Genomic DNA, 144179 nt, shown 5'->3' on the forward strand with positions numbered 1-144179 from the left:
GCAACACTGTACCACAATGGAATTGCACTAATGCATTTTCTCATTGGGAATGTTTATAGAAAGTAGCATCTGTAAAATTATTACTTGTATTCATTTATTTGGAAATTATTACCATAATATAATGACATTTATGCATAAATAACACAACTATTGTATTTCTTCTTTTCAGACAAAAATAACATGCCAATGTTTTATGGAAAGGCAAGAAGAGTGCACAGTTCTATCTTCTGACAACAGTGAGGAGGAGCTAGGCTTTAGTGACAGTGAAAATTACATCAATAATAGGCAAGTAATGAAGAACTGATGATAATGATTCACTATTTTAGTTTATAGGAGTTCAAATTGTATAAAAACATACAATAATTAAATTAATATGAGTTTAATTCAAGGAGAAATTGATCATTTTAATAAATAAAAAAAAAAAACAATTTCCATTGTGATACACAATCGCCATGTGGCAACATTTCCCTTTTTTCCCCTTACAATTATATTTATTCATTTTGTATTTATGTTTTTAGAGGTTTTTTTTTTTTTTTGGTCAGACTATCAAATGGGAAAAATATTCCATTGTTAGAACATCCGAAACATACAGGGTTATATGTAATGCACAAAACACACCTGTCTAGCAATGAGTGTCAATATTTTATTTATTCTTTCTTATAAATGCTAAATACAGTTTCATTTGTGATATTAATTTTAAAAAAAGGACTGCAAAGGCATTATCTAAGTGATATGTCTTACATCTGAAATTATTTGTTTTCGTAATAATACGAGTCAGTCTTTTTGGTTAATGTTGGTAAAAGTATAACAAACAGTTTCATGTGGAATAAGAAGAACTACAGTGCTTTGATATTCTCAATCACAGGAATATCATCAGACCTCACACATACTGTATAACAGGCTTGCATTGGCAGTTATAAAATAACGAGAACAGATGAAAACTGGTTTATGAAAACAGAAAACAACACATTAATTGTGCACTTGTAGGTCACACTTGTAAGAAAGTGTCTTTGTACTTGTAAATGTAAAACTATAAAAAATTATGAGAAAGGCAGTTACAGAAATAAAACATGAATCTGTTGAACTAACAGTCATTGTTGGTATTTACAAAGGTAATCAGGCAAGAACATGATGACAACATTTGGAGCTTTAAAGGCATTGGACTCTATCTGTCTGCATGTTATCCTGATGGCTCGCACCTGTTAGATCACTGTCTCTGTGTGGTAGGTGGAGTAGGTAAGTGTTTGTCGCTGCGTGAAGACTGTGGGTGGTGTTGTTGGTGGAGGTGAGGGAGAAGATGCAGATGAGGTGGATGAACGGCTAGCCCAACGGGAGGGCAAACGTCTCTTTGCAGGGCATGCAGGTCGTGAAAAGCTTTTCTTGAGAGTTACAGTTGACTCTTTGCTTTGCTGTTGAGACAAATATTTTTTTTATGAGATCTCATTGGATCTTCCTGACAACAGCACAATAACCTACATTTACCTCTGTATGCTTTCATGTACACGTCTAGAACCTGCTTTCACAAAACATTTGATGGTGAATCACGTTCAAGGGTCATTTGTTATCCCAAAAGAAAAAAAACATTTGTATATATTTTTCATAAAGAAAATAAAGCCTACTTTAGGATAATTAGACCATAAGAATATTTTTGATTTTTTTTTTTTTAAGTGAGTTGCTCAGAAACTACAGATTTTGATGTATTTATTTTTTTCAAAAACGCTCTTTAAAATAGGCTTCATTTTCTTTATGCAAAATATTATTATTATTATTTTTTTAATATTGGTGAAAAATTCCCCCTTGTGATACTTGTGTTGGATTTAAAAGGAAATGTCTGTGCAGCTCTAACACAGCTGTTTCCTGCACAAGTTCACCATTTTAAACTAACGAAAAATAAAGGAACTGATTAAATCACTCTGATGCTTTTCTGATTCATCTGACAATTATTTCCAGCCATTTTGTTCTGTAATTTACAAAAGCAGTCCATGTAGACTAGGACTCCTTGACATGGTACATATTTCTGTAATTACACCACATACTTTGGCCTCCTATAAAAACAGTTAAGTGAGGTTTTATAAAGGGCTAGAAATGAAAGATGTCAATGAAACTTGGTGCCACTATTGTTTGTATTTCAGACCTTAAAGGAAATTCCTCAGCAACTACAATAAGAAGCTTCTGGGCTCCTTGCTTTGAGAAATATGCCAATATTTTCTGACAGAATTAAAAATGTGCTCTTTGGATGGTTTTGTGGGTATGAGGTATTATGGCAATTAATTCTAAATATTTCCAGACATGAGAATAGACTCTCATTAGACAAGGGATTTTCATTATATATATATATATATATATATATATATATATATATATATATATATATATATATATACACACACACATACACAATTTTATGTCTTTTAGCAATGTCTAATTTATTGTGTTATTTAGTGCTGAGAATATCTTTTGATCACAACAGAGTAAACTTACAGTGGCAACATTTTTTGTGTGAAAATCTTTCTTATAATGAATAGTTACAGTCCTGAATCCCGATCAGTCCATACAGCGTTCCAAATGTACTAAACTACATGATATAGTAAAAGCTATGGCGTGAAACTGGCCTCTTCACCAGCAATATCACTATACAGCATCCACAGAGGCCAAGTATTAACCTCAGTTTACATTTCATTGATTATATATTTTAGTGGAAGGGTAACCCTAAAACATAATTTGCTGAGTAATATAATGTCTTAATAAAATGTGTGTCCTTAATATTTGTATTATGTTGCAACCATTTGTATACATCAGGGCTTAAAGCCCAAAGTATACTTCAGATATGCACTGTACGCGTGTGGCCAAATTTTTCTAACCACACAAACTCTGAGCACATAGTCTGTGCATGCTCCTAGAATTATTTGAACAAGGTAGCAACACTCACTATTGGGCCTTTGCTTTCACGAAGAAGTGCAAGAACACGCTGTGAAAGGGGTGCTGTCATGAGGAATCAAATTTTCCTTGATATTTTGATATATAAGAGGTCATACAACTATGAAAACATACTGTAAATTTCAGAACTCAAAACTCATTTCAGTGTGGATTGTATGTTTTTCGGCTCATATCAGCGTGGACTGCTTGTGAACCAGTCATTATACGATTCAAGCTATGCAAAGAATGGTTATTGAAGGATGGGGCAATTAAAACCGTTTCAATTCACATGTCATGACTGTTTGATAGTTTATGGTGCTAAGTGTTAACAGTTCAGGGATGAACAGTTTAATATATTAGGATGTGTAAACCCTGAAATTGCTGCATTTCCGGCAAATGTGAGAAAGTTCTGCTGGCATTGACCGCAGTGTAAATAACTAGAAGGTTATAATACCAGAGTTAGTGATCTGGACTTATAAACTATCACACAACCACAGGATGTACAGCAGAATTATGTGCCAATGTCGGATCATTTCCAAACGTCAGCATTTAAAGTAAAAGAGTAAGTAAATCATTCACTTGTTGCAGTGTGTTGTTGTATTAAAGAGACGGTAAAAAAATCTGCTTCTTTCTTTACTGAGATTGCGACGATGCTGTGTTTCTTGTTTCCATGTAAACCTCCGTTCATATGTACCTGCATAACCTTCGATGATGCCTTAATTTATTTATTTCCAAAGGTGATGTTTCATAAGCAATGCTGAATGTGAGATCTGCGTGTGTTTACTATGCACCGCTAAGAAAGGGAGAATGCTTTCTGACAAGAATGGAGAGTAAAATGTGTATATTATTTTGCCAAGATGAAACAAGATGCAGTTTTGGTGCAAAGAAAGTTGAAGGAGCATTTTCCCAGCATCTTTCTTTTCTCTGCCGGTTGTGTAAAGTTTGTGGAGGCATGTCAAGATGTCGTCCAGGACTGTCTGTGTCAGCGCCTGGTTTCATTCGTTCTGCCAGAGCAACGGTGTGTGATTAAACGATGGCAAAATGCAATAAACGGTAAAACTATATGCGCTCAAACCAATGAGTTTATGAAAATCGTAATTAATGATAATAATATGTCGACATTTATTGCCAGCCTGTAATATAAAGCAGTATAATGTAGTATTTTTGCACAGCTAAAATAGCTGGAAGTGGTTTATACCGGAAGTGGTCCACATTCAATGTTGCTCATGGCGGCGCCCTAGTTTTGCTGAAAAATAAGGTGGATAATGTTGTGGAGCTTGTTTATCCTCTTCCGACTGAGTTGCAAATATGGCTGTATTTGAAGGGCTGCACAATGTTAGCCAGTCATAACAGTGTGTGTTTACTTTGGAGTTTTAATAAGGCACTAAGGCTAAATCCGAGCGGCAACACAGAGGGCCAGGGACAGGGTGGAAAATGATCATATATTACTAAATCATGCAAAAAAAACTTTTACTAACATTATCAGTGGACCTCAGGGAAAATAATATATATATTTTTTTTTTCAAATAGCATTTCATGACCCCTAAATTCACAGCATAACACAACCTCTTGTACACTAATGTTTAAATGAATTTAAATACAGAACAAAGTCGCTTTTCTTAAAGGTGTACTCAGTAATTTTTTTTCTCATTTAAAAAGATTTACTCCTAAAGAAATTATTAGTAATTTTGCAATATATGTATAAAATCATGAGCACTCAGTCATATCAGAAACCTTATAAAAACGTGTTTTATTCTACTTGGAGAGGGTTCCCTCACCAACCTGTCATCGGACACTTTCACTCAGGGATTTAATTAATCATGGCTGACTGTGAATAGTACATTTCTACAATGACACTGGTAACTGAAAACTACTGTTTGAATGAAGCTGCATCCACGCCCCTAGGTGTCAGTGTAAGTCCAAGATGACAAATTAAAAAAAAATTACTGAGTGCACCTTTAAGGAACTACTACTTTTTGCATGTACATTCAAACTGTACTGACTAATACTTATTTAACGTGCGCTTTATTCACGTTACAAATCGCAGCAGATGCACTGGATGACAGATTTTATATTAAACATATGTGACTTTAATCTGCTTATACTGGTTGATTATTACTGATAAGATGCGATTGCAAATGCAATCACTGCTATGTGCACAGCCATGTTGTTTAAGTTGCAATGCAGCATGAGATTCTGAGTTCGTCATAGCAAAGATGGTAATAAGAAACTAGACCTTCCACTTGTTGCCCGAGCTATGGTGAAAATTAATGACAGACAAACTGGGAGAAGGCTCAAGTGGACTTACTAGTTACCTAATACATTCTTTGTTTGACATCAGAAAACATTGCTGCATCAAAAAACCCAGCTCAAACGGTTACAGCTACAAACCTTATTCCCAGCACTTCTGATTATTTGGATGTTGGAAACATAAAATATATATATATATATATATATATACACACTACCGGTCAAATGTTTTGAAACACTTGACTGAAATGTTTCTCATGATCTTAAAAATCTTTTGATCTGAAGGTGTATGGTTAAATGTTTGAAATGTGTTTTGTAGACAAAAATATAATTGTGCCACCATATGAATTTATTTCATTATAAAATTAAAATTTAATTAAAAAATTTTTTTTTTTTTTTTTAAATGGATGACTTGGACCAAATAATAAAGAAAAGCAGCCAATAAGTGCCCAACATAGATGAGAACTCCTTCAATACTGTTTAAAAAGCATCCCAGGGTGATACCTCAAGAAGTTGGTTGAGAAAATGTCAAGAGTACATGTCTGCAAATTCTAGGTAAAGGGTGACTACTTTGAAGATGCTAAAATATAACACAGTTTAGATTTATTTTGGATTTTGTTTAGTCACAACATAATTCCCATAGTTCCATTTATGTTATTCCATAGTTTTAATGACTTTACTATTATTCTAAAATGTGAAAAAACATTATAATAAAGAATGAGTAAGTGTTTCAAAACTTTTGACCAGTAGTGTATATATTGTGTGGTAAAAAAAAAACACAAAAAAACCACACTGTTTCACATCTGTTTCATTATGACAACCACTTAAGTCCCTCTCTCTGGGTTAACGGCAGCGCTAACAACAGCGCAAATGTAGATCACAGTGGTTTGATCCCACACCTCAGGGACCAGCCTAGAGTGATTACATCAGTCTGATCATACAACGTGGTTTTAACAACACACTGTAGTCATCTACACTTGCACCTCATACACTTCTCCAGCTAAATCATTTAGCATGTATTTAAATGTGTTTAGCTCAGGTGAAAGTGTGTACTTTTGTGGTTTGAATAATTGTTGTCTATGTGTTAGACTGTGTGCAGTACTGACCTGCACCTTTACATGTGTCTCTTTGTGGGCTATGACCTGGTGGTGTGGTGTATGTGTTAGTTTCTGACTGGATCTGGACTTATGTCGGATATCCAACATTTCCAAGAGGTCCATGAGGTCTTCCTCTTTCCCTGGACTGGCCAGTGACTGCTGCTGCTCCTGAGATCTATCCATATTCTCATAACTTTTTAGAATCTTCTCAACAGCTCCATAGTTGGACCTAGACTCCAATGGCCGAGGATAGGCTGCAAGTGTAGATGGCTTCCATGGATTTTCATCTAGAATCCGAGACCTGGTTTTACATGTGTCCTGCTTTGCCTGTTTAGATTTTGTGTCTGCTTGATGTTGGTCTGTACCAAAATCCAAAAATTTGCTGGGACTTTCTTTATGGATCTTCATCTGTGGTGGTGTAAAACTCAATTCTAAGTGTTTCGTACTAGGGCCAAACTGAGCAACTGGGGATGGCGGGCTGTGAATAGTCCGTAAAGGTTTAACTTCCTTGTCTTGCATGGAGGATAAATCCTTATGCCCACTACCTGCATGATCTGATAGGCCTACAGGTAATTCTTGTAGACTACTATCCTGCTGTACAGATGAAGACTTAGAGACAATGTCTTTTGTTTCTCTCTTTAACTGCTTTGATTTGTGAGGGTTTATCTCTTTTGGGCATGGTGCCAAAAGATCAGAGAGCACATCTTTCATATCGTCCTGAACATACCATGATGGACTGTCTGTACAACTATCCTTTGAAATGGACACTGGTAGACTTGGACTCCAAGCATGTCCACAATCAACGGATACATTCATACAATTGTCTTCATCACACTGAAAACCCATTCCTGCCTGGAAGAGCGTACGGTTGAACTCTGCTGTTTTCTGCTCAAGTCTCTCATTTACGTGAGTAGCTGAAGCACTGGCATATGGTGAAACAATGTCCAGCGAGGTAGCACAGTCTGAAGGCAAGTTAGTCAAGTTCATTTGATGCGCTGCACCCTTGAGATCACCGGAATTGTTCTCTGAAACTATTTGGTTTAGACTGCGCTCTGCAGCTGCAATGTCAACATTGGAGTGACATCTCTTAAAAGGTACATACTTGGATGACTTGTTGCTGACAAGTCTACTGCCATCACAGGACCAGCGGCCCTGGCAACAGCTGCTATTGCACTTGGAATCGACCGGCATGGTGCAGACTACATTCCCAGAGTCCAGAATCTTCCCCTCATTCTCTTGAAGCATTGCCTCAAATTTTCGGACAATTGCAGGGCTTTTGTACCTTTTGTCCGGATGGGTTCCTGGCCTTTGACACCCTCCGGATGTGAGGGCTTCTGTGCCACTGGACTCTAATTCTAATTCTGCAGCAGAGGGACTGCTTAGGTACCAAGATGTACTGCGGGCTGGGATAGGTGGGGCTTGTCTCCTATTCACTAATGGCTCAGCATCACTTTGAGTTTGCTTTGCTTTCTTGTTATAACCTTCCCAGTCCATCCAGTATTGCTCATCAAAGGATTTAAGGTCTTCACTCAAATTTTTCAGCTGGACGAATGCGTCATCCATTTCCAATTTGCCCTTTACCTTCTCAACCATCTCAGCCTCTTCTGGAAAAAGCATTGACTCAGTGTGACTTCTAAGATGGGAAACCAAACAAAGTGAGATCATTTTTAAGCACTGATTGGATACATTCATGACATGTGAAGCATCTGTGTGCAGCTAGGTTTACCTCTTAATATCAGGCCACTTTCTCATCTCATCCTGGTAGCTACACAGCTCCTCACTCACACTGGCAATTTCCTTGAGTGCCTACAACAGTAAACATAAAAGAAGCATATTGTTCAATAATAGGACCACACTATATAACATAACACATCTTTAGCTATGTTCCAAAACCTAGTGAGCTGCTTTACCCTGCATACACAGTTGCTTTCTAAAGTCTCTGTCACATTTACCTTTGCAAGGCGAAATTCCGCAGACGAAGAAGGCGTGGGCAGATGTTGAGCGAGTGTGAAACCAGCAAAAAATACTTGTCAAGCAGCCTCTTTTTACTTTATACTCTGGGAGAGTGAAGTTATAAAGAAACAAACCACTAAAATTATTTGCTTATTCACTGTGAATATTCAGTGTACATACGTAGCACTGCCCAAACAGAGGTCACTGCAAAACCAAGCAACTTCCTATTGGTCAATGTTGCAAATTTATGTCCAAGTTCACTAAACCATGTCAAAAAGCACTTTTTCACCACTGGGACAAATGGTGAGGACAAATACTTTTATAAAAACCATTGGGACGATGCTGAATTTTGCCGTTTCAAATAGGTCAATGCTCGTTGCCACGGTAACCATTTATTCTTCCACTGTAGTGCTGCAAAATCAGGACTCGAATGGACTGAATAAGCAAGTGACCAATCATGAGTCACCACATCAGTAAAGTTGTTCCATTAGCACAGTTCTCTGTCCTAAACAAGGTTAGCTAACCATGCTGAGAATTCCGTGTCAGGAATTCGGCCTGATGGTGGAAAAGCACAAGTCTCCAAACTTGAACCAGGGTTTTTTTTTCTGCATTGAAAATCTTTCTGCCAAAGCAAACTGTATATTGTTCATCTCACTTTTGGCACATTATAAACACTAAATATGCCTCTCACGTGGAACCGCGGGGTGACTGAAGAAGAATCACTCATGCAAGCGATGGGCTCTGATCTATCCCATTTTATCTCTGGAGCACGTAGGTGCATGCACGTCAACCGGGTTTCCCTCAATATGCAGGCTCTGGTGAAAGGATAGCACAAAGCGGATCACATGCACAATTAAATCGGGCTTCCCTCAATATCATGGCACAGACCACAAAACTTGTGTGACCCCTTTTAATTCTACATGAGAATTTTCTATTTCTATTTTAATACCTGCCCTTCACCAGCATCAATACATCAAAGACTTTTCACATATACACATCAACACCCTTACTAACATTTATCACAGTAAATATTCATAGTATCATAGTAAACTCTTAACAGAATTTTTCATTAGATTATCAAAAAATAACTCATATTCAATACAAACATGAAATGCCACTACACATCTTCATTATCAGTTAATTGTGGGGGGGGGGCCTTACCGCATTAAGGGCAGTATTTTTCTTCTTTTGGTCACTTCCACAGTTTATTTCCATGCTCTGAAATCCTTTGAAAGGGTTAAGAAGATCATCTGGTCCAATAAAGCAGGACTTGTTTTCAATTTTCTTTGTCAAACAGCTTTCAAGGAATTCTTCCAGCTCTGCAGTGTCTATAGCCTGTTGTTCATCAAGCTTCCCATCATATTTCCCAGTACCTTGCTGATTTAATAGTTCGTTTTGATCGTTGCTGCCCTGGTCAATGAATTCACTGGAGTTGTGACTTGGTTGACTTGGGAAGTCAAGGCTGGCATTGCTTTGCTGGGTTAGGACTTCGGAATATTCATTGCTCTGTGCATCTGAGGGGTAAGTTAGTGCACTCGACAAACTGCTACCAGAACATGAGCTGAGCCTTAGGGCTCTGTTAAGTGGATCAGTGTTTGGTCTGAGAGCACCTCCCTCACGGTGGGCCTTCACTTCATCGTATAACTGGAGAAGAAAAAGCAAGTGTGAATGCAATCCTTGGAGCATTCCAAAATTAATTTTTTAATTTGTAGTTTGCCAATTAAAATCCGTTCTCTGAGACCAGAGAACCAGAAGCCCAGCTATGCCCTTTTCCACAACATTTAACCACACACTAACGGATTAAGTAATGTTTCAGTCTAGAGCTACGTAAGTACATTTGATGTCAGGAACAATGGGATTAAAATTGACAGGCCTATGGAAAGATTTATCAATGGAACTAAGACAGGCAGAGGTTGACTGGTTGAACATTGGACTAGCTGTGACAAAGTTGTGGTCTCAGTTCCCAGGGCATGCACATTCTGATAACATTTATAGTTTCAATGCACTTCAAGTCACTTTGGATAAAATGTTGGTCAAATGCATAAATATTTGCACTCTAGAAATTAGTTCAGCTTATTACCTCTTGCTTTGACCTTTTAGCTTGATTCTGCTGAATGCTATAAGTCACCAATGAGATAAACTTCCTTTGGCAGTTACTTGAAATTCCAAGAGGTACGTATTTGTTTATATAACGTTACTTAACCGCTTCCAAATTTAGGTGTTACCATGGAAGTAAAGAGGAGCGCTTTGGAAATCATTTGAAACAAGATATTGATCTTTCAGCTGAGCTTTGTGGTGACTCACCTCCTCAATCTTCCGCTGCATATCCATGAGCTGGTTCTCCCACACCTTCCTCTCAGAGTCAAAGCGTTCCAGCAGCTCAGATTTCTCCTTCACCCAGCCCCTCTCGCTGTTGTCCAGCCTGCAGCGCAGGTCCATGGCTGCACTGTGTGTGTCTGCCAGCAGCCTCTTCTGTTCCTCCCTTTCCCGCTTCAGAGTTCCCCCTAGCTCTGGACTCCTCACAGTCTCCACAACCACGTTACATCTCCTGGTTTCTAGCTGTAGTGAGAAGAGAGGCAGGAATTTTTTGACCACAAAAAGAGGAAACTGGCATTTGGGACAGTTGCGCATAAAAAGAACAACTGAAATAGGAAGACGGGATAGAGTTAGGGTTAGTTGGGTTTAGGGTTAGGGGTTAAGGTTAGGGTTAGGCGAAATGACATTTTTTAATTAGTGGTCATTGACATTGATAATTGGTAAAAGCTAATTGTAAGTGTGGTTCGGACCTGACATTCTTCATTTATTTATTTTCCTCAAACAATGCTGTACATAGTATAAATCAAAGTCTTTCTAGCAAGTCAGTCCAGTGGCGGCCATGTTTGGAATGCTCTTGGGAAGCATGAAAGTGCAGCTCCTATCTACTTGAATGGGGGAACACTGAAATCTCAAAAATGGTTTGTCAAGATTACGATCAAAGAACATATTTCAAATCAGCGGTAAAATCTGACAACACTGGAATCATACATTTTGCTTCTTTACCTCAGATTACCCTAAAAAAAAGCAATTTTCCCGGCTTGTATAAATAAGGCTTAAAGGCTGGTTTGCACTACACAACTTTAACCCCAATTTAATTCCCGAATTTCAGTCGGGCTGAGTGTTAGTTGCCTCAAGTTGACGCTAGTCAGCTTTAGTCTGTAGATTTTGGGCCAGTCAGAGCATGAGAAAATTGTGTAGAATATAATGGGTACTGACTTCAATTTCTTACCCTCTGAATATGATTCCATCTAGTCAGAAGATATCAAACATGTTTGATATTTTTCAGCCGACTATATAAGACTACTAAATCTCATAGTGTATGATGCTCCATGTCTCAAATATTAAGTTATATGGTAAGCAGCCAATGAAAATCGAGCGCACAGGGCGACGAAGCTCAAGAAATGGAGATGGCGAACAAGCACTCAAGGGGTGTTTAACTTTTAATGGCACTCACCTCAGTTAATTTTGCAGACTTTAAAGGCCGTACTGGCCACGCCTTCCCAGCCAAGACCGCACCCAAATGGACTTTGCCAGTGTTTTTTATGAATGGGAACACAGAGTAGTAGCAAAAACTACAGCAGGGCTCCCATAAATCCATGTTTGTTTACATCTTTTATACAGCTCCAGGAGCACATTTCCAAAAGTTTGATGCAATCTAAATGACTTGAGAGACGGGTAGGGTGTGATCCTCAGACGTTTGGTGCGTGATGCAATTATTCCAAGTCGGTAAGTGTGTGATGCCTAGTATTTTAAAATCTGTCATGATTTTAAGTCATGTAGTGTAGTGTAATCCAGCCTTCAGCGTGAAAAAAATGTTAACTTTAATTATTGTTCCAGGTGAGCTAAATCTATTTCTTTAAGGTAGACCCAGATACATCTCCTGTACCAGAACTATGCAGAGTTCGCTGAGCAATTCTTTACAAAGACATTCTATTTAAAAAAAAAAACATTTAGGTATATCTAGGTATGACACTTTATTAGGAAGACCTGTACACCTACTTATTCATGTGATTATCTAATCAGCCAAACGTGTAGCAGCAGTGCAATGCATATAATCATGCAGATATGGGTCAGGAGCTTTATTTAATGTTCACATCAACCATCATAATGGGGAAAAATTTGATCTCTGTGATTTCAAGCGTGGCATGATTTTTGGTGCCAGACAGCTGGTTTGAGTATTTCTGTAACTGTTGATCTCCTGGGATTTTCACACACAACAGACTCCAGAATTTACTCAGAATGGTGCCAAAAACAAAAAAGCATCCAGTGAGTGGCAGTTCCGCAGACAGAAATGCCTTGTTGATGAGAGAGTTCAACAGAGAATGGCCAGACTTTTTATTAAGCAAAATACAAAATACTAACAAATACTCTCTCGATGGAGAAAAAGGTTAACTGAAAACAGAACTAGTAAAATACTAGAACCGACCGAAGACTCTATAGCAAACCGACACACTCACAAACACACAAAACAATACAGCACAGCACTCAACACGAAGGAAGCTGATATAGGGAGAGGTAATCGGGAGAGCAGGTGCCGCAGACAATCAGCTGATTGGAGTAATGATTGTTGCCAAGGCAACTGGAGCTGGCAAATTCAATGTGGCACCTGCAAGACACAAGAGGGCGTAAGAGACAAGGCAAACACAGGAAAAACATTCAGACAAGACAAACAGATAGCCAGGGGAGGCACAGTCAGGCCAGACTGTGACAACAACAGCAAAAGACCACATTGTGCACCATAGTGTTCCTAATAAAGAGCTTAGTGAGTGTATGTAAATAGCAAATTTACATGAATAGGCAATACAGGTTGAAAAGAACCTTGTGTCATCCTCACCAAGATCTTATTGGATGCCCAGCATAAGCCTACTAACACAAACAGCACATACTGAGAGTCTCTGTATGTAATGTAATGTATTGTAATCGAGAGGCACACATTGGTATGCTGACCGCCTGAAGATCCTGGAGAGAGCTCACTAGACAGCAAACACTAAAACCTTATTTGTCACTGTGCTTGATTGAACTCTGCAGCTGACAGATTCTATTGATGTCATTGAAACCTATAGTCTGAATGAGTTATAAATACAGAACCTATCAACCTGTCAAATCTCCATTGTTCAAGGTTGAAAAGCACTTTTACATGTACAAGACCCTTGCCATTGTCATTAGTGTTAGACTCTTTTTCTTGACAAAATGTCATGAAATATCATAAAACCTTACAAGGAATATTCTTGGTTCAATACAAGTTAAGCTCAACTGGCAAAATTTCTGGACTAATGTTCATTTCCACAAAAAATAATTTCGACTCGTTACTCCTCTAATAAAAAAAATAATCAGTTACAGTGAAGCACTTACAATGGAAGTGAATGGGGGCGAATTTTGGAGTGTTTAAAGGCAGAAATGTAAAGCAAATAATAAAAAGAATTAAAATTACACTAATTCATTAATTCTTTAAAACCTGTGTATTATTTAAGCTGTAAAGTGGTTTAAATGATTGCTTTTACAGTCATTTTAGGGTTTATGGCGTTAAGTTATCATGGCAGTGAAGATGTACAATTGGATATAACTTGAACAGAAAAGGTAGTCAATTATTTTATCACACTTAAATCAAGTTAACACACATATTGTTTATGTCTTGTGGCTAAACTTTTGAAACAGTGAGTATTTTAACGTTTACTGATTGGTCCCATTCACTTCCATTGTAAGTGCCTCACCGTAACCCAGATTTCTGCTCAATTCTTTTTTTTAAAAGAGAGACAAGTCGAATTCATTTTTGTGCTAATCAACATTATGCCACAAATGCTGTCGATTGAGCTTAACTTGTATTAAACCCGGAACATTCCTTTAAATCATAACATGGCTAAACCTGTTTTTATGGTTTTCATGTTTCTTTCATTGACTAAAGTGATCCACCATCTGTGCAACACCACGTACTGTATAAAGACAAAAATAGGTGAATCTTATTTTTGGTTCTCATAGCAACAAACCAGAGTAAACCATGTCTTTTATAAACAGTGTACCCCTAAACCACTAAAATGTGCTGGCACACTGTCATCACACATTTGCATTCTTCCAGGTGCACTAGCAGTGTGTTAACAAGCAGAGGGCATGTGAAACGGCACAATATTTATCAATATTTATCTGTGCCATGTAACCAGAGTTGAGAGTGGTAGGGTGCTGCTAGTTTTAATACTAAAATATAATCAGGGCTGTTGCTGTGCGACTACGGAGGCTCTGTGTCTGGGTAACAATGTCACAGAAACAGCCCTCTATTAATAGACAGCAAGACCAATCCTTTAGCATCTCACATTCCTAAGGGTGGTGCCCTGGAGTAACTCATCTCTGTTTTAAAGATCAAAAATATGCTTGCAAATATTCTCCTGTAAATGCCTGGTGGTAAACCCAAGAGATCCACTGGGACACGAGTATGCACTGTGGTAGGATGTGGACTGCAACAAAAACAACTTTTTACTGTTCAGTTCGACCCCACCCTGGATTCTGTTCTTCGTACCAACCAATACTTTGGCTGGATTGGTGCAGCTCAGTCCAAATATGTTGCTCAATTCTAACAAGTGCAGTTGTGGTTAATGAACAAATGAAGCAAATGTAGTTTATCAATGTAAAACATAAAATCGTCAATATAAGATTATTAAAACTCCAGTGCACCATTAGCAGTCCAAGTCAGCCCAGTGATAGCCTTGTGTAGCCTTATCAAAAGTTATAGTGTAGACTGATCACACTGTGAATTTGGCATCAGGAGGTTTAAAGTTCTGTAATTAAATAAAATTTGAACTACTGCCTCAAGTGGCCAAAGCTTGAAGTGTTGTTGACCAATTTCCGAATAAAATGTATACAGAGTTTTAGTTTTAGATGTACAGTGGCAAAAAAAATTATGTGAACCCTTTGGAATTACCTGTATTTATGTATAAATTTGTCTGAAAATCTGGTTTGATCTTTATCAAAGTTACAATATTGAAAAAACACAATCTGTTTTAACTAATAACACACAAATTATTGTATTGTTCTTGTTAATATTGAATACATCATTCAAAAATATACAGCGAATGTTGGAAAAAGAATGTGAACCCCTAGGCTAATGACTTAAGCAAAAGATAATGAGAGTCAGGAGTTGGCAAACCTGGCATCCAATTAATGAAATGACATTAAGGTGTTGGCTAGACCTACTTTAACTTATAAAAAGCACTCAAACATTTTGAACTGACATGGACCATGCCTCGCAAAAAGAGATCTCAGAAGACATCCGGTCAAGAATTGTTGCTTTGCATTAGACTGGAAAGGGTTACAAAGTTATCTCGAAGAGCATAGATATTCATCTGTCCACAGTTAGACAAATTGTCTATAAATGGAGACAATTTAGTACTGTGGCTACCCTCCCTAGAAGTGGCCGTCCAGCCAAGATGACTCAAAGGGCGCACCACAGAATCCTCAATGAGGTAAAAAAAAAAAACAATTTAATCCTAGAGTGACAGCTAAAGACTTGAAGGAATCACTGGAACTGGTTAACATCTCTGTTCATGAGTCTACTACATGGAAAAAATTAAACAGGCATGGTGTCCATGGCAGGACACCGTGAAGGAAGCCACTGCTTTCCATCAAAAACATTACTGTGCATCTGAAGTTTGCCAAAGACCACCTTGATACTTCACAACACTACTGGGAAAATGTTTTGTGGACTGATGAAACTAACATTGAGTTGTTTGGGAAGAACACACAGCACCACGTATGGATTAAAAAGGGCACAGCATAGCAACATGAAAACATCATCCCAACTGTGAAGTACGGTGGAGAGAGCATCATGATTTGGGGCTGCTTTGCTGCTTCAGGGCCTGGACCGCTTGCCATCATCGAGGGAAAAATTTATTCCAAAGTTTATCAAGACATCCAACAGGAAAACTTCAGGGTGGCTGTGTGCCAGCTGAAGCTCATTAGAAGTTGGGTGATGCAGCAGGATAATGACCTTAAGCACTGAAGTAAATCCATTGCAGAATGGTTTCAAAAAAAGATAATCCACCTTTTGGAGTGGCCCAGTCAGAGCCCAGACCTTAACCCAATAGAGATGCTGTGGAATGACCTCGAGAGCTGTTCACACCAGACATCCCAAGAATATGGCTGAGCTGAAGCAGTTCTGTAAGGAAGAATGGTCCAAAATTCATTCTGAACGTTGTGCAAGTCTAGTCCGCAGCTACCAGAAATGCTTGGTTGAGGTTATTGATGCCAAAGGAGGACTGACCAGTTATTTTTTTTGTTTTTCTCCCCAATTTGGAACGCTCAATTCCCAATGCGCTCTAAATCCTCGTGGTGGCGTAGTGACTCCCCTCAATCCGGGTGGCGGAGGACCAATCTCAGTTGCCTCCGTGTACGAGACCATCAACCCGCGCATCTTATCACGTGACTTGTAGAGCACATTACCACAGAGAAGCTTCACGTTATTCTCTGCGGCATCCACACACAACTCCCCACACGCCCCACCGAGAGCGAACCACATCATAGCGACCACGAGGAGTTTACCCCACGTGACTCTACGCTCCCTAGCAACCGGGCCAATTTGGTTGCTTAGGAGACCTGGCTGGAGTCACTCCAGGAGTGGTAGTCAGCTACCCAGGCCTCCATGGACTGACCAGTTATTAATTAGTAAGCGTTAAATTTTTCCACATCACTGTGAATGTTTAATGGGAAGTGTTCAATAAAAACATGAATGATTATAATTATGTGTGTGTTGTTAGCTTAAGCACATTGTGATTGTCTGTACTTGTGACTTTGATGAAGATGAGATCACATTTTATGACCAAATAATGTAGAAAACCAGCTAATTCCAAAGGGTTCACATGTTTCTTGCCACTGTATGATGTAATACAATCATCAGGAATACATATTTTACTTGCGCTACCCCCTAACTCAAACCCCATCCCTAAACCTAACTGTCAGTGGAGTAAAAATTAAATTTTAGAGCGAAAATGAAACCACCGAATCACGTTTACCATTGTGAACACGATTACTTCCTGGTTTCTACTGGACCACCAGGAAAGGTGAACAAGTTTGATGCATCGATGCGAAAATGTTGGATGGCGCTTGTCGGTAATTCTGCTGAATGAGGTCGATTTCGGGGTACATACTCGGAAGCAGCATGCCAATTTCCTGTGTGATCGTGTTGGTTATTTAAATACTTAACGTACAGAATGCATAGAAAACTTTCACACATGATATTTGTAAAAAAAAAAAAAAAACATTTTATTTTAGATGGACAGGAAAATAAAGTGGCTTGATTAGCTCTGCAGTGTGGGTGTGGAAGGGGGTGTCTGTCAACTGCAGGGCCAGTGTAGAGTTCTGTTGATTATAATGGGAGTGATCCAATTCTGTCCCCACAAACACACACGCACCTCTCTTGCTATCTCTTCGACTCTCATTTCTTTTGTGGGGCTCACACAAATCGAAAATCAACTTAAAGCCAAGAATTATATAATAAGAATAACACCAATAAGTGAATGCTCATGATACGTCCACCACATAAAGCCGTACAGCTGCAGGCAGCACTGACCTTGTGTGTAGTATCCACACACCGCCTGTCACAAGATACACCATCACACAACATTCCAGAGCTCCTCTCCTTTCCATCTCATGTACTAAGCTTTCTGTGCTACTGTATTAGGAGTGTGTCTGAGTCACTCTGACTTTAATGTATAAACCACTACAGAGAACTGAAAACTTCTGTCACCAAGGATAGTAAACCTAGGATGATCTGGACTGTGTCTTTGTAAGGATGTCATTTACAGAAGTGAGAGTTCCATATAAGAGGAAAAAATAACAAGATGAATCTAAAAATGGATGGATAATATTTAAGTTTGTTTTTTTAATAATATTTTACCTTTGAAAAATCATATTGGTTTGCATATTACTGGTACATATGCACCTGTGAAATGTAAAATGTTATTACATTCCTACTTAATGTAAATATAATCTACCGTAATTCCTCAAATATTCATGCTGCAAAAAAGATGATCCCACAAAGCCGCTGTTAATGCTATAACTTTTGATTGCTTTGTCGTATCAACACAACATCTTTCTCAGATACAGTTGACATGATTGGGAACAAAACAAAATGACGTCTTTCTGATCTACCTTATTTACACCCAGAGATATATAATGTCAAACAAGAAACATATGAAAAAATAAATTTTTGGCAAAATTTTTGGTGTGCTTTCTCAGCTGTTTCTTAGGCTGAGCATCTCAGAATGTATCATAATCTATATCATTTAACATTTTGGGGGGCGGGGGGATTGTCGATTTATAAGCCTTTATTTTGGGTATGCCACTGAAACTGGAAATCTTTAAAAGGGTTTAAAGGGTTAACTAAAAGAATTCTACCCACCAAAGTCAAATTCCAATGTCACTGTATTTTTAATAGCTTTTGGGTCATACAAAAGTGAGCACAATAAAACCACACTAAACAGTGGGTAAGGATCAACTATATAATGAAGATATACAGGTACTTATTTTAAGTGAAAGGTTAAACTGTGTTCTTAGGACAAGGGTATTTCTCTTAGATGTCAGGAATGCCAGCTTGGGGCAAGTTGTCACACATTTTATAAAGGAAAATTTCGGGTTCAGTACAAGTTAACCCCAATCAGCAGCATTTGTGGCAAAATGTTGATTTTCACTCGTCTGTCCTTTTTTATAAAAAAGCACAAATCAAGGTTACAGTGAGGCACTTACAATGGAAGTCAATGGGGCAAATTTTTAGAGGGTTTAAAGGCAGAAATGTGAAGCTTGTAATTTTATAAAAGCACTTACATTAATTCTTCTGATAAAACGCATGTATTATTTGAGCTGTAAAGTTGTTTAAATCTGGTAGTTTTAGGGTTTACTACATGACTATTCAACTTCATCGACAAGTGGGCCAGATGGAAAAAATCTTTGGGGTATGCAGTCCAAGACAGGATATTTTGTTAACAAAAAGCTTCTGTCTACAGATATTGTGTTATAGTAAGCCTAATATTTGTTCACTATATAAATAAAACATCTGTGTTTTATAGCTTTGTTTATTTTTTCCACCTAGCAGAAAACTCTCGGGGGGAAAAAACTACAGGTAACTCGAGACAAAAATTGTAAATAAAAATAATAGAAAACGTCCATTACAGAGAGAGTAAATCAAACTGGTACTACAAATTTTTGGAACAATAACAGTGAAGTTTATTATAGATGCAATGATTTCAATTTTGACTTTTCAAATTTCTTGGCCAAATTAATGAATAGAACTTTTCTGTTGCTCTGAACCCACGCTTGTCAGTCTTCCACGATTTTAGCTCTTTAATCTTCCCCTTCCGTCAAAATGACGGATAATGATTATTTAAAGCGCAACCTCTCAACGCATCTAAAAACACGGCACCCCTGCACGAGACACTGTAAAAACATCAGGACGTGGCGTGATGTTCTTCTAGTGCAAGTCGACATAGCAGAGCAATTGAAAAACTGTGTGAACAGACACAAAACGCATTCAGTTTGAACAGTCCCTAAGACAGCTGACAACCTCAAGCAGGCCACTGAAAATTTCAAACGGGCCGGATTTGGCCCGCGGGCTGCCAGCTGAATAGGCCTGGTTTACGGCATTACGTCATCATGGCAACAATTGTAAAATTGGCTGTAACTTTACACAAAAAATGTTATTAAGTGACTTCATCACACTAAAATTATGTTAACGCTCATATTGTTTATGTCTTGTGGCTATACTTTTGAAAGAGTGAGTATTTTAATGTTTATGAATTGGCCCCATTCACTTCCATTGTAAGTGCCTCACTGGAACCAACACTTTTGCTTGTTTAAAGAAAAAGGAGAGATGCGTCTCATGTCCTGTGAGAGACTGTTTGATGTTGATCAGTTGATCAGATCTTGTTCTTCCATAAGGTTCCCACTGTGACAACATCCCCGCTATAGAGGCAACATGTGTTAAATGAACTGTATGCTCCCTTTTTTCCTGGACGATAACAGTGGAAACGTTCAATATAGTTTTTCTTTTAGTTTTTTTTTTCCAAACTTCACAAACCTATCACAGAAATACTTTTTAGAATAGAGGATATCATTCTCCAGAGATGATTATAATGTGGCGTACCTGAGTTATGCGACTCTTCAGCTCTGCCCGTTCCAGTTCCCAAGCGCATTGATCCTTCATGTACTGCAACTCCAGCTCACTCCGTTTACTTTCTTCACGCTTCACCCCTGACTGGACCTCCTCTAAAACTGACCTCAGATCCAACAATATCCTTCTGTTCTCCCCACCCTGTAAAAATAAAGAGAAGACAAGTTGGCATTTTGCTGCAAATTGTTCTCATTCTACTTGTCTGGTCAATTCCACTGGTAGCTTCTGTTTGTACTTGTATCTCAGCAACTTGTCTCAAAAGCTTTTCCTTCTCCATCCTCCACTCCTCTTTCTCCTGATCGTAGCGCTTTTTCAATTCCTCAAATTTCTTTTTTAGCCGTGGGTGTTGACTTTGTAGCTCAAGATAGGGAGTTTGTCCGCAAGTTGCATCGGATGCAGCCGTCGCATGTCCAGGGGGAAGCTGCTCGAGAAGGTTGCTGGGGAACGACCGAACCCGGGCGGGACTCTGGACCCTCTTACCGCCCCTCTCTAAACGAGAGCACGGGACGAACTCCCAGCCTTGCGCCTTGCTTACATACCCGCTTGATCCATTTCCAAACGCATTCCACATCTTTCAGTCACAACTAAACACGAATAATAGCCTCTTTTTTAAAACGATTTGCATGTGCAGTCCCCACATAACACACACTGATTATTATCCGAAGCCAGCCATGTCTCCCATCTCCTCCGCAGCCCCGGCTGCCCTCTTTGATCCGGACGCATTTGTTCTTTCCATGTCAATAAAAGACGAAAAGGTCAGCCTGTCATTCTCTGGAGGCGCCGACTTTAGCTTGAACAAACATTACTATCCTCTTAACTAAACGGTATCCTTTTGATAACAAATTCTCAGTTTACATTATCTTTCCTTAATAAAACGCGCTAATGCAGATTTGGGTTAACCAAGCTCTCTCAACTTCAAACTGAAAATGACACCATTAGACTCGGAGTCAAGAGCCCAAAATACTCTGAGCTCACAGATGTAAGAGTTCAGATGTATTTTTACCTCTGTAACTATGTCTGACGCAAGTCATCCCCGAACGTCCTTATGCACATACTTTCATTTAATTTACCTACACATTTAAGCTAAAAGCCACAAAAGGCCGCATGTTAGTGATTTTACCGCGGTGTAAGTAGCCTACCAGGTGTTACCATGGTAAAAATCACTAAAGCACACCGCTCCTCATTTACTGCAGTTAAACCAGTGGCGTAGCCAAGGCTGGGCCGGGGTGGGCCTGGGCCCACCCAAATTAGACCTAGGACCACCAAGAATATTAAAGATTATTCTTTGACGTCAAATATATATTTATAAAATAGTAAAAAAAATGCAGAAATTCAGATTTTTTAAAAGAGTGCAAGAACTGTTTGAATGCACTGCTTCCCTGTTGTTAAGGAAAATTTAGTAATATATACAAATACAAATTTGGGAAGAAACTTGGCCCATACATTTTTATTGAAGCCCACCCAAAAGTAATTTTCTGGATAAGCCCTTGTTTTACACACGGCGGCATTTCATCAATATGATTACAGAAACATATGTTCAGTAAATAGGCATTGTTACATTTTTAATATCAATAATCAAATTTAAAATACAAATCCATTTTTCTTCAAGTCAGATAATTCACTTTCTAAACAACGCAGCGATTTAGTCCATTGAACACCGTCTACACCGGACGCGATGGCGTGTCGTGTTAAAATCAAACAGATCCCATATCAGTGAAGCTGTCTACACTGGAAGCGTCAACTGCGGCGTCACGCTGAGCTGCAGAGCTACTCCTGCCACTTTATTATTCCATCCGTCCATCTGAGATAAAATTATTTTACTTACAAAATATCAGCCGGTGTTCTCAAACCAGGCCCGGTTCCAGATCAAAATCACTGAGGGTGCTTCTGAAAATAGTGGGGGCGCTCTGTATAAAGTGGAGATGTATCATAATTACAATTTTTTTTAATAGATTAAGTCATGTTTAAATGCTACTTAACGTAAAAAAAAGTTTGTTTTTTTAATGTACAAAACATTTATTGCTTCAGAGTTTTTCCCCTCATGATCTGTCGCTGAAAATGACAGCAAAATTCTGCGCCTGCAGATTAGGACATACTGATTTGCAAAATCATACACGTTTATAAGTTTTGATGCAGCATTTTGTGCATTCACAAAATGCGAGGATTTTTGTGTGTTTGCTGGGATTCAATAAAATCTGCTTGCCAATTTACAGTATTAGTTTTACATATTCAATTGAGCAGGGGTGTGCAATTATTTTTGTACTGGGGCCACATCAGCTGTTAAGTAGAACACAGAACAGAGAAGATAAAAAGTTCTGCATAGTTGTATCTTTTAAGCCCAGACATGCACTCAATGAATGATGCACAATTTTCTGAAGTGTATAGGCCTACTGATGAGACCATTCTGCAACTGCTTTAAGTTTTGCTGCTATAATTTCTATCATGTGTTAGTAAAACTGAATAAAGGCTGAATAAATTTATTAATTGATTATTTTACCATACTTCAATGCAATGGTGATTTAGTATTCAATTTAACACTCTATATCAGGAGACTGGTTTAAAAGTAAAATAAAATATTCAGGAAAGAGATGGGTTATGATGTGGGTCTTGTCAATGTTTGGCACCCCATTCAGCACTCAACTGAATAAAACAGGCTGTAAATGATAACTGCCAGTGTAACTTTCACATACAGGTTTGAGGGACTTCAGCATTTCACAAATAACACAAAGAACAAACATATTCCTCTCTTGCTCGCATGTCCCCTCCATGCACTATTGAGCGCTAAGTATTAAGCACGTGCACTCGCATGCATGGTTGCCAGATTGCATAAATTAAGTATGACATAAGGTGAAATATTTCCAATTTGTTCAAGTATAAATCTCAGACTGGGGTGTTGCATCTATTATCTGGCAACCCTGAGCATATTAAAAGCTTGTGGATGCGCGATAGGTCCAAAAGCCAGATAAATGAAAGATCTAATAAAAAACGTTCATGATAAATCGACCCGCGGGCAGCAGTTTGCCCTGGTCTGCAATTGAGGGTGCTCTAAGTTTTGTTTGAGGGTGCTTAGCATCCTCAAGTACCCCTGCAGAACCGGGACTGTCTCAAACATATTTGCAGCTTTGCCATTCACTCACTTAATCCCCCAAAATAATAACCACAAGAAATAGGAGAGATTTTTAAACCTACCCAATTTAAAGAGCCAGTTAAGCCAATAATAGCCGATGTAAAAAGTACGAGAAAACCTCACAGCAAACGATGTAAGAATGGTTAATTTTCAGTTATGCGAGCTGGCGCAGTTCTCCCACAGCTGGTAACCACAACATGCATGACGCCAACATCCAGAGTCCCTCCCCAAATCCTCATCCTACTTTATAAAAAGTTTGCCTTGAATAAATCATCATACATGGTAAAATACTGTACATACATAAAGAAATTGTTTCACCATTGATAAAATACAATTATACAAAGAGATAACACACACCTACTGTATGGCATGATTTTAACATGCACTATTAACCTATTTATTTTCAACTATTATATTATTACCTCTTGACTCCATCTGTCCTATTCATTCTTCTGATAAAACCTGCACATATTATATTGTATTGTATTGCTATTATGTACTACATACTGTATTAATGTATACTGTATACTGTGTATTGTATATTGTATATCGGAAACTGTATGTATATATTGAGATTTGACCAATCAGGCAAATTCTTCGTAAGTGTAACTTGGTCAATAAAACAGATTCTGATAAATAAATAGTTTTGCCATTGAAAAATACATTAACTAAATGAATGAACAGATAAATGCATTGTTTTCAATTGTTGTAATAAATAAATAAACAAATGTGCTTCTTGTAGTAATATCTAAATTACCTGATTTTATTCAAGTCAAAAATATAGGTTAATATGACTGAATCACCCCGACTACATTGCACAGCTGAAAGTTTTTAAGTCACATCAAGTAGAAAAAATAGAAACAACAACTGCCTGTATTCAAACTTTACAGTTTACACTTCATCTACACTGTCATCTCCTTCATCTTCATAATCATAGTCATCTTTAGGTATTACAACAAATCTTTACCTATATCATGCACTTTGTAAAAACAAGTTCCACGGTTCTTTAGAAAACAATCTATGTATGTACACTGTAGCTGCTTAAAAAAACAGGAGGTTTCCGTTTTCCATTGTTAACAGGTGATACCCGAAACCAACATGATGATCAGAAGAACCCAACCTCAAGAACCTTTTTAATCATCAAAGAAAGTAAAATTGTTTTAGAAACTTTAACATGTCTGCAAAACATGTTTTAAAGTCACCAAAATGTTTCAGAATCCTACTTACATGTAATATTTCATTATAGCTTTCAGATTCTGGAGAAGTCCTTCCTACAATTCGGAGCCTTTTAAGTACCCAGCACAAGTTGTGGTATTTAAAATGTTTAATTTCAACTAATTACAATTTTAATAGGCTGGGTTAAAAGAATAAAGACTATATAAAGTGTTACACACTGCTGTGGGCCTGAACGTTACATTTTAAATAATTCAAAGCATTCTTAATTATTGCATTAGTGTTATTTCCTCATGCCCTCAAAGCTGCATATCAATCATATTTAAAAAATAAAAAGAAGTACCAAATCATTGGGTTTCTACATTTTTTCATACATTAAAGTGGACAGTATTGCATTCTCTTACTAATTTGAATTAATTTGTGGTAAATGTGATATTTTGATTATTAAAACATGTCCCTTTAATGAACAAACATAAAGATACTTTTTAAGGTTTTTCAAAGGTTTCAAAGTCGAAATGTCACTGAATTATAGGAATGACCTGTAAACATTTGGATATAGTGGAAAACATGATGAAATGTAATCTTTAATTTAATATATATATATATATATATATATTATTATTATTATTTACTTACCAAGTAAACTGACTATGCAGACAGTGAGGCTCTGCCATCATCGCTGTTTTTGAGTGGAAGCCTGTGTTTGGTTGAGCATAGTCTGTAGTCTGTGCCTGAAATGATGATAGCTCCTAGTACCTTGCATAACCTTAATGACATGGCCAAAATCAATATGATAAATATAACAAAAAACATAACAAAGGGGAAAAAGGAGAAAGTAACAAAAGAGTAGAAAACCAAACTGAAAATTACGTTTATAGAACAAAGAAAAGAGTGAAAAGAAAGACTAGTTTGAAAATAGTGGGATATGATAAAGATGAGAACAAGACAAGAATGAGAATAAGCAAAATAATGGGTTGAAACATCTGAGTTGATATCAAAATGGAAAAGGAAATATAAGAGAGAGAAACAGTGATTAGAAAGAGGGACTGCGTATTATTCATTATTCATTAACAGAGTAGTTCATTCAAAAATTAATATTCAGTCGGATCATTTTTGCTTAATTATTTTTACATACCAATAGCAGCAGTTTCCCGGTGAAATGAACACTAGACTTTAATTCCCTTTTACACAAATCACGAGTTAAACTGCAGATTAGCATTAAATAACCATCTACATGTATAAGCTTTACACGTTAAGTGTTTAAGCAGGATCAAATTGAACTAACTAATAGAGTGTTGCACTTGTGATGCAAAGGACTGGGATATGAGTCCTGAAGAGCACACGAGTCGACATGTGAACCAAAAGTGTCAAATAAACACCACAAAATGACAGGGTTGCTTCAGCAATTGTGTTTTTCATCTCACATTTACTTTCTATGACACTATCGGTTAGGTTTATGTTTAAGGTTTAGGGTAGGGAAGTCGGTTTTGTTGATTTAAAACTTGATATAGCATTAACTTTTAAAAACATCATCTGTTTGGGAAAATATTTATCTCACTTTTAGCGCCACACAGTGGACATTTTATCTCGGAACTGCCGCGATACGTGTAATGAACCATGCAATTTCATTTTGCAAAAACTGTTGCCACAGTCACCACAATTTTCAAAAGATCATGTTGAAAACAACAGCATAAAGGTTTGAAACGACAGGGTGAGGGTGAGATATGATAACAAAATTTTGGTGGTGATGGGTGAACAACTCAAGGAGTGAGTTTTTGTTATTTAGACTTACTGACAGAGGCTCTTCAGTTTCCCTGTCCTCTGGTTTTGGAACTTCCAGGCGATCAATAAAGTTCTGCAGCTCCTTCCTGAATGCTTTCATCTGAGCATTGATGCGGTAAAGGATCTCGTGCTCTCGTATTCGACTGCCCTCATCATCGTCATCCAATCTGCCAAACAGCTCACCATTTGTCACGTAAACACGCGCCTCTGCAATGATGGTGCTAGTATCAGCAATGAGTCTATCGATGGTCCTGCTTAATCGTTCTGCCTCTATGTGGATATCAATCATCTGCTGACGGTCCTTGAAGCTTCTTGATAAAAAGCGTCCCTCTGTGCTGTACAGTGAGCGTGTTGGAGTCAAGCACCGAATATTACGCACCTCCTCTGAGTCACTTTCTCCACCAATGGGACCCTCACGTTTGCGATGTGGTGGGAGGCGAGAGCAGTCATCATCACTTTCTCTGCGGCCACAGTCGCTCTCTGCATCGCTGTCCCTTGGGCTGGCGCGAATGCCAAGGTGAGAGGCCAGATCATAGCGTTGCATGTTGGATAGCAGAACACGGTTTTCATACTGCAGCTGCATCACCTTCCCGCTCAATTCATTAATCTGGAGTCTGGCGGCCTTCAGCTCCTCTTGCAGAGCTTCAACTTTTGCCCCATCCACCGCCCCGCTGGTGTACCGTGAGCCCTCGTGTGATCCTGCTTTGTATTTGAGCTTGTTGAGCTCGCTGGTCAGTTTCGTGTTCTGCTCTTCCACGTCCGCTAAATTACGACGCAGAAGCTCAGCCTCATCCTCCACCAATTGCAGCTGCTGGCGTAGTTCCGATAGCGCCTCGCTCTGCTCTCTGGACGAAGGGTCCGCCATCCCACCAGGCAGCTCCTCTCCACGCAGGTCATCCATCTCTGCCTTAAGCCCACGGTTCTCCACCTCCAGCTCCACGATTTTACGACCTAAAATATTGGCCTCTTCTTCCACCAGCCGCAGACGGAGCTTCAGTTCGGACTCTCGGGTGGTGGGGGGACCTCCTGCCTCACCTTTGGGGAGAGGACTATCCACGTCACCATAAAAGGAGCGATACTTCTGGAGCTCCTGCTCTAGACGGTCCTTCTCTTTGTCGATCGTAGCCATTTTCTTCCGCATTAAGGTTGCCTCCTCCTTGATGAAGGACAACTGGCACTTCAGATCTTCATTTTCCTCCTGCAGAGGAAAACATTTCATACCCATTTGAAACTGGCATTTGATGTCTACTTAGCTTAAATGTACATCATTTGACATTGTTAATGCATTGATGCAATTAGTGCAAAGACTATGTTTACAGTGCTTGCAGGGCAGAAGTATACTGATATTCCTTAAACATTCTTGTTAGACTAGGTTATAAACCCCCCAACCTTAATTATTAAACTTCTGCAATTAATTTAGTACAGATTACATTCAAACTTTGTTTAGTGGAAAATTTCAACCTATCGATTTTTGACTTTCGTTTTTTTTTTCTAAACTTTATACATTGAAGATTAAAGTTTGGAAATCCCCCACTAACTTAAGAAAACACCTGCTGAGATAACCCCAAATGTCAGCAGTGATGCAGCATTGAAATGACTGACTTGAAAGGGAACATTACGAGTTCAATACAAGTAGAGCTCAATAATTTGTGGCATGTTGATTACCACAAAAACCACACGTTTCGACTTGTCCCTTTTTAAAAATAAAATAAAATAAAAAAGCTCAAATCTGGGTTACAGTGAAGCACTAACAACGGAAGTGACTGGTGCCCATTTTTTGAGGGTTTAAAAGCAGTAATGTGAAGCTTATAATTTTATACAAGCATGAATTCTTCTGTTAAAGCTCATGTATTATTAAAGCTGTAGATTTTAAATCATAATTTTTATGGTCGTTTTAGGGTTTTATAATGCTTTCATGTGCTGTCGGAATTATCCTACTTCCCATTGATAAAGTGGTAATTACGAGTACGCCGCGTTCAAATGCTTTGTTGTTGGAAAAATCAGGAAACATGGATGACACCAGGTTCATTCAGGCATATTTCTTGAGGAACTATTATTTTAACACCATGATACATATTGTTCAGCTTGCTGACGATAATGGTATTTTGTGCAAATGCATGCTATTTTCTTGGTGTAAAACAATATGCATCAAATGGTTGCTGATATATGTGAATTTATACGACCAGAACGGCAAGTACTTACGATGATCTGTATTTATAAAAATAAATACAAACCTTCCATTCACTAGAGAAACCATCCTCTCCTCCACCATGTTTAAAGTTTACATCTCCTCCCAAATCGAAAACAAAATAGTTTCTGAGTCATAATTACAATTTGAGAAGTCGTTCATGTGCAACTTCCGAGTGGGAAACTCGTATTTATGATCATTCCGATAGCACGTGAAGGCTGCATAAGGGTTTACTGTATTATGTGGTAATGGCAATGGATTTGTAAAATTGGATATAACTTAAACATAACTTTTTGATGGTAATCAGCATTATGCTACAAATGCTGTCGACTGAGCAACTTGTATTGAACCTGGAATATTCCATTAAATTGATAGAATGTTCAGCATTCAAAATGTAACCATCAACGATGATGTTAATGTATTATTTGCATACTAAGTTCTGACTGGGCTTCTTTCCTCTATTAGGATACTGAATTGTAATTGGTCTTGTCTTCCTTGCATCTATTTAACCATCCATTCTGTAGACTTTTAACAAACTTTATTATCACTATTCATTTGCTGCTTTGCAAGCACTGGTATTTCATTCAGAAAATGTAAGTCTAGTTATTCTTCTTTTACCTCTGTTGGGGTTTGTGGAGTCCTCTTCTCTGATTTCTGTACATCTTTTCCTCCTCTCCTTTTCAGAGAAAGCTGATAAAACATTTTTGCATTTTCATTATTTGCAATACATTGGGTGTAATTGGCCATGTTTACACAGACAATGTTTGGGACTGACAACCGTATTTATTAACAAGTGTGAGTCTCGAAATGCCCTGTTCATACAACAGCTTTACAGTAGCGGCTTGAAAACTGTCTGTATGAACAAATAACCAGTGCCACCACTGTATTCCATTCTCCAAACAGAGCGCAACAGTCAGGTTCCAGAAGTAAAAATCCCAATCCCAAATCCCAAAAACATTTTCCATAGAAGAATTGATTTTTACTGATAACTTACAAACCTTTAAAAACAGACCTACCATGAACTCCGAGGTTGTTCATCAATGGTATATGCTTCTGTTGAAACCATCAGTCTGCATTATTTCAACTTCTTTGTTTAAAAATTGTGTTTGATAGCAGAGTTCCTGGTGAACAACTACACTACCCATAATCCTGAAGAGAGATCCACCAATCAGGGTCAGATCCACAAAACTGCGCCAAGAAAGTCTGCCAAACAAGCCCAGAAGTGGCGACCAACTCCCATTACATACTGTGAATGACGCAATCGAGCCGGTCTCCCTTCACCCTCAAACTACTTATATATTTGTATATATTGAAATATTTTGCAAAAAAAACTTAAAATATATTGTTTCTATACTTATAAGCAACAACCTAAAATAGTACTATATATTTCCATTGTTTTTTATTTAATTACATCATTCGTATTGCTTCATGGGATTGTGGTTCGTGCCCTCGTGAAAGACAGTTAAGTCTTGTACCTTTGTCTCTGTGTTAATTTTCAAAACAAAGTTTGTAATGTTGCGATTCACCTCGGAGCTGGTTGGTTTGGTACATGGCTTAGAACTCTTTTATGAAGGATTTTATTAAGAGTCTATGGAAGAAATTAATGGGAAAAGTACTTATCCAGAAGTGGGTGGGCACTGTTGTGCTTTATTGCCTTAAATAACACCTGTAACCATAGTAACAGACTGAAGTAAATAGTAAACGTTTTCTCACAATTGACTGCGTGTTTTGACAAGTGCAATCGAGGTGCAAGTTCATCCATCAAGATCATAATTAATCGACATCGGCTTTGAATGCTTTTTAACCAAGTGCAGAGCTCAGCATTTGTATGCGTGAGCAGCTCCGGTGGAAGACAGCAGCTGGATCTTTGGATGACACGCAACTGAAAAACACGAGACATGCACGTTTATAGTGCACTGTGGCTCTCACATTAACGACGTGACAGACAACTACAGTAGTTGTCCAGTGCGAGTCCATTCACACAGTACGGGTTTGCCGAAAATGGGTGTCAGTTTTAAAATGTGGTTGTCACTCTCATAAATAACCGAACTGTGTGTGAACGCAACCATTTTAAGCACTCAAATACAGGACCGACAACCATATTCTGCTGCTGTGTGAACGTGGCCAATATGCTGCATCTTCATTATCTATTTACAATCTGTTTTCTAAAAAAATACATGTTTTTGTGCATTTTTGTTACATGAATATGGAGAAAATGGTTCCCTGTTTAGTTTGCAATGTGTATATTTCCAGATGTTCTCACCTCTTTGGCCTTTTCCAGCTCATTTTGTAAAGCCTGCTTGGTCACCTCCACTTTAATCAGCTGTTGCCTCAGTCTATCATTCTCTTCTTCTGTTTTTGTTCGTTTCTCCTCTACATTCTCCAGTTCATTGTGTAGTCTCACAGAAACATCCTTTGCCACCTAGTAGAGGAATACACATTTTAGGAATGGTGTTGTCTTGTTACTATCACTGCTCTCATTCATTGTTGGATATTTTTGCTAAATAATCACATTTTAAAAGTGTAACATATTTTTTAAAGCCTTGAATGGTCTAGTTCCACAGTACCTATGTGACCTTCTAACACGCTATATTCCACCACGTTCACTAAGATAAAATTCTGGCCTGTTAATAATACTTAGAATATCAAAATCCACAAAAGGAGGTAGATCCTTTTCCTATTTGGCTCCTAAACTACGGAATAGTCTTCCGAAGATGGTTCAGGACTCAGACACACTCTCTCAGTCTAGACCAGAGGTGCCGAAACTAGGGCCTTGCCATAGATGACATGAGGGGGAAAAATAGAAAAAAATATGGCACTGATGCAGCTCTTCATTTTTAATGAACCTTTTTGTTTTAAGGTTTTTTGTTTTATTTTTGCATTACAAAAACTATAGCTTATTTGAAAAGTAGATAGTATAAGTGATTTAATTTTTATAAATGTATATGCGTACTTCAATGGCCTTTAAATAAGTGCTGTCGGAAAGTTCGCTCCATTGGCCATCCCAGGTGCCATCCCAAAATCTTCACTATGATTGGCCAGCTCCAAAGTCAGAGGTGTGCATTCAATACTAACAGACTGAACCTAGTTGGTTTAAAACGGAGTGGGAACTGAAGCAGTGTCAAGAAATGACAAGTAATTAGGTGGACTCGCGGAACAGTGCGTACAGTCATCCGAAATGAAATATGGCTTGAACGTGCACTATACGTTGAACACTGAACCACTGAAGTGCACCCATGAAGCGGGCTTGATAATGTCAGGTGAGGGATCATTTCCATATAAACAACAGTTCCCTTCACTCCAAATACCGCACAACATTACAACAAGCACTATAAGTGAACAGACTAGGACTCTCAAAAATCCCTTTTCTGCCCTGCCAGCTAGACAAAAATGGTAATGCAGTAAATTAATTCATCTTCTTATTCTGACTAAAACCCATTTTGGGGTGTGTATAACATCTGTGTGCATCATACTGTAATTTGTTTGTCAAACGTGAGGATATCTCATTTACTTGCAACTATCTGCATAAAAACAGATACAATGCCATATTTTGGAAGGTTCTTGATCATAATCATATTTTGGAGTCAACAAAATGAATAGGCCTCTCAATTTTTTGATTTGCAGAAATGTGCTTCGTAGCTTTCATTTCCTTTCATAATGTAATGCATTCAGCATAACTGCCTCTTAAGAAAAGAAGCAAAAGTACAATTCAAGTTTATCACAACAGGAAAACTGTTTTAATGTCAAATAAAAGTAAGTAGACTAAATGCATTAACTACGCAAAAACATTTTACAGCATTGTTTAATTAAATAATCCTATTACATTTGGCAGTCCCAATAAATGGTAATACTGAGTGAAATCCAGGACAATGTGTAGCCTAGGTCTATGATAAGAAATATCTTTAATATCTTCTTTGTCACAAAACAAAACAATATCCTGCTTGATAGTATTACGTCATGCCATTGTATCGTCATCTCTCCAAAACTCAGCAAAACTGCACAGAACTACCGTGTGTTCACTGTGAAGAGATATGCTGTTCTTAAAGAGACAAGTAACCATGTTTTAAGAGATGCTTACATTTAGCTGTTTAGCAGACATTTTATCCAAAGTCACACATGAGAAAGAGACACAACATCCATAAAAAATTATATTTAAATCAATTATGTGCATTGTGCAAATATAGGATACTTGATGATTTTAATTTTCATTGGGGGTCTAAATATACATATAATTATTTTCTATTATTTATTTCAAGGCACAATTTACAATCATGTCTTTTTTTTTTAAACTGCACTATTATGACTCAAAGACATTACTATATTACACCTTTTTCTGTTGAAGCATAATTTTCTGTAAAGCTGCTTTGAAATTAAGTGTGTTGTGAAAAGCGCTACACAAATAACAATGACTTGACTTGGTAATATCATGAGGAATCAAATTCTTTTGAGATAAAAGAGTTCATTACACTCTAAACCCATCCCAAAAATGAAACAAAGCTGCAAAAATGACTCTTAAATCTGTGGAAACATTAACATATGACCTCCCACATGTCAAGGATGCCTATTTGCTGATCAGACACTTGGCCTGCCCAGTCATGATGAGGAAGTTAGATACTACATTATTCCTAAACACAAGCAGAACAAACAATATGGGTTAAATGTGGTAAAGTCCACCAAACCTTGTGTTGTTCCGGGCTGTGTGTAGTACCTATAACTCTGCAGATCTTTTCTGAAGGATCTCAATGTTAGGAATGGGCAGTATAATTTTTTTTACAAGATCCCTGATTTTCAGTCTTAACAGTTTGTGGAGTGCACTTTAAAAATTATATTGGATTTGCATGCTAGCACAGCAAAGTGCTGTTTCTCATTTCATATGCAAAGAGGATGTTTACATACAGTAGATGGCTTAAAGGCACAGAAGCAAAATAAGGCCTGTAAATTCTCAGGGTCAGAGAGAGGATGGAAAATAGTCATGAATAATTAAATTACAGTGCAAATTAACTATACTAACATTATATTACATAACATAAAATATGATCCTTGTTAATCTTAACATCAATTCTTACAGTAAAACACATACCGGCCGCAAAATGTAAAGTAGCATACATGACCTGTGCATTTATTTAAAGACATCAGAGTTTGCTTTGATGATTTCACTCTACCTTTAAGTCTTGCTCCAGGCTCCTCAGCATGTCCCCATCGATTTCACCTGTTTCTGCATATCGCAGTCGCTTCCTCTCTGCCTTGCGCAGACGATACTGTAGGATTCTGCAGTTCTTATGGGCTCTCTCAAGTTCACGTCGCATGTCCTGCAGCTGACAAGCATCTTCCTCGTAGAACGTGTCCCTCATTTCATCCATCTCAGCTCGCATTTCTTCAACTTCATGCTGACAAATTACCAACATATTACTCTCACAGTTAACAGCTAAAAATCACAAGCTTACATGTACTGACATTTTTTTTATTTATTTTTTGGGTTTAACTTGATTCAATTGTAGACATTGGTTCTACACAATGAAATGAATTTCTTTTACATGAAATTAAAATGTAGGCTCTACTCAAATACTTGTGTAATGAAAACCTAAATGAATTAAGTTAAACTAACTTATATTTGATCTGTTCAAATTACTCTGATGAACCTTGTAGTTTGTTGCTAGCTAGCAACATATACATTAGCATATTATACATATATTTTTGAAATGTGTAATAAGTATGGTGCTGTTGAGAGTTTACAGATCCCCAATTAATCATTATACTGGTGATTTCTCAGTATTTGTTTCATGAGAAAATCAATACACACTGCTTTATCAATACTAATGAACCCAACCTCGACCTAACCATTAGCGCCACTCTTCTCCACAATGGTAACCTCCAGAAAACTTTCATATGACAAAAATTCCTCTAAATCCCAACATTACAGAACATTAAACACTAACAAGTCTCCTACTTGTTTCATTTTGTGTAGAAATACATTAAATAACACTCTATTTTTAATTTTACTCTCCCAATCCATTCCCATGCAAAGCACGGGAACTTGAAATCCCCTGCCCGGCTTCATCAATACATTGATGCAACAAATATTATTCACATACTCCCAACACAACTGGATTGAGTGAACATGGATTGTACACAATAAAAATTAAGTTGAGACCAAATGCTAAAGAATTGTGTTGCATTAGCTCATTTTAAATAAGTTAATTGAGCAAGCAGTAAAAATCATATTGAATGAACATCATCCATTAGAAGTCTGAATCTATTTAAACATTTCATTCATAGCAATGTGACCATATCAGTTTTTGATGACTCTGTTGAATATCACTTGGAATTTAAGCAATATATTTATGTTCACATCTCAAACATAAATGTATTAAGTAGAGTTCAAGTGTACTGGTCATGATTGCCAACAAAAAATATAACATTTATATGGGTCAATCACAAACAGTATTGGGTGTAATCTGATTACAAAATACTTTTCAAGTCAAAAGTACTGTAAAGCATTACATTTTAAATTCTTATAACCAGGTTACAGTTACTGACATTCTATTAAGGTAATTACTTTTAAGTACATTACTTGGGTTAAATGTGCTTCTAAAATATTATTTATGTATAATACATTTAAAATATGAATTCATATGTGCATATGTACTATTTGCGTTTCTGTGACAGCTGGATGGTTTGCGACAATGGCAACCTAACCTGGTTGGGTTTTGAACACTTTTAAGCTGGTCAGCCTGGGAGACCAGCTAGCCTCCTAGCTAAACCAGCTGAGCAAGCTTGGACATACTGGAAGATCAGCTAAGACTAGCCTGACCAGCTAAATAAAGTGTTAAAAACCCCCTTAAAACCAACCAGACCAGCTATGACCAGGCTGGATGACCAGAAAAAACTAGTCAACCAGCTTCCTTTCCCAGCAGAATTTAATTTTTCATTTTTTTTTCTTTAGTAATAGATCCAGACACCAAAAAAGACAAGCACTATCATGTTACTTTCGTCATATTTATCGGAACCCACCTTTAGGTAATCGTTCTCTTCCTCCAATCGCTCAATTTCCTCTTGCAGTTCCTGGTTTTGCTGCGCTACAGCCTCAGTGTGCCGGTTCGTGTCCTTGGGCGGCAGCTGCAGCTGCAGCTCCATCACCGGCGAGCTCAACGTCTTTGGTTGCATGTTGCTTTCTTTCTTCAAGCTTTTGTTCATGTGAAACTGTATGAGTTCAGACTGCAAGCATCCTTCTCTCCAGAAACCTGGGCCGCATCCTACAGCACTCTTAGTGGCCTGCTTGCCTCCATCAGCTCTCGCATTTTCTCTTTTATTACCTTGAGAGGATTTCGTAGAGCTCGGCTGATCAGAGACCACGCGAGAAGCATCACCCGCTAAACAAGACTCGTCGGCACCATATGGTTCCTCAGAGGAGCTGCTGCGCTCCTCAATTTTCTTGCTTTTCTCCACCCTCTTCAGAGTTGGACTTTCAGCACCACTGGTGTGGACAGCTGCCGTGCCTTTGGCCTGTCGGTCTTTGACAGTGACTGGAGAATTACTGCGACTGCTTTTACCACCTGCCTTGGAAGAGGCGCCTTTGGCGGTCATGCTTTTGGACGCCGCTTTTGATGGCGAGTCTTTGAATCTCGCTGGCGATGATGCTCGCTGCTGCTGCTGCTGCTTTACGTTGCTGTTATCCAAAGAGTTCATTTTGTCATCTGTATGAGTTCAAATGCACATAATCCATTTTCATCTTGCCGATTAGAGGGGAAAACTGTTTAAAAAACAAATTTGGGTCACACTTTATATTAGGTGGCCTTAACTACTATGTACTACCATTAAATACATACAGGAGTATGTGTTTACTGTGTAACTACATGTTGTCCGGCAAAATGCCCACATTTGCTGCTACTGAGGTTGAGGTACAGGTAGGGTTAGGAGTAAGGGTAAGGTTAGGGTTAGGGTTAGGATTAGGGGGTTAGAGTTAGGTTTTGGGGTAAGGGTTTGGTTAGGGGTAAGGTTAACAGTGTAACTACAAATGTAATGAAATGCAGATACTTTAAATGTAATTACAATGCAACAACATGTATGTACATAATAAGTACACTGTATCAAACAGTTAAGTACATAGTAGTTAATGACACCTAATATAATGTGGGTCCCAAATTTGTATTAAATCCACTGGGTCTTCAGTGTGCAGGAAGATGTCATGTCATAAAAAAAATTTGCAAGTTTGGCCCAACCCAACACTTTAATACCAAAATGACAATGCCAATCCATTTCTAAGATTAATGGATTTTATATTATTAGGCTACTATTGCTTTTTAGGGGTTTAGGATCACTTATGTGAAGGCTAGAAAATCCAGAAATGTTAAACATCGTCATATTGTCATACTTTTTGTGTATATATTTAAAATAAAAGGTAAAAAGGCCAATCCATTTATATGGGTGTCGTATTTGCATATCATTTGTCTGATGTCAGGGGATTGATACAATGGCGGATTGTCATCCAATTATATGGTCGGGCTCAGCTGGTCACAGACGAGATTATTCTACACGTAAACCATTTAAACTCTTTGAATTGTACCTTTACTGTTATACCAGGACATAATGTGTTATCTTTTTTAATATGGGATGTTTTAATCAATGTGCCGATTATTTCCGATTGTCCATAGCGTATGGGCCCGATCATTATCCAATGATGACTCATATGAACGGAAAAGAGAAACCAAAATAACAAAGAAACTGAACATGTGCCACGATGTTGTGGTTGAAATGTTTAGGAAAAGCACTATGAATTATTAGTCCATTGGGTAACCCACTCCGTTCTAGGTTTTGCAAGATTTGCTCTGTTTAAAACGCAGGCTTTATTTTTGTCTTTCTTACAACGACTGGGGTTTTTCTTTTTATGGTGAGATGAGATATTTTCTTATAACCTTTTCAAGGTGAATTAATTGTTCAAGCTTTTCTTTGCACCCAGACAAAAAACACGTAAAGACAACCTTAAACATAATAATAATAATACAATTCTTACCTTTTAACATCTCATATTTCCTCCGTCACAAATGGTGAAGGCAAAGAATGATGACAGTGTACGGCGTCGTAAAAGCACCATTAAAAATCTGATTAATATTCACACGGTGACGTCACAACAGGGCGGGGTCTTCATTGAGACGCTTTTAGCGACTAGCTTCAATGGATCTGCCTGTTTATTTACCCTAAACACGTTATTTTATTAAATGATTAAATAATTATCTCACTATACATACAACAGCAGAAGCAAAGATCCTAAGTCTGTCAATTTTTTACAAACATTGTAGAAGAGTGTAAATGAACTCATTACATTGTAGAGATAAAAAGTGTATTTTGGACAACAGCACATTTGCACAGTGAATATAAAAAATAAGGAGGGCTGTAGACTCAAGGGCGTAGGTTTGGTTTGAAAGTTGGTAGGGACATATAGCAAGGATAATATCCAAAAATGTTGGTATTAAGAAAATGCGAGAGAAAGTCAGTCTGGTAATATATGCAAAATAACATTATTATCTCATAAAACAAGTCTAAGCCATATATATATATATATATATATATATATATATATATATATATATATATATAAATTCTAAAGAACAAACAAATTAAGAACTGAGGACAACGAGGCTAAAGCCACCCCTAAAGAATTTTTTTTTTATTTTATTTTATTTATTTATTTATTTTTTTGTCAATATTGATTTTTTTTTTCTTTTTATTAATATTATTGAATATTGATGGAGCAACCTAATTTTTGAGAGAATAATAATAATAAAAGGTTAAAAATGTTTTTTGAAAAAAAAAAAAAGGGGGTGTTTAGGGGGCATTTTACCCCACACTCATAATATAGTAATATAGAGTAGATTTAAGGGGAATAGTTATATGGCAAAATTTGTCTATTTATGCAAATACTTTTGAGACAGTAATATGCTTTTTTGAGTAATAAATTAAGATAATGCTTATTCAAAATATTCTGAACCATAAATGTCTTCAGAAGTGATATAATAGTTGTGGATGAGAAAAATGTAAGTCCTTTTTTACAGTAAATCTCTGAATGTGAAAGTGGAGATTGATAGTAAAAAAGGACATAAATATTGATCTGTTTCTCACCCAAAGTGACTGCATCACTTCAGAAGACATATTAAACCACTGCTGAACATTAAAAACATCAACAGCCAATCAAAATCCAAAGTCTGATTCCTCCTTCAACAGAATGACATGATCAATACGATTTGACTCCACCCAGGTGCAAATCCACTCCCTCACCATCTGGGAATCTCATCATAAGCCGGCATGGGCATCATGTCTATTGTCTAGCTTTTTTCCTCAGTTATATACTGTTGATCAAATACTTTACATTTATCCATGGAGTACTTGCAAGAGCCAGTCCATTTATTCCATGCAAGAAACAATAATCCTGTGTTTAGCCTCAGCAATGGCCATGTTTTAAATTATGCTCGTGTGTTGTAGAGGGGGATGGTCAGTTATGACCTCTCTGGGCTCAGAGGGGTGGCCAGCTGGTAGTTGAATGACGGTGGGGTGTAGCAGCTGGGTAACGTAAGGAAGGTTTATAATTGCTGCCATTAGGATAATGTTTTAGTGATTCATCTATTCAGTCATATAATTGAGTATTACAGGGGTGCTTTGCAGCTGAGAATCTATGATGAAGAAGTGACCATGTGATGGACCAGCCTCATTTAATTTTGGCATAACGCAAACGTCCATATGGTGTACATCTGTAACCAAAATAAATCAAAACAGAGGAACTGATCTTCAACAATAGTGAGTGTGAGGTTTCAGCAAAAATAATGCATGCTCTTGCTAAGCAAACATCACTGTTACTATTGTTCATACGTAGGGGTTGGGATTTGATCAAAGTATTAAACGTTGGTGTAACTCGTCCCACACTGTTGGCTCTCCAGACATGATTGATACCTCAAATTGTGCGTTGAGGAGACGTGCTTATCTTTCTAATCGCTCTGACTTATGCTTGCTTGGTGGATGACAAAACAGCGAGACTAAATTATCTATGGACCAGAATTTCATGACTTGGAGATGGGCTCTTTTGACTTGCAAGTAAGCAACCACCCAAAAGAGCCTAGCACCCATCTAGCAGTGCCCACCAACAACTCAGAACACCTAAGCAACCACTTAGCAAGACCCAAGCATTGTGATGGTGAGTTTTGTACAGGCAAGCACCATCCACATTTTCTTCTGAAAATGTAAACATCTAGTTCAGTCTCAACTCTCTAGGACATCTAAACATCTAGTTCTAGTACAACGCTCTGTATAATTCTTTAAGTATTATAATGGATATGATGAGTTAGTAAATTTGGTCCTGGCAGATTAGATCTGCTGCTGCTGCTGCTACAGAGCAAGTACAAAGACTTCCTACTGCTAGAACATTCAGACTGCTGCACAATTTGACAAATAAACAATCATTAGAAGCAGATCTAGACATTTGGTGCTGGGGAGGAGGAGGGTTTGAGAGAAAACTCTTATAGCTCATTGCAGCGAAAACCTGCTTATCTTTTAAAACTACACATCAACACCCTTACTAAAATGTATGGTAAATTATAACAATTATAAATGTTATATTTTTATTAGAGCTGTCAATATTTACACATTAACGCATGTGATTAACTAAAAAAATGTAATGCGTACATTTTTCTTAATCGCGATTAACGCATGTACTGTTAATACACCTGCATAAGCACTGGTTTGAAGGGCGTAACTTTTGTAATGTGTCCGCCCAGAGTCATTACACTGTTGCACATTTCACAACACACAAAACAGCGCTTCCATGTCAATAATTACATGATAGGGAAATAACCTCTTAATGCTACTTGATGTACAAAACAAACCCAGATGGGACCAAGTATTAAAGCATAAGAAATTAAATATTTTTCAGCCTATGTAAGGCGCATTTAATTACCACAGAAGCATGCCAAGTTTTAACTATCACCAAAATGCAGACTGAGATGTTTTTGTCTGCAAGTGCTTTTCATGTGGAGTTCAAAGTGACGATTGACACTGGCGCTGCCACCCTGATGCGAATCATGAACGCAGCTTCACAATTACTGTAACAGTTTATCAGCAGATTAATATTGCGAATGATGAGAGTTTAGCAGATTTAATGCACATTTCAGTGAATATGAAACCTATGTGAAGACTAGTTCTTTCAATTAGTCAAACTTCCACTTAGACTTTGGGAAACGTTTAATGTTTCTTGAATTGGTCTATTTTAGTGCATTTCTATCTTTATACTATGGAAAGCTTTGTTTGGAAAATGTTAATAAAGCATTATATTGCTACATATTGTTTTGTTTTCTTTCCTAAGATGGAAATAAATGCATTTTGACAGGAAAATAAGTATATACTTTCAAATTTCAGCACTTTCAAAATCTGCGATTAGTCACGATTAACTACAAAGAACTTTGCAGTTAATCACAATTAAAAAAAAAATTATTGACTTACAGCACTAATTTTCATATAAAGGGATAATCTATAAAACTTAATTTAAAATGTAATTTAATTTCATTGTACTCATTACCATGGTAATGAGGAGCCATCCATGGACTTACCTGTGGTTATAGTGTTACAAATGTTAACAATGGAAGAACTGTGGTAAACATAAGGGCAAATATAATGTAGAATAAAGGGCTTTAAAACCTGGACCTCCAAGAAGTATAGACAAATTCTGGACAAAACTGACCTTTGTAATATAAGTTCTGTTCTCATGAGGTTTGATATTAGGAAACAAACTGGCCATGTTTGCCTTCAAACTGTCTAATTTATAGAGATAATTATTAATTATTTTAGTTTTAGTTTAGTTACTTTTATATTAGTTTGATTTTTTCACAAAATCAAATGTTAAAATGTTCAGGATATCCAATGTAAACATGATTTACAACTAAATGATTACGTTAAATATTAATTAATTTCAATTAATAAACCAATTTAGTGTGTGATATAAGTAATGTGAACAGTGAATAAATGCTATTAAGTTATCACTTTTTATTGGTGACTTTAAAGCTCACTGAACTACTGAACTGATTTGGGTGTCTACAGATTTATATATAAATACGCAAGATAAGCCTCTGTATGAATTGAGGCCCCACTTATGCCCCCCAGTTTAAAAAAAAAAAATCCTAGAATCGCCCTTGTGTGTCCTTCTGAGTCCTTCTGAGCCTTTAATATCTTCTTTTCCACTTTGTTTTCTGCATCCTTCAGCAGTTTACTGCTATTTATGGATAAGCAATGCCTTTTTCAATCAATAAATAAATAAATAAAACCTCTTGTCCATTACATTGATCTCTCAGCATCCGACAGGCAGGAAGAGGATTAGATTACTGTGGCATCCGTGGAGAATCAGAGCAAGGAGTTCTTTTCCTCATAACATTCTTCAATCCACTTCGTCCTGCCTCAGGGAAGCTGCCTTTCAACAGAACAGAGGATGTCTGTCTCTTTCCTCAGTCACATGAGGAGCATTTTCTAATAGAGTTTGGACAGTGAGACTTCATATTTCCCAAGAATCATGACCTGGAAAAGTTATTTTTGCTTTGCTGCAGAAAACTTTGAATTAGAGAATAAATCTTGTATTAGAGTCATTCTATGAAATGAGTGCATAATCCATTTTTGTATAGGTGATTTTTAAAGTACATTTCTGTAAGATTTTAAACATTTTATCAGACAAAGAATGTCTTTGAATGCTAATAAATGCATTGTGCCATCTTAAGCTAATTAAATAAAACTTATATAATATTTTCTGATATGGGAATGGGACGGGGTGGAACATTTCAAACCAAAATGGCAACCGCTCTCCCTGTTAGCAAGGTTATGGCCTCCTGTCATTACCATTCAAGAGTCAACAATATGATACATAGTAAAAAAAAATGATAAAAAAAAATGAAATAAACAGTGTTTTTGTGCCTATTTTAAGTGTCGGGTAGGACCAAAATGTCTATTTAAATGTTACTGATCTAGTGTGAATAAAAAATGGGGAAAACCAATAAACAACGTATAATGGCAAAGAAATATTTCAAACAGACCTAGAATTTCTTTGACTGATGGATGTGTCAAATGAATGCAGAAAATGAATGCACTCTTGTAATTAAAAAAAAAAAAAAAACACAATTATCAATCTGTAATATTAATGCATTACATGTTCATTAGGAATAGAAGATGTGAGAACAGCACATGGTAAATCCCATCTCAGTCAGAGAGGAGTCTGCATTTTAAACAGGTGTGTACAGTTACCATGGAAACCTTTGTCTTTGCTGAGGAGGAGGAGAGGGAACATTCTGATTGGTCCACTGAGACTTCAGCAGTCTTTGAATGACTGAGAGGGTGGAACAGAGCGCTGATGCAGCTGATCATTGGTCTGGGGTGTTATTCTCTAGAAATTACACCAGAAACAGAGCAGAGAGTTAAGAGTAGCCATTTGTGCTGCTGCGGGTCACCAAAGCTGTGCTTGAACAATGTTGAACGGAAGAGGTCTCCACTGGCAAAGAATAAAATGGGAAAGAACAAGAAAAAGATCACAAATTACAGAATGATATCCATAAAGCAGAACAGGCTCTGGATTCTACGTACCATAGAGAGACAATTGAAACAAACTCCAAAAATTGGAGCAGTTTTCCTTTTGTGGGTTACAGTGTGAGCATTATAAAAATAACTTAGTTGACAACTAACATAGGCATTTAACATAACCAAAAACATAGAGATTTTAGGTTAAAATAAAAAAAAACAAAAAAAAACTATGAGAATCCTTTGTGCTTAAATGAAAGCAAAAAATCTGACCTTTTATACAAAGGATTTATCATGGTTAATATCACACATTTTCTTTACATTAAACTAGTGACCTAAAAACAGTGCATCTTCATTTTCTGTCAATATTTGTCTTTCTTTATTGAACTTTGTTGTCCTAAATTTAGATTTTCAAAGTGGTCTCAGACTTTTGTACACTGAAAAAAAAAATAAAAAAAATTACTAGTTAGATTTACTTAATTTTTATTTTGCAAGTTTTTGCACACAGTTTTTCAAAGTACATTTTAATGGTATAAAATTAAATAAAATCTACTTAACTTCATGACATAATATTGATTGAAGTGAATACAGTTTCAGTAAATACAGTTAATACATTTCAGTAACCTTTACTTACAAATATGATGTAAATGGTACTTCCGTACATGTAATTACATTTTATAAATGTAAATTTTATTGGAACATTTCACATTTTGAACTTTCTTTAAAAACACTTTTAATCATGTACCACTTGACATACGGAAAGCCTTCCACAGGAAATCTGAATGCATGCTATGTAGTCTATTAGTCAACATCACTTTGCATTACTAGCGATAGAAGCAAAATACAGAGCTGCACACGCAGACCTCAACACTTTTTGTGGTAATGAACAGTTCATTTTGAGTAGAAAATGAACTTTAGACTTCACAAAACTATAAGCTATACAATAAAACAATGTAAATAAACCATGAAAGCGAATTAATTATTCAAGCCCGGTGCACCAGCTTAAAAAAGTGAAGTAAAATTGACTTAATTTATTTACCTGTGAAATTTATTCAAATAAGTTCTGAAATTTCTGTACAAATGTAAAATTTACTTACTATTTTCAAGTTTACGCTTTAACTTATTCAATGTAGAAAGTACTCAATCTTTTCTGCTGTATTTACTTCACCACAAAATAAATCTTTTCAGTATACCCTACTGAATATATAAAAGGTAAAGTGCATATTCTCGGTCCTGGTCAGTTCACTTAAATAGTTCTGTGGAGAGACAAATACTGTTTTAAAAGTAGCAATGAATATTTAGTAGTCTCTCAATTAATGTCATAAGATCTGCAAGTATGATAACCATAGCAGTAGAAAAACTTTGTTTAACACTCCTATGGTCTTCATAAATAGGCATTGCTGCCATCTGGTGAACAAAATATAAATAACATGATTTGAAATTCATGTCGTGAAAAAAATAGCCAGAAGCCTACTGTGTAGTCTGACTGCTTGTTGTAACCCAGTTTTATATTTTATCACAAGATATGCATTTTGATAGATATTTAGACATTATCAAACTATTACTTGTCAAAGTTTATCATTTTAAAATTGATTTGAATTGTCTGTTTTTGCAGTTAACAGAAATAAACTGCAAAAATTGTGAAAAGAGTATAAAACAGAAGAATCAGAGTAAACATTTTGCCTTTTCACATTTCTGTAGTAAACATGTATGTTGCAAACATTTTCAAGTCAGTGAGGTACAAAGCAATAATGAACAACAATAAATGTATAAAAAAAGAACAAACAGTAAACAATAAAAAACAGTAAAGAATGATGCATGTCTTTATGCATTCGTGCACCCCTGGTAGTGTGTAGTTATGATGGCATGTACCTTTCAGATTGTTTTGCATTTTTTGCACACCATGCTGGTTTTAATGTCTCTTGGGAGACAGCCCACACCTTTATTTCTCTCTCTCTCTGTGTGTGTGTGTGTTATGTTGTGTGTTTGTGTTCTGCATTGTGGTGTTATTGTCTCACCCCTTCATTTCTGAGTATGTGTCTTTATCATTGTAGCTGATTTATTGGTTTTATTTGACAAATAAAAAACATTTATCTGTGCCATAGTCTCACCAGTTCATTTTTTAAATGTTTCTAAGTGTGTGTGTGTGTGTGTGTGTGTGTGTGTGTATGTTTTATAGTCTCACCCTTTCATTTCTGTGTGTGTTTTTTCTGCATTGTGGCTTGATTTATTGATTATATTTGACGGACTAAAAAAATAAATTGCTCTGTTTTATGGTCTTTCACATTCATTTTCAATGGTTGGTCAACTTTGACCGTAAAGACAAAAGCTGTTGCTTTACGACCACTTAGACTTAACAAATCAAAATCTTTTTTTTTTTTTTTGTATGTTCAGATGGCAAGTGGAGAAAAAGTCACCAAGACTTGTACCGCTCAGATAAAGGAAACCATTTTTATTAAATCAGCAAAAGTGATTCCGGTCAGAAATGACCGAAAACCATAGGAGGGTTAAAGTAGTTTTAGATGAAGTATAACATGATGCCACAGCTTGACACTAATAGAGTGAGCAAGGGATTTTTTAGACACAAAATTTCAGACAAAATTTGCTTTGCATCTGCATTCAGTTTATTTTATATACAGCAATGTATATCTGTCATTTAAAAAGAAAATATCAGAGCTGTTGATGATCGTTACATTTTCAAAAGCACAATGTACAAAACTGCACAGATTATACAACATTATAAAAAAAAAATCAAGACAAAACACATGTATTTTAGGATTCAGAACTATGTGAAATGAAAAATTATGACATGGAGCATCTTAGGACTTTATCTATGTACAATGCAATTTTGCAGCTACAAACATATTTCCCACTCCTATTTACAGTGAGGTTATAATTTCCCAAAGAAAACTAAAAGCTATGTATCTTATGCTTATGATTGAAAGAGTTGCTGATTTTCAATAACCTTTTGGTGATGTCAAAAGCTATTCTCAATAGGGATGCAGGATATACCCTTGAATATATCAGAACTGAGCAATATTGGTCTGATTTGGCCAATACTGGAAGCAGCTAATCATAAAGTGTTACCATGAACCTTTTTTCTAAGCCAGGTTACAAAACTCCTAAAATGTTATTGGTCATTTCTTTTGTACCATTCTTGGAGATTTCACTGTGAACACTGTTTTTAAAAGAACAGATAAAACAGTATAAATCATATCATTATTGTTCAAAATAAAAATAATTATCAGTTATCGTTATGTTAAAATTCTATATCAATGCATCCCTAATTTTGAAATAAGCTGCCACATGGTCTCAGCTTTATAGTATTGTCATGATATATCCAGCAGGTACACAGGTTTTTACTGACAACTTGAAATATAACATGATTTATAAAATAAATAGACATTTAAATATGTTTCCAAAACAATGGATATGCAGTGAGATCACATTGAAATTCTGGGATTTTTTTAAAAGTGAAAATTAACAGTTTGGGGGGGGGGGGGGTGTATATAAAAATGAAGAAAAAATATTTAAGATTCTGGACTATTTTTGGGATAACTTTTTAAATGTAAGCATATTTGTGACAAATATCCTCAAATCATGCTGGATAACACGTTCAACAGGTTTCGCATAAACCAGTCCATGCCAGCTCAAATTTTCACTGAAATAGTTATGCTGATTTATTTGAAAAATGCAAAACAGAAGCATTTTCACTTGTGGTCTCAGATGTTCGGTCCCCACTTTAATAAATTATGAAAAAAAGAAGAAAAAAAAATACAAATTTGATATCACGAAGTATTTTTATAATAATTTACAGTACAATGGTGAGACACAGGTCTTATCTGGCATTAGGATAACAGTGTAAAAAAGGCAGATACATAGAATAAAATAACAAACATAAGGATAGACAATATATATCATATTTTGATAAGATCCTTTTAAGAATTAGTCATACAGAGACCCAAAAATTATTTAGCCACATTTAGACACTTAAGCCACACTTTAAAAATGCTCGAATGTCTTTGCATTAGATAATAAAATATTAAACCAAGTGGCATTGTTTTTAAAGAAACATAGCACAATCACTTTTCCTGCAAGGACACATCTGTGAACTTGAGAGAAACTGACTTCATCTTGACACCAGCTGATACAAAGTCACTCCAAAAATGCTTCAGAAAAGTGAAGTTAGTTCTGAGAAAAGCTTGCAGATGCCTCATGGTTTGATATTTTATTATCTAATACAACGACGTTCAGACATTATAAGTGTGAGTTAAGTTTCCATAAGTGTCTAAATACTTTGGGAAACTGTATGTATTCCCGTCTCTCTATATTTAAGCTTACATTTCTCCCCCTCTGCTGCAAAAACTCGACTTATTCATAACAATTTTGGATTAATCTCAGCTGATACACCCATTTAATTCGCTGTAGCAATGAATCACTCATCCTTAACCTGTTAATGAGTCTCTCCGTATCCGTGATCTCTCTTGCATCAGTATGTGTGCCTGCCTGTGTCTGGTTTTCTTTCTGATCTGGTTTAATCACGCTTTGCTCTTCCCTTCCGCTTTCTCCTCCCGGTCTCAGCCACCGTTGGTTTCTCATCCATCTTGGCAGCATTTCCGTTGCTAGACATAAGGGATCCATTAGACGCTCCATTAGAAAGGGCTTTGCTGGGCTTGGATGTAGCCTCACGGCGGGGTTGCCGACGGTATGTCTGGTAGTAGAAGTTCCCGAAGAGGATGATGAAGGTGAAGGCGTATCCAATCAGACACCAGTGCATCCACTTAGGGAATGGGCAGTCAGAATAGAGCGACAAAGCAGTGTGGCCAATGGTGATGTGAAACTGGATCTGCGGAAGAAGTCAACAGATACAAGATAACTGCAAAGCCCTTTTGAAGTTGATCATCATTTGAGTCATTTTTATGGTTGATCCTTCAATTAGGGGCAATTTGGACAGGTTTTAAAAAAAGACACTTCTTCAAACTATACTTCATCTTTGTTAAAAAACAGTAATTGCATGTCCTGTTTTGTTACATTTACTATAGAAGGTGAGTTAAAATGCTTGGAAAAATAGAGAAATTCTCCATTCAGCACTCTATATATTTAGAATGGCTGATCATTATGAAATTTGGCATCCACTTAAAGGTTGCCAAAATAAGGCTGTATATCAAATTTCATGTGAATCAGACAAAAGGCCTAGGATGAGTTTGAAAAAGTAGGTTTTTCAGAAAATTAAAAATGGTGGAAAAATCTGAGATACTACTAAAAAAGCACCATAACTGCACAACTGTTTAATCAAGGAGGTAGGAATTTGGCATGCATCTTCTGAATGTGCTAACATATCCTTAAAATATCGATTGGCTAAACCAATAAAAATGGTCGCCAGCAGCCAGTCAAATTTCAGCAGGTCATAACTTGTGATGTGAATGGCCAACATTATGAAATTTGGCATCCACTTACAAGTTTAAGAAAGTCTGTATACCAAATTCCGTGCGAATCGGACAAACGGCTTAGGATGAGTTAGAAAAAGTATGTTTTTCAGAAAATTCTAAATGGAGGAAACATTTCATTGAGGGAAATGAAATTGGAGATACTACTTAAAAACCTTCATAACTCCAAAACTGTTTCATCAAGAAGGCTGGAATTTGGCATGCATCTTCTTTGATGCATATTAATATATTTCCTTAAAATATAGATTGGTTAGATTAAAATGGTCGCCAGCAGCCAGTCCAATTTCAGCAACCAACATCTCGTGTTGATAATGGCTGATCAATATGAAATTTGGCATCCACTTTCAGATTAGGCTGTATACCAAATTTTGTACGAATTGGCCACAAGGTGGCGCAATAATAAGCTAATTCACGTTTTTGCTATTAACTCCAGAACCGTTAGGGCTACAATGAAAATGTATGTTTCCTCTGAATTCTTCAGTGTCCCCAAATCAATTGGTTAATTTCTACAACAAAAACCTACTTGTTCAAACTTGTACTAGGCTGTTTGCCTGATTTGCATGAATTTTGGTATGTATGTATAATCTAACAAAAGAATGACTAATTGGCCTGAATCTTGTGAGCGTAATATCCAAACATAAAAAACATTAGTACACATGGACAACAGAGAATTCTAAGGCCACATGCCAAATTTCATCCAATTCCAATACTGGATGGAGCTAAAACTTAAGAAACTCCTAATTGTGTAACTGTGATCAAAGCAGTTGTAATTTGACACCAAAACAACTGTGTCCATAGCATCCACAGCATCTATTCTGTAAAGTTTGGCTATTTTTGTTATGTTCTCTTTACAAGTGCTTGGACCCTGATAATTTAGACTTACAAAGAAATAAAAAGGATACTTTTTTAAAAAATGTCTTTGACAGAAATTTCCCCATGAACATCCAATATCATTCTCAAATTTTGCTTGCAAAATGTCACCATTTACCATTTGGATAATGGTCAGATATTTTTTCCACCACAGATATTTCTGTATTTTTGGACCAAATGCTGCCAGCCCGTAATACAAGTACATCAAGACATGGATTGCTGCATTCATGTGAGCCCCAAAGAATGCTGCAAGAGAGAAAAACACACATTCGATCCATGTAATGTGACATACAGGATGGAATATGAAATCCATATTATCTCTCATTAAATTGCTTATTTGCTTATTTAACACTTACACTGTCCACCAGCAACCCATTTGATCCCAATCCACCACAGGGTAAACATAGTGCAGTGGTGATACACATGCAGGAAACTGATTTGATTGAACTTCTTGCGTAAGATGAAAAACACCGTGTCCAGGTATTCCACACCTTTGGAGATAAAGTACCACCACAAGGCTGCTGTCACCTGCCCATTACAAAATAAAGAGAACAGTATAATTAGAAAACATCTATGAACTTCAATATTCATAAAAGTGGCTTAAATTGTGTTTGGGTATACTTTTGCAGTAGTCATGAAAGTTTAAGACTCTTTGTGAAATATGACCATAGCTTCAGCTCTTTGCAACCATCTGCATCCTCAAACTATTAAGACACCTGATTTTTGAATGTGAAGAAATGGCTTAATTTCAATTCAGAATTTGGAATTTTAATTGAACTGGCCACACCCTACAGGAAGTTCAAATCGAATAACAGGAAGAGGACTTTACTGAATTGCAATAAAAATACCTAAGTAAATAAAAATCCACACAGCCTAAAAACTAACATTTGAAATTAATTTAAATTATCAATTTTGACTAATTATGTCCATTTATTCTCTGATTAGACTGATTGGACATTATTCCAAACAGCCAACATTTCATTTTAAATTGTTTATGTATATCACTTCATTTTAGATTTTTTTTAAATTATTTTAATTTAGCTGTACAGCACCACAAAATGTGTAAAACACTGTTTTCAGATAAAAAATGAATAAGAATATTGATAATTTAAATGTCTTATGATTCTGAAATATATTCAGCTATAACCATACAAATGTAATAATAATAAACATTTAAAAATCCACTAATTGTGTGAAAGTTTTTCTGGTAGGTAAGATGATAATTCTAGATGTAATATCAACTCCATAATTATTGGCACCCTTCATGAAATTAAGCAATCAATATCTAAAATATATAATATAAAATATAATAAATATATATAATCATCAACACATATGGGGAAACCATATCCTTATACAATATATTTACATTTTGAATCCCCCACAGTTAATATTAAGAGAAGCCTAAGAGAATACACATTGGTAGAGAGAATACAAATTTCTATAGATGACATTTCAAACACTGATTATTAATAGCTGTTATTTGAAAATACCCCATGTGTTGTGTTATAACTGAAAAAATTAACTATCATTAAAAACTACATGAAATTCTTTGAATTAACTCTGCTGTAAATGTGCTTGCGATGATGCTAACACTTGCTCCTGAAAGTCAGATGAGGTATGTGTGTTTGTTCATGTGACATCACAGAGTGAAACTCTAACACACTTAAGGCCAGTAACTGGAGAGCCGCATCAAAGGTCCAGTTTCAGTGCACAAGCGCAGTGTTGGACAACTGAGGATGATGGTGTCTAGAAAGCACACTTACCCTCACTTCATTAGGATCATCTGAGTAGTCAACAGGCTGGCAGATGTAGCTGTAGTTAGCCGCCCGTGCAGCAAGGAAGAGCTAGAATAGAATATATAATCAAATGTCAAATCAGACTCCCTTAAAAATTCATGAAATGCTACCAGTCAAAAGTTAGGACACGCCTTCTCATTCTTTGCTATTACTTTGTCTCACATTTTAGAGCAAAAGTAGGTCACACTTTATATTAAATGTCTTTAACTACTATATACTAACATTAAAATACACACAATACAATGTATTTACTGTGTAACCACATGTTGTTACATTAATACTTTGAAATTCTTACAAGATTCACATTTTCTGCTTCTGAGGTTGAGGTACAGGTAGGTTAAGGGTTTGGGTTAAGGGTTAGAGGTTAGGTAAACAGTGTAACTACAAATGTAATTAAATGCAGGTACTTTAAATGTAAGTACAATGCAACAACACGTACACTGGAAGCCAAAAGTTTGGAATAATGTACAGATTTTGCTGTTTCGGAAGGAAATTGGTACTTAAATTCACCAAAGTGGCATTCAGCTGATCACAAAGTATAGTCAGGACATTACTGATGTAAAAAACAGCACCATCACTATTTGAAAAAAGTCATTTTTGATCAAATCTAGACAGGCCCCATTTCCAGCAGCCATCACTCCAGCACCTTATCCTTGAGTAATCATGCTAAATTGATCATTTGGTACAAGAAAATCACTTGCCATTTTATCAAACACTGCTGAAACCTATTTGTTTCGTTAAATGAAGCTTAACATTATCTGTGTTTGTTTTTGAGTTGATACAGTATGCAATAGACTGGCATGTCTTAAGGTCAATATTAGGTCATAAATGGCAAAAAAGAAACTTGTCAGTCAATCATTGTTTTGAGGAATGAAGGCTATAAAATGCTTAAATTTGCCAAAAAACTGAAGATTTCATACAAAGGTGTACACTACAGTCGTCAAAGACAAAGGACAATTGGCTCTAACAAGGACAGAATGAGATGTGGAAGACCAGATGTACAACTAAACAAGAGGATAAGTGCATCAGAGTCTCTAGTTTGAGAAATAGACGCCTCACATGCCCTCAGCTGACAGCTTCATTGAATTCTACCCGCTCAACACCAGTTTCATGTACAATAGTAAAGAGAAGACTCAGGGGTGCAGGCTTTATGGGAAGAATTGCAAAGAAAAAGACACTTTTGTAACAGAAAAACAAAAGAAAAGGTTAGAGTGGGCAAAGAAACACAGACATTGGACATCAGATAATTGGAAAAGAGTGTTATGGATCTTAACTCCATTGAGCTTTTGTGGGATCAGCTAGACTGTAAGGTGTGTGAGAAGTGCCCGACAAGACAGCCACATCTATGACAAGTGCTACAGGAAGTGTGGGGTGAAATGTCACCTGAGTATCTGGACAAACTGACAGCTAGAATGCCAAAGATCTGCAAAGCTGTCATTGCTGCACGTGCAGGATTTTTTGATGAGAACTCTTTGAAGTAGTTTAAGAAGTTCTGAACATTTGTAATAGTAATTATTCATGTTACTAATGTCCTGACTATACATTGTGATCAGTTGAATGCCACTTTGGTGAATAAAAGTACAAATTTCTTTACATAAGAGCAAAATCTGTATATTATTCCAAACTTTGGCTGCCAGTGTATGTACATAATAAGTACATTGTATCAAATGCTTAACTACATAGACACCTAATATAAAGTGGGACTCTATATTATATTTAAGTTTCTTAAAAGTCGCTACTCCTTGTCAGCTTTTGATGTTGCAGAAGATGGAAGACAATGATAGCATAATTTTTGTTAATATCAAGTAAAGGGTGGCTAATTTTTAGGCTGTTCAATTGTTCTGGGTTTAAAAACAATGTTGAGGGAACGTCACTGAATGTGACATAAATTTGTTCAGTCGAAGGTTGGTATGAAGGACAATTCCACATTATTGTCAGTCTTTAAAAGTGGGCAGTCTTGAGGCTGAAACACACTCTACACTGTTAAACAAACTGGCAGCTGTGGTTGCTAGAAATTCACCGTACAAAAATACTGTAAGCACGTTTCAGGCTTTACGGGATGTAATTTTGATGCCTGTATATTTTACGGTGCATTACCGTCATTTATATTATTAAATAATAAACTTGATATATTAACCTTCTGAAACTGTAAAAATCTGCTTTTCACTTTATAATGTATTGTTAATCACCGTAGTAATTACAGAAGGGCACATGATGACATGAAGTTCATCAATAGAGGCCCTTCCTGGAGCAATGACCAATAAACATGTAGAGACAGTGCTCAGTGTCACTCATACAAACACTATACACCATCAGGGTAACACATGTGAAATTAAAATAATACAATAAACATTAACTAAACTACATCAAATATAAAACAGAACATCCCGATGTATGTAACTGATATTAAAAATAAGAAGAAACGTAACTATTCCCATAAAATATAATGAAATGAACTGGATCACGTAGGGAATTCTGGGAATGCCCGATTATTGTTTTTTGCCGTAATTTTAACAATAATTTACTGTAAAATGTACATGTAGTGTCTTGCTAAACATAATATACATTTTTACTGTTAATTTGACAGAAAATCATACTTTTTACATAAAAAATATATATTTTTACAAAAATTTACCTTAAAACTACATGTATTGTCTTTTTAAATATTTAAAAAAACTTTACTGTATATTTTAAGGTAACTACCCATTAACCAATTAATGTTTTTTTTACTGTAGCATTTTTACAGTCATATACCGTTAAAATTACGAAAAATTTTTTACAGTGTATGCAAGTTCGTGAACGCAGACTCTTCTAGCTACACAAGTTCGATGTCGTGTGTAGCTGCGTTCCAAAATGTGTTCATAATATTGTAGTCTCAACGTTGCCATAAGGGGCGCTATAGCATGATTAGTGTGACGTGTCCACTTCTACGATGAGTCTTCTCTTTCAAGCCAATTACTGTCATGGCGGAGCAACAGTTTAAAGAGAATATTGCTGAGCAAGTAAGTTAAAGTCAATATATTATCAGCAACTTACTAGAATAATAACACATCCAGTTTAATGGCACATATGTTTGAAGGTAACTCTATCGCTCCCTTGAGTACCAAGGTTTTGTTACCGCCACAATAATGCACGTTATATATGTTCATCCAGACCTTTGGCAATGTGTTCTCCAAGTGCTCGCACTTTGATAAAGTATGTTTCTGGCCTTAAGGCCCGGATATACTTTGTTTTTGTGTGTTCCGGATCAGATTGCACACTGTTGACCACATTGCCTTTCAAAGTATACTTTTCTGACTGTGAGAAAATACGAACGCGTTCGATGCATGCCCACTACAAGTCAACAGTCAACGGCAGGCGCATGCACTATGATGCGCACAGATGAGGACTTTCCACGCGTTGAGAAAATCTGGGCTGCGCGCGGACAAAATTTGCATCACGCGCATTGTGCGTGGAGCATTCAGCAACGCAGACAACTGAAGTATACTTTAGACCCACCCTACAACCTTAGACCTAGACAGATTAAGTGAACTCACCTCTTTGAATATGAAAAAGTTTAGGATGACCATGCTAAAGTTGTAGACAATGAGGGTCTTCCTCAGTTGGAAGGGCTCTCTGCCCTGCATGTACTTCGGCCCCAGCCAGAGAAAGAGCAGGTATGAGAAGCTGATAGCAAGTGTGGGGAGAGGAGAGTCCATCAAAGGCCATTTCTCCACACGCTTGTCTACAAACAAACATGAAACCCCATTAATATAATTTTATCTATTGCATGAATCTATGATCCCATAAACTACACTGGTATCAGCATTCCCTGTTTCTTATTGCTTTTGTATGCAGGAAATTGAAGTCTGCTGTATCTTGACAAAATAAAATGTTGTCCACAGTATTTATCTTATCATAAACCCTCCAACTGCAGGAGTGTGCTAATTCAAGGTAGCATTGCAATAATACTTACAAACAAGATTTATAGTTACCAACATTTTGTAGTTTCTAACATATACAGTGGGGTCCAAAAGTCTGAGACCAGTCAAAATGCTTCTATTGTGCTTTCTTATCTAATCTAATACAAACATTTTCATTAAAAATAACCAGCAGACCAGTTTGAAAGAAAAGTTGGATGAGAAAAATAGACATTAATACAAAATTTCTTTTTGGTCCCCCATTTGCTTTATTTTGTGCAAAACCTGATGATTCATGTTATCCCAGCATGATTAGGAGAGATCATCTTTCCAAAGAGTGTCTTTTATGCTTCAATGAAAGCAAAGAAAATCTGACCCTTTTGTATAAAAGAGTTACACTCAATGTCACAAATTTGCTTACATTTTATTAGTGACCTACAAATGGTCAGAATCTTACAAATTGTGGTAACACTTTACAATTATTTTTTTTTTTTTAAGGCACTATAAATGGGTTCATTAATGGCTAATAATTAATTTACAATTGAAAAAAAAATATTTTTATTATTTTTTATTTTTTTTAAACAATGGACCTTAACGCTTACTTAATTTACAAATTTAAAACCATGACTTGCACTGCACATAAATAACTAATATTGGCATTATATTCATGTTGTTTAGCCAGAGGGGAACTGGCCCCCACAGTGAGGTTGGGGGTAAGTACAAGTATCTTAATGTTTCATCAGTACAGGGACATTTTAAAGATTGTATTAGTCATACTGGTCACGCTAAATTACAAAAAAATTCAGATGTACATCCAGTTAAATGGGCAGCATCAGGGTGGACATTCATGGATAAATTAGCCACTTCATCGTCTGTGATTGATATCTAAAAAACATATTTGTAAACTAATATTTACGATTTTTTTTCTGTTAACATATAAATACTTATATTGAATGTATATTGATGTTTCAAAATGACATTCATTTCCCACATATCTTCCCAATGTTATGCTTGACAACATATGACTAACACCATAAAATAATGGAAAACATAAATAAAACAATAGAGTTATAAACTTCAAATAACTCAAAGTAATTTTGCAGAATGGCTGATGTCCACTTCAAGTGTGTGTGATGTCATTTCATAACATATATCTTCAATGAAAGGTCATGGTATCATGACAACAGGGTGGACAATAAGTCAAAGGACACACAAAAAACCTCCACTATCAGTGTTATAATTACACATTTACCACAAACGAATACATTTAGTGAGAGATTGTAACACTAAACTCTTAATTGTATGGGAAAAAAATAGAAATCCAATGATTTATTATTTATTTTTGTCAGAGATGTTTGACGTGCAGTTTTTGGGACATTAGGAAGTGACACAGTGCAACAGAAAAAGATTTCAGTTAATTAAAATGTAACTTTTAAGCTCACAGAAGTGTGTAACATTATAAGAAGTCTTTATTCTTTTTAACAAGCCTATCAAAATTGTAATCGGGTGAAATTAAATAATATAAATACCACACACACTTATAATGTAGCCTTAAATGACACAGAATTGTGAAATTACCCATTTTATACAGGTGCTCCTTCACATTGAAAAACAGCTCGGACAGATGAAAAAAACGTGTCCAGTGTGAACGTCCCCTACTACACTTAAAAAGAAAAACGCTATAATAAAATGACCAGGAAGAAGAGAGAAAGGGAGAGAAAAGGCTAAACTTGAAAATAGTGTATTTCTCCTTGGATTATTGTCGTTGTTTTGGCAGTAAATAGTGTTTATCATAAGGGAAATGAAAGAAAATCATGAAATGTTTTGAATTAAAAGTGCTGCAGTTAGTGACGTGCAGAACAACGCCCAGCAGTAATGGGGGATCTTAACACGCCGGCAGAGACGAGGTATCCTCTGTGGAAGACCAGCTGACACACAGCAAAACTGGAAGGCAACCACACACCTGACACGCGGGCAACCAACTGATACATGAGACAGGACCAACTAGGCAGAGAGAGTGAGGCTAGCACTCAACATCAAACAACAATCTAGCCAAGATACTGAGAACACGATGGGCTTAAGAAGGGAGTGAATTAGGGGAGAACAGGTGTTGCTCGGCATGTTAATCAGTGGCACGATCAGTGTTCCCCGGGAACATTCAATGTTCCTGCGCCTGCGAGACATGAAAGAGAGAAAATGACAAAACAAACCGGCGAACTCACTAGAGCCATGACAGTAACGCTAAAATACAGGACAAACAGCATCGCGTTTGGATTTCATATGGAACGCAATTTTTTCCCTTGATTACGGGACGATTCCTTATTTTACAGGACATTTGGCATATTTCGTAAAAAAAAAATTTTGTAATTAACATTTTTTATTGATTCAAAGAGAAAAAACAACAGAGAAAAACACAACATATACACACCGAATCAGCATTTAACTTTTAACACTCATTAACATCCCTCCCCAACACCAACCCCACCTTACCTCAAAGAACACCCCTGTAGTCACATAAAATAATACACACACACAAACAATAAAATAAAAAAAAAATAAATAAAAATAAATAAAAAATAAAATATATAATAAACATACACAGTTAAACTAAACATCTCACTCCTTATCCCTTCCCTAGAGTCCTCCAAAACTGCCAAATACCTACCCCACTTCCTGAAAAATAAGTCCTCCAGCCCCAGCCTTCCATCTATCATCTTCTCATAAGCCGCCACCCTCCCCATCTCTGCACACCACTCCGGAAATGGTGGCGCTCCGTCTGACTTCCATCCCCTTAAAATAATTTTTCTACCGATCATCACGCCAGTCAGAACCCAATTTTTTATATATTTGTCGCCCGAATTTATAACTTCCCCATCGCCCAAAATGCAAAGTCTGGGGCAAAGTAAAATTTGTGTGCCCAGAATGTCTTGCAAATAATTCTGAATCTTTAACCAAAAATCTCGAATCTTAACGCATCCCCAAAAAACATGGGCTGTGTCTTCAACTTCTGATTGGCATCGCCAGCAGGTGGGTGTGACCAAGCCTGTATAATCTAGAGGGGTCGAATAAAATCTATGTAAAATCTTAAATTGCATAAGGCGAACCCTTGCATCTCTAGATGCAGACTTGACATTTTTCAGAATCTTAATCCACACTCCATCCTCCAATACCAAATTCCAATCTTTCTCCCATCATTTCTTATTAGAAGTTAAAGCTCCATCCCCCATACTCTGAATTAACAGGGAGTAGTACACTGATGCCTCGTGACCTTTTCCAAAAGCCGCAATCACCTCTCCCAAAGCATCTGCCTCCTTAGGTGGGTGTGTGCTACTCCCAAAAACAGTACAAAGCAGGTGGCGCAATTGTAAATACCTATAAAACTGAGGTCTGGGGATCCCAAAATGTTGGACCAAGTTTTCAAATGATATCAACACACCACTTTCATATAGGTCACTGAGTGTAGCAACCCCCCTCACAATCCACTCTGGCCAGCAGAAAGGGGACTTGCCAATACACAATCTTGGGTTCTGCCATATGCTCGAGGCAACATTTAAGTAAGTGTCCAATTTAAACAATCTGGACACTTTAGTCCATACCGAGTGTAAATGTGAAATAACGGGGTGTAACTTAACTTTTCAAATTAGTTTGATAGAGATGCTTTGTAATGGTGAAATAGGGGCAAGAACTGCCTGTTCAATAACAAACCAGGGAGGGGCTCTCTCACGTGGAAGCGACCAATGAGCCAAATGTCTGAGACTGAACGCCTAGTAATAAAACAAAATCTCGGGTAAGCCTAGCCCTCCTTTGTCAATCGGCCTATGTAACTTATTAAAATGCAATCTGGGATGTTTACCATTCCAAAAGAAGGACTTCGCTATGCTATCGAATTGCTTGAAATAAGAGAGGGGGACATCTACAGGGAGAGACTGTAGCAGGTAGTTAAATTTTGGAATACAATTCATTTTAATAACATTAACCTTCCCAATTATCGATAAATGTAATGAAGCCCACCTGCCCACATCGCTCGAAAATCTTTTTATTAAAGGGTCAAAATTGACACTAACTAAATCAGACAAATTTGCTGGGAATAAAATCCCCAAATACTTAATGCCCTGCTTGGGCCATTGGAAGGCACCCGGCTGGAAAGCCGTTACTGGACAGTACGCTGTCAGAGACAAAGCTTCGGATTTAGACCAATTAACTTTGTATCCTGAGAACTTGGAAAAGGAATTAATAATTCTGTGGAGGAAAGGCATAGATCTAGTAGGTTCAGAGACAAATAATAAAATATCATCTGCGTAAAGCATAAGCTTATGCGCCACACCTCCCGCCACCACCCCTGGAAAATCATCTTCGCTTTCTTATCGTGGCTGCTAATGGTTCCAGGGCAAGATAGAACAATAAAGGGGAAAGAGGGCAGCCCTGCCGAGTGCCCCTATCCAGAGTAAAATAATCAGAAATTAATCTATTTGTTTGTACCACTGCTACAGAGTGTCTATAAAGGAACTTAATCCAACCAATAAATGTACTCCCGAACCCATACATTTCCAAAATCTTAAAAAGATAATCCCATTCTACCATATCAAACGCCTTTTCGGCGTCAAGTGAGATGGCAGCGACCGGAGTCTGATCATTCGCCACTGACCACATAATACTGATGAGACACCTGATGTTATCAGAAGAGCTACGGCCCCGAATAAATCCCGCCTGATCTATATGTATAAGAGATGTCATAACCTTACTTAATCGGTAAGCCAAAATTTTGGACAATACTTTTACATCTAGTTGTATCAGGGAGATTGGACGGTAACTTTTACACTCGCTTGGATCTTTGTCCTTTTTAAGAATCAGACTGATCTGGGCTTGTGTCATGGTTGGAGGAAGCTTTCCATTCTTTAATATTCAGTATAAACTTCTAACAAAAGTGGAGCCAGTTCTGTAGCATAAGATCTAAAAAATTCAGCAGCAAAGCCATCTGGCCCTGGAGCCTTTCCAGTAGGTAGGGACTTAATTACCTCGTCAAGCTCCTCCAAGGTTATCTCAGAATCAAGAGAGTTTTTTTGCTCAATCGTCAGTTTAGAAAGATATAATGGTTCCACAAAGTTTCTAATATCTTCATCAGTAGACGAAGATGTGGAACTATAAAGATCAATATAGAACTCTTTAAAGGCATTATTAATATCAGTGGCTGAGGTAAAAATTTCAGGGAATGATAGAAAGAGACTCTCTCTGCTTTATATATCTAGCCAAAAGCTTCCCTGCTTTGTTACCCGACTCAAAGTATGACTGTCTTGCCCTGAATAACCAAAACTCCCCTTTCCGCTACAAAATAGTATTATATCTATATTTCAATCGGGTCAATTCTCGGAGGCCATCAGCTGACATACGGCACTTCAGCTCTGCCTCTGCACTTTTAATATTTCCTTTCAACTCCACGAGTTCTCGTGCTTTGGATTTTTTGGTGAATGAGGCATACTGTATGATCCGACCCCTAAGAACCACCTTAAGTGCCTCCCAAGCCACGCCTACAGAGGATACTGAGGACCAGTTGGTCTCCATATAAACATTGATTTCAGTCTTTAACATTTGTTGGAAATCAGGATTTTGCAAAAGGGACACATTAAGGAGCCAACTATATGATTTCTTTTTCTCTGTATATGGCAACACCTCTAAACTCACCAGGGCATGATCTGAGACTAAGATATTTCCAACTGAGCAATCAACAACAGATGAAATGAGGGATTTGGATATTTAAAAAAAATCTATTCTAGAATAAATCTTATGGACTGATGAAAAAAATGTATAGTCCATACCAGATGGGTTCAAAAGTCTCCAAATATCCGTAAGACCAAGATTTTTACACATCCTGTGAAGTGTCAATGTTGCTCTAGGGGGTTTACACACTTTTGCTTCACTTTGATCAAGGACAGAGTCCATCAAAAGATTAAAGTCTCCTCCCAGTATTATATCATGAGGGGTGCCAGCAGTTTGTAACATCCCTTCAAGATCTATAAAAAAGCCCTGATCATCAGCGTTAGGTGCGTAAATATTAGCCAAAATCAACCTTTGCCCTTAAATTTCAGATAAAACAATAATGACTCTCCCTAATTTATCTTTAGTCTGTTTGAGACATTTGAATTGTAGATGTTTATTAATCAATATAATGACTCCCTTGCTCTTACTTGAGCCGGCACTAAAAAAAACATGTCCACCCCATATCTTCCCAAATTTTTCAGTTTCCTGCGGGGAGAGATGTGTTTCTTGAAGAAACACTATATCATATTTCTTACGTTTAAGAAAAGTAATAACCTTCCTTCTTTTTATGGGGTGCCCCAACCCATTCACATTCCATGTGGAGAGAGATAGTACACTCATATTAACATTTGACATTTTGATATAGTAGAAAAAATAAATTGTGTGTCAAAAACAAAATTATACAGACCACATTCCCCATTAGTGAAACAATCAAACCCCCCCCCAAACAAAACAAACAGAAAAAAGAAAAACGTGTGCATTAACCCCACGCACGAAAGAGCCAACCGGCGACAATCCCTCTAAACTCAAAAGGTCCATGAACGCCCACGAGCCCCCACGACAACTTTGCCATTGGATTGCTCAATTTTGCCTCACAAATTTGTGAGGCAAAATTACATAACAGAAAATACTTTGGAAAATAAACACAGCCAATAAGAAGAATGAACACAAAGAATGTGTAGATTCATTCACAGAACTGTCTCAAAGGTGTGATCTTCCACAAAATAAATTCCAGCCGATATAAAACCATTCAGATTCCTCGGACAGACAGACAATTGTTCAGTGAGCCGGCTGTTATGAGTTCAACGGATGACATAATCATACCAATGTCCCGTAAAAAAACTCAAAACAAACTACAGCCAGCAGGAGGAATAAGCACGAAGAACGAACAGATTAATCCACATCTGTTCCAAAGCAGTGTTATTCAATAGAACAAGCTTCAGCCGCTAGGCGGAGCCAACACAAAAAGAAACAAAACCGGCATCCCCGGATGGTCGAGTCAATTCACTCAGAGGCCGCATAAAAGTATATACCATGACTTACACAATCCGTCAACTTTATAAAAGACATCCTTTGTGTGAGCATGTAGATATTTTGTGGTCATCCATAGTGTCCACTCTCAAACTGGCCGGGAGCTTCAATGCAAACGTAATCTTTCATCAATGCAAAAGTTTCTTTAAGGAAAGTGGTGGCGGAGCCAACGCAAAAAACCCAAAATGTCGCCCAGCTTCCTCAAGAATAAGTACAGCGAGTCGACCCACTCATATGAGAAACATCCAATGGTTTACTCACCCAATGATTCAATAAAAGACATTGCCTGATTGGGACATGTAAATACTTTGCGACCAACCTTCGTTTCTATTCTCAGTTTGGCCGGAAACATCAGAACAAACGAGATCTTTTGTTGATGTAAGAGTTTCTTACATTCCTTGAACCGATTGCGTTTCTCTCTTGTCAAACTCGCAAATTCCGGGAACAAGAAAATATTATGGTTCTTCCAAGAAAGCTTCCCTTTGCTCCTCGCCTGGCGCAACACGATATCTTTATCGGATGATCTCAGAAATCTGGCCAGAATCGATCGGAGCTGGTCTCCCTCAGCAAATCTGTGAGCTGGGACTCTGTGAGCTCGCTCGATTTCCAGATTGTGGCCTGTTATGTCAAGCAGACTTGGGGAAAAACTCATCTAGGAATTTCACCATATCCCTGCCCTCCTCATGCTCAGGAATTCCAACAATTCGAACATTATTCCTGCGGCTTCTATTCTCAAGATCTTCAAGCTTTTCAAGGAGATGTTCCAAAAAAATCGATTCATCTCTCAACATCAGTCACTCTTGTAACTAGCTCAGATAATTTTATTTCCATCGCCGTAATCGATCGAAGTATTACAGCGAGATCCTCCAAGTCAGCAAGAATCTTCGTCGTCATCACTGACATGTTGAACTGATGCTGGATCTCCTCTCCCGCCGCACCATCCAAATCGAGTCCCCGGTCTGTAGGCCTGTCGGGGCTTTCATCCTGAACACGTAAGTGTCTTTTATTGTCTCCAGAGCCCGAGGATTCTGACTTCTTTGCCATGTTTTGCATCAAAGAGCAAATGTGTAACTGGGTGTATTAAAATTCACCAGATTATAACATGAGAATAATAAAAAATTTTGCAAAGTGCGCAGAGCTCGTCGCTCACACGTCTGCCCCTTGCATGGCGTCACGTGACCTCAGCATATTTAGTTAATTAATTTTACCTGATACTGCTTCCGTGTGAGGGTGACTCTCTCCTCTCACTGTCATAAATTCCCTCAGTCGATGATGGTGGTGACAACGGTTGTCAGGGGCAGGGAATGGTAGAATTCAAGTGATAATGCACCAATTACAACAAAGAATCTCCAGTTTCACAAAACAGCATCCAATACAGTTATAGGGAAATTAACGACAGTAGATTATGGACTTCTGAAGCAGCAAAACAAGTGGGTATACTGAGGGTATACGCAAATATAGATCCTTAGTAGTCATTATACGCAAACAGCCCTGGGAAAAAAGTAAGCATACGGCGTATACGTTTGTATGGCCCTGATTACACTGCATTAATGAACCCTTCTATAAACTATTAACAAAGGGAACATTAATGTAAAGTGTTACCAATATTTAATCTTAAATTTATGTCAAAACTTTCTGTTTATTTCCATGTTTAAATGAAAAAAATCCTACGTTTCCAATCTGGTCTCAGACATTTGGATCCCACTTAATTTATGCTACATGAAATAGTCTGTTAACTGTTTGTGCTCTTGTTCACCAAAAGTGAAACCTGTAGTAGCTTTCTCATGGGGAAATCTAATAACAGGCCAGAGTCTGTGCCTTCACTGTTCCCAGATTTATTGAATCGGAGCTCTGCTATGGATATAATTCAACTCAGTGAAGTCAAGATACAGTTACCTGCAATGGTAAGACTCCATTTGTAGAATTCAACGGTGTCGTTGATTATATGCTTCAAAATATCCATCGCTGAGACTTAAATCCTTTTGTTCTGAGAAAACATAAATAAGACATGAAAAGGCATAAGTATTGTTATGTGGTGATGTTTTAATAAAGTGATGCTGGGGTATGGAAAATGGTAGGTATAAGGGTTTTAGTATTGTGATGGTGGGTATGGGGAAGGGTTTAAGTGGTGGGCTTGGGGTAGGTGGGGTATGGATGAGGGGGGTTTAATTCAGCACAAAGACCAGGAGAGCATGTGTCAGCACATCTAACAAGCACGATCTGAATTATGATGGTAATAACCCGGTTACAGATGAAAAGACACACTTTCATCCAGTAACACGCAGCAAGGTTTTGGTCAAATATTTCGTTAAATATAAAACGCCAAATCTTTATTTGGCAGACCCGCCATCACATGCGGCCTCTCACAAATCAAAAGCGTTGCACTTGCGACCACCATTAAATAACCAAGTAAACAATGCCATTTTATCAGCTGAACTCATTTCGACAGCTTTAAAGAGATGCGATGCAAAAATTAAGGAATTTGCGCAAACGTGCCTATGCGACAGACAGCAAAAGACGCAAAATGACCGTGGTGTTAAATTCTATCCTCTCTTATACCCCAAAATACAAACTCATAGCATAGGATTAACATTAAACAGCCTAAATATAACATTTAGTGCCAACCCCCACAGTAATCATAATTTGCGTTCATTCTTACCGTAGCAAGATTAAAATCCCTGTCTAATGACATTCAGGGCAAGGTCACGCGATACAGTTATTCCGTGCTGTAAACAACAAATGTGTCACAGATGTATCCAGATCTGTTCAAACAGAAGCATATAAAATCATCATCCGTGTGCAGAGCATCCTACAGCGTTACAGGCATCACTGCAGCTCTTGGGTCGCTCCCCAAGACACACACACAGCAATGAATGAGGGTCGCTCAGCTGGTGCAATTCACTGTATTGCAATCTTTCAGTTGACTGAATTTGGTAAGTAAAGCTATGAAAGCATACTGTTGTCCCCCGTTATAATCACTGTTAAAATAAATAAATACATTTATTTGTAATAAGTATATGTAAAGGGTAAAAAACAACAACATCCTTATTTAATCTTAAAGATAGTAGCCTATTGTAGCATGTACCATTACCTTTCTTTACTCTTTAATAGAATACCCTCTATTTCTATCTTATTGCTTGTCAACTATTTTATATATATATATATATATATATATATATATATATATATATATATATATATATATATATATATATATATATATATATACTGTATATAATAATTTTTTATTTGCACTGATTTGGAAGGTACAATATCATCCTAAATGGTAGGCTAACAATTCTTTACTTTTAGAACATCATTGAATTTATCCATGTTTTATCAAGAAAGGAGTGCCTTTTTGTGTCCACAACATTTGATGAGGTTCACTTAAAGCAAAAAGCTGTCACAACGTGGTTTACAAGCTTAAATATATTAATTCAAAATTAATTATGGATGTATTCTATTAAAAAGTGTATTTCATGTGATGATGTTGTACATATTTTAAAAGAGTGGGCCTATGTGCGCTTTTACATTTGTTGACAGTCATAGAATTATTTTTATTTTTTAAATAGAGGAAACAAAATGTATTAACATCACCAAAGTTTTGCCATTATTAAATTAGTTTTCCAATTGCAGTGTTGGGTATGTAACTCAAAAAAGCTATCCACTACAAAATCAAGTTACTTTACTGATTACTTCAGAGAAAAAGTAATCACATGGCTAATTACTTTACTTTAAAGTTACTTTCAACAACACTTTTCAACGAGTTCAAAATAATTTATATTTTTAATGTCTATTTCTTCAACATTTGCATTGCCACAGGCCCTTCAGCTGTCACAGAAATGCAAACAACTTAAAAATGAACATAATTCATATTTTTATTATTTATGTATTATACATAAATATTTTTTAGAAACGTTTGTAACCCAAGTAATCCGATGACAACAATTCAAAATGTATTTACACTACTTTTTGATTAGAAGTAATTGGATTACAGTAAATATTTACTTTGTAATCAGATTACACCCAACACTATCCAGTTCACATTATATCAACACTGAAAAAAGCAGCTCTATTGAAAATACTAAGTCAGTACACTTGAAATCTACTCAATACATTTATGTTTGAGATGTGAACATAATTACTGTATATTGCATAAAGTCCAAGTGATATTCAACACAGTCATCAAAAAGTGATATGGTCACATTGCTGACAAATGTTTAAATAGATTCAGACTTCTAATGGATGATGTTCACTCAACATGATTTTTACTACTTGCTCAATTAACTTGTTTAAAATGAGCTAATGCAACACAATTCTTTAGCATTTGGTCTCAACTTAATTTTTATTGTGTACAATCCATGTTCACTCAATCCAGTTGTGTTGAGACTATGTGAATAATATTTGTTGCATCAATGTATTGATGAAACCGAGCAAGGGATTTCGAGTTCCCAACATGCTTTGCAATGGACTGGATTGAGAGAGAACATTTTAAAATGAGAAATCATCAGTATAATGACTGATTGGGGATCTGTAAATTCTCAGCAGGTCCATACTTGTTACACATATAAAAATGATATGTATAATATGTGTTTGATGCTTGCTAGGAATTGTAGGAAGCATTTGAAAGGTTCAACAGAGTAATTTGAACAGATCCAATTTAAATTAGTTTAACTAAATTCATTTAGGGTTTTGCTACTCAGAGTATTTGAGTAGAACCTACATCAGGGCTATTCAACTTCACAGCCAAGTGGGCCAGATGGAAAAAAACCTGAATGAAAAGCTTCTATCGATATTGTGTTATAGTAAGCCTATACTATTTGTTCACTACATAAATAAAACATCAAGAAAAAAATTCAAGCAGACAATTCTGAGGGATAAAACAACTAAAAATTGTTTTAAAATGGGTCCATAACTGAGAAAGTAAATCAGATTTATAGAAAATATTTTTATAGAACAATAAAAGTAAAGTTTGTTATAGATGCAATGATTCAAACTCGAATGTATTCTTCACCAAATTAATGAATAGAACTTTTATGTTTCTCAGAACTAAGGCTTTTTCAGTAAGATTTTAGTTATTTACTCTTCCTATTTCTTAAAAATTCTGGATAATTATTATTTGTAGCACAACCTCTGAAAGCATCTAAAAACGCGGCGCTCCTGCATGAGACACTGTAAAATCATTGAGACCTGCGACTTCCATCTAGCGTAAGTTTACATGGGAGAAAATTGAAAAACAGCACCATCAGACACAAAACGTGTTCGGTGTGAACAGCCCCTAAGACAGTTGACAATCTAATGCGGACCACTGAAATTTTCAAACGGGCCGGATTTGGCCCACAGGCCACCGGCTGAATAGGCCTGGCCTACATTTAAAAAATTTTCAGTGAATCACGTTTACATTTAAGAACATTCATTTGAATTAAAACATGATAATTATCTGTGCAACTGAATTTCAAAATGAAATTACATTTTCAGGGCCCAGTTGTAAGAAAGCCCTTAGTTATAATTATCACCAAGGATTTTCAAAATGATTTCTTGCAACAGGCTGCAGTCTTTGAAAAATCCTTATTAGTTCGATCACTGATCTGAATATTGATGACATGGTGATGTTCTATAGTTTTAAGTTTTACAATATTTCACTTTCTGAGGCAGTATTTACATTTACTTAATACATTAATACATGCTATTAAAGGAATAGTTCACCCAAAAATGAAAATTCTCTCATCATTTACTCATCCTCATGTCATGTGTATGACATTCTTTCTTCTGCAGAACACAAACAAAGATTTTTAGAAGAATATTTCAGCTCTGTAGGTCCTTACAATGCAAGTGAATGGTGACCAGACCTTTCAAGCTTATATTCAGAAGCAATATAATAGGTGTGGGTGAGAAACAGTTCAAAAAATTAAAGCTGAAGTTTCTGTGTTAAAATACTTTCACCTATATCCCAACTTAATATGCAGACAACTAATAGTAAGGTTAATTTTCTCAAAAATTTTAAACACTATGTTTTTGTTGCATTATGAAAATGGCTGTTTGTTTTGAGCGACCTGATTAGACCCACCCCATCAATGTTACTCAACCAATGGCGTGAGCTGGGGGCGGTACTATCTCTTTGTTTGACCAACGGCAGACTTCAGAAAGCTGTTTTGAAAACAATGTTTATTTTTACAATTCTGTTTGGTGGCGCTAGTGGTGCAGAAATTACATAATTCATACATTATAACAGCAAAAGTGAAATTGGAAATTTATAGTAAAAATTTCCAATGGCAGCATTCACACTTGTTCAAATGAACCACACTAAGAATTCATTTTAATTGTTCACACTTGTAGTTCGGTTCTCTTGGTTCTCATGGTCCAGACCAAAAAAGAAAATGATACATTTAGTCCTGGTTCGCTTAGCGTTCACACTGGCATTTTTAACACCGAACCTATCGATACAACACAAAAGGCAACAGGAAATATTCACAACCTGAATGGACAGCTTTTATGACATATATGTTTTGACGGAACTTGACGAACATCCAAAACAATGCTGGCTGCTGGGCTAAATGCGCTCGTTATATTTATATATGTATATATAGTGGTATTTTTACAGCTGAGAACAAACGAAAAGCTAATAAAATGTGTAAAGGAGTCAAAACAGCGCCAGGAATTCCTCCGTTGCACACACAAATGAAGATATGCTGCAAGGACAGTCTGACAGCGGTTCCGACACCTGTACCGAACTGTAATGGGCAACATAGCTCCTATGATGAGAAGAACCAGGTATGCTTGAGGTCAGTATTAAAGGCAAATTACTTCTGTTTTTGGTCCGTTTAGACGTCTTTGGTTCATGCTGTGTTTAAGTATCAGTCGAACCGCACCAGAGTCCATTTTTGAAGCGGACCGGGACTCACTATTCAGGGGGTCTCGGTCTGCTTGTTTGGTGCGCACCAAGGTTCGGATGGCAGCGTTCACACTTGTTCAAATGAACCACACTAAGAATTCATTTTAATTGAACCAAACCTGCCAAGTGTGAACACACACTTAAATATTGATCTGCTTCTAACCTAAGTGATTGCATCGCAAGACATATTAAACCACTGGAGTCGTACTTTTATGTTTCCTTTATGTGCTTTTTGGACCTTCAAAGTTCTGGTCACCATTCACTTGCATTGTATGGACTTACAGAGCTGAGATATTCTTCTAAACATCTTAGTTTGTGTTCAGCAGAACAAAGAAAGTCATACACATCTGGGATGGCATGACGGTGAGTAAATGATGAGAGATTTTTCATATTTGGGTGAACTATCCCTTTAATAAATGTGTAAGTTCTGCTTCCTCTTCACTCGGTTCACTGGCTGGAGGACTCTGGTGGTGGCAGCACGGGCGGCAGGCAGCGTCGTAACCGCTGCTGGTAACGCGTAGAAGAAGCAGAATTTCCGGATTAGAGAAAAGCGACAAGAAAACAAGATGGAAGAGAATAATAATCTTGAAAATCTGGACGCGCGTCTTCAGGTGCTGGAAAAACGCATTTACGGCGAAAGAGGAGGAAAAAACACTAAGCCCGTGAAGGTGAGACGCCACAGACAAGTATAAAACACTGCAACCGCTCTCTATGTGTGAAAAGCTGTTGATGCAGCATCACAGTATTTATTGTTGTTCATTTGATGGCATAACATAGTGTGCTGAATCGCTGGCAAGGATCGGTGCTGCTCTGGCAAACACAGCAAACAAGAGAGAGCGTGTCAAGATCCTGCACAAGAAAAGTGAGACTCTGCCGACATCCATCACCTCCACTTTAATCAGAAACACTTGAGATCAGAATATGCATGTGTTAATATTGCATTATTTTCCTTTTCCAGTTGAAGATTTGCTCAAGTATTTAGACCCACAGTTCCCAGACTTCATTGCCGTGCCGGATGCAATGAAACTGGAGTTTATTCTGGCAGGTTAGCAATCTGAATGTCAAAAACATCAGTGGTTCTCAACTGGTTTTGAGAACCCCTGAAATATATCACATATATCACTTTTGTATGACTTCTGTATTCTTTTAAACAATCAGAACATTGTATAAAGCTTCTTATTCTTCTTCATGAACAGAGGAAGAGTTTTTGCGTTCCCAGGCTACACTACTGGAGCAAGTGCACAATCTGCAACCTCTTCTGGACAGTAATCACATTAAAGGTAAAAATCTGCTTGTATCTCTATTTGTTCAAACCTACCATTACTAGTTCTGTTAAAAAATGTGTAAGATTGTTTACTCCTTTACACCTGTCTGACTAAAGTTACCTGAATCTGCAATGCACAACCTGTGTTATTTATAACTTATGAATGCATTTTTCCCATCATGGCTATCACAGCGGTTCCAGATCTGACCACTAAAGTGCAGCGGCTATCACAAATTCACATTCAACAGCAGGTAACAAAATTTTCTTCATTTCATTCTTCCTATGCTTATTTGTTCAATTCGAAGGCATATATGTAGGGTCTAAAAGTTTCGTAACACATGCCAATGGTGGGTGAATTTACAGGCCATAAATATTTTAAGTATTTTTACTAACAACAAAGCATTTTTTTTTACTAAATATTATCTAACCCTTGAAGCTCAGATGGGCCCACTGAGAAAAAAAATAATGAGCAAAATATTAGTAACTACAGTTTTGACAAATACAAAATAGGTATAGTTTTAAAGGTGCATTCAGTAATTTGGGGCTAATTTAAAAAGTTGTACACATTAACGAATGAATTGTGTTTTTGTGAAGTTTGATCCGAATGGTGTAAACTCACATGAGATGAAGACTGTACTCATAATAGTTTTCTATAAAAAGTGTTATATTATATATGGTGCGGGTCACCCCCCTCAATGTCTGTCGCCATGTTGAAATCACACAACCAGCGGTGTTTCACCGAATGTTGAAGAAGAGAATCCTAGCGCTCATTGGCTGCCGACTATGTAGATCCGCTTGGCTATGCTTAGAGCAGTGTTGTTTGGTGACGTGAAGAGCGAAAAGAATCAGAATTAGCTTTATTGCCAAGTATGCTTACACACACAAGGAATTTATAATGGTGACAGAACACAATGGAACATACTTATTTATCATGCTTTAGCAGCAGAGACAATGGTAGATCCAGTAGCTGAAAATGAGTGAAAGTGTCAAATAACAGGACAGTTACTGAGATTAAGCGAGTAGTATTCGGCTGGTCATGTGATTCTAACATGGCAGCCCCCATGTGCGGACCCTCTCCATGTAGAATAAAACAGCTTTTATAAGGTTACGAAATGACTGGAGTCTTCATTTTAATGTGAGTGCTCATGATTTCCTACATATATTGCAAAATTACAATTCATGTCTTTAGGAGTTCAACTCTTTTAATGAAGAAAAGTATTACTGAGTGCACCTTTAAAGCTTAGAAGCTGTACTTTACAATGCATGTAAGCATTATGACCAAAACTGAACAAGTGCTTTGCAGACAAATCAGAAGTGTTCCATTTTTGATAATTTATTAATAATTTTGCACTGCACATATTATTGTAATTAGTAAAAACATCAAACTCATCAAATAGCCATGTGTCATATGTCGTTGAAACCTCTCAAAGAGTAGAATACAACCTGCATATTTGTTTTACTCAGACAAAAACATAGCGAGTAATAGTTAAGTACATGTCTTTGACATGCATGTTACGTGTAAACAGGTGTTGCTTATTTGCTGCGTTTTTGCTTATAACTTCACAAATAATAAACAGAACATAAAATATGTTGAGCCCACGCACAACGTAATCGGATTAATAGATCATTAGATAATCCACATGAAGCACAATGTGCAGACAGCACATGATGTGATATCTGGCTAAAAGCACATTAGCTTTCCTGGATCAGATTACTTCATTGTAAATGTAGCATTTTGTCCAGCATCGTGGAACGCTAAACCAATCGTATTAGGATTCAGATTGCTGCAACCAGAGGTGGAAGTCATCCAAATGTGGGCAGAGAGGATCGTTCACTCTAATTACATATGGCCACCAGGAGATGGCACTAAGTACATGACACAGACTCAATGATGGCTCAGATGACACAGAATTGAACTGAATGAGATCTCGTTACTCATGGCTGCATGCTTTGGAGAGAGAGTATACCTTTAGTCATTGTTGTGTTTGCTTCTGTAATTAGTTCTTGTGTACAATTATGTTTTATTGTTTGGAGACATTTTTGGACCACTAGGATGAATTATTTTTGTAATGCTATAACTTTTGATTGCTTTGTCGTATCAACACAATTTTACTCTGTTAAAGTGGACATGATTCGGAACAAAATAAAATTGGAGCTACCTTATTTGCACCCTGAGATATATAATGTCAGAAAATTAAGAATAATTTTTGGCTCAAAAATATTTGAAAAGTTTTCTTGAAAATGATACCAAACAATTGACTAAAGGGTTTGTAATAATTATATTATTAAATATTCTTGTACTAATAATATTGATATAATTCACTCACGTCACTGACATAAGCAAGGGTCAGAATGTTGCTTGTTAATTCCTAAAAAACAAAAAGCTACCAGTCAGTTGGGGAGTACGAATAATTTGGATTTGACATAGATCTTGTTTAGATTGTTTAATTGATAATATGGCATAATTGCATGCAGGTCCACACTCTTCTATAAAACATATGTTATCTCTGTTTCAATCCCACAGGACCAGAATGAAGAGTTGTCTGGTGAAGTGAAAAGACTGTTTGAAGAATACAACAAAATGGTATCCTTTTTTGCAGTGAAAGATAAAAAGGACTTTTCAGTTATCGTTTTACTTCTTATCATGTGGTCAGAAGTCCCTACAGCTAAACGCAGCAAACAATAAGCTTGTATCTTGAACATTTGAGGTCTTTTACATGAATGGTTTACCACCCTTAACTCTTTTGCAGATGTTTCTTTTATCAAAACAGTTCTCACAGTGGGATGAAACCCTTCGGAAGTTGGAAGGATCCAAGCAAGGCCAACAGATAGATTAGGATAGTTAAGCATAAATTGATGTTTCATTGTAGAATGTTGCATTTAGCACTCTGGTAATGCTTTTGCCTATTTCTCTTCATCACAAATAGGATTAATATTTAAAAACAAACAAACAATGTAATTACTTAAAATATCCTGTTTTTATGAAGTAAGTAATAATTTAAAAAATTGTCCTCCTACTGCATTATTAAGAATGACATGCTCCAACCATTCTCCTATAAGCAAAGAGTTGGGAAATCAAAATTTTTAGAACTCTGTTTGTTCTTATTTATTCCAGCAATTGTTAGGATGTTTGGTGTGTGTGAAGGTGGTATTTTTGTATGGCCTTTTTCCAGCTGATAAGAGTGACCATAAATAAACCAAAAAAATAAAGTGCTGTAGTAGTTTTTGTAGTAGTATTTCTCATTTTACATATTTTACATCTAGTATACATTTCCCAGTTTGTGAGCAGGATGAACACAAGCTGACCCACTTTAACAGCTTAAAGTGTTACAATCAAATGGCATGACACAAGACAGAGGAGAAAGAGAATACTTTTGTCTTGTCCTTAAATGTGATTCTTTTTTTTTTTTTTTGTCTTTTTTTTTCTGGAATGCAAACTTATATTTCTTATAAAAGTACAACACACACATATCTGTGAAAATATTGTCATTTCAGACTGCGTTCAATTTCAATACACTTACAAATGAAATTAAAAAAAAAATGTTTGGGTGAAAATAATAACACAAAACTACTTTACATGAGTTATATTGGTCAAATTGGTCTAACAAACAATATAATGTCTTGTCTTGACATCTTTGTATTGTTATTCATCATGTTGTACCAAACCTGAATTACTTTCTTTCCTCTGTGGAACACAAAAGATGTTAGGCAGAATATATGTTATTCTCAGTCACCATTCACTTTCAGTGTATAGGGGAAAAAGAGAGTAAGATTCTGCTTGACATAAAGAAAAACATACTGTTTTGTAACAACATGAGGGTGAGTAAAGGATTTTAAATCTAAAGCACTACTGTATTGTTAAAATTACATATGAAAGAAATAAAATTGGTTTGGAGGCAGACCATTTCAATTTATACATGTGGAACTTCCCCACAAATTTTAATAATTGTATAAGATGTGCTTTTTCTTTTTCTATCCCTTCTAATTCTTTTTTTTAAAAAATACAAATCAGTTCCACCCATTTGTAAAACTGAATTTAGTTTTTTTTTTTTTTTTTTTTTTGTTTTTTATGATTCTCTTAATCTCAAACATCAGTGCATATAAACAATGTAAAAAAATAAATAATAAGTTTCCTTGCCTGTATTACAACTTTCTGTGCAATGTTTGTAATGAAATTTCTGTAATTTTGTTGCCGGTGTTGTGCTGAAATCTGACTACCCGCCAGATCCTTACTCCCTGCTACCTGATTGGTCCTCATCCCTAAAGCCCACCCCTAACCCTAACCATGGTAGTGAGTCATTGGTATCTATTCCTAAAGCCCTCCCCTAAACATAAGAAGACAGGGAGTGAAAAATCAGCATGACACTGTACTAGAGCATTAGCTTGTAAAATTTTATTTTACAAATCCAATCATTTCAGTGCTTTTTTATTTTTCATTCTTATCAGGGCTTCTGTATATTGTTTTAGTTCAATCTTAAAGGTGCACTTAGTAACTTTTGTCTTTGTGTCATCTTGGACTTACACTGACACCTAGTGGCTAGGATGCAGCATCATTTAAATTCAATAGTTTTCATTGTAGAAATGTAGTATTCAAAGTCAGTCATGATTACTTTAATCAATGAATGAAAGTGTAAAATTACAGGAGGATTACTGAGATTATGTGAGTAGTGCAGCTTGTCATGTGATTTTAACATGGCAGCCTCCATGTGCGGACCCTCTCCATGTAGAATAAAACAGCTTTTATAAGGTTACTGATATGACTGGAGTCTTCTTTTTAATGTGAGTGCTCATGATTTCCTACATATATTACAAAATTACAATTCATGTCTTTAGGAGTTCAACTTTTTTAATGAGGAGCAAATTACTGAGTGCACCTTTAAATACTATAAACAGTGTTGGAGATTTCAAAAATTCTGCATTTATGCATAAAGTGTTTTGCCAATATGATAACATTATTTATCAAAAAAGGTAATAGACAATCCTTCATATGTGTACCAACTTTATATCTTCAAAAGAGAAAGTAACACCAGTCACATCTTTTTGTATTAACCAATCCTGCACCCTTTTCCAAAAGGCAGCTGGTGCTGAAAATTCACAAAAAAATATATGTTCCATAGTCTCAGTAGAGGAATTACAGAATTTACAGAGAGCATTTTCAAGACTGAGTTTTAAACTTAAAAACTCAGAAGGGAATCTCACATCTATGGTTTCATTGTGTGCCAAATATAAGAATATAAAATATCAAGGTAACCACCACTTCCCATGAGAGAATATGTATTGTTTGTAATGAACTATTTCAGACTTTTCTGAGAATGCTGGAAAAGAAATACATTATTGTGTAAAGATGGAATGCGAAGAAATTCAGTTTTAGGTAGAAAGAAGACTGTATGGAAATGTTAATTTTTATACTGAAAAATAAATAAATCAGGTCAAGTGGCTATAGTTACAGAATCACCCATTTATCTGAAAAAAAATATTTGTAAATTAAACAGTTGTTCATTTCCATATGGGAGAAGCTTAAATTTGAAGCCAGGCAGCAGTAATGTAGACAGTTTTTCTTTTTCTTTTTTTTTTTTCTCAAAGTCCTGACTGCAGTATTGCTAAGTACAGTGAATTAATGGTAAACACATAGTCACCCTTGGAACTAAAAATATTTCAAGATAATTGTATTCAGTTTAAAGCAGAACTTAAATTGATTTAATAATATATGGAGACAGATGCATTATTATAATTTTAAGACAGCAAGGTTGGAAAACAAAATTTTTAATTCACAGTTGACAGTGTATTTCTCACTTTTCTGTAAGCTAAGAAATATAAACTTACAATATTCCTAGAAACAGAGAAATATTTTAGTTCTTTTTCAACCATAAATCTACACGTTCACTTTCACTTTAGTGAAAAAAAGGGCTTAAATATTGCTCTGTTTCTCACCCACATCTATCATATCACTTCTGAAGGCTGTTTATTTTTCTGCAGCTTATACGTTACTAATATATATATATATATATATATATATATATATATATATATATATATATATATATATATATATATATGTGTGTGTGTGTGTGTGTATATATATATATATATATATATATATATATATATATATACACACACACACACACACATATATATATATATATATATATATATATATATATATATATATATATATATATATATATATATATGTATGTATGTATGATATGAACGACTTCTCAACTGGCCAATGGCAGACCGCTTGTAAGAAGCCCTTAGTAGCCAATCCAAACATAGGAGGCGGGACCTGCCAGAATACGGGTGGGGATAAAATAACGCGAATGAAAGCGTGACGTGGCAGGGAAATCCCGCCCCTCATGCTCTCGGAGTGTCACGTGATCGCGGGTGGAGCCCCAAATACAAACTGACCAATAGCATCGCGCGTCTTGGGGAAGTGGCGAATTTTGAAACGGTTGCTGAAGAAAACATTTAATCGAGCTCACCGTCAAATTCACCTACTTTTTCCGTCTCAGTGTAAGTAGACCGCTCTAAAACATCAAACCGACTAACAGTACGTTTAAATCTTTAGAACATTATTTTAATCTTCTGTTGTAAAGTGAGTTTAGTCAGATGAACACCCGATCACAGCTGATGCGTTGTGTTGATGGTCATAGCACGTAAAACAGGTATAAAAATTATTTATGTTAAATTAGCAAGCACGTACATGAGCAGTGAGGCCTGGGAAGATGTTAGCAGGGCGAAGAACTAGTTCAGATAATAAAAGGGGGTTTCTGACTCTCAACATTGTTAGCACATCTCGTCTGCTAGAAAAAAGCTTTAATATATGTGTCAACAACGTGTTTATGCAGAAAACATCAGGATATACTGCAACCATGGGTGCAACCCTCTCCAAACCCTAACCCTACAGTTATATAGGCTTGATTTACTTTAAGAAGATAAATAGATAGGAAGTGTTATTACTTAATTGAATGACAGCTATTCATTCAAGCTCTTTATTGTCATTGTATAAGTACAACGAAATGATTGTCTTCCATTGGCTGTTGCATACATTTAGAAAAGAGAGTAGAGATTAGACTTAAATAAAAATACAGAAAATATAGAATCTAGGAAATATCTAAATATACAGGAATGCAGAAAAATACAAATGTACAATAAATAATAATAAGCATGAAGCTGCTTGAAATGACTGGATCAGATGAGCAAAATATTGTTGTCATAGTGAATGACTGTCATATGTTGACGATGTAGAGATAGATGCAATATACGATGGTGTGAAATACAATGTCTGTTTCATAGATTTCAGACTAAAGTGTGCTGCCATCTTTCAACATATCTACTGTAATTGTGTTGTATGGATGTGTGATTTGTGATTATACTGTGTGTTGTGTAGTGTACAGAGATGGATGAAGAAGAGAGCACCGAGCGACAGATGCAGATCGCCATGTTGTGTCAACGACTTGCGAAGATGAAGCAATTATTCAATGATGGTAGTACATTCCCACTTAATTATGTCATGGGACATTACACTTTTAATTTCAAGCCCTGGAGATAAAAAGTCATGGACATTTATACAGTACAATTTTCTTATGCTCAATTCTTAGAAATTAGAAGTGAAATTTCAGTGGTCGTTTTTACAGATGACACAGATTACATCAACCAGGCCATCAGTTCAAACTCTCCAGACACCTGCCAGACATTTCTGACCAATCTGGAGAAGAAAGGCAACCCTCAGTCTGACCACAGCCTTCTCACCAAGCTCATCGACAGCTACACACGGGTCTTTTCCAGCATGCCATTGGGAAAGTACAGTCAGAATGAGAGCTATGCCAAGATGCTGGTCAGATTTGCAGAGTTAAAAGCGTACGTTTTGTCTCCCGTTTCACTGGTCATGTTGTTTTATGAGTCAACAGATCTGTTTTGTACTGTCAAACTGTTTTGTCTCTTTTTGTCTTAACAGCATCCAGGATGTAAATGATGCACAGGCTAGTTTTGATATAGCAAGGTCCCACTGCAAGGATTTTGCCTTTGTCCACATAGCTTATGCTCAGTTTGAACTCCTGCAAGGTAAGGAGAAGACTCTGGGGCCTTTCACACTGGTAGCTTACACCGAATCAGAGTACGGTTTGCATGGAAAATTGGTAATATGAATGCTGTTTTTCAGACAGGGGTGTTGGGGATGAAGTGAAATAAATTGCACATGCGTTTTTGCTGATTTAAGCATGACAACATCATCGGTTGCACAAAAACATACACGTGCACCACGAGTGGCAGGAGAACATTAGCAAGGCTGGTAACCAGCCGTCTCCTAAACAAACACACAGTTAGCAGAGCAACAAATTTAGTCGCCTTCTCCTGGACATGCATATCTGCTGAATTACGGCATGAAGGCCTTTGCACACCAGATGCAAATGTTCGGTGCGATTTCTCGCTGCGATCAACATTTTGAATCGAAACAATAGCTTCCTAATGAGCCATTCTCACCTGGAGCGAACATTCGTGCCGAATTGCGCAGTGACAAAGTGAAGGTTTTTTTTACGGTGAGTGTGTATATTTTTTTCTTCCGCCCGGCAAAGAGAAGCCCTGATCAGTAATATATAAGCTTTAGATCAAGTGTCAGAAGCCGTTGCAGTTACCAGAATCAGAGCAACTGGTGGCGCTAAAGCACAGAAAGTTTTTTGACCAACAACAGTAAACGCTTAAGTAACTCCAGCAGTGAGGATGTGTCGCTCATTTGCATCAAATGCCTTAAAAACGTAAACATTTTCAACAATTCTCATATGAGTTCTCTTAACATGTAAATGATATTGCTGCATCACTGCCTTGCATTATCTGATCTTATGTGGATCATCTTCATAATTTATTCCATATAGCTGCATTGTTTTCCTTTTTGAGTTTTCTTATATCTCTAATATAATATACATCGTGGCATCTTTGCCTTTGTATCAATTTTTTAATAAACAATTTTACGCATCATAAGTGTTTTCAACACGTTTAATTAGTAACATGCAGGGTTTTTAGCAAACATAACACAAGTAGATGTACATGGCAATAATATGCAGTTAAACATTTGTTTTAACAGTCATTATAAGTGTGCATTATGCAGTGATTTTAAACAAATGCACTTAACTCAAGTATATACAGTATGCGTGAAAGTGGCATATAATTAATATTGTTCCAAATGTTAACATGTTTTAACCGTTAAACCATTTTTTACACTCAATTCATTCTAATCACCCCTCAGACTGTGTATACATGATAGTACTGTCAGTCAACTTGTCTAGCAGGTGAACTGAAAGTTTAAGTGTCTCGAAAGTTTTCGTTCTCGTTGAACAAATCAACAACACACTCGTCATCGCTGCTTCAGTTGGTAGAGAAATGCATTTTATTTTTTTCAATCTGCTCGCTAGAGAATAGTTTAGGTTTCTTGTTTGTTTTACAAACTTGTCAAATGGTTCGTTCTCACCCGGTGATAAGCAGAGTGCGGACCAGCTCAAAGGTGCGTTGAGCCACCTACTGTACCAGGGTAAAATTGCTTGTCGATTAGCGCCACCTATTGTAAAAGCGTGAATGTGCTAACAGCGAACATTTGTTTCGATTTCTATGGGAAAGGGACATTCTTTGGTGATTCGCCTCTCATTATTGCATCATGTCTGGTGTGAGAAGGCCTTGAGGCGCACAGAGACGCCAGTGTTGTTCCCTCTGGATGGCATAATGGCACAAAATAAATTAAAAAACACAAAAAATATAGCAATGCTCTTTTGTGATGACTCCAGTTGCATGGAAATGCACCAGGGTTCAGCAGAATCATAAGGCTGTCTGAAACCAGACCAACGCTGCGGGGGACGTTGGGAGCAATCATACTCCAATTCGGACCACAGCAAATGTGCCCAGTATGAAAACCACCTAAATGAACATATGTGACCAAAGTCCCTAAAGGCACCGTTTCCATGTGGTATTAAGATGCGTTTCGGGTGATCCGATCACATGTGGTCAGGTGAGACACATCACTGTTTACACCTGGTCACTTAAATGTGTCTTCTGTGACCACTTGTGTTCAGATTTGGAGGGGAGGGTCTCTGTTTCATGATATCATACATCAGTCACTATGTCAGAGTGTTACTGCAGGATATTAAAGCGCAACAAAGTCAGAAAAAAATATGGCGCGCTTTTTCTCCCTGATGCGGTTGAAATTTAATCTAAGCACAAACGCAACATGTTAAACAGAATTTTCCGTTATTTTAGTGGATTACCTGTATTAAAGGAGCTTCAGGTTCTCCTCATCTGTGTTGATATCAGATACATTAAAGAAGATCCGTGGTGCTCTTGTGATTGTGTATGTATCTGCTTTTTAACATTTTCCGATCGGAGGGTTATTTCCTTTTAAAGCCGCTCGTAAACGGCAAAGTTTAAACTCTTGTTTAAGCGCAGTGTTTGATTGACAGGTGAGGGGTGGCGCTTCACTGCTGCGGAATTAATACAGAACGGATTAATGTTTACACCTCAAATGTGATGTGGTCACATGCGTTTTTAACCACATTTGTATGTGGTTTCTGTGATCCGATCACAAAACGTTTTAGACCCTTATTTATAGGGCTGACCACGTGTGATTGGATCACCCGAAACGCATCTTAATTCCAGGTGGAAACGGGGTCATAAATACAAATAAAAGACACATTTATCTTCTGCGGCTTTCAGAAATGTTTACGTATTGAGAATCTACGGTCATTATGCTCTTTTTGTTCTCCCCAGGCAATGTTAAGAAATGCACTTTGATTCTTCAGAAGGCATTCGAAATGAATGCTAAACCCAGAGCCTTTCTGGAAGCTGCTGTGCGGAATCTAAATTTAGGAAAATGCCAGCTCATCTCACATGAAGATAAAGAGAACATATCGGGTAAGTTTACAAAAGCATCAAAAAAGGTTGCCATTATTTAGTTTTCCATAACCATTTCCACACCCTCTCGGACCCTTGGAATTAAAGGTCAGATTTTATGACCCCTGTCATGAAATGTGTTTTAGTGTCTTCACATGAAAATGCACAAGAGTCTCTGAAAAGCAGCTCCAGAAGATCAGATGGAACATTTGACCTGCAGGCCAGATGCACGTTTACCCAGGGGTATGCATACTAGTTACCTTTCTATATCGTCCATGTATCAGCCTGATGTGGGCATTTTCCATGAAGTAATTATGACATTAACTTTCTGAATTCCAGGAATGATCAAAAGTTCAGTCCACAAGATGAAAATTTGCCTGTGTGGAGATCAGGGTCACAACAGAGAAGAATCACCATGGTAAGGTGTGAGAAGAGGTCGACCCATCAGCTAAATGATTAGAAATGAAGAAGAAACGTGTGTTGATTTATGTTTCTTTATACAGGCAGACAGAGTGCCCATGGTGCCTCTCTCCATCCCTGAAAATGAGAACAGTGACTCTGAAAGTGTTCAGAAACCAGAAGCTCCCACCTACAGCAGTAGTTTCTCCAGGTGACAATTGTAAATTTTTGCTTGGGTGTTAAGTAGGGGTGAGCGGTTTGACCAAAATCATATATTACGGTAAAGGTACAGGGTTCGACAATAAGTATTTGATTCTGATGGTCTGGTCAGGCCAGTAGTTTAGATATGTACTTGCCCTGCCAATATTTTTACTTGCCCCAGAAAAATTATTAGTCATTTTAAATAATATTAATAAAAATATATTTATATATTTGGGAATGTATTTTTATATCTGTCTGAAAAGAAATATATAAATTTATATGTATAAAATTACATAAATAAAATATTATATTTTATAAAATAAGAATATATATATATATATATATGTGTGTATATAAATATCATTGCTTTCAGTCAATTACATTTTTAATCACAGATTTTGAAAGTGCTGAAATTTGATTCTAAATATACTTTTCCTGTCAAAATGCAGGAGGAAAGAAAACAAAACAACATGTAACAATATAATGCTTTATTAACATTTTTCCAAACAAAGGCTTCCACAGTATAAACATAGAAATGCACTAAAATATCACCAATTCAAGTAACATTAAGCATTTCGTTAAGTGTATGTGGGAGTTCGACTAAATTGCATAGTCATTGCAATGGGCATTACATCTCTTAATCTCTCATCCTCCACAATATTAATCAGCTGCCAGACTCTGGCTATCCTTTTTCCTACAGCAGTTGTGAAGCAGAGTTCATAAATCGCGTCAGGGCGTTAGCGCCAGCGTCAAGTGCCTCTTTGAACTCCACATGAAAAGCGCTTGCAAACAAAAATGTCTCATTCTGCGTTTTGGTGATAGTTAAGATTTGACATGCTAGGCTTGATTTCCATTTTATCACTGACACTGAATCACTGCTGTGTGTGTTTGTGGTGTGTACGTCAGTGTAATGACTCCGGGTGGACACGTCGACACATCATAAAGGTTGCTTCCGCCCTTCCAACAAGTGTTTATGATGGTTGTGACAAAAAGGAGGGCCGGGCCGTGAGGACTAGGGATGCACTGATCCGATACCTGGATCAGTATCGGCTCCGATACTGATGTTTTTAAACGGATCGGGTATTGGTCCGACGAGCCTGATCCAAATCCGATACTGTGTGTTAGTCATGTTCGTTACTGTCAAGCTCCAAAAATGACATAAAAGAATCATAAAAACACAATTAAAGTAGTTAATATGACTCGTGCATCTTATTCAAAGCCACTTGAAGATGTGTGATAGATCTGTGAATCACAAAAGGCTGTGTTTAATAAGTAAATATATAGTATGCACAGCACCAGCGCGTATTGAAAGGTGCTGCTGTGTTGACACAAACTCACGCACAGGCTGGTGATGCACTCGCGGCTATTTTTAGCCTTCACAGCAGTGTGCAATATTTGAGCTTTACTCATGAACAGCATCTCAGATGTAGATGCTCAATAGTTTGGTTCACTTATAATATGCATTTAGAATGGCACCGGAGGAGCATTTTTCCAGAATTTGAATAAGAAGTGAATTAAACTACTGTGAACTTGTCTACAAACAGATACATACAGGAATTCCTGGAGAGTTCAGAATGTCAAAATAAAAGCGTGAGGGTTTAAAAAGTGCACGATTTAAATATATTACTGTTGTATTTAAAATTAAAAGTCAATAATAATAATATTAATAATTTTTTATTATTATTATTATTGTTGTCATTACTATTTGTTTACAATTTATAACAATATATAAGTTGAATGGGTTCCAAAAAATAACTGTGTGAATGAAAATTGAGCTGATATCTTACAACTAAATTGAACAAAAAAAAAAGAGATCTGAATCCTTTAAAGTCCAGATTCAAGTTGAAACATTTAAAAAAAAAAGAAAAAAAAAGGCAAAAATAAAATACTGGATTCTTTTCTACTGAAGACTTGACTGGAATTACTGTTAATTTGGCTGCAAAATTATTATTAACTAGTATACTGGATAAAGTGTTACTTAATTAGCTATACATTTATATTGAAATAATGTGTAGTTAGAGGTTTGTGTTTCTTTACATATTAAAGAGTACACCCAATTAGTTCCACACAATAATGTAAAGATATTCTAAACTGATTATGCAAAAAAAACAATACTGGTATCGCTTGGGATCGGTATCGGCCGATACTGAGATTTCCGATAGCGGATTGGAAGAGAAAAAGTGGTATCGGTGCATCCCTAGTGAGGACACGTGGCCAGCCCTGAATGGGGCTAATCAGCGGGGAGGGGGATAAAGACTAGCCGGAGGTGCCAGTTCGAGAGAGAGAGAGAGAGAGAGAGATGCATGCGGCCGCGTTGCATGTGTGTCTGTGTTTGTTTGTTTGTTTTATGTTGAAATTTATCATTAAAATTTACATTGACTGTTTAGCCGGTTCCCGCCTCCTTGCCCGTCCTTTACCTCGTTGCGATAGTTTATGTTGTATTAACGGTAAATGTGGCAATCGCGATTAAAGAGCACCTATTATGGTTTTTCAAATATTACCTGTCATGTAGTGTGTTATATAGCTGTTTGTGAATGTAAAAAAGTCTGCAAAGTTTCAAAAATCAAAGTGCATGAAATATGGAGATATTGACTCCCAAAAGAAAGAACCTATTCTGAACACCTGAAACAAGTCGTTAGAAATTCCAGACTTCGTGTACTAACCTACGTAATTTGGTAACAAAAAACCTTCCTCTGGTCTGTTTACATGTACAGCCAGCCGGTGCACGCTGTTAGCCTCTGCTAACTGGTTAACTCACATTATTGTCAAACTACATATAAACTTACCACTGAGAAACGTCCTGTTCTCGTCGTGATGGTGGGTCGGTTTTATCTTCCGATACATCATTGTCGGACTCGTGCTCAAATTGGTAATGTAAAACAGACATTTTTGAAATTCGGATATGGTAGTGGGCATTTCCTTTCCGACATGCGCTGTAAGCGGTAGACCAATCACAACAGACTGGGACATCTGACCAATCAGAGCAGAGTAGGCTCTCTGAAAGGAGGAGTTTAGAATGAATCCTTTAGAATGGATCATTGAAGGAGTCGTTTTTGACACTGGGGAAAAAAAGGTAATGCTGCAATTTAAATTATGAGCAAATTAAAGTGTTTTTTTACCTTGAATGCTTGTAAATCTATTGTATGAGACCTTTAAAACAAAATTAGGCACGTTTAAAAACCATATTAGGTGCACTTTAAGAAAAATTAACGTGTTAAACTTTAATTAATCAAAATTCTACAAACAATACCCCATAATGACAATGTGAAAGAAGTTTGTTTGAAATCTTTGCAAATTTATTAAAAATAAAACGAAAAAAAAATCACATGTACATAAGTATTCACAGCCTTTGCCATGACACTCAAAATTGAGCTCAGGTGCATCCTGTTTCCACTGATCATCCTTGAGATGTTTCTACAACTTGATTGGAGTCCACCTGTGGTCAATTCAGTTGATTGGACATGATTTGGAAAGGCACACACCTGTCTATATAAGGTCCCACAGTTAACAGTGCATGTCAGAGCACAAACCAAGCCATGAAGTCCAAGGAATTGTCTGTAGACCTCCGAGACAGGATTGTATCGAGGCACAGATCTGGGGAAGGGTATAGAAAAATTTCTGCAGCATTGAAGGTCCCAATGAGCACAGTGGCCTCCATCATCCATAAATGGAAGAAGTTTGGAACCACCAGGACTCTTCCTAGAGCTGGCCACCCGGCCAAACTGAGCGATCGGGGGAGAAGGGCCTTAGTCTGGGAGGTGACCAAGAACCCGATGGTCACTCTGACAGCGCTCCAGCATTTCTCTGTGGAGAGAGGAGAACCTTCCAGAAGAACAACCATCTCTGCAGCACTCCACCAATCAGGCCTGTATGGTAGAGTGGCCAGACGGAAGCCACTCCTCAGTAAAAGGCACATGACAGCCCGCCTGGAGTTTGCCAAAAGGCACCTGAAGGACTCTCAGACCATGAGAAACAAAGATTGAACTCTTTGGCCTGAATATGTCTGGAGGAAACCAGGCACCGCTCATCACCTGGCCAATACCATCCCTACAGTGAAGCATGGTGGTGGCAGCATCATGCTGTGGGGATGTTTTTCAGCGGCATGAACTGGGAGACTAGTCAGGATCGAGGGAAAGATGAATGCAGCAATGTACAGAGACATCCTTGATGAAAACCTGCTCCAGAGCGCTCTGGACCTCAGACTGGGGTGAAGGTTCATCTTCCAACAAGACAACGACCCTAAGCACACAGCCAAGATAACAAAGGAGTGGCTCTGGGACAACTCTGTGAATGTCCTTGAGTGGCCCAGCCAGAGCCCAGACTTGAACCCGATTGAACATCTCTGGAGAGATCTGAAAATGGCTGTGCACCGACACTCCCCATCCAACCTGATGGAGCTTGAGAGGTCCTGCAAAGAAGAATGGGAGAAACTGCCCAAAAATAGGTGTGCCAAACTTGTAGCATCATACTCAAAAAGACTTGAGGCTGTAATTGGTGCCAAAGTTGCTTCAACAAAGTATTGAGCAAAGGCTGTGAATACTTATGTACATGTGGTTTTGTTTTTTATTTTTAATAAATTTGCAAAGATTTCAAACAAACGTCTTTCACGTTGTCATTATGGGGTATTTTTTGTAGAATTTTTAGGAAAATAATGGATTTAATCCATTTTGGAATAAGGCTGTAACATAACAAAATGTGGAAAAAGTGAAGCGCTGTGAATACTTTCCGGATGCAGTGTGTGTGTGTGTGTGTGTGTGTGTGTGTGTGTGTGTGTATTTTTTCATTAAAACAATAATAAAATTATATAATTATATATATATATACAGTACTGTGCAAAAGTCTTAGGCACATAAGGTGTTTCACAAAAGCATTTGTCTTAAGATGGTTATTTATGTCTTCAGATTTAGTATGTCAATAGGAAATATAAATGTTAGACTCCCAAACGTTACTTTTGCAAATAGAAAAAATAGAATAGAAGAACAGGGAGCCCTGCAACAGATGTCATGGCCCCACAAAGCCCCCCACTGAACATTGTGTCAGTCTGAGATTACATAAAGAGACAGAAGTAATTGAGACAGCCTAAATAGATAGAAGAACTGTGGTGAATTCTCCAAGAAGCTTGGAACATCCTATCTTTCAACAACCAAGAAAAACTGTGTCCAGGTGTACCTAGGTGAGTTGGTGCTGTTTTAAAGGCAAAGGTGGCCACACCAAATATTGATTTAGCTTTTTTATGTTAACTGGACTTTTTATGACATTAATTGATAAATAAAAACTATTTATGTCATTATTTTTGAAGACATCCTCACTATGCAACATTTTTCACAAGTGCCTAAAACTTTTGCACAGTACTTTGTATATGTGTGTGTGTATATGTGTGTATGTATGTATCTATATATATATATATATTTAGTTTTATTTAAAATTAATATGAATAATACATTTCTATTTTTGGAATTGTATTTGTATATCTGTCTGGGAAAAAAATAGATGTGTGTGTGTGTGTGTGTATATATATATATATAAAATTGTTTTGCTGCCTCCCCCGATAAAAATATAAACATTTATTATTATATATTTATTTTGGATTCATATCTACCACAATAAGGCAGGTATCAGCTCTGTTCACTAGCCCAAAACTTTCTTACACTGGCTATGAGCCATTGTTATTATTGAGTCCTAATGGTGAAGAAATTATTTTTGCTTGAAATTCAATGAAAGAATGATTTGTATAAATAACAAAACCATGTGTTAATGAATATTCTTTGTTAATCCTTAACGTTTGGATTTGTGCAGACAAACACAAGGTTCCGGTGTCCGTTCCACATTCCCGTTTTGTTCCTCCAAGAAGGCGACATCTGATAGGGACTCCTACAGTTTATTAAACCTTAAGGTATAAGGGTCAGCTGACCATTCTCTGAAAACATAAAATGACCAGTTCTAAAACTTTTGAGTAATGGTAAACCAATAGCACTGATTTAAAAAATAAAAAACCCATATGTGCATTAAGTACTGAATAGTGTCTTTCTTTTCTTTTTTTTCTTACAGCCACCTGTGATTAGTCCAGATCATCTTTGTGAAGACATTGAAGAGGCGGACACCATCACAGAACTCTTACACAAACAAGAAAGAAAAGAAACTGCTAGAATGGATGGTAATTTTCTATAATCTATTATACTGGAATAGTTCATCCACAAATAAAAATTCTGTCATCATTTATTCACCCTCATTTCATTTGAAACACCTTGACATTCGTTCTTCTGTGGAACACAAAAGATGTTTAGCAGAATGTTCATTCTTTCATAGACACCACTGTCATCAACCAGATGATCAGCTCAGACTCTCCTGAAAGTTGTCAGATCTTCCTGAGAAACCTGGAGAAGAGAGGAGACCCGCGTTCAGACCCAGCCTTTCTCTCCAGACTTCTGGACTGCTACTCAAAAGTGTTCGCCAGATTTCCCCTGGCAAAACATAGCAAAACCGAAAGCTATGCTCAAATGCTTGTGCGATATGCAGAGTTGAAAGGGTAAGTTAATGTGCGATTTTTATGTATTATCATTTTATCATCTCATTGTTTTAGTAATTTATGTTTTGCCACCTCTGCAGAATTGAAGATCCAGAAGACGCCCAAGATAATTTCAGTATTGCCAGATCACACTGTAAAGCTTTTGCTTTTGTGCATATCGCACATGCTCAGTTTGAGCTCTCACAAGGTAAAACATGACATTTTCACTTGTTGTTGAATAGGGGTCATACCATGCCACTTTTTTCGGCATCACATTGTGACGGATTCATTAAACAATCTGTGCTAAAAATTTGCCCCTCAAACTGATAAGATCAGACACTAATGATCAGGAATTTTGTTAAAAATAAACTTCAGCTGCTTGTTCCTATATAAGAAGGATATACAGAGCAGCAAAATTTGACCGACATTACTACAGTTTACTCTTATCTTCAGTTCTTCTGGTGTTTGGACTAAGAAGGTAGTTTTGAGTTATGAAAGTTACGGTATATTTTCGTAGTACAATTAATTCTTATCTCAAAAGATCAAGGAAAATTTGATTCCACATGATATCACCCCTGAATATAAGGAAGTGAAAAGTGCATAGAGTCTCCATAATAATGTGTTTTTAAAATCTCTCAGGCAATTTTAGGAAGAGTAATTTAATTCTTCAGAAAGCTCTGAGCTCAAACGCAAGGCCAGTTGAACTGCTGCAGACTGCAATGAAACATTTAAACGCTGGTCAAACTCAACTGCTCCCCGCTGAGGATGAACAGAACACTGCAGGTTTGTCTGATTTCATTTTTAAACAAACTTTTTTTTTTTTATGGTGACATTAGTTTTAGTTTTTTTTTTTTCTCCTGAGGTGCACATGGTATTTAAGGTTTCTTGCTCCAAAAGCAATTTTTTTTAATGTTTTTGATTTCACACGGGTAACCGATTTAATCATGGAGGTCGCCAAAGTCACTTTACTGTTTTTTGCTAGTATACATTCTTACTCTGTTGCATTATTCAAGACTATATTCGGCTTTATTCTTGTAGTTTTTTGAAGTTATTCTTGTAAAAGGCCTGTTATGAGATTATTCTCAAAACATGACTTTATTCTAGTAATTTTTATACTTTTTTCAAAATATTAATACTTTAATCCCATAAAACTGAGACTTTATTCTCAATTTTTATTCCCTTAATTTTGTCATTTGTCTCAAAATATTAATACTTTAATCTCAAAATACTGCAACTTTATTCTCAACTTTGACTTTTTATTCTCATAAAAGTCTTTATGAGAATAAAACTTTATTCTTGTAACTTTGAATTTATTATTGAAATATTACTACTTTAACCTTATAATATTAAGATTAAAATTTTTTTATTTTTTTTGTTTTTTAATATAATTTTATTATCTTCCCTGAGGTCCAATGATAATGTTATAAAAGTTTTCTTTTTGCACCAAAACAGTCACGATTTAGTAATATATGATCATTTTCCACCCTGTCTCTGGCCCTCTGTCTGAAACGTTCGGTTTTGGCCTAAGCGCCTCCTTAAAACGTCAACGTTATGACATTTGAAATATTCATGAAGCGGTTTACTTACGTTTTTTTAAGTGTTTTAACTGCCCCATCCTTCAATAACAGTTCCTTTGCAAAGCTTGAATCGTATTATGACGGTTCACAAACAATCGACACTGACATGAGCCGAAAAAAAAAAAGAACACATCTGTAACAATTAATCAGGTAAGGAGGAAACTGGGACCGGCTTGACAAACACACAGACATTTAATGACACTTTGCAGTGTACAAAGAAACAAAAACACGCACTGCTTTTCAGCCAGCTGCGTCAAATTATAAAAACACTCAGACACGCAGACAAGCTTCGTACATCTCTCTCCTGTCTGCCGCTGTCTTTTCTCCTTAAATACTCCCGCCTCCCCTCGCTGGAACTCGAGGCTGGTGTGGTGCGCAGGTGGAAGTCATTCGCCACTTATCTTCCTGGTCTCGTCTGCCCAGACGCCGCTTGGCTCCGCCCTGCTCACCACAACATCATAGTCCAAAGAACGGTGAAATTATGCACACACATACTGAAGGCGCACTGAGGCGCACATCGCTTGAAACACACCGAAACAGTCAAAGACATCCTATGTTTACATACACCAACAAATAAAAATAGCGCAGTTGGGCAAAAGAGCGCGTCAATGATGTGTTTGTGCTCAAAGTAACACAGGCAGCAGCTGAATGAAAAAGTATTACTTCTCCCTTTCAGAGTTGTAACTTGACACCACGTCTTTAAAAGCGGCAAGATACATGGTAGTGGTCAAAGAGTCTGTGTAGTTCATGTTCATAAAAAATTGTCCAGATTTTGTCCCCTTTGGTGTTAAGTTAGGAATTGTTAGCCACGGAAGGTCTGCTCTCTTAACTTGAATTGCGCGCCAGTGGGCGGTGCCGAGGGTGCGATGACCCATGTTGTGGGATGTGTAAATACAAATGAGCAATGTGTCATGACATCATGAACGGACCAAAATTCCTCCATGGGGTCTCAGAAAGACTAAAATCCATCTGGATTTAACAAGGAACCAAAAATCCAAAACACATCCGAATGATTTCCATCAACGACTTCTGGACATAAGAGCAGTATACCCACAACATATCCCAATATACACAGATGGATCTAAATCTGGAAATAAAGTGGCAGCAGTTTTGCAGCAAACCAACTCTGTCAGGGTATCCGCATCCCTGACCAAAGTTCAGTTTTCACTGCTGAGGCAAACGCTCTACTACTGGCACTGAAGTTTATCGAGACTGCTCCACAACATTTAAAAAAAAAAAATAACTGATTCAAAATCATGGCTTGAAGCATTGGAAGCTACTAAAACTGATCACCCAACAATCGTGAAGATTTTAATCAAGCTGTCATCTCTTGAAACAAAGAGTTTAACATTATTTTCTGCTGGGTACCTGGACACTCAGGAATCTCCGGTAATGAACAAGCAGACAGAGCTGCCAGAGAAGCACTGAACCAGTTTTACTGAACCAGTAAAATGCCCTATACCTTCCACAGATCTGAAACCAACTCTGAATGTATATATCAAAAACAAATGGCAGTCGGAGTGGGATCAATGTTTAAACAACAAATTACGAGAAATAAATCTTGTTGTTGGAACAAGATATGTGTTCGCTGGGATCAAGCCATTTATACACGATGCCGGATAGGACATACAAGACTCGCACACCAATTTTTACTATCAGGAGAATAGTCAGAACCCACTATCCATTAAACATATTTTACTGGACTGTCATACCTCTACACATCTGAGGAACCTGTATTATTCAGTTGATTCTTTTGAAAAGGTTTTTAATCAAATTAATCTAAATTTAGTTTTAAGGTTTTTAGGAAAAATTGATCTTAAACACCTCATTTAACTTAGTTAACTATTTTAAATAACTAAACCTAGTTCCCGCCATGAATATAGCCATAGAAGCTGGCATGGTGGAAAAAATTAAAGAAACAAACAAACAATCATGAACAGACCGATTTTAAAACGAGATGTTTCAGCAGGGTGGCAACTATAGTTTAAGTTATACGGTAACTCTAATTTTTGAGTTCTGAAATGTACAGTTTTTTTTTTTTTAATAATACCTGTTATACTGTATGTCTAAATATCAAGGAAAAATGTATTCTCCATTTCATGACCCCTTTAATTCTTGTAAAAAGCCTATTATGAGATTATTCCCAAAACATTCCGACTTTATTCTCGCAATTTTGACTTTTCAAAATATTACTACTTTTATCTCACAATACTATGACATCATTCTCGTAAAAGGCCTACAGTATTATGAGATTGTTTTATTTGATTAAAACACTATTTTATTCTGATAATTTTGACTTTATACTCAAAATATTTCTTTTATCTCACAATATTACGACTTTGTTCTCGTAAAAAGCTTATGAGATTATTCCCAAAACATTTTGACTTTATTCTCGTAATTTTGACTTTATTCTCACAATATTACTACTTTAATCTCATAATACTAAAACTTTGTTTTCGTAAAAAGCCTTTTATGAGATTATTCCTTAACATTCTGACTTTATTCTCGTAATTTTATTCTCAAAATATTACTTTTATCTCACACATTGCGATTTTATTCTCGTAAAAAGCTTTTTATGAGATTATTCCCAAAACATTTTGACTTTATTCTCGTAATTTTGACTTTATTCTCACAATATTACTACTTTAATCTCATAATACTAAAACTTTGTTTTCGTAAAAAGCCTTTTATGAGATTATTCCTTAACATTCTGACTTTATTCTCGTAATTTTATTCTCAAAATATTACTTTTATCTCACACATTGCGATTTTATTCTCGTAAAAAGCTTTTTATGAGATTATTCCCAAAACATTTTGACTTTATTCTCGTAATTTTGACTGTATTCTCACAATATTACTACTTTAATCTCATAATACTGCAATTTTATTCTGATAAAAAGCCTTTTATGAGATTATTCACAAAACATTTTGACTATATTCTTGTAATTTTTTTATTTTAACATTGCACATAAAAGCTGTCATAGTATGTTGTGGATAGAATGCAAATTTTCTATAAGAATGGAATACTCTGATATAGTAGGTATATTTACTTAGTTATATTTAGCTCTGCATTTTAGCGTTAAAGTGACAGATGCTTGTTCACAGATTGATGCTAAAATTTTTTTTTTTTTCCTGCAGAAAATGTGGAAGCACAAAACAACCGAAAGGAAGAATATCCAGCAAAAGTTCCTGAGGGGCAGCAAAAGCCTCCTGTTAAGGAGACATCTTCAGAATGGAAGATTCCTGCTGTCATAAACAGACATGCATCTCCAGAGGTTTGATCACAGCTCAGTCTTTTGTGTTTCATGTATTTAGATCAGAATGATAACATACTGCATTCTAACATAACATGACAGATTTGTCTCTCAGCTGGGATTGGTTCATTATAAATCTTGTGGTTGTGTTTAGGATCGTAAGCCTCCTGCAGACCTCATTCCTGCATCATCCTCACTTCATGCTTTGAGAACTCCCTCTGCCCCAGCTCCTCCTCGATTACACCCGACTCTCAGCTGTCAGACTCCCAACTACAAAGATCCAAATGCAAACAGGTAAAGATACTACAACATATATGCATTACACATGACATGATTCATTATACATGTATCTTTATTTCTTGGGCCTGTGTTACACCACATATTTATTGCGGTGCCCATAAAAACAGGTTACAGCATAGCTTAATGTTAAGCACGTGTTCCTTCTCTTCTTAAACAGTTTTGTGACTCCTGTGGTAAAACAGCGGCCAGTGATTGTGTCTGTTCCATCAACGGCTCAGAAACTGGGTCACGCTCAGCTACCATGCACCCCTCAAAGCCAGGTGTCCTATATTCAGCACCAATCACAGGTAAAGTGCGTTACTTTCACAGTGTATTGTGCCAATAAAACAAATATCCTTGAGTAGGGCGCCAACTGAAACAATGTACTGTTCCGGTTAAACAAGCAATACCGAGCACATCAAATATTTACAGTTTATTTAATTATTACTTCTATGCTGTATATGTTATTTGATGATAAATCATTTTTTCTTCGTTCTGTAATCTGCATGGCAGAACTTTATTTTGTTAGCCGGGAATTGATTGAACTATGAAAATTGGGCGTTACATAATAGAATCGTGACTTTAGCTGGAAAATGGAAAGTCCTTCTGAACTGGAGCACGATATTACATTTTGATGAAGTCAAACATATTTTTTTTTTAAATATTGGGCAATGATAAATTGTATGCAATAGGACCAGCCGTGTATTAAAAAAAGTAAAGAAGGTTCAATTTAATTTTGTTGTTGTTTTTAAATCACTTTTCCACAAAAATGTGTATGTTGTGATGTTATTAACCAAACTTTGTAAGAATGTTTTGATATTCATTTTTGCTTGCATTGCCTACCTCTTTTTGTTTTAAAATACAAATTTTAAATCTATATGGTTTGATTCTAAGCCAAACTGTGACCTTCTACTCTCAGACACCTGCCTCAGCTTTCTCAAACGAGTCCATCACAATCAAGGGCAAACAGTTCTTTGTTTTCAAGATGATCGGCAGAGGCGGATCCAGTAAGGTACATAAGAAATGAGGAATTCTTGCTACGGTTCGACCGTATTCAGAATTTTCGATCATTGGGTAACGAAAGTACTCTTGTTTATTTTCAGGTCTATCAGGTTTATGACAGTAAGAAGCACGTGTATGCTTTGAAATATGTGAATCTAGAGGAGGCTGATGCACAGGCGGTGGAAAGCTACAAGAATGAGATCGAGCACTTGAATCACCTTCAACAGTACAGTGACCAGATAATTAAACTCTATGACTAGTAAGTGTGTCCACAAAATACCAGCATCATGATGTGCTCGGAAAATATATTAAATGTAATATTCTTCATATATTTGTCGTTATTTATTCACCATATCATTTCAAACCTGTATGCTGTTATTTTTTCCCATTGAACACAAAGGAGAATTTTTGAAGAATCTTCATGCAGCTTTTTTACCCATACAATTACAGCAGATAGTGACCATGTCTGTGAAGCTCCAAAAAGTCAAAACAAAGAAAAACAAAACATAAAATTGGCATATTATTCCATTATCCACTATGTTCCAGGTCTTCTGAAGCCATACGATAGCTTTGTTAGAAACAGACCAAATTTTAGGTTAATATTCACTGAAAATCTTCTCTACAACGAAGCTCTGAAATCTCATTAACATCCACATTCGGATTCAAATATTACATGCATTGACATGCTGCACCTGTTTTGATGTCATTGATGGCAAACGCCATTGGTTCTCGTCACTGAACAAGGGGGCGGCAGTTTGAATATGTTGTATAGAGAATTAGATTTGAGAGCTGCAGCAGAGGGGAAGATTTATCAGTAAATAATTACAAGTTTCAATCTGTACCTCACACAAAGCTGTCGTATGGCTTCAGAAGACTTGAAATATAGTGCACAAGTCTTATGGACTACTGTTATGGTGTTTTTGTCCTTTTTTGGAGCTTGACCGATGTTGTCACCATGAACTGCTGTTGAATGGAAAAGAGCTGCATGAAGATTCTTAAAACATTTTCTTTTTTGTGTTTAATGGAGAAATAAAGGCATGCAGGTTTGAAACAACATGAGGGTGAGTAAATAACAGGGCTGCAACTAACGATTATTTTCATAATCTAATCTAATGTTTATTAGAACGATTAATTATTAGCTCTTAACCGACAATTCAGCTTGTGCCTCAGAGTTAACAGGTTGTATTGAACATGTGTTTTCTAAAAATAGAGGACAAAATCATCTTTTAAAAATACCTCTAAATGCCCTTCACTGAATTACAGAAAAAAATAAATAAATATTACGTTTAATTCAGTAAAAAAAATTCACTGCAAAAAAATCCTGTTGTTATCAGAATGAGATTTTTGCCAAGTATGCTTATACATACAAGGAATTTGTCTTGGTGACAGGAGCTTCCAGTGCACAAACAATACAACAACAAGACAGAGATAACCAAAAAATATAATAAAAATAAAAACCAAGTAGAAAATATAAGTATATATAGAAATACACAACGGACAAAAAATATTGTGTTTTTGTCTTGTTCTCTATTTAAAAATATCTAAAAATTCTTAAAACGTATATATACATTTACCTGAGAAGATATTTAGACTAGTTTCAGAGAATATATCTTAAATATTAGTGTATTTTGTATTTAAGTGTATTCTTCAATTGTTTATACTTCTGCAGTGCAGTAAAGACAAAATACCCATGTACGGTATTCAAGATTATATTCAACATTCTCTGAAAACACATTTTCCTGTATAGCTCCTCAAGTAAATATACCTTGTTTTAAAGGAGTTTTAGAAATTTACAGTGTCAAGAAAAAGTATGTGAACCCTTTGGAATTACCTGCATTTATGTATAAATTTGTCTTAAAATCTGGTTACAATAATGAACAAACACAATCTGTTTGAACTAATAACACACAACATATTGTATTGTTCTTGTACATAGTGAATACATCATTCAAACATTAACAGTGCAGGTTGGAAAAAGTATGTGAACCCCTAGGCTAACGATGTCAACAAAAGCTAAATAGAGTCAGGAGTTGGCAAACATGGCATCCAATTAATGTAATGAAATTGAAGGTGTGGGTTAGATCTACTTTGACTTATAAAAATCACTCAGATATTTTGAGTTTGCTATTCACAAGAAGCATCAGCTGACATGGACTATGCCTCGCAAAAAAAGAGATCTCAAAAGACCTACGTTCAAGAATTGTTGCTTTGCATAAAGCTGGAGAGGGTTACAAAGTTATCTCAAAGTGCTTAGATATTAATCTGTCCACAGTTAGACTAAACTGTCTATAAATGGAGATGATTTAGTACTGTGGCTACTCTCCCTAGAAGTGGCCGTCCAGCCAAGATGACTCAAAGGGCACACCACAGAATGCTCAATGAGGCATAAAATAACTCTAGAGTGACAGCTAAAAACTTGAAGGAATCATTGGAACTGGTTAACATCTCTGTTCATGAGTCTACTATACAGAAAACATTAAACAGGCATGGTGTCTATGGCAGGACACCACGAAAGAAGCAGCGATAAACATTTTTGTCGACAAATTCTTTATTGTCGATTATGTTGACTAATCGTTTTAGCCATAGTAAATAATGGCAGAATTTTAATTTTTGGGTGAACTATGCCTTTAATCCTAGTGTGGTTTAATATAAGAAAGGGAGTTTGTCATGAAAACATGGCTGATGAGCTGTATCCTGTTTAACATTACAGTGAGATTAACAACAGCTACATTTACATGCTGATGGAGTGTGGCCACCTGGATCTCAACACCTGGCTGCGCAACCGCAAATCAGTCAACCCTCTGGACAGAAAGTGTTACTGGAGGAACATGCTGGAGGCTGTACACACCATCCACAAACATGGTGACAGTCCATTCTCAGCTCTCTAATTTATTGCTCATACCGTGCTATGAACGGTAATACCTCAAATTGTGAGTGTGTTTTTTTGTGGAGGGCTGTGCTATTGCTTGTCTAAACAATTTGACGGTTTTCTTCTGGTGGACAATAAAACAGGCAAATCCCATAGACTTATACTGAAGAAGGGACATGAGAAATTGATTGGATCTTGAGAAGTGGGTGTTACACACCAGAATGGAGCCTAGTGGTTGGAGGGATGGGTTGTAAAAGAGGGATTCGTGACATCACCCGAAAAGAAAAGCTGTTTTAGCTAGAGCAAGTTATTCCATTTTCATGAAAGATTACGAAGACAAACATTTTTACATGGCAGCACACTGCAGCAGAATACTGTTGTCAGACCTGTTTTAACTAATAAGACTCTGCATGCCTATGAGAAAGTAAATGGTTCCAGTTTTGATTTCATGTTGACTTTAATTGTCAAATATGTTTTCTTTTGAAGGTATCATCCACAGTGATTTGAAGCCAGCAAATTTTGTGATTGTGGATGCTTCACTGAAACTAATAGACTTTGGAATCGCCAACCGCATTCAGCCTGATATGACCAGCATTATGAAGGACTCGCAGGTTGGAACCAAACTGTGATGCAAATATAGATATTTATTTCTGGACTGTATTGTGCTTTCATTTACTCTCTCTTATGTTGTGTGTCAGGTGGGGACACTAAACTACATGCCACCAGAAGCCATTAAAGACACATCTTCTAATGGAAAGCCAGGGTCAAAGGTCGGATGAGTTTGTTTTAGTGCTTCAAAATCGTTTTTTTTTTTTTTTTTTTTCCCGGATGTCAATATATTTCCATACATGTACATTTTATGGGGGTTATTGACATGACTCTTTATTAATCTCTTTGCAGATAAGTGCTAAAGGAGACGTATGGTCTCTTGGCTGTATCCTGTATTGTATGACTTATGGAAAGACTCCATTCCAGACCATTACCAATCAGATAGCCAAAATTCATGCCATCATAGACCAGTCCCACGAGATCGACTTTCCTGATATTCCAGAAAAGGACCTTCTTGATGTGCTCAAGGTGTGCAGAATTGTTTCATTGAATGACATTTACAGGTAGGTAAAGAGTGCATTGCGCAGTGCTCTGTAACTATTCATTGTCTGTTTCAGAGGTGTCTTGTTCGGAATCCTAGAGAAAGGATTTCCATCGCAGAACTTCTTGAGCATCCATACTTGCAGTTGCAACCACAGCCAGCACCTGACCAAGGTATGTACTACTGATCACAACTGCTTCAGAATCACACTAAAGGTTACAAACATTTATTAAAAGCAATCACAAACTTAAAGGTGCACTTAGTAATTGTTCTTGTTTGGCCGATGTGACAAAGGTTTTGGCTATCGGCACAGAAGCAACATCACACCAAATCTAATTACTTTTTTGATAGAAAATGCATTAGTGTGATGCATTACTTTTCAGATTCTAGTAATCAGATGACAGTTACTGACTTTCAGTTTCATTACTTGGGTTACACAATTCTAAAAGAGTATTATTTATGTAGAATTTAAAACATGAATTATTTGCATATCAGGGCTGGGTGATATGCAAGAAATATGTTCATGATATCTTTGTAAAAAAAAATATTGCGATATCCGATTATTTTGTCAGCCCCCTGGCTGAGGGATCGGTGAATATTCTTGCTTTATTGATTTTGCATTAAAAAAAAAATTTATTTATTGAAACATGAAAAACTTAAACCAAAGATAGTTCTAAATTCAAATTGCACTTCAAACAAATGAAAAAAGCTATTAAAATAACAAAGTGGTCAAAATATATATAACCACCCTTCCATTTGCCGTCATGCTAATATCAGTCTACAACAAGTTACAAGTTAATTTCTTACTTAAAAATTAAGATATAAAGACAATTATAAATGTAAACATAATAATGATGATTATAATAATAATTGAAATATAAATTAATTTTAGGTTTAAGGTGAACTTGTTTAATGTATAGGCTATAAAGTGAACCTGCAGCGTTGCGTTCACAATGCATGTCAAGTGCGAGCTGCTCCATGGAAATAAAGCAAACTAAAATTTGAGCACCTCCTAAGATGGTGTGAGGTCATTTGCAGCATTCTCATAGATGACACTTTTCTTGCAAACAGTTTTCAGTTGAATTTTCATGTGCGTGTTCCATGAGACACGCTCCTGCTGCACGCCTCTGAACAAACAGCTCATCAGAGACATGCATCGACATTTTTCTTTCGTCTATTCTAAGTGTTTCATTCCGAGGCATCTTTCAGTTAGCCGGCCACAGTGGCTGGTAGATGAGCAAAATTATCTGCCACTGTGCATGAAATACCTGCATTTGGTGGGTGCTAATTTCATATCCTGCGCTAGAGGTCGACAGATTGTGGATTTTGCCCATATAATAACTAAGGTGGTGGAAAATGCCAATAACCAATTAATCGGCTGATAGTTTTTAAAATCGATTCATAGAATGTTTCTTAGTCAGCACAAACATAGAGGCCAGAGTCCAAAATGAATAAAATGTAGTTTATTTTTAAAACAAAATCTAAGAAATAATCAGAAAAAAAAGAATAATTGGTGCATAACATGGGACTTCTAACACTAAACAAGCCTAAAACACACCGGAGACTCTTATTTTGAAGTGACGTGTTCTTGGCTCCATCACAATGCTCTATATTTAATATTTACCAAATTAAGCTTTTTATAGCCTATATGTTGTATTATTATTTTTCACAATATATGAAGTTGGAGACACAATGTATTTTTCTTTGCATGCCTTCGCTTCTATTTATAAAACGTAATAATCAGAGGAATAAAAATAAAAAATTCGGCATTGATTTTTGCAGATAACCGATAGTTCCAATAAGCAACTATCGGCAGCGTTTAATCGGTAAAGCTGATATAGCAGCCTAGCTCTACCCTGGGCTACTATTTAATATATTTGGCGACTTCCTAGCTCGATGGTTTTGTAATTTCCTGATATTGTCGATCATTGTCTGTTAAAACATTGTCAGTGTCGCAATCGGCATCAGGATATTTGTCAGATATTATCGATATCTGATTACAGCGTCCTATCCCCCAGCCCTAGTCCATATATACGTCTCTTGCATTTTTGTGAAAGCTGAAGGGTGTACACCCATTAATGAGTCATTGTAAGGGAGAAACGTGAGATTCTGCGAGTATGACTTGCGTGCGACAATGAACAAGGAGGAAATGTAGACATTATTTTGAATTCATCAAGCATAAGAAAACAATTTTTTTGTAAAGTATTTTAGAAAGTAAATTAAAATAATCAGTAATGTGATTACTTTTTACAATTAGTAATCCAAAATCTGATTTTATTGATGTAATTAGTCGTGGATTACTTTTTTGAGCAACCTCTTCCAACACTGTTGTCTTTAAGCAGTTTTCCTGAACGCACACTGGTCTGCTAAACATATAGTCCCGCCCCCTGGACACTATTATGCCATTAGTTGACCCAAAATGTCTGTGTCGGGCTGGTCGTAATGAAAAAACTGAGCAAAGTTTTCGTAGCACCAAAGAGTCACAGTGTTACACTTTCAGAGAAATCAACCTTTAGAATTACTGTTTGACTGTTTTAATTTACATGTTTAGATTAGTAGGTTAGCATAGGAGAAAGTATTTTAACATTAAAAAAAAATGACACATTTTTGCTTTAAAAGAGTATAATGGATTACTTGACCTGCATGCATTGTGCAAATCTCAGCTGTTTTAAAGTGATCAGTATATTATCTTCCTGTGCTTTACAGCAGAACCATGTAACAGTGATTTGAAGAGAATTCTCAATGAGCTTGCGGCACTTCAGTCCCCCAACAGTATCGCGAGAGCTGCTAGTGTAAGTGTTCCTCAAATATTAATGATGTTTTTTAAACATCATAATGCAGCTTTTTGATTATTGTATTGCTGGATATTTTAATATTTGTTTTTATAGCCAAAGTAGTATTAACATTATCAACGTATTGTGAATTTAACAATCGTTTTCTACTGCCGCTGCAGAACCTGGCCAAGATGTGCAACAGTGGGAAGAAATTGGATGTTTCTGAATGTGTGAAAACATCCACTCAGACACTGTGGAAATAATGAAGATGCCATGAGAGTTGTCCATCATGGCATGTTGAGATAATAGAGACTGGATCACAAAGCAGGACTCCACTGTTCCTAATAAAACCACTATTACTCATCTAAAGGCCCAGGAGCCACTGAGCCGAAACCTTGATCTTTTTCCATCACTAAATGCCATCTTGCTTACCACTTGTTATGAATGTGTTGAAGAAATGCCGCACTTTTTATTTCTTCCTTAACTTCTGATTTTATGTGACTACATGATATGCTCTAAGAAAGTGTACATGACAATAAACCGTCAGGTATATTTTAAGTGTTATATTCATTTGTAATTATATAATGCTGTTGTCCTGGGAGTAATACTACTTTGAAGGATGGATGGCCTTAACAAAAACGTTGTAACCTGACTTAAAATTATTATTGATTTTATTGCCTTCGTTACTGTAATCACTTTTTCCCCACATAATTAAGTGTTGAAAGATTACATTTGTCAGAATTGATCTACTTGGAATTTGTCTCCTACCCAGACTTTTGAACTTGCCCTCAATACATATGTAAAAAGTATTAAAATCAGGAAAATTCTCTGTTGCAGTTTATAATCAGAACTAAAAATAAGTCATATTTTCAATTTAACTGGTATTTATCTAAGCAGTTTGTAATTTGAAATAATGAAGACTCACTGTCCCCAGACTCCAGTACTGCTGTCATCACCATCGCGTCAAACATCGCAAAGAACAATTGAGTTTCCCCAAAGTTGCTTCTGTTTGTGTAATGAAAAGTGGCAGGGGAGCACAAGTCTTATGTCAGTGACATAATGCCACAGGTTTAAGATTTTTAATTGTGTTTTATGAGTAAGCTTTATTAGGTGTCATTACCTAATTGCTCTTTTTTTATTTATTTTTTATTTTTCATTCATTTTTTAGAATTTTAATTAAGAAACATTTAATTTTTATAAACCCAAACTTAATTGATTGGGAGCTCACTTGTTAGCGAGTCAAAGGCTTATCACTTGTCTCTGACACGAAAGCATCAAACGTCATTACCATCACATACAATATCCAACATCCATTCTACAGTCCATTCGAAAGTTGATCAAGGATTCAAAATGCTGAAACACAGGTAACCAGTTTGAAGAAGTTTCGCTTGTCAGTGTTTCTAGAAGTAAAAAATGCCCCCAATTGTAAAGCCAGTGTGGAGATATTTATTTTATTTTATACACTGCCTGACCAAAAAAAAAAAAAAAAAGTCGCCATTTGGATTTAAATAAGCAGATACTTATTTTCCTATGACTGGATCATTATTGCAGTGATTAATATGTTTCAGCTGGCAACAGTTCTTTAAATCCTTACTGATGCAGTGTGTTGCTTCTCATTTCTTAAACAACCGTGTCAGAAGACGTATCCCGTGGTCGTGGAAAATATGTAACTGTGTTTCAGAAGGGACAAATTATTGGTCTGCATCAAGCAAAGAAACAACAACGAAGGAGATTGCTGAAATCACTGGAATTGGGTTAAGAACTGTCCAACGCATTATTTAAACCTGGAAGGATAGTGGTGAACCGTCAGCTTCACAGAAGAAATGTGGAAGGAAAAAAATCTTGAATGATCGTGATCAGAGATCACTAAAACGCTTAAAGTCACATCGTAAAAACAGGGTGACCATACCTCCTCTTTTTCCCGGACATGTCCTCCTTTTCGGACCTTAAAAAAGCATCCGGCCAAGATTTCTAAATTTGCGAAAATGTCCGGGATTCGGCTTTAGTTGCGTTATGATGTGCATCTGGTCTAATACTTCATTGTGTTCGCGCATATTTGCATTGCTTTAACCCCTCTTTGTAAGTCCCGCCTTCTTGCACACCAGTTGGTCGATTATAAGAGGCTTGCAGCGACTATTGGCCAAATTCCTGCCTGTCAATCTCTCCGCGAACGCACGGAGCGCTGTTGTGTTCAGCATCAAACAGTTGCTTGACAGTAGCAGCAAATGCAGCTGAGTGGAAACAATGCCCAAATGAAAGTGCAAATTTACAGAAGATTTGCACAAAAAATTCCCAAGCTTTCGTCCAGGTCGAGATCCGTGGGAAGCAGAATGTATGACATGTAAAGCTGGCACTTATGTGTCAGTTGCTAATAAAGGTGCAAATGATTTAGAAGCACACATTAGCTCTGCGAAGCATAAAGGGTCAGCAAAAGGTGAAAGTTCATCAGGTAAATTAACGGACTACTTTTTGCGACCAGGTAAAATTATCACATTGGTTCATTTTCCATGGCCATTCAAAATAATAGTAATAGTAAATTAAGGTACACTCATGGCATCAAATATTTTATTTTAGTACATGGACATTCAAAAGAATGTTGGAAATTTTTATTTATTTATATATATTTATGTTATGCTAATAGAGTGTCTTTTTCACTGTATTAAAGTTTGCATTCATAGTAACACTGTTTTGAACCCTATTATTCCACCCCACCCCAACTTATGATCTGGGGTTGCTTCAGTTGGTCAGGTCTAGGCTCAGCAATGTTATGCGGCAATACAATGAAGTGAGCTGACTACCTGAATGTACTGAATGACCATGTTATCCCATCAATGGATTTTTTTCTTCCCTGATGGCACGGACATATTCCTGAAAGACAATACCAAAATTCATCGGTCTCAAATTGTGAAAGAGTGGTTCAGGGAGCATTCAAGTTCATTTTGACTTGGAATAATTTTCACACATGAATTGGCCATCACAGAGTCCTGACCTTAACCCCATTGAAAGTCTTTGGAATGTGCTGGAGAAGACTTTACAGAGTGGTTCGACTCTCCCGTCATCGGTACAAGATTTCTGCCAAAAATTAATGCAACTCTGGACGGAAATAAATGTTGTTACGTTGCATAAGGTTGTCGAAACAATGCCAAGACGAATGTGCGCCATAATCAAAGCTAAAGGCGATCCAATATCAGACTATGTGACTTTTATTTTTGGCCAGGCAGTGTATTTAGAGTGTATCAAGTGTTATTGAATGCCCTGTTCTTTGGGGTCTTTTATTTTGAAATTATTTCCTTGAAATTTTTTTAATTTGCTGTCACGTTTTTGTCACGTGCGTTTCACATTGGTGATCTGGAACATCAGAGGGTCATCATATCGTATAAGCTGCAGAAAAACAGACAGCCACTAAGTTTGAAGTTGAGTGTGAATTTTAAATGGTTAACATAAGACAAGACAAAACTATCACATGCATTTAAATCAGCTGTTTACAGCTTTGTCGATTAATATTAAAATGAGGGCGATGTAACATCGCAGCTTCCAGTGTATGAATGTGTGTCTCCTAAGGTCTCCTAAGCAACCACATTGGCCCGGTTGCTAGGGAGGGTAGAGTCACATGGTGTAACCTCCTCGTTGTCACGATTAGTGGTTCTCACTCTCAATGGGGCATGTGGTAATTGTGCGTGGATTGCGGAGAGTAGCATGAATCTCCACGTGCTGTGAGTCTCCGCGGTGTCATGCCCAAAGAGCCACATGATAAGATGCATGGATTGACGGTCTCAGAAGCGGAGGCAACTGAGACTTGTCCTCCGCCTCCCTGATTGAGGTGAGTAACCGTGCCACCACGAGGATCTACTGGGAGTAGTGGGAATTGGGCATTCCAAATTGGGAGAAAAGGGGATAAAATAATAATTTTAAAAATGGTAATATTGTAGGTAATAACTTAGTAACTCCACAAAATTCACACAAACTTTCAGTATCCAAATTAAATCGTTCAAATAACTGCTTAATGGGGTAAATTCTGTGCAGTATTTTAAAGGATAGTTCTTTAACTTTGTTGTTTATAAAGAATTTATTTGTTAGTGTCCAGATTTTTTTCCCAGTTAATATTCTCAAATATAGATGTCACAGTCTGTTTCCTAGGACTCTTATTTTGAAGTGTTTCCCCTGGACTACGTTTCCCATCACTCACTGCCCTCATCACTGCCTTCTGCTCCCCATTGTTCTCACCTGTTTTCCATTCCTTCATTAGACCTTGTGTGTATATATATATATATAAATATATACCCTCTAGTTTTGCATTTCTTTGTCAGTTCTTGTTTGTTGCTTTATTAGTTCATGTTCATTTGTTTCTCTATTACCATCTTCATTAAAAGCCTGCATTTAGATCCAGCATCTCCTGTCTCATCTCAGCAACCATTCATTACAATAGATGACCAAAATACTGTTGAACACAGCACATAATTCCTTTTAAACACCATCCTAATATATTTATTACTACATTTGTCTTTAACAACATTGATATCACCAACAAAGATTGTATCACTACATGAATCGAGTTGTTGGTACATCAACATTAAAAGTAGAATATCCAGAATTCCGTAACAAAGATACAACTTTACTTTGGACTGTGTCAAAGACGATGGCATACTCTTTTGGTTTTGCAGGAATCATGAACTTTGAGGAATTCTGAATATGATAATAATAGGCCTTGTTCATTAAGCAACTGATAAATGGTGAGTATCCCATTATCATACCATGTCTGATTGAAAATGTATTTATTTATGTACAAGATATCCTTGTTATTTTAAACAAAATATTGATTTGGTGAGAAATTGTGTTTATAGACTAACTGCCAAGCCAGTAGTGCCTGTTTGTGGAAGTTTGCTGATTTGATTGGGATTTTTTCAATAGAAAAGTTACATTTCAGAAGAAAACAAGTAATTTGGGAAAATGTTTTTAATATACTCAATTATACACTTAATCTTAACAACATAATTGAGGTCTGTGAAGCTTAAGACATTAAGACCACCATATTCTTTTTTTTTTGTTTGTAATTAATCCGGGTAGCGGAGGACAAGTCTCAGTTGACTCCGTTTCTGAGATCGACAATCCGCTCATCTTATCATGTGTCTTGTTGTGCATGACACCGCGGTGACTCCCAGCATGTGGAGGCTCATGCTACTCTCCTCGATCCACGCACAACTTGCCATGCGCCCCACTGAGAGCGAGAACCACTAATCGCGACCGTGAGGAGGTTACCCTAATGGACTCTACCCTCCCTAGTAACTGGGCCAATTTGGCTGCTTAGGAGACCTGGCTGGAGTCACTCAGCGCGCCCTGGATTTGAACTCACGACTCCAGGGGTGGTAGTCAGCGTCAATACTCGCTGAGCTACCCAGGCCCAGACCTCCATAATATATAATATATAATATATTTTTGTAAGTAGTAAGGTTTTTTCACCAAATAAAATCATAAAGATTCTTATCTAATTCCTTGATAACATTTTCAGGAACATTCACTGAAATAGATACATAAACAGACCTTGAAATTCCTTCCACTTTTGAAAGCAAAACACGACCAAATAAGGACAAATCTCTCATTAACCACATATTAAATCTGTTTTTAATCATTTCCACACTAGGTTTAAAGTTCAGTGTATTCCTTTGATTAAGATCTTTACACACTACTATACCCAGATAAGTAACTTTCTTTAATTGGCATTCCATTTCTTTCTTTCAAAATACAGTCTTTAAGAGGGAAGAGTATAGACTTGTTCTTATTCATCTTTAATCCAGAAACTTCAGAAAACTCATACACCTAATGGCTTTCTCCACTTCTTTCTTCCGTTTTACAAAAAGGGTGGTTTCATCAGCTAATTGGCTTAGATTAATTTCTTTGCTAAACACTGAGATTCCTTGAAACATTGCTTGCTTAAAGGTGCAATATGTAACCTGGTCATTTTGCCAATGTTTTTTGCCAACGGCTTGTAACGCAACTTAAAAAATGAGTCCTTCCCGGACTTCCTAGGTTGCCTATTAAAGCCTGTAGACTGATTTTCATGCGAAGGGAGCGGGTCGCTTTTGCCGGGAAAATCCAAAGGATGTGACGTTTATGCGCGCTCCCGAGAGCCTTCTACTGAATCCCGTCTGGCTAAGCGGGAACGTGACCGTGGTCGAGCGAAAACTAGAGTGAACATCGGCAGGGCATTTGATTCCTAGAGGAACCTTTGTTCGGTTTTGGGGATCAAAACCGACCCTGAATTGGCATTCTTCTTATTGGACAGGTAAGCTTACATAACTGCAAATCATGTGAAATATAGTACCATAAGGATTGATCTGTGTAATTTTAGCAAACTTGATCTTGCCTGCTAACGCTGACAAATTGCAAGCTACCTTGCTTCGTAACTTTCAAATAATTTAATCGATCTTCTCTTTATACTAAATGTCAGGTATACAGGATAAATGTAAGCAAATACGCTGGTTTCTTGATCATAGTACAACATATGACATACAAAACATACAATAGTGCAACATAACAGTGCAGTACAACAGTAAACTGTCTGGTATAGTTCGGCAGTATGTAGCTGTATGTATGTATCAGTATGCTATGTTAGCTGATAAGTAATTTTAGTTTTGTCTCAAAGTTTGTAATAAAACAATCATAACTGTGTCATTTTAATTATGCTACCTCATCTGTCAGCATGATGCCGGTGGATCACGTTCAGTCTCTTTGTACGTTACGTCATTGTTTTGGCTGATGCTCGCTCACTCGCGTCCCTATGGAGTGTGCGCAGGAGCGCGAGCACGAGCAACAGTTAGCTGGCTGCAGTTCACTTAACGGCCACAGGTGTCATTAATAACAAGGGTTTCTGAATCACCTTTAATATGAGTCGCCATTACTTGTGTTACTAATGAAAAAAGAAAAGACGACATCGGGCACCCTTGCCTTATCCCACAGCCTATGTCAAATCTCTGACAGGTACCATGTGACAATTGTACTGAACTATTACATCTGTTATAAAGTGTTTTAATAGCTTTCTGAAAAAAACTTCTAAAACCAAAAAAATCAATGACCTTAAAAATAAAAGAATGTTCAATGGTATCAAAAGCTTTATAAAAATCTATAAATAATATAAAACTTTCATCTGAAATAAGATGTCTGTAGTCTATTAAATCCTAAATTAATCTAATATTATTACCAATGTAATGACTCTTCATAAAGCCTAATTGTTCTTCATCAATAATTGTATCTAAACACTTTTTAAGTCTTTTAGCAAATATTAGTGTGTAAATCTTGGCATCATTGTTTATTAAACTGACTGGTCTCCAAGTCTCAATATATAACGTATTTTTTTTAGGTTTTGGTATGTGTAATTATTCCCAATAATCCCAATAATTCCTATAAATCTGCATACTAGAAGCCTGTTGCCAATATTTATCAATTATATTCACAATATATTTTGTAAATTCATTACAGTTCAATAAATAGCTATTAAATTTCCAGTAACATCTGTTGAACCTACTCGATTGACTACTTGAATTATTAATCTTAATTATTATGCCTTCGTGGTCCTTTAAAACTGATGGTTCACGCCGCAACCCCGGCAGCAGCGAACACCCATGTGATGCTGGCAAAGATGGAGGCGCAAGATAACCAGGAGGCTTTTCTGGAACTCTTCGAGCGCCCAGCCCAAGCTCTGGAATGGCCGCGGGTGCAATGGGCAGTCCACCTCCTACCGCTGCTGACCGGGGAGGCCCAACAACTCCCAGTCCACAACCTCCTGCGGTACCCTGAGCTGAAGAAAGCCATCCTGCAGCGGGTCAGCCGCAGTCCCGAAGAGCATCACCAGCGGTTCCAATCCCTGACGCTGAGAGAAGTCGGCCACCCGTTTGCCTACGCTCAACAGCTCCGCGACACCTGCCGTTGGTGGGTGCTGGCTGAGGAGCCCAGCGACGTCGGGGGTGTCATCGATCTCATGGTACTGGAACAATTTGTCTCCCAACTACTGAAAGGTATGGCGGAGTGGGTCCAGTGCCACCGACCGGCGTCGCTGGATGAAGCAGTACAGTTGGCGGCGGACCATTTAGCGAGGGCCGGCGTGTACCGCTCTCTCTCTGCCCAGACGGGCGCTCGACCACACCCTCACCTCCACATTCAAATTGATGCCTTTAACGGTTGTGCACTGTTACCATGTCAGCAACCGCGTCTCCTGCTGGAAGCGTTTAAATGTGCTGGGCCCCATGGGAGTTGTAGGCCCCTGGGCTTCAGCCCGTATAAGCCTGTGCTTTAATGCGCCCCTGCATGACTGTAACTGTACAGCAGTAACTGTACTGTAAAATAACTCTGTACTAGCTCCTACTTATGTACTTTTTTGAGCAATTCTGGAACTTGTATTGCAGCACTTCTTAAGCTAATATCTCCCCAGGGTGAATCGCTTTTGTTATATAATTGCTTATTTGCCACGAGCTTTGGATTATGGCATCTACTTTTTTCGTGTACCAAAGAGTATCACAGCTGTCAGTAACAAAATGAGTAAAGTCACTTTTGGAAAGATGCTTGAGGAAATAAAGCCAGGTTGGAGTAACAACTAAAACTTTTGAATGTAAAAAATTGAATGATGAAAACTGTCATGAATTCCATTCTATAAGTGATTATACTGTAGTTCATTGTAAATGAGGATTTTGTGGCACACCTTCTTCAGTAAAATATGTGTGAAATATCTCACCCCAACGCTCACACTGTGCACAGCATGCATACTGATTCCCCCATTATCGAACAACAGTCATAGCAAGACAGCTATAGTGCAGTAAACGTGCTCTTAACAATCAGTAGTGAAGTATTTGAACACTAGATGGCAGTGTTGACCAGGCGTTTGACCGTAACTGATTTGACAGTGTTTTTAACATCAAGATATTTAATTGTTGTAACTGGTCACCATTACCATTGTTAGTTTTTCTGTTTTTTTCTTCTTCTTTGCAGTTCACTTGAATAGTGCTGTGGTGTGACAACTGATTTTTTGAAGTACAAATATTAAAGTGGTTTTAGATTAACTTTATAATGTGACACTGCAGGACAGTGTCTAACTTGTCATGTCAGCTACTCGGTTGCAGATTACTCTTCTGGTAACACATACAGTAGTCATTTCTGAATGATGCAATAAAGGGGTTTCATTCCACAGGAATTACTGTCTAGATAGTATATAAAGACAATATGAACTCAACATGTCAAAAACATGTAGCTTTCACAATGCTGTTGTTATGGAAGTTTCACCTGTGAAACTTGCTGTTGTTATGGAAGTTTTTTTGCCCTCAGGAGTGACTAGGATGGTGAAGATGTGAAGATAGTGTCCAAAGAAGATTCTACTTTAAAGATCCAAACACCTTACTTGACTTATCAGGTGAACTTAACACCTGGTGTAAGTCTAGTGGAAGCATCATGCCACAAAAGTCCAGGAATCACTGAACATGGATCCCACTTTAGACTGCGTCTAAGGGTTGGTCCAGCCATGAGGTACACACCGACCACATTCAGGGAATTAACCAGAAGTCATTATCACTTTTGTTTTGTGTAGTTTGAGCTGCAGAATTTTCCTTTTTGTGTGAACTATCCCTTTAAGTATAATATTGTAGGGTTACTTAGTTATTCAATTTCTAATAATAATAATAATAATAATAATAATAATAATAAAAATAATAATAATAATATATACATACAAAATAAACAAAATCACATTCCATGCTTTTAAGGCCATTGGGAGTCTGTGACATTGCTTACATTTGGTTTCAGTTGGTTATAAATTTTATTCTGAACTCAGGTCAGTGTCTGGAGGTCAGGGAGGTCATGAAGCATGACTTTGTGTAATTTTCCGATTTATTCTCATTTGATTTGCTTGAAGAATTTAAGTAATGTGCTCAGCCCAGCCCTTGAGCTGCACACACACACACACACACACGCACGCACACACACACACACACGCACACACAGCAGATTAACAGAGATTAATGAAGAACAAAGAAAACGTCCAGTAACGTGACCTACTGCTCTGAGTCTGAGCTCACAACAACTCAAAGTCAGACAACTCAAAAGGGTTTGTCCCAGATACATAGAACTTGCTAAACTCAACACTTCACTTAAAAGTCTGTCATTCCAAACCCTTATGACTGTATTTTGTGGAACACAAAAAGAGATAGCAGAATGTCAGGGCTGCTCTTTTCCAAATATTGAAAGTGAATGGGGACCATTGTATGGAAAAGAGCAATGTGAACCCCCCTAAACACGTAATCACTCATAACTTATAAACGTACCTTAGACAAAAAAAAAAAAAAAAAAGCTTCACACCATGTGATCCACATTTGTTTTTTGACCATTGTGTAACATTTAACATTTTCAGGAGCCATAGTGAGAGCCCCATATCTCTGAGATTTAACCATATAGGGCCTTAAAAATGAAGACACAAAAAGGAAAGTTTGATCAGAACCAGAATCTAAAAGGATAATAAGAGTTATAGGCACTCTAACTGTGAAAAAAACAACACAAAAATTTGTTTTGTTCCATTTTTGGACTCCATTGGCATATAATGATTTTAGTAATAGGCCTACTATTGTGAATAGGCCACTGTGTGAAAATAAAATATGATTGTAGAGCCGAGGAGGGCGGGGCCGGGTTGGAATGAGACACACCCGGTCCCCAATCAGCCTGATGGGGAGAATTACAGACAGCTGTGCTGTGTTTTTAGTTGTGTGTTTTTGGTTGGGTTTTTGTTTAATAAATTATTATTTAAGTTGTCAAGCCGGTTCTCGCCTCCTCCTTTCCTCTAAACCCCCTTACACTGGTGCTGAAACCCAGGAAGGAGGAGGCGAGAACCGGCTTGACAACTTAAATAATAATTTATTAAACAAAAACCCAACCAAAAACACACAACTAAAAACACAGCACAGCTGTCTGTAATTCTCTCTCTCTCGAACTGTCGTCCCCGGCCGCCTTTATCCCTCGCGCGCCCCATCAGGCTGATTGGGGACCGGGTGTGTCTCATTCCAACCCGGCCCCGCCCTCCTCGGCTCTACAATGATGCTTCCACCTTTCTAAGGTAAATTTTTATGACCTGTAGTTTTGCTCGAAAAATTGCCCTTTTGAGCCCCCGTCTACAAAAGAATGGATTTTATCAGTAAATATTGATCCATGGCTTTTAATAATTTGGCTTTCGTCATCATTTATGTTTAGTCTTTCCTCAGAAAAAGTATTATCAAAATCAAAACTTCAGCTGTGAAAGTTTCTGAAATTTGGTTGATTTGACATTAAATTAGATGGATGGATGGATGGATGGATAGATAGATAGGAGATGTTGGAAAGATGGATGGATGAATGGATGGATGGATAGGTGCAGGATGGTTAGATGGAAGAATAGATGGATGGATGGATAAATGGACGACTAGAGGGTAGATGGATGGACGAATAGATAGATAGATAGACAGATAGATAGATAGGTAGATGATAGATGGATGAATAGATACAACAATACATGGATGGATGTAAGGATAGATAGATGGATGGATGTATGGATAGGTGCAGGATGGTTGGATGGAAGAATAGATGGATGGATGGATGGATGAATGGATAAATAGAGGATAGATAGATAGATAGAGGATGGATGATGGATGATGATAGATAGATAAATAGATAGATAGGATGTATGGATGGATGGATAGTTAGAGGATAGATAGATGGATGATTAGAGGATAGATAGATGGATGGATGGTTAGAGAATGGATAAATGGATGAATAGAGGGTAGATGGATGGATGGATAGTTAGAGAATGGATGAATAGAGAGTGGATGGATGGATAGATAGATAGATTGATAGATAGATAGATAATAGATAAACTCAGCAAAAAAAGAAACGCCCTCTCACTTTCAATTGCTTTTATTTTCAGCAAACTTAACATGTGTAAATATTTGTATGAACATAAAAAGATTCAACAACTAAGACATAAACTGAACAAGTTTCACAGACATGTGACTAACAGAAATGGAATAATATGTCCCTGAATAAAAGGGGGGTCAAAATCAAAAGTAACAGTCAGTATCTGGTGTGGCCACCAGCTGCATTAAGTACTGCAGTGCATCTCCTCCTCATGGACTGCACCAGATTTGCCAGTTCTTGCTGTGAGATGTTACCCCACTCTTCCACCAAGGCACTTGCAAGTTCCCGGACATTTTTGGGGGGAATGGCCCTAGCCCTCACCCTCCGATCCAACAGGTCCCAGACGTGCTCAATGGGATTGAGATCTGGGCTCTTCGCTGGCAATGGTAGAATACTGACATTCCTGTCTTGCAGGAAATCGCACACAGAACGAGCAGTATGGCTGGTGGCATTGTCATGCTGGAGGGTCATGTCAGGATGAGCCTGCAGGAAGGGTACCACATGAGGGAGGAGGATGTCTTCCCTGTAATGCACAGCATTGAGATTGCCTGCAATGACAACAAGCTCAGTCCGATGATGCTGTGACACACCACCCCAGACCATGATGGACCCTCCACCTCCAAATCGATCCCGCTCCAGAGTACAGGCCTCTGTGTAATGCTCATTCCTTTGACGATAAACGCGAGTCTGACCATCACCTCTGGTGAGACAAAACCGTGGCAGTGAAGGTGGGTTTGTGCCCATAGGCGACATTGTTGCCGGTGATGTCTGGTAAGGACCTGCCTTACAACAGGCCTACAAGCCCTCAGTCCAGCCTCTCTCAGCCTATTGCGGACAGTCTGAGCACTGATGGAGGGATTGTGTGTTCCTGGTGTAACTCGGGCAGTTGTTGTTGCCATCCTGTACCTGTCCTGCAGGTGTGATATTCGGATGTACCGATCCTGTGCAGGTGTTGTTACATGTGGTCTGCCACTGCGAGGACGATCAGCTGTCCTTCCTGTCTCCCTGTAGCACTGTCTTAGGCGTCTCACAGTACGGGCATTGCAATTTAATGCCCTGGCCACATCTGCAGTCCTCATGCCTCCATGCAGCATGCCTAAGGCACGTTCTTGCAGATGAGCAGGGACCCAGGGCATCTTTGTTTTGGTGTTTTTCAGAGTCAGTAGAAAGGTCTCTTTAGGGTCCTAAGTTTTTGTAACTGTGACCTTAATTGCCTACCGTCTGTAAGCTGTTAGTGTCTTAACAACCATTCCACAGGTGCATGTTCATTAATTGTTTATGGTTCAATGAACAAGCATGGAAAACATTGTTTAAACCCTTTACAATAAAGATCTGTAAAGTTATTTGGATTTTAACAAAATTATCTTTAAAATACAGTGTCCTGAAAAAGGGACATTTCTTTTTTTGCTGAGTTTAGATAGATAGATGGATTTGATTTGATATATACACTATTCAATACAAACGATACTTATTTTTTACAATGTCCTCAAAGTTATTTCAGTTTCCTAAATCTCAGTTTTGTTCTTGGTTATTTTGTCTTTGTTACTTTACAGTAGACACTCCAAGCAGTGTGAAAGGTCAAGGAAACAAACTGCTTCCTGTGCCAGTCTTGTGGGTCCAGGGTGCTTCTAGACAGGTAAAGAGGAATTTTAGTAATTTGCTGAAGTTACACATTATTTTAATACATTACGTGCCATTATGAGAAATGTTCTGCTGGTGAGACTGTTGTTATTTGAAAGGGTTTTTAGGCGAGTTCTTCCTCTGCCCAATGGAAACTGGAACACATTAGTGGACGACCGGTGCTGCCACCCCGATCCCTTCGCAAACAGGAAACTGCTCCCATGAGATGACGACTGTCTACTTGGTGACACGTATATTCATACATTGGGACAGCGGCTGTGAGCAGATTCTCACACAGGAAGTGACCTCATTTCAGATAGCTGCTGGTTCCAACCAGATTTCTGAAGAGGTAAACTATAGAATTTAAAGAGGGAAGATTATACTTGGTTCATTGGAGTGATAGTTCATTCAAAAATAAAACTTTTGTCATCATTTTCTCATCCCCATGATTTTCTTCTTCTTCTTCTTCTTCTTCTTCTTTGGAACACAAAAGGTGAATTTTTGAAGACTTTGAATATAGCTTCTAAAAGTTCATACATTACATGGACTGCTCTTATGGTTCTTTTTTTTTTGTCATTTTGGAGCTTGACAGCCCCAGTTCCCATTCACTTTCAGTATGTGGAAAAGAGTGGCAGGGACATTCTTCATATATTCACCTTTTGTGTTCCAAAGAAGAAAGAAAGTTATATGAGTTTGGAATGACATGAGAGTGAGTAAATGATTCCCATTTTTGGGTGAACCCTTTAATGCAACAAAAACTAAAATATTTTTTTCCCCCCTCAAAATGTCTGTTGTTGCAGCTTTCTTTCAATAGCTGTTTCAGAGCTCCTTAAACAAAGACAAATCCAGCAGTGATATTTTCCCCCTAAGTAGTGCACACTTCTCACTTACACTGCCTCAGGGCTGACAGAGGAGGAAGACGGTTTCCTTTCTTCACAATCAAGGCTGAAGAGGCGGAGAAATCCACTCTTAAAAACATTACACTCTACCAGGCTGTGCAGGAGAACTCTATCATGTCTTTCAGAGGAGATTGATTGTGCTCTATGTGTGCTGCCTGTGGCCATGCTGAGGAGATAAAGGCACGCAACACTTTATCAATCCTAAATCACTTCAGCACACAGCCAGCTCTTTTCTTATTGATTTCAACTTGATATTTTCAGCATGTACATTACCAGTCAAAAGTTTAGATACACCAACTCACTCTTCATCATTAACTTTTTAGAGTAATAGTAAAGTCTTTAAAACATTCTTTTTTGTGCATTGTCTAAAACTTGTGGTTTATATGCATGTAGAGTTTGTATGTGGTTAGTAAAATCGTGATGTTGGTTTAAAAAAAGTCCATGGACACATTATGTGTAAACCATCCATGTGCAACTTAATCAAAAACATTAGTTTTTGCTTTGTTTGCACCAGTTGAAAACAGTTCCATGTAATTCTAATCTGTGTTTTTGAGGGACATTAATAAGGGGATGGTATGTCTTAGTAGTTAAAGATCTGAGCTGGTAACTGCATGGATAACAGCTAAACATCCATCCATACTTCAGCGATGCTGTCCGAAACTGTGTAAATGTAACTGACTGAACTGAACGTAGTTTCTCCAGCTGGAACATGAGACAGCCGGTTATTCTTTCCTGTGTTTACGGACCTGACGTAATGACGCAAGAATGACAACATAAGCTAGAGATTTCGCACCAAATCCAACCCAACAGCTCAAAATACAAATCATTTTTATAGGCTTACTGCAGTAACGATTCACTACGGTAAGCCTATAACAAATTATTTGTATTTTGACCTGTCAGGATGATTTTGGCGTGAAATCTCTGGCTTATGTCACAGTAAGGACATTGTTTTGAACACTGATTGTTTATGTTCTCAATCAATAATGGCAATTTGTTAATTTTTAACTAAAACATCTTATGTAGTGCAGCTCTAAAAAAACGCAATTAGTGAAATGTGATGTAAATCAGATGGCCGCTTCTTATCAAACTGGTTCTTTCTTTTTGTGATAGTCGAAAGCCAGGCTTGGGAAATTAATTAAAGCACACAATCCCACATGAATTGGAAATCCGAAAACTAAAGTAATTTTTTTCTGTAGTTTTATTGAGTTTTCATTTATATTTTAGTGGACATTCATAGTTTCCATCATTTAAAATGTTTCATTCTAGCGCAAGCAAACCATGGTTTTTATTTAATTATAGTTAGAAATGTTTGTTACATTTTCTATTCTCTCCTCTGTTTTTTTGTCTTTACACTAGTTTCTGTTAATGATAATACCTTTGCTCCTGGGGCACTGAACCTGTAAAAAGTTTACTGTAAGTTGCTTTAGATAAAAGTGTCAGCTAAATGAATACTTAAAGTAGTTTGCTTCCCCATTGTAACCAGTGCCATATAAATGCACATACATAATAAATTTGCCTTTACCTAAATATTTGTATGTTGTCCACAGCAGAAGCGAGTCAGTAAGTGTGTTATGGTTTCCTGTAGGAACTGCTCTGCACTGTTGGGGGAGGAAGTCACTTCAGGTATGGAAAACAAAGCAGTACAGTAACTGAGGTTACACACCATTTGAACAGTTTACATGACTGCAGATGAATAAAACCAAAGCTTTTTAATACATAAACTCATTATGTCACCCGTAAACCATGACGCATCTGTCCCAGGTGTCATTCATCGTTTCCATTAGCAAAAACAGCACAATAAAGCCTGACACTCTTACATGCTTCAAACAATTTTCAAACAATTAAGTATTTATAAAATCTATACTTTTGAAATAAAGATCGAAAAATGACACACTTCAGCTTTAGTCATTACTCAGTGAAAATCAACCCCTCCGCTGTAGTTCTTGTGTCTCATTTACACTTCTGCTTATTTAAACTTGATTAGTGGTCGACCGATATGGGTTTTTCAGTGGCCAATGCCATACCGATATCAAGGGAGCAGGATGGCGATGACCGATATAAATGCAGATAAACATAATTAAATTTAACAACAGCAAATCAGATGTACACAACATTTCTAAAGTGAAATAAACACTTATTTAATGTCATTTTTACTCAAATTTGCATAAACACCTTGAAAACAGGACGTGTTGACCATCCATTGACAAATCTATTAGTAGATTTTATTTCAATCTAAGAGAGGAACATCCATATTGTCATTATATGTCCCCTTAAATGTGGTCTATGCTAAATTTTTTTTTTTATTTCATATATTGTGTTGCAGTATCATCTAGACTAGAGGATGAGTTATCTGTTCTCTTTTAATTATCAGCTGTGGCTTCTGAACACGGACACTCTGGTCGCCTCATTTCCTGCTGCAGCAGTGAGGGGCGACAGCTTAATCTCCACAGGTGATGTTCATTCCAGAGAGCATCAGTCATTCCAGGCAGTTTCAGCAGTCAAAGTCCTTTACCTCTCCTGCTCTGACAGCGAGCACAAAGAGTAAGCAATCAATTCACTCTGTGACTCCTCTTTTTCCTCTGATTAAAGGAATACTTCACCCAAAAATGTAAATTCTGTCATCATTTACTCACCCTCCTATCCTACAAATGGCCTACTTATTGTTGCCTCCGCATATTACAGTTTTTCTCAATTGATTTTATACATTTCTCCAAATTACACTCACTGAGCACTTTATAAGGAACACTATGGTCCTAATAAAGAGCCTCACGTCATCTTCTGCTGTTGTAGCCCATCTGCCTCAAGGTTTGACGTGTTGTGCATTCTGAGATGCTATTCTTCTCACCACAATTGTACAGAGTGGTTATCTGAGTTACCATAGACTTTGTCAGCTCAAACCAGTCTGGCAATTCTCCGCTGACCTCTCTCATCAACAAGGTGTTTCCGTCCGCAGAACTGCCGCTCACTGGATGTTTTTTTTTTGTTTTTGGCACCATTCTAAGTAAACTCTAGAGAATGTTTTGTGTGAAAATCCCATGTGTGAAAATCCCAGGAGATCAGCAGTTACAGAAGTACTCAAACCAGCCCGTCTAGCACCAACAATCATGCCTCGGTCGAAATCACTGAGATCACATTTTTCCCCCATTCTGATGGTTGAAGTGAACATTAAGTGAAGCTCCTGCTAACTGGAGCTTCTTTTTCCATGTGTTTTCGTAACATTTCTTTAAATTTCTAGTTTTACCTGTTCCTCCTCTGGAAGGAAGTTTACTTTAATATTAAATAAATAAAAAATAAAAGTCTCGCTATATTGTATGGACCCACGTAAGACAGCACTGTAAGCACAGACAGTAATTGTGGACATTGATTGTGGCATGCAGTCCAATGCCATTCTTCCCTCTTCATTTTTGTTGAGATCGAAGTCACTGTTGATATGCTCACATCAGGCCGAATACTTTGTGGGTCTCAGAGAGACCGTGATTCATATTAGAGGGACTCTCAGATCATTTGAGCCTCTTCTGTGTCTTCTTTTCTTTATTCTTCCACCCTGCTGTCCTCTTTCTCTCAGCTCACCATCATTACACCATCTCCATTTGGTCTTTCCTCAACTCTTTCAATGCTCACCCCTGAAAAAGTTGAGAAAACCTTCTCCTTTTCTCATCATTTCTTACTCATATTCCCTTTTCCTTTACCCACACTACCTCTTCTCAGTTTGCACCACTTCTTTGTCTTGATCTTCCTCTTCTTCTTCTTCTTCTTCTTCCTTGTTGTTTTTTGCTCTGAATTTTCATATTTGACCCCTTTTGTATAGTAGATAGCAAAGTCATGATAGCTGTGTGCAAAATTTTGTAAATTGCATTTTCTTAGCTATGTGCATTACTAACCCAACAGATATTAATATGAAGGGATTTGACAACCTGATGTGCATTTTAGAGTATGACTTTAATTAAGTGACTTTAATTAAGCATAAATCTTGCATCAAATAAATCTGTACATACAAAAAACCTACTGTACATTTCAGAACTCAAAACTTAATCCCCAATGCATTAAAAGCATTTATTGAAACCAAGCTTGGGGTACATTAATTCATGACCTCATCTACAGCTCAAAAACATTAACGCCTACTTAAAATCATCGCACCCTTGGCCCCATCCACTGGTGCTTCAGTTTGTACACAGAGAGAGAGACAGCAGGACATAGGCCTACTGTGGCCTCACTATTCCTGAACACCAAAGGGGACCCATCTGGACTATTATAAAGGCGCAATATGTAACATTGGCATCAAGGGTTTAAAATGGGTACTGCACTCCAAATTCAAGATATTGGAGAGAGTTGTCTCCCCCGCCCCCTCCTCCCCAGACCCGAAGCTCACGCGGGGTTGCCAGGTTGAGGACACGCAACAGGAACGAGCAAACTGACAATGGCAAGCGATGAGCTTACACTGTAAATTGATCAGCTAATGTATACGTTTGCAATGTTTTTATTGTTTGCAAATTATAAACCAGCTCATGTGGATTTTTTATAACTCTGTCATTGTTAGCTAAATGTATTGCTGGCTTCCATGGCTGCAGCACGCTGTGTTTGCCCGCTAACTTGTTTCAAATCTGGCAACCTAGGGTGTCAAAATACTATTGGGAAATGGGCAGTGGGCGGGATCACACAGGCCAAAACACAAACAGAAATTCCGGCCCGGAATGCACATTTCAAAGTAGAATATACTGGCTGTAGCATTGTTTTTGGAGAAGCCAGTATTTCAACTTAGCATGTTTCTTAAATCTCTGATAACATATTATGATAATTTTACTGTATGGTTTAGTATAGTAAATATACTACATATTGCACTTTTAAATAATTTTGTTATTTCAACATGCACAGACAGACATCTTTGACCACTTGATACATATCTCAGGCCACTTTTAAAAGATGTGATGTCAAGTTACAGCTCAACAGTTTATGGTGCTGACACCCTGTTTACACCGGGTGCGTCCATTGACGCGACACGACGCAACGGCTTGAGGCTATCTACACTGGGCACGTCAACACTAACTTTCTAAACAGTTTATTTGTGTTGTTGGCAGTAGTAGCGCCAGCGTGTGCAGCGCAAAGTGGAATGAGACATCTGTTTACTGCCGCAACGGACACTTCCATGGTAGACAGCATCATTGATTATAATGGGTTCTATTGCTTTTGATATGACGCAACTCTCTTCCGTCCGGTGTAGACAGGGTGTGAGTGTTAACAGTTGTGCTTGAGTTGAACAGTTTAATATATCCGGATGCAATGTGTTGGATGTGTGTTATGTGTAACTAAAAAAAATTCAGTTTTATAATGTTGTGGAGCTTGTTCGTTCTCTTAAGGCTAAGTTTAAAAAATGGCTGAATTTGAGGGGCTGCACGCTGTTAGCCAATCAGAACAGTGGGTGTTTACGTTTAAGTTATGCCAAAACCAAGCGTTTCAGTCAGAGGGTGGAAAATGATCATATATTACTAAATTATGACTGTTTCAATGCAAAAAAAAAACCATTAATAACATTATCAGTGGACCTCAGGGAAGAAAATAAAAACTATTAAAAAAAGAGCATTTCATGACCCCTTTAACATCAAACATATTAAACACTTCATCTTTCAATAAATGAGTGCACATTTAAAAAATTTAAACATTCAAAGTGTTTTGGTAAGCTGCTAAATGTTTGTGTGTTCAGGTACTAGCTCAGAATAATGCACACCAGAGTCACTCACTTCCTATTTTAAATGTTCTCTTCTACGAGCTTGAGAAGCCAAAGATATGCTGGAAACACAGAGTGATTCACACTGGAATTGTGGGAGGGCAATTTGCACCTTATTGTCTCTGTGTCACTAGAAGGTCGTCACGACTCTCTCCATCCCCCACTTACCTCAACTCGCTCTCTATTTTCAAGTGTGCATTAATTCTGCTCATTTTCCTATCCTGTGATCTGAGTATCTAAACATCTCTCCTCCCAGCTGTCAAAGCGGTAGAGTCTGTGGAGGAGGTGATGGGATCAAACATGATTCATAGAGCTCTGTGGAACTGTCTCACAAACAGGCCCTGTGCTGTTATGATACTTAGATCAGTTGTTCTCAACTGGTTTTGCTTCAGGACCCAGATTTTCTAAGGATATGAAAATATATAGTTTTTCACATCCCTAGTTGTAGTTGCTCTCTGGGTTTCTCGAACATGTCCACTTTAAAAAGGCTGCGAGTGTGCTTTCTGTGGAATTGCAGCACAGATGGGTAAATGTCAATGAAATGTCCTGAATAGATCATCACTATAATGTGTGTGAGGACAGGAGAATCTGTGCTCCTCTGCTGCTCTGATGCTCTTCTGTTCTCACTATTAACAGATTTGCTGTGACATGATTAAAACTGCAATGTTTCAAACTGTCACATTAGTAGAATCTGTGGCCCCACTGCTTCACCGGGTGCAGAGCGGTTTAGGGAGGTAGTAACAGCTTCTGTGCTCAATATATTATTTCATATATTTCCCCTCTCTCTCACCCCCTCTTTTTTTCTCTCTAGCGTTGTGGATGTGTGGGAGAAGGACATCAGTGTGCACCCTGTGCCCTTCCCTCAGAGCTCATGTGAGGAGCTCCTAAAGCTTCTGAGCTCCAGCACCTCCAGACTGCCAGCATTCTTGCACTGCATGAACTCCTATCAGGTCACATACCGTTCTTCTGACCACACACGTCATGTCAAAACCCATGGCACTCAGTTTCATAACTGCTTAGCCTTTATACTTCATTATTTTTTACTCTTAACATTTTGTTTATATTTTACATATATCCATTTATACCCATTTAATTATTTCCATTTAAATATCCATTTAATTTCTGCCTCTGGTTCATCTTCTTCCAACCTACAGGCAGAAATTAAAATCAACCAAGCCAGTAGTAAGGACTGTAAAGAGATGGACCAATGAAGCAGAGCAGGAACTACAAGCCTGCTTCGATTGCAAGGATTGGAGTGTTTTTGAGGCTGCAGTCACAGACCTGGACGAGCTCACAGAAACTGTTATATCATATATCAGTTTCTGTGAGGATATGTGCATTCCTACAAGGACTTATTTAAAGTTAAACAACGACAAACTGTGGTTTACAGCAGAGCTCAGGCAACTTCGTAAGGCCAAAGAATATGCTTACAGGGGTGGGGATAAAGTCTTGTACAATCAGGCCAGGAACACCCTGAACAAGGAAATCAGAGTGGCTAAAAGAAGATACTCTGAGAAGCTGAAAAACAAGTTTTCAGCTAACGACCCTGCATCAGTGTAGAGTGGCATGAAACAATACACAAATTACAGGACTCCTACCCCAGCCCTGTGGTGGACCAACAACTGGCTGATGACCTGAATGTGTTCTACTGCAGATTTGAAAGGCCCAATCTCACACCCCACACCCACTCTGACCTTCACTTCACACAAACACCAACACCTCCTCCAACCCCCCTCCTCCCCCCTCCTGCTACTCAACCTGCACTTAAAATCTGTGAAGATGATGTGAGCCGCGTCTTTCGGAAACAAAAGATGAGGAAATCTTCAGGCCCAGATGGCGTCTCACCAGTGTGTCTACGATCCTGTGCTAACCAGCTGGCCCCCATCTTCACACAGATCTTCAACAGATCACTGGAGCAGTGTGAAGTCCCATGCTGCTTCAAACACTCAATCATTATTCCTGTCCGAAAGAAACTAAAAATCACATGACTTAATGACTACAGACCTGTCGCCCTGATGTCTGTGGTCATGAAATCATTTGAGATACTGGTGTTGGCCCACCTGAAGAACATCACTAGACCCTTTCTAGATCCCCTTCAATTTGCTTATCGAGCAAACAGGTCTGTGGATGATGCAGTCAACATGGGATTGCATCATATCCTGCAACATCTGGACAGACCAGGGACATATGCAAGGATCCTTTTTGTGGACTTCAGTTCAGCTTTCAACACCATCATCCCAGCTATACTCCAGAATTAATTACACCAACTCTCTGTTCCCATGTCTATTTGTCAGTGGATTACCAGCTTTCTGACGGACAGGCAGCAGCTTGTGAGACAGGGGAAGCTCACTTTCAGCAACTGTAAAATCAGCACTGGTGCCTCCCAGGGATGTGTGCTATCCCCACTACTCTTCTCCCTCTACACCAATGACTGTATCGCCAAGGACCCCTCTGTCAAGCTCCTGAAGATTGCAGACGACACCACTGTCATCGGCCTCATCCGAGATGACGATGAGTCTGCATACAGAAGGGAGGTTGAACAGCTGGCTGTCTGGTGTAGTCAAAACAACCTTGAGCTGAACACGCTCAAAACGGTGAAGATGATTGTGGACTTTAGGAGGAACACCCCAACACTGACCCCCTCACCATTCTAAACAGCACTGTGGCAGCAGTGGAGTCATTCAGGTTCCTGGGCACTACCATCACACAGGACCTGAAGTGGGAGACACATATTGACTCCATTGTGAAAAAGGCCCAGCAGAGGTTGTACTTCCTTCGCCAGCTGAGGAAGTTCAACTTGCCACAGGCGCTGCTGATACAGTTGTACTCAGAGGTCATTGAGTCTGTCCTCTGCACTTCAGTAACTGTCTGATTTGGTGCAGCTACGAAATCAGACATCAGAAGACTACAAAGGACAATTTGGACTGCTGAGAGGATTACTGGTTGCCCCCTGTCCCCCCTTCAGGAACTATACACTTCCAGATGGAGGAAAAAGGCTGGAAAAATCATTCTGGACCCCACTCACCCTGCCCATTACCTTTTTAAACTGTTGCCTTCTGGCCGATGCTTCAGAGCTCTGAGCACCAGAACTGTCAGGCACGGGAACAGTTTTTTCCCTCAGGCTATCCATCTCATGAACAGTTAAATTGCCCCATTGAGCAATAACTATGTGCAATACACAGTTTAGTCTTTTTTTACATTTATCCAACACATCCAACCTCTTCTGCCATTTCATTCCTCTGGAAAAAAAAATGTGCACTGTACATAACAGATTTGTATTTGCACTGTACATAACAGATAACAGATTTGTATTAGATTGCACTACGTATGTGTATGTATGTATGTATGTGTGTGTCTGTGTATGTACGTATGTGTATAACTATTTTTTATTTTTTATTATTATCTATGTCTTGCTGCTGTTTTTGTATTGTTTTTGTATTGTTGTACACTGGAAGCTCCTGTCACCAAGACAAATTCCTTGTATGTGTAAGCATACCAGCTGATTCTGATTCTGATAGGATTGGAAGCCACTTTCCCGTGTTGTTGTTATAGGAATTTTAGCTTATTATTGGTTAAAAGGGGAATAATGATCTAATCTCTAGGGAATCTAACAGAATTCATATTTAACACCCAATCAATGTATTCATCCACCGATACGTTGAACTTGCGTCTTTATCAATTCTGGGAGGAATATCACCTCATTCCAACAAAATGATATCCTAAATTTAGAGTAAACACTGTTTATACGAAAGTAACAGGATCAGACAGTTTAACACATTAAATTTATGAGCATGAAGTACAAGACACTTCTCTTACAATACAATACAAGACTTTATTAAACTATTCTAAACCAAATACATAAACTAATCTAGTGCGCGCGCGCACACACACACACACACACACACACACAAACACACAAAGTGAACAGTAAAGAAAACAAGATTTAGAGTACTGGAAATGCAGAATATTGAGTTATGGCAATGTGTGAAATTTAGCAAACCATGACAGAATGAACCATCAATCTATCCGTTTCACCTTCATATTAGCCTGCAATAGTGTTATCGATTTTGATCTAATACACCAGTTTAGAGAGACATGGAAATACTGTACTTGGTTACTTGGTCAGTTGATGAGTTGTTTCTTTCGTTGTGTCGGCGGTCTGGGAGTCGAGCCAAAGATGACGTGAGGGGTCATAGAAGCCAATTGGGAATGACGAGTCAGGAGATGAATGAGCTGTGGTGAGTTCAAGGGCGTAGGCAGTTGTGGCGAAGTAAACTACTATCGCGAAAGATTTTGTGGAAAACAAAGACTGGATGATAATGCTAACAGCTCACAAGAAAACGTAGACTCAGCATAGACTTCGTGTTCAGTGTAGATTCGGTGCTCATCATAGACTTTGTGTTCAGTGTGGATTCTTAGTAGGCGGGGACTCTGTTTTCAGCATCGACTCGACTCAATGGTTCGTTCAGTGTCATGAGGTTTTAACTTTTCTGACTGGGCTCAACCCAAAAGACCTGTACCTGGTACTAGAGCTTGAGGAGTACTAGCGCCATACAAGCTGACATCCCTTTTTGATATTTTATTTATTCACTTGTTTTAATCAAAATACTCATTTAATATAAGTTAAACACAGTTATCTAAGTCGTTTATTGAGTAAAGAGCTGTGGATGCAGTTCATAAAGAGAGATTTTGAACAGATTCTGGTTTTGGGGCCTACTGTTCTTTGGGATTGAGACCTACATTTTGAGGCCTTCTCCTCTTTGGGTAACAAGATGCCATCCAAAGTAAAGAAATATCCAGAGGAAGAGCTGGTGACAATGTCTATTCTTCAATCCATGATGGAACAACAAAAGGACTTTTATAGAGAGCTGCTGGAGCAGCAAAGTAAGAACTTTAAATCCTGTGTTGAAATTATCTCAGAAGGTGTGCATAGTAGAGTGTATAATGCACTTAAAGAGATACAGGAACTGAAGACTAGTTTAGAGTTTGCTCATGGAAATTTGGAGAGCCAGGACAAAGTGCTATGTGAGAGTGGAAAAAAACTGAAACAGCTGGAGGAGAACCTGACAAAATCTGTTGAGACCTTTGATGAGATTGAAAAAAAGATTGACTATTTGGAAAATCAATCACATAGGAGCAATATTATTATTGATGGTGTTCCTGAGGAAAAAGGGGAAAACTGGGAATTGTTAGAAATGAAAGTACAAGAAATACTAGGTAAGAAATTGGGCCTGAATGTGAAGGATATTGAAATAGAACGGGCCCATAGAGTTGGGAAGTTTGATGACAGTAGGCCAAGACAGATTGTAGTAAAACTCCTGCGCTACAAGGATAAGCAGATGATTCAATCACAGGCTAAGAAACTTAAAGGAACACAGATTTACATCAATGAAGATTACTCTGACCTTATTAGGAAGAAAAGGAAGGAGTTAATGCCAGACCTGCGTGCAGCCTGGGAGAGGGGTGATTCTGCAGTGTTGAGGTATCATCAAACCCAGAAAAAGTTCCTAACTATAAATGTCTGACTTTATGACCAAGGATGCTTCTTATCCCTAATAATGACATTGAGTCCTTTAAAGCTCCCAAATAAAGGCTTGGTAATTGCACATGTGAACATCTGTAGCATTAGGAACAAGATACATGACTTTCATTCATATATTGGCGGAATCTGAGCCTCATTTAGATCCATCTGTTCAGAACTGTTCAGAGTTATTGGTTAATGGTTTCTCCCTCTTTAGGAGGGACAGAAATATACATGGTGGTGGGGTAGCAATTTTTGTACAAAGCCATCTTCCTGTTAAACTATGTTCTGATCTTATGATGATTGATGTAGAAGTGTTGTGGGTTCAGGTACATCTGCCCCACTTGAAACCAATAGTGGTGGGCTGTTGTTACAGACCTCCTGATGCTGACGCTGACTATTTCTCTCAATCATGTGAATCAATTGACAGAGTGTCCAGTGGCAATTTTAGGGGGTGGCCTGGGCCACCCCTGAAATCTCATTGGCCACCCCAGAACTGATTGGTAGTTCATCATGTTCATCAACACAAGAACAAAGAACCAATAGAAACACCTGTCAATCAAAGATGACATCTCAGGTCATTTGTTGATTTAGAGCCACACTGACCCAGGGTCAGTTTTATATTTCTGACCATTATAGTAGTGGTGGGACTGAAGCTGTGTGAGCTGATCTTTGATCAGTGGGGGGAGGGGCAGGCCACGGGTGGCCAGGCAGGTGCCGCAGGTCGCGGGCAGCGGGCGCCAGGTCTGGAGTATAATGGTCGGTCAGAAGCACGAAGCTGACATGAGCTAGCGTCTACCTCCAACTTCCAATGAGTTGACGACGTCGATTTGTGGTCAAAAAGAAAGCTGTTATTTGAGAGGTACGTTCATCTAATCTAAGGTTTAATTTATCCCGAATTTCCATGTGAAAGTGAAAACATTTTTTAATTGTTACAGTAGCTAGGTTAAAGAGTAAGCTAGACCCTACACCACATTCAGCATGTTATCTTTATATTGACATGAAATATGAAATGCCATGTTTTCTGATTTAATGTGTAAAGGTGTGTAAAGCGTTTTACAGATGTATATGTTCAATAGGTAAAGTTATATATATGGCTAACCTGTGTGTGAAGCGGAAGGGTTTGTGCTGTGACTGTACTTTAAATCTTTACATGAGTTATTTATGAGCTCTTTATGTGTATTACTGGTCAGTCAGACCAATAAAATCTTCAAAGTTTTCATACCTTATTTGACATTTTAAATATGCAGAGGCAGGGCAAATTGCACTTAAATGCTGCAAATGATTTGACTAACTATTTTATTTGGTAATATTCAAAGTAATTGAAGCTATCAGAACATGTGGAAAATAAACCTGAGTAGACACTGTAAATAGAGGTTTTTTTTTTTTTTACTGTATACAGAGCTCAATCTGCAATTTTGGGGTTTCCAGATTCCAATTTCACACACTGATTTGTATCCAATTTAACAATATTTCTGCTGGACAGTGCCGTTATAGCTAATAAATGAATGAATAATTGATTGAATGATTGATTGAAGTGCGCCTCAATCAGTTATCATCTGTACTTGTATCTTTATATGATTATACACTATACCTGATGTTATACACAGATTAATTCTCTACAATGAGAATAGCTCTTAAAAATGTGTAACTGACTTTTCCTAAACAATTACTGATTTAAAAATGGATGTTATGTTAAAATAACCAGAGATTCCAAGAAACTGTAATAGGTTGAAATAGAACAGGAATAGAAAACTGTCAAATGTCAAAACAACAGTCTGATATTGAATACAAACAATTCAGTGAATGCTAACATGAGTTTAAGAATTCATTTATTCTACATGTGTAGATGTTGAAGCAAAGCAATGCGATATTTACACATTTTGATCATGTGCCATTCATAAAGGTTCTCCCGGTATCGCCACCCCACACTAGGTCTGTGCCCCGTCTTGGCCACCCCAGTAAAAATGTCCTGGATACGCCACTGAGAGTGTCTACTGTGAACAGTGAAATATATTTGCTTGGAGTTATGAATATAGATTGGTCAACCAGTAATTGTCCAAGGAATAAAAAAATATTATCATTAATTAATACTTGTAATTTATCCCAAATTGTTTCCCTGCCAACAAGAGTTTTCACTAATCAAGCAGGCTGTACTTCCTCTACATGTATTGATCACATATATACTAATGTCCCTGAGCTATGCTCAAATACAGTCTCTGTGCCAGTAGGTTTTAGTGACCACAATATGGTTGCTTTTAGCAGAAAGGTTAAAATTCCTGAAGCAAGAGCTAAAGTTGAATACAGACGGTCATACAAAAGATTTGTTAAAGATCACTTTGTGGAAGATGTCAGAAATATTGATTGGAAATGTGTGTACAGTGCTGATGAACCAGAGGTTTCCTTAACTGCTTTTATGACTATATTTATGGAAATTGTAAATAGACATGCACCTATGAAAAAGTTCACAGCTAAAACTAAAAGAGCCCAATAGATTGATGCACCTTTAAAGAATTTAATGAAACAGAGGGAGGAAGCTAAACTGGTAGCAGTGAAATCAGGTTTAGTTCAGGATAGATAAAGTACTGTAAACTAAGAAATCAAGTGACTAAATTAAACAAAATGAAGAAGAAAATATTACAGGCAAAGAATTGAAAGTTATAAATATGATGGTAAAAAACTCTGGAATACCTTTAATGAAATCATGGGAAGGAAAAAAATGCATGTGCTTCGTTTGTTGAATCAGATGGTATGTTTTTAACTAAGCCCCAAGATATAGCTAACAATTTTAATAACTTATTTATCAATAAGGTGAACAATTTGAGGCAGCGCCTTGGTGGTAGTTTTTCTAACCCTTCTGAAATGATAAGTAATGAAATAATGTATGGTAAAAATTTTATGTTTCAATTCAGTTGTGTAGAGATATTGCTGAAGATTCTTCCTGAATATGGCAGTTCAGGCACAGACAATCTTGACAGTAAAGTGCTAAACATTGCTGCTGATTACATTTCGGGTCCTTTAAGTCACATATTGAATAGATGTTTGCTATGTGGGGTGTATCCTAGACTGTGGAAGGAGGGAAAAATCATTCCATTGCTTAAGGGTAACAAGTTACCTTTTAGTGGGCCTAATAGTAGACCAATAAGTATTCTTCCTGTGCTGAGCAAGGTTATGGAGAAGATTATTTATGGTCAGATACAATACTATTTTAACAATAACAGCTTCACTACTAAATATCAGCATGCATACAGAAAGGGTTACTCTACTTGCACAGCACTTATACAAATGACTGATAATTGGTTGAGGACTCAAAAATAGTGGGAGCAGTTATGTTAGACTTCAGTGCCGCATTTGATGTCATTGATCATGATATTTTATCTGCGATTACTTTGATGAAGAATTATCTTTCCTCTAGAGCACAAAAGGTTTTTTTTTATAATGGTAGTCTATCAAATTGTAGTAGTTTAGCATGTGGTATACCTCTAGGAAGTTGTCTGGGACCACTCCTGTTTTCAATTTTTATTAATGACTTGCCCTCTGCTGAGAAAAATGCAGGTATAACAATGTATGCTGATGATTCCACTGTATATTATGCAGCATGTACATGCCATGAATTAAATCAAATTTTGTCTAGTGAATTGAATATAGTATATGAGTGGGTCAAAACAAATAAACTAGCCTTAAATATATTTAAAACTAAAAGTATTGTTTTTGCGTCACGACACAAATCGGTTGCTAAACCTAAACTGGAGCTATCCATATCTGGGGAACCCATACAACAAGTGGACAAAGCTAAATTGCTGGGCGTAGTCTTGGACGGTCAACTATTATGGACTGAGCACATCAATTCAGTTGGGTAGAGGTATTGCAATGACAAGAAAGTGTTCTCCTTATGTACAGTCACACATGCTGAGTATAGTTTCTAAGTCATAAATTTTGTGCCACCTGGACTACTGTTCAGTAGTATGGTCGTCTGCATCCAAATCAAATTTTGCTAAATTACAAGTTGCACAAAACAGGGCTGCCAGACTTGTTCTGGGCTGCTCTATTAGAGCTAGCACTGGAAAATTGCACTCCACCCTTTCATGGCTCACTATTGAGCAAAGGATTTCTTTTAGTATGGCCTCATTTTTCAGCTGCATCATTAATTCACAGATGCCAACATTTTTATTCGAACAAATAGTTTATTGCAAGGATACACATAATCACAACACCAGATTTGCTGGTAATGATCACATTGTGGTACCCAGCTTAAAGACTAACTCTCTGAAGAAAACTGTCATTTATAGAGCCATAACAAACTGGAATAATTTTCCTCTTGATATCTGTTTAATAAAACATAAATCATCTTTCAAAAAGAATATGCAGAAATATTTATTGGTATGCAGATGTAAGTCTGAACAGTAGGAGGTATATTGCAATTGGACAAGTTTCTCAATATTGTGTTCTGGTTATATGAATTTTCATTTTAAATTTTTTTTTGTAATTGGTTTTAATAAGTATTCCTCCTAATTGTATGTTCAGGGGTGATATGCTTTGAAATATACTGTATATGAATGCTTTAAATTGTATATATGCATTTTCTATAAATGTCGTACAGTATGGTAATGTAATTTAACGTATATGTGATTAAGTGTATATAATGTTATGTGAAGTATGTCATCTTTGGACCCCAGGAAGATTAGCTGACTGCCATGGCATCTGCTAATGGGGATCCTTAATAAAACAATAAAACAATAAATCTTCTGACCAGTCAGAAATTAACTTGACCACAGGGCGTAAACAGCTTTTCCCGCCTCAAGTTAATTAGCATATCATTATTTTTTTTTACATGCTTTTCCTTAGTTTCCTGCTCTGACTAAAGGTATGTCAGTCCTAAACTTTAATAGCAACAGTACAATGCAAGTTATAGGATTTTACCCAACATCAATTGCAATGCTGATAACATTCATGATAAGTGATTAAAAGAGTAATAAGAATAAATCGTATGGTTAAAACAAGGATAACATTACATGAGGTAGTCTGACAATATCTCAAGTAGATATACATATGAGAAAGACAAGAACAATGTTAGTTCCATGTGTTTAAGAGGGTAAAATGTTACTAAACCCAGTCTTAGAATTTCACAGCTTCAGATCTCTCTCTCTCTCTCTTGAGTGTAAGAATGAGAGAGGGGAGGACCTCCTCCTCCTTTGTTCCTAGACTGAGCGCTTCCTAATAAAATACCAGATTTAAAGTTATAATAGTTACTCCATTAATTTAGAGCATGGTGGTGATTGATTATATGTTATTGTAGATGATATAGTCAGGCTAAGTCTGGTTTATAAAATTATCTTGTACGTTTGGTCCCACATGCATAGTCAAAAGTTCAGAAGGTCATACTGTGTCTGCCCTGTGTTACTGTCCCATGGGGTGAAGGGCTTCCTGGACCAATGGCCCGTTTGTTTTAAATCAAGCTGTTTTGCTGTCTCCTGACCAACCATTTGGCACCTATTAATTATCTCAAATCAACAACCTGACAGGAGCTTTAGTCTCTCAACAGGGGACTCCTCGAGGGGAGTGCGATCTTCCTCACAGTTCTTTTGTTTAGTGAAAGGGTCAACAGGATGCAGCTGGGAGAGATGTTCAGCACCAAATGTAGAGATTCATAGTTTTATGGCCTGGAAAGCCCACTGGTCATTCTTCCAGAAGGTTCGCTTATTGCTTTGTGTGTCCTTCGGAATATTTCACTGCCTGGTGCTCTTAAAGTCCTACATCCCCCCTTCGGGCGGTGATTGATGGATTAAAGAAATCGTCGAGCGCTGTAGAAACAGGCAGGAGAGACAGGCACACATAGCAAACAAGAAAATATCTCCATGATGGGCCAAGCTACTGGTGTATGGTATTGAGTTAATCAGTGGCAGTAGCACTTGGGTTGTGACATTAAAGGGGTTTGACCTAGTTATTTCCATGATTGTGGCCATGTTTCCTTCTCTTTATTGTTCATTTTAGTAGCCCTTAATTATCTTAAATGGGTCGATGCATCAGTACAGGGGTGATTTCAGTGAGGTTGGGCGAGTTGTCGGTCTCCGCATCGTTCCTCTCCTAACCCTGTCTGAACACCCGTGGGAAAGCTGCCTTGCATTTTCTTAATGATTCTTGCACCTCATTAACCCTCTTGTAGAGGAGGAAAGTAAGAGTGAGGGTGAAGACATATCCCACGGCAGTTGAGACATAGAGCGCGGTATCGGCTTTGGACCAGGAGCGGATGACAGTGGAGCCGGATATGGTGGGGAAACAAGATATTGCAAGGCCATATCGATTGGGGTTAGGTTGATTAATTGAGTTCCTTCTTTCTGGATCCTTTGTTCTAACTCAGGATTGAGGGTGAAGGAAGGCTATTTAAAGAGTGGGGAAATTTCGAGCTCTGTTTGATACTTGTCGCTCGGGAGGTGATACAAAGCCAAATCATCAATGTGGAGAATTGTGTCCTTAGGGACATTGATCCACATGGATTGGTTAGGAAGCGTAATGCGGGTCGTGTTGGTCGTAGGCTAGCGTTGCCACTTGTCCTGGAATGTTTACTAGCCATTGGTTTCCAACAATCTTGGCTTGGGTGGTGACAATTTAGGAACGAGGTTTTGCCTCGGCAGGACATTGGGTGTCTGTCCTCAAGGGCTGTAGGCCACAGATCCCGTCTGTATTGTCACGGATGAAAGGCTTGCTAGGCCAGAGGTAGTGTATGCTAATTTGGTATGAGGTACAGCTGGCTCACAGCATGGTTCATCAGGAGACAGGCTGTGGTTTGGGTTGTGTCGTTGGGAGCTGGAAGGCATTCTAACCACTTTATGAACTCACAGACAACATTGAGGAAGTATTTTTTGCCTCTGGTTGACTTAGGTAGGTGTCCAACCCAGTCTATTTGGAGGTCTGACCAGGGAAATGTGATTTTTTGTGCTGTAGTGAGGCTATGTGGTTCAGGTTTGCTGGTTGGAACTGACAGTACACCAGGCATCTTTTCACATTTTCTGCTAAGTCTTGCTGCATGCCAGGCCAGTATGTTACTTGTATCAGCATTTCATACATGGCCTTAGCACTGTGGTGTCCAGAACATGGTGTGTCATGGTCGTATATTAGCATGACCCCCCTTTGGCACTGAGGAACCACAAGCTTAGGCACAGTGAGGTCATCAGGGACTTATAGGAGTACGCTATCTTGGAGTCGCAACATGTGCTTAATGGCATTGAGTTTCCTAAGGGATGGGCTTGCTGCCAAGTGTGAGTCTGGGATAGAATGTGTGGTGGTGTCAGACAAGTGGGCAATAAGGGTTTTCAAAGTAGGGTCGGACGATTGGAGGGAGACGAAGTCATCACTAGAGAACTGTGGTGACAGTCGATGAGTGAAGAAGTTGGTTGTTGTGGTGTACTCAAGATCTGGCTGCGTGTTATGGCCGCAACAATTGGGGCAGGTGGATTGGTTTTAAATGACCAAGGATTACCGTGTAGTGTGCTGGATTTGGCTAGGGCATCAGTTTGGTCATTGTAGTCTTTGTCTTGCCCAGGTTGTCGTGAGTGATCTCTGAATTTCTTCAAATACACCAGCATGTCGTGCTCAGTGGTGATGGCATCGACTGCCTGGAATAGGTCTTGATGCTTGACTGGTTTATTGTTTGATGTTTTGAATCCATTTCATCTCCATCCTGGTAGGTGGCATGTGAAACTGAGTCAGGCGTAGTTAGAGTCTGTGCAGATGAGGAGCTCTTTGATGTTGTGGGCTGCGGCTGTGTAGGGCCTTGGCCCACTTAAAATGGCAGCAGAGACCGCATGGCCCTTTGTTCTATGATCAAAAGGAGAGACATTGAACTCAGTTTCCCAGGATCCTTCACAAATTCACAACTGGATGCGAAGTCCCGCCCATGGACCCAGTCTCAAACGCCATTGGTCGAGCGGCCTACGACCGATAACATCATCTCGTCAACAAAACCCGCGGACAGATGAAGTTCGGCCTCTCTGTGCTAAGCTCTGCCTGGCTGTTAAGGGACATCTGTACTGTGCACGTACTGAAGGAGTTTTCCCTCCGTTTGGACTGAGAACAAAGAGACTACATTTTTCTAACCTCGCCATTTGGCCACGGTAGAGTAAGATTAACTTAGCTTTGTTCAAGTCTTATAGTATACTTTTATCAACCGGTTCAGTTTCACTGTAAAGCAACAGTGAATTTATTTTGAAAAACGGAAAGGCGACCAGTTTCCCTTCTCCCTCTTTTTCATTCAACGTTGACTACTTTCTGCATTCTTCTCCATCGCTGGATCCGAAGAATAAAACAGAGACACGTCTTTTCGCTGACGAGCGTAAGACAAGGAACCATCCAGACCGTTTCTCCTGACCGCTCAATGCAACAGGAATTCCAATGGACAACCCTACTGAAATCACACAGGATTTCCCAAGTAAGGCTTGATATCTGGGCAGATTTAGTTTAGAAACTGTGATTTTTCTTGTGAATCTAAATCGTATTTTTGATTCTAAATGCTGATGTTTTGAGTATATTTGTATGTTAAACTCTGCTCGCTGCTTCGAGTTGGGAGATTTGTTTTAGGGTCTTTTGGGGTTACGTTTGTTTTGTTGAGTGATTTGAACTAGTAATTCAGTCCCGCTGTTACGAGCGGTTACCCTTAACTAAACTGCATACATTTTTCCTCTCTCTCTCTCGCTCTCATTCTCTCTCTCTCACTGATATTCATTGAGTGAGCGGCGCCTCGGTTTGTGTTCGACTCAGGCTGGTGAACTGTTTCGTCAGTTCCTTTGTGTGTCCGCTCATTTCCATCCGCACGTGGTATCAGCTCCATTTTGGAATTAACCCTCCATTTTGAACCTGATCCTCCATTTTGTTTCCTTTGTTACCACACCTGGACACACACACACACTAGCATATAGCTCAACTATTTGTTTAGAATTTCCTTGATTTTATTTTTGGATTATATTCGGATAGTATTGGCTGTGTTCACTGGCTGGCAAACCAAATTCTCCCGCCTGTTCCGTCAGTTCCTTTGTGTGTCCGCTCATTTCCACCCGCACGTGGTATCAGCTCCATTTTGGATTTAACCCTCCATTTTGAACATGATCCTCCATTTTGATTCTTTTGTTACCACACCTGGACACACACACACACTAGCATATAGCTCCACTGTTAGCTTAGGATATCCTTGATTTTATTTTTGGATTATATTCGGATAGTATTGGCTGTGTTCACTACTGCTTGATTATAATAAATCTTGTTATATTATAATAAGTACTCCTGTTTGTTTTTGTTTGAATGTGTTGAAGCCAACCTCTGCCACGTGAAGAACTCCCAAGTTACCTCAGAGTACTATTATGTTATTGGTGTTAGAAGCTAACTGTAACTAGATTACTATTAGATTTGTATACCAATAATTTAACTAGTTTTTCCCCTTTTTGATTATTTTGATTAACAATTAAGATACTCAACCTACAGGGTAGATTTTGTTTTGTGAGACTCAATCAGTAACTTGCTATCATTTTTCTCTTTTCAAAGAGTGGTGCCCCGAGAATAGAGTTTAATGAATTAAATTCTATTTAATTACTATTTGGTTATTTAATTGTTATTTGATTATTCCATAATTAATAACAATTAATTATTGATTATTTCTGGAGAATAGTTTAATGAGTTAAATTCTATTTAATTACTATTTAGTTATTTAATTGTTATTTGATTATTCCATAATTAATAAAAATTAATTATTGATTATTTCTGATAGTAAAACTGATTTAAACAACCAGTAGCACCTACAGCTGTTTGTAGCGTGATGAGTACGGCCGCTATCTCTGCATACTGTGATGAATGGGGACCCAACTTGAAGTGTTGTTGTGGACAGGGGTTGTTGTTTAGCCAAACTACACCTGCCTCTGTTTTCAGAGTGCCTTGATGGTTGTAGGAACATCCATCCACGTAGGCTGTGGGCATGCTTTGGCACACATGCTCTTTGAAGTACCTGTGATTAGTCTGTTCCTGTATTGGGGGTTCTTCGGGTTTGGAAGTTTCAGGTGATGTGTCATCAGAGCAGCTTTGGCAGACAGCCAATCCATGATTGAAAGTCTCCAATGGTGAGATGTATATTGGATGCATTAGGCTCATGGGGTCAATGGTTAGGTGTATTGGTGCCACCCATTCCAGTTGGATTCCAGTTTGAGAGTATGCCTGCACATTCAGTGTACATCTATGGAGTTGAAGGGTTCGGTTTGTTCTTTTGGCACGTTCTTGCACCTTCTCGAAGAGCTGGGATGACATAAGGATTATGTCGGCTCCAGTGTCTACCAGGGCTTCCAATCTCACTTGGTGTTCCAGAGTGATGGAGAGGTAGAATTTCTTGGTGACTTATTTTTCGCTGAGGTCCCCTAGGAGTTGGGGAACCGTGGCCTGAGTGGTGACTGGCAGGGAGTTGGAATTTGGGTCTTGTTGGTCAGTGTGGAGGCAGACAACCAAGATAGCACTCTCTGGTACCTCAGCGTTCTTGTTAGTACTTGATTGGGGCAGATCCGTTTGGCTTGGGTTGCTTGCTGTCTCTAGTGTTAGGCACCCAGGCTGGATCTCTGGTTTGTCTGAAAGTGAAGTTTGTTCTTTGTTGGTGACGCTCAAAGTTTGGTAGATGGACGGCTGAGCGTTGTTGTGTGCAGCAGGAAGTTGTACAAGGTGAGCATTAGTTGTCTGTTTCACTTTTAGTCATAAGGAATCTGACTTATCCTTCCCACCCTTCATGGGTGGATTCTGTTTAAAATATTCTTTTAGTAGCCTTAGTAGTTCTTTTGCATCTTCTATTGGCAGATTATCATAACCTCATGCAGGCTCGGTTCTTGGCCTGTCTGCATAGGGTCGAGGTGGATTCTGTCGATGATTACTTGGACTTCTTGTCCCTGGCTGCATCAACCGATCATCTTTAGATGCCCAGCTGGATGCCCATGTGGTTTTCCCTTTTGGGTTTTCCGAGGGATATGGTCAGTCCCATGGCTTCTCCCAGGGGTTGGACTGATATCTGGGTCTGGCACCAGTGTGGTGGTCATGTTCCTTCCTGGATGGAGGTTCTTTTCTACCTTTGTTGAAAGGCTTGGCATTGTCATGACACTGTGTGCCTTCTAGTGCCAGCCCTGTGCTTTGGGTGGTAAGGCTCAAAACTGATTACTTGGAGGTCTTTTCTGAGGTCATCTTTTGCTTGTTGTAAGCCTTGTGTGCTAAGTCGCATAGTTGTTGGGTCATCATTGTGCGAGGACAGGCCACAACCCCAAGATGATGGTTCACTGTAGGATGAAGTTTTCGAATGAAGAGATTCTTGAAGTTATTGTCTTCAGTCTCAGGTTCATTCTGGGCGCTGAAGTAGGCTCGTCAGAGTCGGCCATTTAGTTCTCCTCTGACCATGTCAAGCTCTTTAGTTTGGTCTAGTTGTTGGGTCAGGGTGTCAATCTCAATTCTTGACACCTCCATGTGGCCTTCCAAGGCCCTGATTCTGGAGTTCCGGTCAGTGAATTCATATCTGGCTTTCTCGAGTATCAGATCTGCGCATTGGAGTCTCTCTTCTGCATCCTCTTGAGCGGCTTTTGCTAGCTGTTCTGTGTTCAGCAGCTGCTTGGAGTTCCGCCAGGGCTTCTTACAGTTTCTCTATTTCTTTCTTTGATTCCTTCTCCATTTCTTTAGATTCCTGCTCCGTTTCATCAGGTTACTTGTGTCGGTCTCAGGCCTCCATTTATTATTGGGCAATGCGGTCTTGAGCTTGCAACATTTCTTTCTGGAACTCTATGGTCTGTAGCTTTAGGTCATCCACTTCTCGTTCGAGACTGGCAACATTCCGTTTCAGACGGTCAGTGTTCTGGTCACTCAGCTTCAACTGGGCTACAAGGTTGTGTGCGAGGGAGCCAGTGATTTTGGACAGCTCCTTGTGATTGTAGCTTTGGGTTGGATCATGTGTCATGAGTTCTTGTTTGTTGTTATCTAACACCTTTTGACTTTGGTACCGTAGGCCATCTGCAGCTTTGGGTAGCAGATGGGCTGTTAGGCCACTCAGCCATGCCTCCAAGTGTTCCCAGTGAGCAGCAGGGTTGGTTTACTGAGACATGTTGGTGAGCTGTGCTGAAAAGCTTAGAGCAAGAAAGAGCTGACACAGATCTGTACTGGGTTTAAGGGTCTAGGTGTAGTGGGACAGCTAGTGAAATGTAGTAGTGATTCAGTGTGGGTTTCAATGGGTGTGAGTAATGAATGAGGTGTATTATTATTATGTTTTTTTTTTCAACTCCAGAGAAAACAATGTGATTTGTTTCCTACAATTGAAATATTCTTTCCTTTTGAAACAAAAATAATTTCCAATCAAATAGCAAGAAGTGTATTTACTTTTTTTTAATTATTATCAGGACTGACATCATACACCTATCATGTGGCACAAGTTGACTGTTACCACAGGCGATTTTAGGTGGCGTGCTGGAAAAACAATGGTTACCTGACACTTTTCCTACGATTTGATTTGAGCCATGGATGGGTAGGATGCCATGATCTTGCATTGAATGGAAGCAAGTAGAGGGACTATTGGAGTAGGAATATATTAGGTAAAACAAATGTAACGGTTTAATCAATGACTTGATATTCAGCCCAGTTCTTATTGATGTGATTTTCACAACAAAGAAAAATGGTCAAGTTTCCAACAATGCACAAATAATACTGTCACGTTTATGCCGAGGCATGGACTATATTAGTTTTATTCAGAGTGGAACTTATGACATGGTGCTCGTTATGTTATTCATTCAAAACATTAAATGCTTACAATTTCAATAGTTCAGTGTGTGTGCATCTTGTTGACGGAGCGCTTACTATTTAATTCATTCAAAGCGTTGGCACGATTGCATTTTCATTCATTCAGTGCACGTCTTCCTGACGGGCGCTTGCTATTCCATTCATTCAAAGCGTGGAGCGCTTGTAATTTCGACATTCAGATTCTCGCTTGTTCACAGTGATATCTTATATCTACTTATGTGGCAGATGTGCAACTATTTAAATGAACAATCTATTTTATCTCAGCGGATCTCAAATTTCTATGCCAGTTATTCTGGACACACATATTTACTGTAAATTTCAAGCTTTCTAGCTTTCATACATGCAAAATAAAACTCCCAGTCAAATCACATTCGGACACTGATGCACAATGTTACACAAGTGTATCTATTAATTTTGCTGGCTACAATGGGCAGTCTGTTACTTAGCTACTCTAATAGATAAAACCCAGGGAGTCCCAGCTCAGTTGAATGTCATCGGAGCATTGTGATGGCAACAATCTGGCTGCAATAAGGCCTTTACAGAAAGACAAAGAGGCGCAGTACTCAGAGTCTTCCTTACACCTGCACTGTGAGGGGTTTGCTTCCTGACAGGGGTGTTTTTATTGAATTTACTGCAGTTTCAACTAAAACTATGACTGATGTTTTGTCAGACAGTTTAGTTTTATTCTGGTGCCTTCTCATGTGTTGAGAGGCAAACTCGAGCTCTCTGTTCTCATTCACACAACAACACTAACAACAGGCCAGCACACATCACATACGACACATCAGACTCGTTTGATCTGTTTCTGATCTATTACCCAGAATAACAGAAAGATAAACACTCAAAATGACTTGCTGTATGCTCATAAATTTAGATTAAACTGCCCGTGTATCTCTACCATTATAATGTAGGAATTTTAGCTCATTATTGGTTAAAATAATGATCTAATCTCTAGGGAATCTAACAGAACACCCAGTCATCGTATTCATCCACCAATACATTGAATTTGGGTCTTTACAGTTCTGGGAGGAATATCACCTCATGGCCAATGAAATAATGTCCTAAATTTAGCGTAAACACTGTATATACGCAAGTAAAAGGATCAGACAGTTTAACACATTAACTTTATGAGCATGAAGTACAAGACACTTCTCTTTGAATACAAACAAGACTTTATTAAACTAACCTAGCGCGCACACACACACAAACAAAGTGAATGGTAAAGAAAACAAGATTTGGAATACTGGAAATGCAGAATATTGAGTTATGACAATGGATGAAATTTAGCAAACCATGACAGAACAAACCATCAATCTATCCGTTTCACCTTCATATTAGCCTGCAATAGTGTTATCGATTTTGATCTAATACACCAGTTTAGAGAGACATGGAAATACTGTACTTGGTTACTTGGTCAGTTGATGAGTTGTTTCTTTCGTTGTGTCGGTGGTCTGGGAGTCGAGCCAAAGATGATGTGAGGGGTCAGAGAAGCCAATCGGGAATGACAAGTCAAGAGATGAATGAGTTGGGTTTCATTCATAGGTAGGTTGTTGCTGTGCGTTCAAGGACCAAAGGCAGTTGCGGAGAAGTAAAGTACTATCACAAAAGACTTTGTGGAAAACAAAGACTGGATGCAAACAGCTCACAAGAAAACATAGACTCAGCGTAGACTTTGTGTTCAGCATAGATTCGGTGCTCAGCATAGACTTTGTGTTCAGTGTAAATTCTTAATAGGTGGGGACTCTCTTTTTAGCATCTACTCGACTCAATGGTTCGTTCAGTGTCATGATATTTGAACCTTTCTGTCAGGGCACAACCTAAAAGACCTCTGACCAGTCAGAAATTAACAGTAGAAATTAACCACTGGGCGTAAACAGCTTTTCCCGCCTCAAGTTAATTAGCATATCATTATTTTTCACATGCTTTTCCTTAGTTTCCTGCTCTGACTAAAGTTATTTCAGTCCTAAACATTGATAGCAACAATACAATGCAAGTTATAGGATTTTACCCAACATCAACATTCTGGAAATTAACTATGGACTACAAAGAAACCAAACATGAGGGTAACAATAATAATTGTGATGGTAATAACATTCATGATTAAAAGAGTAATAAGAATAAATCATATGGTTAAAGCAAGGATAACATTACATGAGGTAGTGTGACAATATCTAAGGTAGATATACATATGAGAAAGACAAGAACAATGTTAGTTCCATGTGTTTAAGAAGGTAAAGTGTTAGTAAACAGTCTTGGAATTTCACAGCTTCAACTCTCTCTCTCTCTCTCTCTCTCTCTCTCTCTCTCTTGAGTGTAAGAAAGAGAGGGGAGGACCTCCTCCTCCTTTGTTCCTAGACTGAGAGCTTCCTAATAGGATACCAGATTAAAAGTTATAATGGTTACTCCATTAACTTAGAGCATGGTGGTGCTTGATTATCTGATATTGTAGATCAGTGTTTCCCAACGACTGTGCTGCGGCACACTAGTGTGCCGTGAAAGATTGTCAGGTGTGCCGTGGAAAATTATCAAATTCCACAAAATAAATAAATGCATGAAAAAAAAAAAAAATTCAGGGATCCAAATTGCTCACCTTTCGGAGAAATTCACCGTTTTGAAACCATAACTGGTCACTTTTGTGATTGTGAAGAGCAATGATTAATGTGCAAAAGTGACTGATATTTATACACGTTAAGGGTCTTTCACATGACTCGCGTCAGCGCTGCAGAATACATTGAAGTCTATGAAGTGACGCCACTTTACACCAAAGTGTTTTTCACATGTTTTTCCTTCACCAATAATGTCTTTGAGAGTACTAAGCAACAATAAATATTTAAGTTGTGAAGAGACATTGAATGTCTCATAATTTCTTTTAAATAAATATTACCTTATCGTTTACGAATATCAGAGACCCCAGTTATTGAACTAATTTAAATTCACCAAGAAAACGCTTAGACCTAAACATAAACGAGTCCTTTTATTACTTTCTGCTATCAAAGCAACTGCAAGCTTTTTATCTCTCTTCCAAATACATGTTTTCAATGTTTATTGTGCACACCTCCTGCTTTTTTATGTGGCAAACTCGTAAAATCGCCCCTCTGTGACGCTTTCTGCAACTCTTGCCATGTGGAGGGCAATGTGGCACTTGACGCTGGCATTGAATGGAGCATTGGCGCCTTGACTCAACTCATGTGAAATGCAATTTACAATGACGAAAGAACATTATTGAAACTCAAAATTATAATTAGTGTGGTCTTTTCTGATAAAAGCCATGCTCAGCAGTTTAAATAGGCTACTGTAGGAAAATGATACCATAGATCTGCTTTATGTTTATAATTCTTATACTGAAGTCAGTAGATTTGTAGCCATGCAAGTTTTAATAAAGGAGAAGGTAAGAACGTTATTGAAACTCACTATTATTAGACTATTATTGTTGTCTTTTTGGATGAAAAATAATGCTCAGACTGAAGGAAGACTATAGATCTGCTTTGTTCTTTTCATGCTTAAACACTATAAAGTCTCTTGGTAGATTTTGGTCATGAACAACTCAAAATGATTCACTGACTCACTCATAGCACATAAGACGATCATTTGTCGACACCTAGTGACATTTCCAGAAGGGGTCACTGAACTAATCAGTTAATAAAATTGAACAAAACAGAAACAGAAGCAAGCCTCACCAAAATACTCTGGAATTATAGCTGGAATTGGTGCTTTTAGCTTATTCTTTAAAAAAAATATCCCCAGAAATTTTTTTCGTGGACCAGTGATTGTCTTACCTTTTTCGCCCCTCATGAGTTTGCATCCCTGTAATTTGTTGTGGCATTGCAAGAACAAATCTACAAATTAGAAAAGAAGCAAATTTGTTGTTTTCATTACCCATTTAGCGCTCTTGCCACCTGTGACCTTTTTATTCTACAACTCCGTGTAAAGAGCTTCAGGGCTTGAGCCATAGAGGAAAATGTATACAGATGTTTGGATACAGTTTTATACTATGCAGAAGAACATATTCTTCCATTTATTTTCCAACTTAAAGCAAAAAGAGATTTTTCAGAGGTGTGTGCAGGTAATCCTCGGAAATGGGGTATCAGTGAAGGGTATGTAACACTTGAGGTGAGAAGGATCATACTTGGCAGAGGGCCAGAGTCATCAGATGAATGAGACCTTGATTAATTAGAGCATAAACAGTGCTATCGAAAAACTACCAAATTGAATGTTCCAGATGGAAAACAAGAACCATTCATTAGTAGTGAGTAAAAATTAGTTCAGACTCAACTTGTGCAGTTGTTAGCTGGCATAACTGAAAATAGTTAATGATATCTGTGGCAGCGGGGGTGTTGTCGAGCATCCGTCCAGAGAGAGAAAGCGGTAAGGGCGCTTACACCTGAGATAGATTATGTCTAACACCTGTCTCTAATTCCAGTGAGTATGGGGAGAGCGGCATATAAG

The 144179-nt window shown here is 37.6% G+C and overlaps 6 protein-coding genes across 9 annotated transcripts; 3 read left to right on the forward strand and 3 right to left on the reverse strand.

The window, feature by feature from the left end:
* Window positions 1–242: 242 nt before the first annotated feature.
* Window positions 243–25462, reverse strand: LOC127454375 (uncharacterized protein KIAA0408-like). 2 transcript variants are annotated; one of them, XM_051721538.1, is made up of 7 exons: window positions 25337–25462; window positions 20374–20541; window positions 10521–10775; window positions 9378–9860; window positions 7990–8069; window positions 6273–7896; window positions 243–1409 (listed from the first exon to the last, which is right to left on the reverse strand). In XM_051721538.1, exons 2-7 carry the CDS (start codon window positions 20431–20433, stop codon window positions 1203–1205), a joined length of 2709 nt encoding a protein of 902 aa, XP_051577498.1. In that variant the 5' UTR covers window positions 20434–20541; window positions 25337–25462; the 3' UTR covers window positions 243–1202. The 2 variants fall into 2 exon arrangements, with proteins under 2 accessions (XP_051577498.1, XP_051577497.1); XM_051721537.1 differs by lacking the exon at window positions 25337–25462 and adding an exon at window positions 20636–21569.
* On the reverse strand, window positions 25402–37760 carry LOC127454378 (protein SOGA3-like). 2 transcript variants are annotated; one of them, XM_051721542.1, is made up of 7 exons: window positions 37681–37753; window positions 35682–36364; window positions 33833–34057; window positions 30934–31092; window positions 29289–29360; window positions 26493–27680; window positions 25402–25683 (listed from the first exon to the last, which is right to left on the reverse strand). In XM_051721542.1, the coding sequence occupies exons 1-7, from the start codon at window positions 37688–37690 to the stop codon at window positions 25573–25575; spliced, it is 2448 nt and encodes an 815-aa protein (XP_051577502.1). In that variant the 5' UTR covers window positions 37691–37753; the 3' UTR covers window positions 25402–25572. The 2 variants fall into 2 exon arrangements, with proteins under 2 accessions (XP_051577502.1, XP_051577503.1); XM_051721543.1 differs by having other exon boundaries at window positions 25572–27680; window positions 35682–36420; window positions 37681–37760.
* Window positions 37761–45713: 7953 nt separating this feature from the next.
* Window positions 45714–65195, reverse strand: LOC127454416 (elongation of very long chain fatty acids protein 4-like). Its single transcript, XM_051721603.1, has 7 exons — window positions 64945–65195; window positions 64182–64272; window positions 54858–55045; window positions 51289–51369; window positions 49879–50050; window positions 49641–49768; window positions 45714–48051 (listed from the first exon to the last, which is right to left on the reverse strand). The coding sequence occupies exons 2-7, from the start codon at window positions 64246–64248 to the stop codon at window positions 47740–47742; spliced, it is 948 nt and encodes a 315-aa protein (XP_051577563.1). The 5' UTR covers window positions 64249–64272; window positions 64945–65195; the 3' UTR covers window positions 45714–47739.
* Window positions 65196–69631: 4436 nt separating this feature from the next.
* LOC127454427 (dynactin subunit 3-like) lies at window positions 69632–75288 on the forward strand. The gene is made up of 7 exons (XM_051721621.1): window positions 69632–69845; window positions 69955–70039; window positions 70136–70222; window positions 70374–70457; window positions 70634–70692; window positions 72966–73025; window positions 73192–75288. Exons 1-7 carry the CDS (start codon window positions 69744–69746, stop codon window positions 73276–73278), a joined length of 564 nt encoding a protein of 187 aa, XP_051577581.1. The 5' UTR covers window positions 69632–69743; the 3' UTR covers window positions 73279–75288.
* A 1580-nt stretch (window positions 75289–76868) lies between these two features.
* On the forward strand, window positions 76869–102069 carry LOC127454376 (dual specificity protein kinase Ttk-like). Of its 2 annotated transcripts, none has more exons than XM_051721539.1 (25): window positions 76869–76957; window positions 77835–77931; window positions 78082–78304; window positions 78402–78508; window positions 81194–81337; window positions 81463–81559; window positions 81656–81734; window positions 81820–81926; window positions 87713–87809; window positions 87965–88070; window positions 88223–88442; window positions 88523–88629; window positions 89061–89204; window positions 93137–93273; window positions 93407–93546; window positions 93710–93839; window positions 94451–94543; window positions 94635–94792; window positions 97244–97395; window positions 97889–98013; window positions 98101–98172; window positions 98303–98479; window positions 98569–98665; window positions 101199–101284; window positions 101446–102069. In XM_051721539.1, the coding sequence occupies exons 2-25, from the start codon at window positions 77844–77846 to the stop codon at window positions 101527–101529; spliced, it is 2970 nt and encodes a 989-aa protein (XP_051577499.1). In that variant the 5' UTR covers window positions 76869–76957; window positions 77835–77843; the 3' UTR covers window positions 101530–102069. The 2 variants fall into 2 exon arrangements, with proteins under 2 accessions (XP_051577499.1, XP_051577500.1); XM_051721540.1 differs by lacking the exon at window positions 76869–76957 and adding an exon at window positions 77061–77109.
* Window positions 102070–108845: 6776 nt separating this feature from the next.
* On the forward strand, window positions 108846–125970 carry LOC127453803 (E3 ubiquitin-protein ligase E3D-like). The gene is given in 9 exon segments (XM_051720497.1): window positions 108846–108974; window positions 109059–109241; window positions 110586–110756; window positions 114766–114818; window positions 114922–115059; window positions 115061–115151; window positions 118073–118242; window positions 122235–122373; window positions 125830–125970. Coding segments are annotated over 9 exon segments (1215 nt in total).
* The last annotated feature ends 18209 nt before the right edge of the window (window positions 125971–144179 follow it).

This window comes from Myxocyprinus asiaticus, chromosome 16 (genome assembly GCF_019703515.2).
Source record: "Myxocyprinus asiaticus isolate MX2 ecotype Aquarium Trade chromosome 16, UBuf_Myxa_2, whole genome shotgun sequence".
In the NCBI taxonomy this organism is placed as follows: domain Eukaryota; kingdom Metazoa; phylum Chordata; class Actinopteri; order Cypriniformes; family Catostomidae; genus Myxocyprinus; species Myxocyprinus asiaticus.

What these genes read in the sequence shown, in the direction of transcription:
- LOC127454416 (XM_051721603.1), bottom strand. Translation starts at nt 64,248, where the DNA reads ATGGATATTTTGAAGCATATAATCAACGACACCGTTGAATTCTACAAA. An exon ending in ACTTTTTCATATTCAAAGAG is followed by an intron (nt 51,370 to 54,857) that starts GTGAGTTCACTT and finishes ATTCTATTCTAG; the next exon opens with CTCTTCCTTGCTGCACGGGC. An exon ending in ATGATCCTAATGAAGTGAGG is followed by an intron (nt 50,051 to 51,288) that starts GTAAGTGTGCTT and finishes TGTAATGGGCAG; the next exon opens with GTGACAGCAGCCTTGTGGTG.
- LOC127454376 (XM_051721539.1), top strand. Translation starts at nt 77,844, where the DNA reads ATGGATGAAGAAGAGAGCACCGAGCGACAGATGCAGATCGCCATGTTG. An exon ending in AACAGAGAAGAATCACCATG is followed by an intron (nt 81,735 to 81,819) that starts GTAAGGTGTGAG and finishes TTCTTTATACAG; the next exon opens with GCAGACAGAGTGCCCATGGT. An exon ending in ATATTCAGCACCAATCACAG is followed by an intron (nt 93,840 to 94,450) that starts GTAAAGTGCGTT and finishes TTCTACTCTCAG; the next exon opens with ACACCTGCCTCAGCTTTCTC.
- LOC127454427 (XM_051721621.1), top strand. Translation starts at nt 69,744, where the DNA reads ATGGAAGAGAATAATAATCTTGAAAATCTGGACGCGCGTCTTCAGGTG. An exon ending in CAAGATCCTGCACAAGAAAA is followed by an intron (nt 70,040 to 70,135) that starts GTGAGACTCTGC and finishes TTCCTTTTCCAG; the next exon opens with TTGAAGATTTGCTCAAGTAT. An exon ending in TTGAAGAATACAACAAAATG is followed by an intron (nt 73,026 to 73,191) that starts GTATCCTTTTTT and finishes ACTCTTTTGCAG; the next exon opens with ATGTTTCTTTTATCAAAACA.
- LOC127454375 (XM_051721537.1), bottom strand. Translation starts at nt 20,971, where the DNA reads ATGTGGAATGCGTTTGGAAATGGATCAAGCGGGTATGTAAGCAAGGCG. An exon ending in GACAAGTTGCTGAGATACAA is followed by an intron (nt 20,542 to 20,635) that starts GTACAAACAGAA and finishes TTATTTTTACAG; the next exon opens with GGTGGGGAGAACAGAAGGAT. An exon ending in AAGTGGCCTGATATTAAGAG is followed by an intron (nt 7,897 to 7,989) that starts GTAAACCTAGCT and finishes TTCCCATCTTAG; the next exon opens with AAGTCACACTGAGTCAATGC.
- LOC127454378 (XM_051721542.1), bottom strand. An exon ending in AGCTGGAAAAGGCCAAAGAG is followed by an intron (nt 29,361 to 30,933) that starts GTGAGAACATCT and finishes ATGTTTTATCAG; the next exon opens with CTTTCTCTGAAAAGGAGAGG. An exon ending in CTCCACAAACCCCAACAGAG is followed by an intron (nt 27,681 to 29,288) that starts GTAAAAGAAGAA and finishes TTTCCTCTGCAG; the next exon opens with GAGGAAAATGAAGATCTGAA.